General features: G+C 32.8%; 9 protein-coding genes across 13 annotated transcripts in view; 4 read left to right on the top strand and 5 right to left on the bottom strand.

Annotated features, from left to right (window-relative positions):
- The window catches only part of LOC148598628 (uncharacterized), a 4,745-nt gene extending 998 nt beyond the window's left edge, over window positions 1-3,747 (top strand). For both annotated transcript variants that reach the window (XM_088561968.1, XM_088561969.1), the window contains exon 2: window positions 779-3,747. In XM_088561968.1, the coding sequence (XP_088418094.1) occupies window positions 785-2,431 (1,647 nt within the window). In that variant the 5' untranslated portion in view covers window positions 779-784 and the 3' untranslated portion in view covers window positions 2,432-3,747. The remainder of the gene's footprint in view (window positions 1-778) is intronic.
- A 19,583-nt stretch (window positions 3,748-23,330) lies between these two features.
- On the bottom strand, window positions 23,331-44,803 carry LOC148598627 (ER membrane protein complex subunit 2-like). The gene is made up of 10 exons (XM_088560909.1): window positions 44,690-44,803; window positions 37,781-37,894; window positions 34,469-34,533; window positions 33,533-33,618; window positions 32,806-32,863; window positions 29,417-29,502; window positions 28,905-29,046; window positions 26,975-27,085; window positions 25,547-25,654; window positions 23,331-24,953 (listed from the first exon to the last, which is right to left on the bottom strand). The coding sequence occupies exons 1-10, from the start codon at window positions 44,712-44,714 to the stop codon at window positions 24,861-24,863; spliced, it is 888 nt and encodes a 295-aa protein (XP_088417035.1). The 5' UTR covers window positions 44,715-44,803; the 3' UTR covers window positions 23,331-24,860.
- A 21-nt stretch (window positions 44,804-44,824) lies between these two features.
- On the top strand, window positions 44,825-48,991 carry LOC148598626 (33 kDa inner dynein arm light chain, axonemal-like). The gene is made up of 6 exons (XM_088560911.1): window positions 44,825-44,966; window positions 45,879-46,021; window positions 46,311-46,480; window positions 46,822-47,000; window positions 48,256-48,420; window positions 48,799-48,991. Exons 1-6 carry the CDS (start codon window positions 44,886-44,888, stop codon window positions 48,835-48,837), a joined length of 777 nt encoding a protein of 258 aa, XP_088417037.1. The 5' UTR covers window positions 44,825-44,885; the 3' UTR covers window positions 48,838-48,991.
- A 3,248-nt stretch (window positions 48,992-52,239) lies between these two features.
- LOC148598625 (uncharacterized) lies at window positions 52,240-65,219 on the bottom strand. The gene is made up of 7 exons (XM_088560394.1): window positions 65,139-65,219; window positions 62,908-62,981; window positions 62,086-62,189; window positions 61,638-61,751; window positions 60,916-61,029; window positions 59,574-59,664; window positions 52,240-57,613 (listed from the first exon to the last, which is right to left on the bottom strand). The coding sequence occupies exons 2-7, from the start codon at window positions 62,951-62,953 to the stop codon at window positions 56,484-56,486; spliced, it is 1,599 nt and encodes a 532-aa protein (XP_088416520.1). The 5' UTR covers window positions 62,954-62,981; window positions 65,139-65,219; the 3' UTR covers window positions 52,240-56,483.
- A 154-nt stretch (window positions 65,220-65,373) lies between these two features.
- Window positions 65,374-77,888, top strand: LOC148598624 (hydroxymethylglutaryl-CoA lyase, mitochondrial-like). The gene is made up of 10 exons (XM_088559901.1): window positions 65,374-65,479; window positions 67,039-67,113; window positions 67,843-67,950; window positions 68,861-68,956; window positions 69,509-69,567; window positions 70,932-71,021; window positions 72,306-72,369; window positions 74,452-74,640; window positions 75,128-75,253; window positions 76,304-77,888. The coding sequence occupies exons 1-10, from the start codon at window positions 65,411-65,413 to the stop codon at window positions 76,406-76,408; spliced, it is 981 nt and encodes a 326-aa protein (XP_088416027.1). The 5' UTR covers window positions 65,374-65,410; the 3' UTR covers window positions 76,409-77,888.
- Window positions 77,889-79,553: 1,665 nt separating this feature from the next.
- On the bottom strand, window positions 79,554-99,082 carry LOC148598623 (F-box only protein 9-like). The gene is made up of 14 exons (XM_088559899.1): window positions 98,926-99,082; window positions 96,976-97,155; window positions 95,952-96,009; window positions 95,158-95,238; window positions 94,141-94,171; window positions 93,347-93,440; window positions 91,830-91,931; window positions 91,327-91,388; window positions 90,253-90,338; window positions 89,644-89,757; window positions 85,272-85,390; window positions 84,394-84,510; window positions 83,917-83,996; window positions 79,554-83,262 (listed from the first exon to the last, which is right to left on the bottom strand). Exons 1-14 carry the CDS (start codon window positions 98,926-98,928, stop codon window positions 83,148-83,150), a joined length of 1,242 nt encoding a protein of 413 aa, XP_088416025.1. The 5' UTR covers window positions 98,929-99,082; the 3' UTR covers window positions 79,554-83,147.
- A 3,886-nt stretch (window positions 99,083-102,968) lies between these two features.
- On the bottom strand, window positions 102,969-108,263 carry LOC148598622 (uncharacterized). Its single transcript, XM_088559900.1, has 4 exons — window positions 108,178-108,263; window positions 104,541-105,489; window positions 104,097-104,206; window positions 102,969-103,339 (listed from the first exon to the last, which is right to left on the bottom strand). Exons 1-4 carry the CDS (start codon window positions 108,247-108,249, stop codon window positions 103,301-103,303), a joined length of 1,170 nt encoding a protein of 389 aa, XP_088416026.1. The 5' UTR covers window positions 108,250-108,263; the 3' UTR covers window positions 102,969-103,300.
- Window positions 108,264-108,326: 63 nt separating this feature from the next.
- On the top strand, window positions 108,327-122,233 carry LOC148598621 (tRNA-splicing ligase-activating factor archease-like). 2 transcript variants are annotated; one of them, XM_088562312.1, is made up of 9 exons: window positions 108,327-108,472; window positions 109,203-109,227; window positions 110,039-110,049; window positions 110,976-111,089; window positions 112,050-112,132; window positions 112,572-112,624; window positions 113,005-113,041; window positions 119,599-119,648; window positions 120,862-122,233. In XM_088562312.1, the coding sequence occupies exons 1-9, from the start codon at window positions 108,430-108,432 to the stop codon at window positions 120,965-120,967; spliced, it is 522 nt and encodes a 173-aa protein (XP_088418438.1). In that variant the 5' UTR covers window positions 108,327-108,429; the 3' UTR covers window positions 120,968-122,233. The 2 variants fall into 2 exon arrangements, with proteins under 2 accessions (XP_088418438.1, XP_088418439.1); XM_088562313.1 differs by lacking the exon at window positions 119,599-119,648.
- An 899-nt stretch (window positions 122,234-123,132) lies between these two features.
- LOC148598620 (uncharacterized) lies at window positions 123,133-143,783 on the bottom strand. 3 transcript variants are annotated; one of them, XM_088562307.1, is made up of 6 exons: window positions 142,468-143,783; window positions 142,012-142,085; window positions 134,756-134,809; window positions 131,626-131,662; window positions 126,334-126,400; window positions 123,133-125,719 (listed from the first exon to the last, which is right to left on the bottom strand). In XM_088562307.1, exons 1-6 carry the CDS (start codon window positions 142,966-142,968, stop codon window positions 125,679-125,681), a joined length of 774 nt encoding a protein of 257 aa, XP_088418433.1. In that variant the 5' UTR covers window positions 142,969-143,783; the 3' UTR covers window positions 123,133-125,678. The 3 variants fall into 3 exon arrangements, with proteins under 3 accessions (XP_088418433.1, XP_088418434.1, XP_088418435.1); XM_088562308.1 differs by having other exon boundaries at window positions 142,047-142,085; window positions 142,468-143,778; XM_088562309.1 differs by lacking the exon at window positions 142,012-142,085 and having other exon boundaries at window positions 142,468-143,766.
- Window positions 143,784-144,179: the final 396 nt, after the last annotated feature.

Below are 144,179 nucleotides of genomic sequence, written 5' to 3'. Positions count from 1 at the left end.
TATTACCAATATTAGGAACCAAACTGGATCAAAAACATATTTCCTGGTTTCCAAGCAACATTTTGTACATATTTCTATGAAACTGTATTCCGATGTTCCATACCATACTTATATGTCTAGTGATATAGTCGTCGTCTCGACTACAGAAGGTTGTGGCTTCAATAGCCGACGAAGTAATATCGAATGCTTACCCTACCGGTGCACCTGGTCCAGGCTCCCATTTTTTAAGGGAGTCCGAGTTGTTCATTGGTTTTTATTACTTTGTATGTATAATTTTAGTTACTTTATGTTCTTTGTTGTGTATGTCTGTTTTCCATGTCTGGTCACCGTCAAATAAAAAATCCTATTTTGAATCACGGTTTGTTCGATTGAGCAAACGATGCAAATATGAGCGATTGAGTACATGAAATATCTAACATATGTTGTTGATCAATTCATTCAATCTATACCACAAAATGGACGTTTTCATGCTGTTCACCATGAATTAATTATTAAGCCAAAAGTTAATAGAAGAAAAACATATAAAATGCATACGTTTGGGATTTTTAAGGCTATTTTTAATTTAATCAGAATCGTAAAACGCGTCTAAAATTTAATCACAAAGCCTTAAATGGCATGCTGTTAATTATCGTATCTGTTGTATACTAGGCATCTACGGTTACATAGAAACTCTGCTCTGTGAAGCATTTTAAGAAATATTCTTTGGTTAGGATAGTTAAGAAGTGGTTGCTAATATGCCAAAAACTTGAAATTAAAAATATTTTCTTTAAATCATCAGATAAAGATGTCATCCAAAAACTGTAGTGTCTGTTTATTACAACAATTAAAAAGTGCACCAAAGACGTGGTGTCCTCTGTGTGAAGAGTGTCTCTGTTTATCCTGCAGCAAACATCATGAAGTGCAAAATGCAACAAGGGACCATACCACCATCTCCTTTGAGGATTACAACAAGTTACCTCCCTTTATACTTAACGTTAAACTTACTTGTGAAGAGCATAAGGAAAAGTACCAATATTATTGTAGGTCACATGATTGTCCTGTCTGTAGAAAATGCTTATTTGAATCACACAAAAAATGTGAAGACACTCCTGATATTAATAATGTTAGCCATAATATAAAAAAATCAGCTATTTTTGAAGATAAATGGAGAGATTTGGAGGAAATACATCAAATATTCCTTACGGCTTTAAAGAAAATAGAAGAAAATCTTGGTGACCTGAAGGAAAAAAGAAAAGAAATAACCACAAAAGTAATAGAAAGAACACAGAGACTAATGGGCCAATTGAAAGAACTTGAAAACAAAACACTTTTAGAAATAGATTCAGCCATAAATGAACAGTCAAATGAAATTGAAGGCACCATTAAAGTCCTGAAATCTAAAGAACAAAATCTTGCAGAAATGTTAGAGCAAAAAGTGTTGATAATGAAACATGCATCAAATTTCCAAACATTCATTGGCATCAAAGAAATGGAGAGAGAAGTAAAAGATTCAGAGGACACCATGAAAAAATTATCTGACAGAGGAGCTATTAACCATATTGATTTTCAAGTTGAGGAAAATGATATAGTAGAAGACACAATTTTCGGATTGAAATCGTTCGGCAACATTAAGATATCAAAAGAAAAGAAAACATTATCAATCGACAGACCAAACACAGCGCAGAAGATGGTACAGAACATATTTCCTAAACAACTTACACTGAAACAAGAATTTGCATTAGGTGAAGATAAATACTATGGTTGTTGTACTATGCCAAACGGACTAATGGTCTTTGCTTGTTTTCAAAATAAAGAAGTTAACATAGTAAAACCTGATGGATCATTTAAATCGTCAGTTAAATTGATAGGAAATGTAAGGGATATAACAACAATCAATGAAAATCATGTTGCTGTTTCTATTAGAAAATCAAACATTATCTTCATCATAGATATTAACAACAGTAAAATCATAAAAACACTGAAAACAGAAAACGAGGTTAGTGGATTGACACATTACCATGATAACATTGTATTCTGTGTACCTAAGAAAGGTATAATGTTAATTAATATGGACACTGAGAGAATTGATAAAGTATGTGATGATGAGTTTGTTGGTGTTGTATCACGTATAGACACTGATGGAAGTAGAATATGCTATACAAGATATGGTATGGACAAAATAGCGGTCCTGGATTACGACTACAGGGTTATCTTTACATTTACAAATGAGAATCTGTCAGGCCCAATAGGTATTTCAATGGACCAACATCAGAATATGTTTGTTATTTGTAATGCATTATTACTTATTTCAAGAGATGGAGATATGAGTGAAGTTCTCCTTAGTTTGGGTGATACGTTGTTTTCTCCTATGGCAGTACATTATGATAAAGAAAATGGGGAGTTACTAATAGTTGACGGTAACCATGTGGTTAGAAAATATAATGTGTCATAAATTTTGGCACCTTTGGTAAATGCTGTTTACTTCTGGAGTGTTTCATTTGCCCTATTACCATTATCCTGTCAACTAATTTGTACTTTAGAAAAACATTGAAACCCATTAATCTTTTAATCTCAGTTTCCGCTATGTAGATTACGTATCGTTAAACAGTTCTAGTTTCGGATATTTTATTCATCGCATCTACCCCAAATAACTTGAGATTAAGAATATTATAGACACTGTTAAGTCAGCTTCATATCATGATCTACACTTTAAAGAAGGAAAACATCATGAACACGTGGATGGTCCATGAAATTTGTTCAACGTATTATAATTTTCCTTTCCTCTTTCGTCTACACTACACTTGACTTTTTATAAGCAATTTAGCAGTTTTTTTCTAGAAAAGCAGGGGATGCTTACCCTACCTGTACAACTGGTCCATGCTCCCAGCGTATAGTGGAGTCCCAGTCCTCATTTACTTTTGTTACTTTGTATGTCTTCTTTGTTGGGTGTTTCTGTTTTCCATGTCTGTTCTTTCTCAGTGGACGACATTCTGTTTATTTCTGCTAGAATCTCCGTTCCCCTGATTACTGTTATTGCAACTATTCTAAGTAAAATAACTATCATTTAAGGTCAATTTCAATATTCTAAAAGATTTATGTGATTACTTGAAAAACAGAGAACACCTTGCAATCACTTTTTTTTATTTTAGATATCAGATTTGGGTCACGTGATTGCAAAACGAAAGGCCCCGTGCAGGTCCAGGTGTTAAAAGAATAGGCCTGCAGCAGCGCTAAGCTTGTATAAAGCGACTAAATTGTGCTCAGAACCCTAGCCGGGGGCTAGGGCGCTCTGCCCACAGAGCAACTGGGATGTGTGCCCCAGATGGTGGAATCGGGTACCCCTGGCGTGTAACATGCTGGGGTTGTCAGGCGATAATATGGAAAACCAATCCGAAAACCATAGTTGTGCACCGTGTTGGAAAAGATGCCACATTCCTCGCACGTTGAAAAACTCTATTGTGGAATTCTTCCGGAGTAGGAACCATAGGGCTCCACCACAGGAGGCTAAATTGCCCGACCCTACCCACCTCTCCCTATTTCCAGTGGCAATCAAAATTTGTCGACCCCCCATTGTCCTTGTGTCCCATTCCTTTTTCATTTCATCATCATTTCATGTTCATTTTATCATCATTTTCATGTTCATCGTCTGAATATAGCTGAAATATTGCTGCTCGGACGTTAAACCCCAACAAACAAACAAACAAACAAAAATCCTACACCAGCAAATCTGTCAAACTTCCGAAGATTTCGAACAAAAGCTCGACGTACATGTTAACAAGCCAGACGAAGCTCTTGGAAAAATTTTGTTTCTAGTATTAAATCTCACACTCCCCTCAATAAAGTATGGAATTTTATTAGAAAAGTAAAAGGAAAATAAATTGAATTCTTCAGTGAAACACCTTAAAGTTGGTAATACCACTCTAACCACCGAAAAAGATATCACCAATAAGCTAGCCAAAACTTTCGCTAACATTCATCTTCAACTAACTACAAACCGGATTTTCAAATAATTATCTGCAGAAAAGACAAAATTACTCTTCAAGTCAAATAATGCTGTATCCTACAACTCGCAATTTTCTATAGAGGAAATAAAATCGTCACTGGCTAAAGCCCACGATACAGCTAGTGGGCTAGATAATATTCACGATTAAATTTTGAAACATCTTCCTGATCAATCTCTATATACACTTCTTGCATTAATGAATGAGGTATGGACTGCTGGTAACGTTCCGTCCATCTGGAAAACGGCTTCAGTTGTCCCTATCCCAAAACCAGGAAAGGATCATACGGATCCTTCAAATTATCGCCCGATCGCATTGACAAGCTGCGTCTGCAAGACAATGGAACGAATGGTCAATGATCGCCTTGTGTGGTTCCTTGAGAAGCACAACTTACTCTCTAATATTCAGTGTGGTTTTAGGCAAGGCAGAAGTACTCTTGACCATTTAGTCCGGTTTGAAACGCTCATCAGAAATGCATTTTCTAAAAATGAACACGTTGTGTCGATCTTTTTCGATTTAGAAAAAGCCTATGACACGACGTGGAAATGTGGTATTTTAAAAGATATATTTGATATGGGGTTGAAAGGAAGACTTCCCCTGTTCTTGTCTATTTTTTTGTCAGATCGTCATTTTAATGTAAGCGTAAATTTTCTGAGGAGAAGGAACAGGAAATGGGAGTTCCTCAGGGAAGTATTCTTTCTGTCACTCGTCACTCTCTTCAGTATTAAAATTAATAGTTTAGCCCAAGTTTTAAAGGACAATATTGACGGTTCCTTGTATGTAGACGACTTTTTGATCTGCTACAGGGGACAAAATATGAGTAATATTGAAAGGCAGTTACAAATTTGCCTCAAAAGAATTGAGAAATGGGCTTTGGAGAATGGGTTTAAGTTTTCTATATCTAAAACTGTTGGTATGCACTTTTGTCTGGAGACCAATGCAGTGACAAATGCCCTCCATGGGAGCTTCCACGCCCTTCTTTCATTTTTGATCGGCGTGAATATAAAAAGTTTGATACCAATCCATTATGTTTACAACAAAACTTTTCTGAAATTAAAGCAAATTATCCAGATTTTTCGACGGTGTATACAGATGGCTCAAAAGATGGCGATAGCGTTACATGTGCTGCTGTTCATGGTGACAGAACTGCAACTGAACGATTGCCATCGAACTCTTCCATATTCACAGCTGAAGCTCGAGTCGTCTTGTTAGCAATAAAATTGCTCCGTGCAGGTCCGGGTGTTAAAAGAACAGGCCTGCAGCAGCGCTAAGTATAATAGTGCTCAGAAACCTAGCCGGGGGCTAGACGCTCTGCCCACTGAGAAACTGGGTGGGTGCCCCAGGTGGTGGAATGGGGTACACCTGGCGTGTTACATGCTGGGGTTATCAGGATATAATACGGAAAACCTGACCGCAAACCATAGTGGTGCACCGTGTTGGGAAAGATGCCACGTTCCTCGCACGTTAAAGAACCCTGCTGTGGTATTCGATAGGAGAAGGAACCTTTGCGCTCCGCCACATGAGGCTAAATTGACCGACCTTACCCATCCCCCCTTTTTCCAGTGGAATCAAAATTTGTCGACCCTATTATCCTTGTGTCCCATCCTTTTTTTTTTCATTTCATGTTCATTTTATCATCCATTTTATGTTCATCGTCTGAATATAACTGAAATATTGCTGCTCGGACGTTAAACCCCAACAAACAAACAAACAAACCATTTTTAAATCTACCCAAAAGTTAATGTACATTTACATTCAAAAGCTATATTAACAGAATATTTATCATACATTAAAATTATTCTTAAATAAGACCAATATGAGCTTAAGAAAATATTTTCTTTAACACAAGATTTTCAAAAACAAGACAATTTATCAATTTGAATTTTCCTGCCAATTTTACTTGGTTAAAATCACTTGTAAATGGTAAAATATTTATGTGAGGGTTGATCAGATGAACTTAATCATACATTTTATGCTTCTAGACACATAACGCCAAAAAGTAAATTCCTTAAATGCAAATTTATTTGAGGCAATGATAAAAATTTTGTTCATTGAAAAATAACATATTTTCCATGTGCATATTGTTTGTTGCGCGAGGAGCAATAAAGAAAATATGTACATGGAAAATTTGTTGTTTTTCAATAGACAAATTTTTAATCATTGCCAATTCTTATAAATTTATTTTTTAAACATGAGAAAAGTAGCTCTCAATTTAACTGCCCCCCTGTGGATCGCTATCCTTGTCGTGGTAGGGGGGCTTGCGTGCCTCAGTGATCCTAAAGGCTATGCCAGCTGGAGTTCTTTCTCCTGGTAGGGTTACCCATGCTGGAAAGGTCAAAGGTTAGAGGCCAGACTAAAGCGATCCGAACATCAACCGTGGACCCGGTGTTTAAAATAAAAAGTGGGTTCACCTACTTGTTTGCCGTGAGTTGCAACCCGTGAGTTATTGTGGGCGAGGAGGTCCTAGTGGATGAAGGTCGTATCTAGACTCCAGTCGTGACGTAAGCCCCGTGTCATCGATGGCTGGATGATCGAGGATACGGCTGTATATGCCACTCGGCTCGTAGGTCATCTAAACAGGAGATCGGATGGACCCGGTTCGATCAATCGGCTGGTCACGCCATGCCCTTCAATTGTTTACCTGCTTTACTGGTGGCCTTTTGTTTGACTTTGACCAGAGACTTTGATCTTGCTTTTAATATTTTCATTACATTAAATGTTCTTGCCGTGATATGGCCCTGGTCGCCGAAACGGCATTAAACAACAACAATCAATCATTCAATCATATATTTTATTCATAGACTTCGGGAATTCGATGAAGAGATTGTTTTTCTCTGGGTACCCAGTCATGTTGGTATTCAGAGGAATTCAGTTGTAGACAGGGTTGCCAAAAAGGCATTAAATGAAATAATAAAGGACGTTAGTTTGCCATACACCGATTTTAGACCTTTAATAAGAAAATATATTTTGAAGATGTGGCAGGACCGATGGGACGGTCTTGAACACAACAAGCTCCATTCCGTAAAACACGATCTAGGCGTTCATCAATCCGGATCGGGCAATCGCAAACAGCAACTGGTCATGACTAGATGTCGCATTGGACATTCTGATTACACATCGCCATTTGCTTGTTGGTGATCCTCGACCTGAGTGTATCCCATGTGATTGCCCTTTCTCTATCAAACATTTTCTTCTAGATTGTGTGGATTTTGCCAACACCAGACAAAATTATTTTGACTGCGCCGATATGTTTCATTTGTTCAAGACCGTTTCATCTGAAAACATTATCGATTTCTAAATTGGATACCTTCCTTGATTTTTCAATATTTTAAATGTTTTATCGAAGTTATGTTTCTATATGTATTTTATGTCTTAGGTTCACCTTTTATGTACCTTTTAATATGTAAATAACTTTTTTGCTTTCATTTCATGATTTGATAAAGATATTTTGATCTTGCTTTTCATATTTTCATTTCATTAAATGTCCTTGCCGTGATATGGCCCTGGTCGCCGAAACGGCATTAAAAAACAACAGTCAATCAATCCTGTAGCAGAACATGGCTCCTTCTGTCAAATTCCACAAACATTGCATGCAGGGTTCTTTAACTTGCTAGAATCTGGCCTTTGAGGTATAGTATAATGTATTATGGAAAAATTTCATAGACAGCAATCATTATGTTTTTGCTTTACTGGTTATATTCAAATACAAATGACGCTTTTTGGCCCCTAATTCCAAACCGCTTGGACCTTGCTGCTCAGTCATTATCACTGACTTAGTCAATACCACTGTCCTGTGGGCAGTCTAAATATCACAATATTGATCAGTGTATCAACAACTATTATATAAATAATACCATGCCATAATATAACAGCATTTTTTCTGGTTGATGGGGACTCCTGGGTGTGACTCTGCAAATTTGAAGTATTAGTGTTTATTTTAACACTTTGACCTTTTTACCTTATTCATGTGGATGATTTTTTTAGGATATTACCTAAATACATTTTCTTGACATTCATTTGACCCGTGCAGGTCCGGGTGTTAAAAGAATAGGCCTGCAGCAGCGGTAAGCTTGTCGTAAAAGGCGACTAAATAGTGCTCAGAACCTTAGCCGGGGGCTAGAGCGCTCTGCCCACAGAGGATGTGTGCTCCAGGTGGTGGTGGAATGGGGTACCCTGGCGTGTTACATGCTGGGGTTGTCAGGCTATAATTCGGAAAACCTGACCGCAAACCATAGTGGTGCACCGTGTTGGGAAAGATGCCACATTCCTCGCACGTTAAAGAACCCTACTGTGGTATTCTCCCGGAGTAGGAACCATAGGGGATCCGCCACAGAAGGCTAAATTGACCGACCCTACCCACCCTTCCTATTTCCAGTGGCAATCAAAATTTTTTGACCCCATTGTCCTTGTGTCCCATCCTTTTTTTCATTTCATCATCATTTCATGTCCATTTTATCATCAATTTCAATTTCATCGTCTGAATATAGCTGAAATATTGCTGCTCGGACGTTAAACCCCAACAAATAAACAAACAAACAAACATGGACAGGTTAACAATGTTTGGTTTATTAAATCCGTGCTGGATGCATTTAATTGGTCTGTTGTATTGCTAATGCGTCTGCCGGAACTCACCAGTTTAACTGTTTGAATATATATTTTATTAATTTCCATTAAAAATATCACGTCTCAATAGAAAATATGTTTTCTATAATTTTCATGATTATTTTATAATGTTTTTGGGGTATTCTTTGGTATTCTTGGGTATTTCTATGGACCCCTGCTATGTGGATTAATCAGAAAATGATGTTTAGCTCACCGGGCCAATGGCCATGTGAGCTATTGCCATCACTTGGTGTCTGTCGTCGTTGTCGTCGTTAACAATTTTTTAAAACTCTTCTCATCTGACACCACTTGACCAATTGGAACCAAACTTGGTATGAATGTTCCTTGTGGTATCCGGCATAGAACTGATGTGGGATTTTTGATCCATCGAAAAACATGACCGCCGTTCATAAAAAAGAAGATAGGGGTCAGACAGTAGTTTTTCACATATATCTCCAAAACCATTAGGTTTAGTCAAGTTCGTACGGGGTAAAAGTGTTCAGCATGATGAAATCTATCTTCGGTCAAATTTTCATTTTGATATGTTAAGCCATGTTAAAGTTATTGCCCTTTTTCGACGTTTTTTGGCTATTTTGAATGTTATTTCTTTCAAAACTCTCCTCTGACACCACCTGACAAATTGGAACCAAACTTGGTATGAGTATTCCTTGGAGTACTGTGCATAGAACTAATGTGGGGATTTTTGTTCCATAGAAAAATATGGCCGCCATTACTAAAAATAGAACATAGGGTTCAGACAGTAGTTTTTCACATATATCTCCAAAACCGTTAGGTTTAGCCAAATTCTGACATGGGGTAAAAGTGTTCAGCATGATGAGATCTATCTTCGGTCAGATTTTCATTTTGATATGATAAGGTCTCACTAACCACTTCCGGGTCAAATGGTCACCCCCTATGTAGTACCAAAAACACACTAAACTTAGACATATGCATTGTAAGTGCATTATTTGTGTGTATTATGATTAAAAGTAGTCAAAATAAAGCCGAGAATGTATACTTTAAAATCATATATATAATTAACTACTAAAGTGTATGAATATTGTTCACATGTGTGAGTAATTTGCCTCCATGCTGTCAGTTAGCCGAACAGGTAAAAATGTGGATTTTCAGTATTATTTATTCAAGTAAATTTTGTGAAGAATTTATACAGTCATCGTACTATTAGCATATTGATTTTGGAAGCCTTATTTTCAAAGCTTTTTCCCCCCACTGGATCGCTGTCCTTGTCATGGTAGGAGGGCTTGCGTGCCTCAATGATTCTAAGAGCTGGAGTTCTTTCTCCTGGTAGGGTTACCCATGCTGGAAAGGTCAAAGGTTAGAGGCCAGACTAAAGCGCCATTGATAGATACGCTCTGTTTGAGTATGTCGTCTCTGGAATCCCTGATGTTATCTGCTGGAAATCCGTAGTCCTAGCATCGCCCGTGTTTGCACTCGGTGGCGGGTGGGGAACAGAGACGATGAAACTTATAAAAACATGGCGACAAAAAACGACGGGGAGTCCAATGTTTCTTATTAAAAAAAACGAAAAAGTGATGTCTGCAATTCTTCTGACGAAAGTGATAATAACTGGCCAAGATTTATTGTAATTTCTGTAAAAGATAAAGACAAAAATGTTAATGACCTTTCTCCTTTTTTAATACAGAAAACTATCAAGGGTGTAGCTGGTGAAGTTAAAGATACAAAGAAAATAAGATCGGGAATTTTAATTGAATGTCTCAGACCTGGCCAATCATCAAATTTGTTAAAATGATGTGGTTTCATCTGCACACAAGTCACTAAATCAGTCACAGGGTGTCCTTAAATACCGAGGTCGAGACCTCGACGCCTTGACTGATGAAGAGATCTGTGAGGAACTCAAATCACAAGGCGTTAAGTCAGTGAAAAGGTTTACTTCTCGACGTGCAGATGTAACCACACCAATGAGAACATTCCTGTTATCATTTAGTTCCACTTCAGTGCCATCTCATGTCTACATTGGTCCGTACAGGACAGCTGTCAGTCTGTATATTCCTAACCCACTTCGGGGTTTTAAATGCCAGAAGTTTGGGCATGGAAAAGGCCAGTGTAGAGCAAAACTGTTTTGTTTCCGATTGTCTGAAGAAGGACACGAGGAAATCGACTGCAAAAAAAATCTGAAATGCAGAAACTGAGGAAGCTTACATGTAATCATCTAAAGGTTGCCCTCTTTATAAAAAAGAAAAGATATTTTAAAGCTAAAAACTGAAAACAAAATTTCATATAGTGAAGCTCGCCAGAAGTGGTCCCTTTCCAATAATTTTCTTTCTTCCAAAACAAATCCTGTTGAAATATTCTGCACTCAAAGGTAGTAATGACGAAACTCACGATTCTACACATAAGAACAGATGTAAATTTGAAAGAGTGGAATTACAATAGATTATGATCGACCCCACACTATCGTTATTAAAAATACGTATCAATACGCAATATTTAGGGAAAAATCTGAATTCTGCATTCAAACGAATGCATATTTATTTTTTATCTTCTCAACGATTGAACCTCCATTTCCAGTGACTTTCAGATATACCAGTAACCAGTATCCCAAAATCAGTTTGTCGATAACCAGGTTAAAATAAGAACTTTGTACAGGGGATAATTACAACTGTGCAATACCTAACTCACAAATTTAGCTGTAGAGATGCAAAAAAAAACGTTAATTATAAGTTTTTAGTGATCGTCTGTCAAGCCTGCATTCTGCATCGGTTGTCCGAGTTGATCCGTTTCCGGTTCCGAAATTACGTTATCAGGAGAAGTAAACAAGTGAAAATCAACAGTTTTCGTGTTGTTTAAGGAAAAACTGTAGTATTTACTTTCCCATAGCCGACAATACTAACCTTTTCAAGTTTTTCAGCAATTTTTAATTAAAACTAGGGCTCAAAAACTATTTTTTGTTGAAGTACTTTCATTCAGAGATCGAAAAATCACGATGGGTATAGAGGTTGACCATCTTGTTTTTAACCACCATCAAAAGTTTGAAGGTCCCGGAAGTTTTGCATTTTTATGGTTCTGCACTCACTTGTAATATGCAATCTTTTAAAATTTCATAAACTATGCATTTTGAAGGATAAAAAAATAAACTTAATTTTTTTTAAACTTTAATCCTTTAAGAATCTGAGAGAGAAAAATCATCATTACAATCTTTGTCAGTACACCAATCTGTCCTTTCAAAGTTCTACTTCCTTTCATCTGAATAGGCTATACGATTGGTCAACCTAATGCAGGGAAATAAGTACTACTATTTCCCTTAATGTGGCGTCAGGCCTCGCCCAGAATTTTTTTACTGAAAAGAATTGAACATGAACAGTTTTAAATTATAAGACAATGAATACGGTGGGTGAGGCATGGCTCCTATTGATAAAACTGTAATAAAGGTGGCAATTTCAGCGATTTTCGTTGCAAACCCGACGTGCATGCGAATTTAGACACACGATGCTTTGTTTCACTTACCAATAACGGTCCTGAGAATTTATTAACGAACAAAACTAGTTCTAATTTGTCACAGATTGAAGTACTGGGTTTCTGGCTCTACTCATTTGCTGTGTTTTCACCATTTACAATAAAGACTTAAGGTTTAATTTTAACTCACCCATATAAAATGTTGCTATAAGTATATGTAAAAATTGTTTAATAATTTAATTTTTTGTTCAGTATTATATGACTTAAATAAGAATTAAATAATAATTTGAAAAAATTGTATTTTGATGAAATTTATTTTTAAAAAAATCAAAATTTTTAGTTATTTTTTTCTAATGATGAGGAAGCCTTTAATTCCCTAATTTACTTGCATTTTCAACAATTATCACACACTTAATGTTTGTGTTACGAGTAAAAGAAGAAGCCACACACTTCCTGACCAAGGGTGACAATACCCAGACATGATCTATTGTTTACATTTAATTTATGGTCATTACACATTGTAGAGGCTGCAGTACAGACCAAATGGCAACAATTGACAGATATATACATACATGTAGGTCCAATGAGATAATGCACGATCAACAGTTCCTGAATTTGTAGGAATAAAAAAATTATTCATGTTCCCAGACAAAACCATCAAATCAAATATCATATAATAATATTCCACTATATATAAGACTACAATGTATATATAATAATTAGCCCATCAAGAATTATTGTATTGTGACATTTTTCCTATTACTTTTTTACCTACCAAAATTGTGTGACCATTTTAATTTCCTGTGACTTTTTTCCTATCAAAAGTGTGACTTTTCTGGCATTTTATATTGTGACTTTTTTCCTACATTTAATTGACTACTTCCCTTCAAAATATATATTGTGACTTTTTTCCATTAACCTAATTTTTAAGTCTTAACTATTTTAATAAATCAATCTTTAATTCTTCTTTTACGGAGATGGGTTATTATAGTAAAATGATATAATACCAAATATATACACGTACAATAATTGGATGATAAGCAATTGAACTGTCACAAAATGTCAGTAGAAATCAAATAAATAGCCAATGAACTCATAAATTGAAGAAAATTCTAGACGATGTCATTATGAACTTTGAACAAAGTTTGATAAAACATTCAATGTCTAAGTGGGGAAATGCATAAATAAGATCAGAAGTATGTCCCATCAAAATATGCAAGAGTTTCTCTGGGTAGTTGTTGTATAAATCGTTAAAAAACAGGCAAATAGGAATTCCAAAGTCGTTGAGAATAATATCTCAGAACCAGTCACGTTTCTGAATTGATATATGACAAAATAACGTGAAGTGTCTTATAGTGTCATAGTACATACATCCACATTTACTGCAGCTTTTCGGGTCTGTCTGAGAAATGCAAGTTATGCCTTTCGCGAGAAAGTACGAGTTGGGTAAGTCCTTGTATGGTTTTGCCACTGTCCATCCTATGAAACTATTGTTGGTGCATGACTGCTTAAAGCGTACGAAGTCAGTACATTTATCCATCCGGTCACGTCGTTGCAACCGCGCTAACGATACAGTACTATTTCTCACAATACGTTTCCACTCATTTTTTTTTTTCAGAAACACACATTGCTTGATCGTACGAATCAGATAATGTTCAAGTTCATATTAAAAAATAGCAACAATGTCAGGAATGAATCCCAAAGTGTGTTCTGAATAAGATTAGAATCTCTGAATTCTTTTGAGAAAAATGTTCTTTGTCACAGTATCTGCAGAGAGTGAAACTAACTTCTGAAAGAACAGTAGCTTTTGGGTTTTTTACTTCGAAATATGATGTCATGCACACCTGGAAGAGATTCTACCATGTCTGATCAGGTTGTTTTCTGAAGCCACTGTATCCGTTTTAGAGTAAAATGTTGCAATTTCTGAAGCGCCTGCATGTCAGTAAGTGTCTGAGAGGTCCATAATATACTTACATATAGCACTGATGGAAGTACGACTTTCTGATACAACACCATATATTCCATAAAACATTTTTCGTCCTTTCTCGCACGCTTTTAACACAGATTCTTTCCGCTTAAGTTAAGGTTCGACGTAATAGTTACACCTAGGTGAGTCTTTACAGTCTTAATTTCAATTGATTCACGCTCAAGCTTCCATGTATAAGAAATGTCAGTCCATGGTCTACCCTGTCTGAAGATAAGAATATCAGTTTTTGTGCTACTAAATGCAAATTCCCACTTTATGGAGTATTCAAAACAAACATTAATGAGAGCCTGCAGAGCTCTCGGGGTCATAGCAAGAAGTGCAATATCATCTGCGAAAGCAGAATTACCACAATGTAAATAATCAGTGTTTAGTGCACAGTTAGAATCTTCCAACTTTGTGAGTAGAGAGTCAATATACAGTTTGTATAAGAAGGTTGAAAGGACACTCCCTGTTGCACGCCAGGTTTAACTTGAAACCTCTCAGACTGTTCATTGTTGGGACATCCTGCATTCAACATGCCTGTATAATTAACACATATTATTCGTAGAATTCTGCCTTTGACACCTAAGGCTTTCGATTTACTTATAAGGCCACTGTGCCAAACTGTATTGAATGCATTCTTAATATCTAAGAAACATGCAAACACAATATTGTTCTGTTCTAGCATCACCCTTATGAATTCAGTGCACGTAAATGATGCAGTCGTACAGTTAAGTCCCTTGGTAAAGCCTTGTTGCTGACGACAAGGAAATGGTTCACAATATAAGTCAGTCCAAGTAACAATTCGTTTATGAAGCACTGGCTAACAACGCAACTGGTCGATAGGAGTCACATTTGTAGGTAGGTTTGTTACCGCCCTTGTAAATCGGTACACTCAATGCTTCCTTCCAGCTTTCAGGTGTATAACCTATCAATGATATGGGGTTAAATAGTGGCACGATGGCTACGTGCAGCTTTTGTCATTAAATAATAACCACAGGTAAAATTTACCTGGACTTTGCTGGACAACTGACACTTCAGATATTAATTAGAATATTAAAAACATCAAGAAAGGTGTTAATTCTACAGGAGCTTAGAAGGAACAGGAAAAGAACAATAAAATGTTGTAAATGATTTCCTCTGCTATTGTTAAATTATTTTTTGGGTAACAAACTGTCTGGGTGAAAGACAATGACGTCAATCCTAAAACACATAAACTGGATTATGGAAAATTTCTTGTTATAACCACTTTTTACAACAAATTGTCAACAAGACAACTGTATAGTGTATAAATTGTAAGACAATTGTCAGTGCGTAGGCTCCAAGAATATGTACACACAGAGAGAAATGACTTAGAGAGGCAGACCAACCTGAAAGAGACTAGCCCACTACCCAACCAGACCTACCAGTTAATCCAGAGCCTGCCACCAAGAAACCAAGACTTCGGCAGTCAAGTATGAAATTACACATTATTTTAGCTGATCCCTTAACATCACGACACCTAGATGAACAAATTGCCGAGCTATTGTTTTGCTTGTAACCTACAATGCAGCATAGCAATATAGAAGGAGACCATCCAGGTGCTGAGACCACGCTACCAACCACCCAAATACAAGGACATTGGTGGCCACCTACTTGACAGCAGAAGTCTCAGTCGAGTTATAGGGGAAAGACGTTGACCTTATCCAAGACGGCTGGAGTAACATACACAACACATCAGTGATAGATAATAGCCTGCGACAACAAATCCTACTGGTAACCTCTCTAATTGTTGACACCCAGTTTGCTGTGTCCAAATCGCTGATTTAACCTATTTTGGTTCCTAAAACTGAATCTCAGTTTGCCTAGTCCAAATTGCCAATGCCTAAATTGTTGACTTTTCAATTTTGGTTTCAAAACCGAATTCTGCTCCGCCAAACCTATTCCCAAATTACCAACTCCTTTTGATTTCGGTTATTTAAAACAATATCTATTAGTATTACCCTATTCTGGGACAAGTATTACGTAAATACCGAAGTGTAGATTTTATTGCACTTTATTTTATGGTAAATAAATTTATCAACTTTCCAAACAGTCATTTAAAACTATTGAGAAATTTTGTATCAACAAAGACTTTTTTTAACAAAAGACATGATAATAATATGTGCTTCAAAGAGTAAGATTGAATGATAATTAATTGATTAAAGCAAATACAAATTAATTTACTTTTAATTAACTATGACAAGGAGGTATAAATACAGGTCCAGTATTCCAAATAACCAGAATAACAAAAACAACCCTGAATGTACCAACTATGCAATAGTTACGAAAGAAAGAGTGGTTGATTTACTACACAGTGGTTACAATTACTCCAAAGACAAGAGAAATACTGTTTGTGTGCAAAAATGGAAATATACTGTGAAAATATTATAATTCATGAATACCCATTTTCGTGGATTAGAGAAAACAAACAAGTTCGTGGATTTTTAAATTTGTAGTTTTGAGATTTTCAGTACAAATATCAATGGGAATCTGCTTTAAGTTGATAACCAAATTTCATGTTCTGGCTCACCCTCAAAAACCACGAAAATTGGTATCCTACCAACAATAGTTCTTTCACAGTACTGCTCAAGACTGTTCCGGACGAGCCCATACAACAAATTCAGATGGACATCAACTACTCAAAACCACTGACTATGACCATGAACAGACATGGAAGCTACCACACTAATTTTTTTATTAGCCCTTTGAAATGTCATTTCTGATTAAAAAATGCAAATAATCATAGGAATTGTTTAGAAACCAAAAACTAGAAGGAGGCGGCAATCATGGACAAATAGGCAAGATAAGTTTAACAGTTCATTTATGGTTTCAATATTCAGATGCATTGATGTACCTTTCTCATTAAAATTTAAGCCCTTTGAAATGTCCTTTTCCATAGAAAAAAGTACATGTATTAAGTATTGTAAATCAGGAATAAATATTCAGCAGTTTGGGAATCAGCTAATTGGCCTCAGCAGTCTGGGATTTGGCAATCTGGTATAAATTCTTCCTACTTCACGTCAGCCATCAGCATGGGAACCAAGAAAAAGACAGCTGCTTACTACACAACAATAGCACGGGACTCTATCAAAGAAGCTGCTGACCAATATCAATGTCAAGTCAGAGGCGTTGTTACAGACAACAACAAAGAGATGGTAGCCATGAAGCAGAACCTTGATGAGACCAACACGGACCTTACACTTTATGATTTCTCAGCCCATTGATTAAACCTACTTGGACAATGGATAAATTTATCCTATAGTTATGATCATGAATCGACGAAAGAAATTGCAATAATAAATAAATGGAAAAATGTGTCCCCTTAATCTTAATGAAAAAACTGAGTAATCGTTTTACATCATCGTTGCACAAAGTATACAGTTCCAATGAAGATATTGCTACAAGTAAATATAAACTGAATGAGCTGAAGTAATTAATTAGTTGAAAAGTATTTAGGGAAAATATTGATAGGAAGTATCAAAATTAAAAAATCTTAAATGGCTTTTGTACTATGGTACTATGTATCTATGTTTCTATTGATAGACAAAAACCTGAAAGGGATATTGCTTAATATTCATAACTACTTATTTACACAAGTTATGCAAGTTTTTTTCCTTTAAAGAGCAGTGATCAAGTACATTAATTGATGTATTTATATAGTAAGAACTGAAATTTTATAGATGACAAAGTGACTTAATGACATTTAGACACAAATGAACAATTTATTTATACAGTGCTACATACAACACTTTAGTGTCAGTCTCTTTTGGAATCAGACAGTAGGTGAAACATGTTATGAAAAAAAACATCATTTCTGTAGTGTAATTTGACTATTTGCACCATCAGAATCAAGGAAAATAGACAAGATTTTCCATATCATGCTGGTCCATTGAGTTACAATTTCAATGAAATGCACCGAAATTGAAAATTTCAAGGGCAGATCACTCTGTCGACAACCTCATTTTTTCTTAAAATTTAACATTCTGTTGAAAACATTCTCAGCAAAGCTAGTGATGTAGAGATTAAATTATGGTATTTACAAATAGAGAAAGTATCCTTGAGTGACATGGTAGGATTTTTTACAGGCATGTTTCTGATTTTTTTCCATTTTGCCCGATCCTTACGAACACTTACACTTAAATAGCAGAAACTCTGAAGTATAGTGATGACTTGCTTATCGTGTTGGAAGATATTTTTGTTTGTTGTTTATCATGCTTTAAATACTGAAAGGCATCAAGTGTTTAAAGGAAATTTCCTTTTTATCTTTTTTTACACCAAAAACTTCATAAGTTCATAACATGCTTCTTTGCTTATGGCAATCATGAATATGTCAAACCATGTACTCTACATTTCTACCGTGAAATGACAAATAGCAAAACGAATGTAGTCATTGAAATACACACAATATAGCTATTGTGGTTTTGATTTTCAATTCAGGGGCGGATCCAGGATTTGAGTTTGGGAGGGGTGGGGCGTTAATTGATTTAAATGGAGTGCAAATAAAGGCAAAAAAAATTATGGGGTGAAACTTGTAAAAAAAAAATTTCTTACCAATTTAGGGGGGGGGGGCGTATGCCCGGTACGCCAGTCCTTGTATCCGCGCCTGCAATTCATCAGTATTTTGGTACAGGATTTATGTTAGTTGTTCAGTTTACTTCTGTGTTTGTAAGGAATAGTATCATACCCTCAGTGTTCATTCTAGATTGTGCCATTGATGCACATCTAAAGTTTTATTTCAGTATATGCAATAAAGGTTAAAAGTAAAATTCACTTACTGAATGAACAAATAACTTCAGAACAAGACTTGTTTACTTATTAAAAGTACAACAATAATTATAACAGCCATAGTAGTTCAATTAAAGATGTAATGAACTCTCAAAAATTACTTCTTAATTTGCTATCAAAAGGGCCCTTGACCCTTCATTGTTAAACTCTGGAATGAACACTGTGCTCTTTATTATGGCAGAACTATTAAAACAAAGTATTTTTAAAATTTGGAATTATTTTGGATTTAAGATAATAAGAACAAAAATTATTTTATAAAACTTACTTCTACTAAGGGGGTTAGTCATGCCGTCTGTTAAAAAAAGGGGCGGGGGTATTAAGTTATCTTGCATTTTGGTATCCAACTAATCTTAAGCTAAGCCATGACAACGCGACTAACCCACTTAATAAGTAAGGAACGCCTAAACTGTATGATGAGATACACATTTGTTTACGTGTTGTCAACTTTATATTACTTGCTGTGGTTTTATAATTACATGTGGTCATTTGGTATTTACATTATGTAGGAACATCTTTACATTAAGTCGTTTTGTCTTTACGTTCTGCCATTTCGTCTTTACGTTCTGTCATTTCGTCTTTACGTTCTACGTTCTGTAATTTTGTCTATACGTTCTGTCGTTTTATGATTACGTTATGTCAACATATATTTACATTATGTGGATTTATCTTTACGTGCAGTGGTTTCCTTATAACGTGAGGTCGTTTCATCTTAACGTTATGTCGATCTCTAAATACTTCATGTGCATTTTCTTTTCTTTACGTGATGTGGTTTCTTGACGTGATGTGGAAAAAAATTTCATGATGACGTGTGACCCTGGAACTTTTCGAATCAGTCCGTAAAAGGCAAAATAGACGTCACAACGCCGATTAGAAAAATGCTGAACGAAATACACTTGGGTAGTCTATCCAGTCACCCTAGAGAGTTTATTCTATAGTAAAAAAAACTTATTTGTTATTTACGTTCAATATCATCACAATTGATACACCTGGGACTCTGTTGATGACTTGTGGCGATTGTCGTAGTCAGAATATATATTTTTTTTAATTCCAAAAACATGGGAATTTCGACTCCCGCGAAAATTTGCATAAATTCGACTCTACAAGTTATTGCGTAACTAAATTTATTTTCTACCTTAATAAACCACCAAAACTAATTTTTTAGAAAGAATTTACAAAAAAAAAAATAAAAAAAAAAAAAATAAATAAATAAAAATATTACCCCTACCCCTAGAAAACTGGTCACAGTATCAAACATAATTTTCATTCACAGCATACCGACACTGTGAAACTCATATTTTAGGCATTCATAATTAAGATAACGATTTACTCAACATATCTGATCAATTCAGGCGTTTGAATTTCTTTATGAATTTTCACTTTTTATGAAAAAAAAACACATTGTTGTCGCCTACGCTCTTGAAATTAGCAAATATGTTGGATGCATCGATAATGAAAGCAATCGCCCACAACATGCCCAGTGTACGCCGTTTATATGTTAAAAATTAACATTTTTGTTCATGTTGAGTTTTTTTTTTCATGGGTAGGGGTGGTAATTTTTGCACCAACTTAACTTGGAAAATTTCAAATATTAATTACCTGGCCGATTTGAAAGCTTAGACACTACTGTATCGCACAAAAGCTTGTTTAAACTACGGTATTCTGAAAAAAGATAATATGGGCTGACATAGGAGAAAATCTGAAATTCTGTAAATTCTACTTTTTACGATTTAATAGTAATTCTAACCCTATAAAAAAATCACACGCCTATATTGTTGAGATATTTTGGGCAAATAATTATCTTTTAAATTATGAATGCATAAAATATGAGTTTCACAGTGTGGGTATGCTGTGAATGAGAATTATGCTTGATACTGAGACCAGTTTTTTTTGGGGAAGGGGTTAAATTTTAAAACATTTAAAAAAAATCTTTCTTGAAAATCAGTTAATGGTGGTTTATTAATTCAGGAAATTTAAATTCTATCGAATGATTCAAAATTTGAGACTTTTTATTCGAGTAATATCTTGTAGAGTCGAAGTTATGCGACTTTGTACGGGTATATTGAAATTCCCATTTTTGCATTTTTTATTTTCATTATTATTATTATTATTATTATTTTTTTTTTTTTTTTTTTTTTTGGTTTTATAAATTCTGACCACGAAAATCACCACAAGTCATCAACAGAGTCCCAGGTGTATCAGTTGTGATAATATTGAACGTAAATAACAAATAAGCTTTTTTTACAATAGAATAAATACCCTAGGGTGACTGGATAGACTACCCAAGTGTATTTCGTTCAGCATTTTTCTAATCGGCGTTGTGACGTTTATTTTGCCTTTTACGGACTGATTTGAAGTTTACACCGGGTCGAAAAGTTCCGGAGTCACACGTCATCATGAAATTTGAAAAATGCACATAAAGTATTTAGAGATCGACATAACGTAAAGATGAAACGACCTCACGTTATAACAAAACCACTGCACGTAAAGATAAATCCACATAATGTAAATATATGTTGACATAACGTAATCATAAAACGACAGAACGTAAAGACAAAATTACAGAACGTAAAGACGAAATGACAGAACGTAAAGACGAAAAGGCAAAACGTAAAGACAAAACGACATAGTGTAAAGATGTTCCTACATAACGTAAATACAAAATGACCACATGTAATTATAAAACCACAGCAAGTAATATAAAGTTGACAACACGTAAACAAATGTGTATCTCATCAGACAGTTTAGGCGTTCCAAATTTTTGCACCTATAAACATGCAAAACAGCAGCTCGTTTCATATAAATTTGGATGCAAAACTCAACAATGAATAATCATAATTACAGTGTGAATAGATTTGTAATTATCATTAAAACGAAATGCAGACCTGTCCATATGACGGACAAAAACATACAAAACAAAATCAAAGTACCTATGTACTGAATCAATTTATATCGATCGTTTCGTTTTATACGCCTCAAATAATCGTCAAATTGCAAAAATGGGGATAAAAGGAAAATATGGAGACTGAATTCAAACGTATCTAGACATAAGCTTATTATTGTAAATGGTCAGGAAGGAACACAAACACACCAAATTATGTTGCAACAAGATTGAAGTCATCACTACAAAAGTTTTATGGTCGTCATTATGATTTCGTGGGTCATTATGGTGTATCCATCTGCACCATAAAAACTGATTTGTTCAACGTGTCATAGTTTTCCTTTGCCCTTTGGTCTACCCTAAATAGGGTTTGCCAATGGGACTATTTTACTGTGATAGTGTAAGATAAAAAAAACGAGCTAAGACTATTAGGTTTAAAGTTCAAAGTATTCATTGTACCAATCATGTGTTCACAGGGGCAGTGACACAACAATATTTATGTAGAAGTTTACTTGAAATTTATATGAAGGCTGGATCCACACGAATTTCGCAATTACTGTCACAAATTTAGATGAAAATGTTTTTTTTACATATAAAGAAATACAGTTTAGAGAATTTAGCAAGTAATATATTACAGTGTATATTGCATTGTCAGACAGTGAGACTAAGGGAGTAGAGAAACTACTGACTGAACATTATCCAGCATATGGGTGCTTACAGGCAACTGTTTTGCTGTACCTGTGTATGTTGTTATGGGGCCAACTGCAGCCTGCTTAATGTTGTTTTGGGGCCAACTACAGCCTACCTAATGTTGTTCCAGGTAGCAGTGTATTTGTATCTCTTATGAAATATGTAGAACTAACTATAACTTGTTGTACAATGTATCTTTGTGGAAACAATTATATTTTATACGGTTGGAGCAGCATACCGTTCCTATTCCATAGTCCTGAATAAACTTGTTCATGCAATTCAAGGAAAAGATGTTGACATTTTGTGTGTATGTGTGTGTGTGTGTTGAGGGGGGGTAAAATGTCAAAAATTCAGAGGTTAATGCAGGTATAATTTATGATGGCTCTGTTATATGTTCTTTGTCCTTTATAGCCCTTGGCTATGCCTAAAGCCATTACAGGGTACCTGCCTTGAATGATTTAAGCACAGACCAATGTCATCTCAAGGGCTGAGGGGCTGGGATTTTATGTTGAGTCAGAAAATTTTCTCCATGCAAGCATAATAACAATTATTTTTCTCAACAGCAGCTAGAGTTAACAGTTTTATTTGAAAATCTACATTGTTAAGGAATGGGAGATATATTGAATCATTTTTTTTTCAGTCACAATTCAATTTTTTATTCTTTTATCAAAAAATGCCAGCCACAGAATATGGGTCATATCCGATAAATGGGTTGCGATTCTGGGCCATATTCCATAAATGGGAGGGAATTTTTCCGACTTCAGAGCCAGCTCCCATTTTAGAGATTAAATTTGTCCCATATTCTGTTTATGGGATTTGCTGCTGGGCTGTGCTAAATATCACAAACTGTTTCTTGCAAATATGATTGTGAAAACATTGTAAGAATGTGAAATCAATATGTAATACAAATAGGAGTCATAGTAAATAAGAAAATAATCTTTGTTAACTGGCATGACAACAAAACTAAAACAGATTTTCAAAAATTTTCTACAGTATTTATTTTGCTAAAATGAAAAGTAAACACATACAACATTCACATTAACATTTGATATAAAGAACATGTCAATCGTTTTTTTTCCTGAATAATAAAAAATGCACTTTCCACATGTTATCAAGGCATACATAAGACTTAGGTGAAAGTTCCTTATAAGTTTCTTCATATAGAAGTTTTTTCTTCATTTGTACATCATATAAGATGGAAGTTCTAATTTAAGGAAAAATAGGAATCAGATGGAAATCTCTGATACTATTTACAATGTATGTTCGATTTAAAAAAATCAGAAATTTCAATAACCTTGTTTTTATACCTACATGTACTTATCACCAGTTTAATACTAAATGATGACATGGTATCAATGAAACTTTCAACATTAACAAACATCAATTATTTTCTAAACAAAAATTTCTCAATTCATTAGAAGGCTTCATCTTCAATGTAAATATGGTGACAAATGATTATGAACACAGAAATGCAGTAATAGCAACTAGTATTTCAGTATTGCTCAATGCCCAACTAGAAACATGTATAACATTTCACAGTAGAGTTTGTCTATTTCACTTGCCTTTATCATAATGAATGGACTACCTAGATCTAAGTTCATAACATAAAGATCACCAATCAACAAAAACACTTGGATACAGGTTCATCTAAAAATCATGTAGATGACAAGTCAACAAATTATTGTCAACTTAAAAATACTTTACCGATTAAAATCTCTACCAAAGTCTTACAAACATTCAAAATCATGCAATAATCATATACATTTACCAGTTACATGAAATATTATTAAAATTGTCCATTCAATCCTATATGTCCAAAATCAATAAAAATCAATAACCGGAAATACAAGCCCAATATGGATTAACACAACACAACTAGTTAATAACATAGTATAACACTTAACTACTGAATATATACAGGAAAATCCTTTCAGTACATGTATATGTAAGCATAATAGTAATGACTTTTTTATTATACACAACTGGTTAATTTAGATGTTATAGAATGGGTCTTTTACAATTTGCTTCTTTATTATGTCCTCCACAAGTTGTATTGGGCAAATATGACTGTCCTTGGACGAAATACAGGACCAACATGAAAAAAATCCATTCTTTATCCCAATAATAATCTACAAAATATGTCATAATCATAATGATTATCATCTGTTTCAAACAATATGATTCTCATGTGTGACACTTTTGGCTGTGTATATGTAAATCATTACAGTTTTTCAACTACACATTAATATATATCCCCAATCATAGTTTTTCCTCAAACATCCTTCATTTCTGTCACTTGTTCTCACACCCCTAAGGGACATACTGGATGCATTTACACTAATAGGAAAGTTGATAAAATATTTAGACTGATTGCCCCTTGCATGCTACTTAGGTGAACCTGTACATGAATAACAATAAATAATATTTGGTGTTTTAAAATCATTTGTGCTAGGCAAGTGGAAATGACACAATCCATCTGTGCTGTAGTGTAGTGTTAATGTTATCAGCTGGATGTTTTCTCTGTGAGAGATTCCAAGACTTTTTCAATAGCTTCTAAAATTCTTGTCTCTTCTGTTAACTCTTTTGATTGGTCAGTCTAAAAAAGAACAAACCAATTACAATAAACATGAACATGAGCAAAACATTCAAAAAGCGAGTTCAAATATGATGTCCTTGCATATTTTTCACATTAAAAGATGAGAGACCTTAACAAACTTAATATTTTTCTTTTCCATCAATAAATTCATATTTATTTCAAAATGAACCATCAGTGTAGAAGATAATGGGATAGAACTTTATTTTCGTTGCTGTAAACAGTATTTACAAATTTTGCTTATTTACTCAAAGAACCACCTGATAGCTCTTAGTGAGTAGGTAAGCAGGCCATACAGTACTGGCAATAAACCTACCTGATATCTCTCAGTGAGTAGGTAAGAAGGCCATACAGTACAGACAATAAACCTACCTGATATCTCTCAGTGAGTAGGTAAGCAGGCCATACAGTACACGCAATAAACCTACCTGATATCTCTCAGTGAGTAGGTAAGAAGGCCATACAGTACACGCAATAAACCTACCTGATATCTCTCAGTGAGTAGGTAAGCAGGCCATACAGTACACACAATAAACCTACCTGATATCTCTCAGTGAGTAGGTAAGCAGGCCATACAGTACTCACAATAAACCTACCTGATATCTCTCAGTAAGTTGGTGAGCAGCCCATGCAGCATATTTAATGTTACTCTGTTTTTCTTTGTTACTGCCTTTTGACAGGGATACTGCTAAATTACTTGATGCCTAAAGAGTAAACACTACTGGTATAAAGTAAATGCATTTTATTCATATCTCTGTATATGTATTGGGGTAGAAAAAATTGGTGTATTTTGAACATGTTATACTAATACAGAAAACCTGTCTAAACAGAATCCCTTACACAGATGTTTGGTTTGCTAAGGTTCAAAATACATTTAAACAGGCATAAAGGTATCTTAAAAAATGGCTGGTTCAGCCAAATTTTTGGATTTTTCAGGGTTCTGTTAAAACAGGTTTCATCGTATTATCTCATAATAAACATGACGAAATGACACTAAGGTTTTTGTGATAAAAATTGAATAGCTAGAGCATAAACACTTTTTCCTTGTTAACAGTATAAGTAGAACTTGGATAACCCCTATTCTGATTCTAGGTGAATACATGCAGATCTGATTTAAGGAGGTCAAAAATAAAATGAAAATTGGCATTGAGGTTATTTCAAATAGACAGAAAAAAATATAACAACCATTCCTTATAATTTAATTTTAGTATCAAAATTTAAGGAGTAAACCAGCAAACAAGTACTATCTTTTAAAAAAGAAGATAGCCGACGCAGTAACATTTTGTTTTTTTTTTTTACTCCTAAGTTTCTACATTTCTTTCAAGAAAATAACACATGGCACACAATTTTTAAGGTTCCAATAAAGTTTTTTTTCTAATGCAATTCCAAAATTTCGATACAGATTCTTTGAACGCCATTAAGTTATCAGTATTTGGCCAATCGGGAAAAAGAACTGCGATCAGGTGACCTGTGTTTCCATAGAAGAGCGTCCTTAAGGTCAAAGGGTAAAAAGCGAAGCTATACCGACTGTGTCGGAAAAAGGTTGATGATATCATAGTCATTATAGAATTTGGTTTATGAAATGATGGACACAATTATTTTTATCCAAACAGAAAGTGTGTTACATCTGAAATTAAATTATAAGTAACTTTAAAATCCAGATTGAAATGAGCAGAAGAAAATCAAGTGTGGTGCATTAAACTATTAAGAATTAAGACAATCATCTACATATTCTGTATGTCAATCAATCAGATGCCAATAACAATCATTTTTAACAAATACATAATGAAATCTATGTTTACTATAAAATTAAGTAATGTGATAATAAGAGTCTATGTACATAGAAAAGTTTTAAAGGAATATGAACCCTGAAAAACAAAATAACTAATGAACCACACTCCAATACCCATAATTCTGTTTCTTGTATACAGATTTTAATTGATTCTTCAGTTAAAATTCTAAAACATTTAAGATGAACAGCATATAAAAATGCCATTTTACTTCATTCAGCTAATTTAACTTACCAGGAAGAATCCATACAATGCTCTCACATTTTTTGGATTTAATTTTATTGCCTGAGCAAAATACGACCTTGCCATACTTATGCTATCAGAATCTCCCATGGTATACTTTATCTATAAAATTTTAAAAAATTATTTTTTAAGCAATTTATTCAACTTTTCATGTACAGTCAAATCTATCTTAGCAACTTACTATATTCAGCAATAACCTGTTTTAAAATACTATGATTAAAATATCCCTATGTAGTACATTCATTATAAAATTAACCTGTATAAAACAGGTTCAGAGTTCTACCATGTAAGGACATTGAATACCTGACCCAGAATGACCTACCAATCAAGTCAATGAGATACCTGAGTACATCATTATTGCATGTTTACTATAAGTTGTTCTCACATGCTTTCATATGATTTTATTTTGGGTACATTTTCAGTTGATATCTCAACCTAACAACTTTCATTATAGTTTCCTTTTCGACAAAGAATATTAAAAGCATTGCATAAAGTAGTATTTCCATGAACTGATAGACTATCAGTACATTATTTAATTAATAACAAGTTTTGGAAGTAAGCTTGTGCCTCTGTAGAAAATACTTAACAGGTAATTACTTGAAAGTAAAATCTGATAGGGATATCAAATTTCCGTATTTTTCTTAAGTGAGCATGGAATCATACAATAGAATATGATATAAACCCAATATGTATTCGAAATAAGCTGTCACTCGTTGTTAAATACTTGAATATAAATGCCGTACTCATGTTAAAATGAGTACAAATCTACCCCTTCCACAAATTATTTCTTTTCTAATATGACAAATACGATAATTTTTGTGACAAAAATTTCCCTAGACATAGCCAAAATAACAGCTGTTTTGTATAACCTCCCCAGTATGGAAGTTGGATTAAATCTATTTATTTATGTCATCGTATGTGTTAAATTTTTATATTTATATAATTGATTTCCATTAGATAACCTCTCAGCCATCAAACCATTGTGTAAACGTTTTTAAATTAGTGTTTTGTCTCAAAACAACAGCAACAGAAAAAAGACTGCGCAGGTTCTAAAGGTGGGGTTTTACAGACATATACTGTTTGACGATATGAAGACGTCATATTAGAAATTCGATATAAAGTGGAATCAGAACTAACTGAAATGTGTTTTATTTAATTTACACACAAAATACTGTCACATCAGTTAAAGTAGTGGACAATAGTAACTGAAGCCATTGGTTATTTGATAACACATGAATGGAGTCTATTGTCTTCTCCTTATTTAGTCAAAGAAGCATGACATTCTTAAATATGTAAGAATTCTAGTGACCTCGACCCGATAAAGATCCTCCGTTCTTTGTGACTAATGATTTTGCTCTCCTTTGAAAGGTCACTTAATACAGATTTAACTGTACATTTGTTGTCAATTTAATATGTATGGTTTAATAAATGTCCACATTCAGGAATATTTTCAAGCCTTTTTCACATATGTAAGTGCAAAGGTGACAAAATATCACAAAAATATTAATTGGTGTTTTAACATGTATATGAAAGAGTGAGTCCAACTAATAATCAATTGGAAGCCAACATTGGAGAAAGTACTTTAAGCACAATAATACACCTTGGAGAGGGCAAAGAGAGGGATGACTGATCCAGCTGTGTCGAGACCTTATGTGTTAGAAGACACAATGAAGAGTGAGTGAGTACCGGTAAATAATATATCATTTCACATCATGTTAAACAACTGACAGATATAATGTTTTACAATATATCAACATTTTTCAGAAATAAAAAAAACAGTGGCATGATGAAAGAAGATTATACTCAAAATAAAATGTCTGTAAAAGCTTTTAAGATGGACCAAACAAAAAACATGAAAAAGGGAGTGTGACATAGAAGGTTTAATATCAATAAGGCTGCATGGTCAAAAAACATAATGTACCTCAGCAAACTTTTGATAATAGAGATGGTTATGAGGGTTTGACATGATCAGTTCTTCCATACAGAAACAAGCTTTGTTATAATCCATTTGTGTAAGGTAGAGGTCACAAAGCTCCATCCAGGCCTCAAAATCTGTCATAAATCTGAAAAAATGAGCAAATATTAAGATACAATTAAGTGGTGGATCCAGGGAGGATACTTGGGGTTGGAAATCCCACCCCTTGTTAGAAATTTTGTAAATTTATGCATAATTTTGGCAAAGATATTCAAATTGTAACCTTGAACCCTTGTTGATATAAAACTTCCCTTCTTTAAAAAAAATCTGGATTAACCCATGCATGTAGAAGATTAATATAAGTACATTTATACATGTATGATGCAGGACTATAGTTGTCATCAACTTTATAACCAGGTAAAAATATTGATATATGTATATTTAAAAAGGTCTTTATATTTGTTAGTTTTTTGTGGTGAAACAAGAGATTGCATCATGCCTATACATAGACTACTTACTGTTCTAAATATTTGTTGAGATGATCAATAGCCCTTGGAATGTCATTCTGTGATTTAGCAATGGCTACCCGTCTTTTTCTGCAAAACTGATAAATAAAGTCTTTAAAATCAGACATTTAACAGAAATTACTAAGAAGTCGACTAGAACATAATATTTTTTTTTTCTAAAACAGTTAAGGATAATTAAATGTTCATAACTGGTAACACTTCTACAATGCACATATTTGTCAAAAGCAATTTTGACAATATGGGCTGTTGTAAACCAATTTATTTTATGACCATTTATTTGTTAATTTTTCAAGCAAGACAAAATCATTAATATAAACAGCCACAAATAAATGTATGTACCTATAGAATAGATGTTTATACACAGAGTGTTAATTACAGAAATAAAGTAGTGCTTTCATTAACAGAAGCATAAAATATCAGCAAAAATAATTAGAGAGTCTTATTCACATAACCTGGGATGGATCCAGGATTAGAGCTTCTGAAGGTCTTATTCACTTAACCTGGGTGGATCCAGGATTAGAGCTTCTGAAGGTCTTATTCACTTAACCTGGGTGGATCCAGAATTACAGCTTCTGAAGGTCTTATTCACTTAACCTGGGATGGATCCAGGATTAGAGCTTCTGAAGGTCTTATTCACTTAACCTGGGTGGAACCAGGATTACAGCTTCTGAAGGTCTTATTCACTTAACCTGGGATGGATCCAGGATTAGAGCTTCTAAAGGTCTTATTCACTTAATCAGGGTGGATCCAGGATTAGAGCTTCTGAAGGTCTTATTCACTTAACCTGGGATGGATCCAGGATTAGAACTTCTGAAGGTCTTATTCACTTAACCAGGGTGGATCCAGGATTAGAGCTTCTGAAGGTCTTATTCACTTAACCTGGGATGGATCCAGGATTAGAGCTTCTGAAGGTCTTATTCACTTAACCTGGGTGGAACCAGGATTACAGCTTCTGAAGGTCTTATTCACTTAACCTGGGATGGATCCAGGATTAGAGCTTCTGAAGGTCTTATTCACTTAACCAGGGTGGATCCAGGATTAGAGCTTCAGAAGGTCTTATTCACTTAACCTGGGTGGATCTGTAATAAGAACTTCTGAAGGTCTTATTCACTTAACCTGGGATGGATCCAGGATTAGAGCTTCTGAAGGTCTTATTCACTGAACCTGGGATGGATCCAGGATTAGAGCTTCTGAAGGTCTTAATCACTTAACTTGGGTGGATCCAGGATTAGAGCTTCTGAAGGTCTTATTCACTTAACCTGGGATGGATCCAGGATTAGAGCTTCTGAAGGTCTTATTCACTTAACCAGGGTGGATCCAGGATTAGAGCTTCTGAAGGTCTTATTCACTTAACCTGGGTGGATCCGTAATAAGAACTTCTGAAGGTCTTATTCACTTAACCTGGGATGGATCCAGGATTAGAGCTTCTGAAGGTCTTATTCACTGCACCTGGGACGGATCCAGGATTAGAGCTTCTGAAGGTCTTATTCACTTAACCTGGGATGGATCCAGGATTAGAGCTTCTGAAGGTCTTATTCACTTAACCAGGATGGATCCAGGATTAGAGCTTCTGAAGGTCTTATTCACTTAACCTGGGATGGATCCAGGATTAGAGCTTCTGAAGGTCTTATTCACTTAACCTGGGTGGATCTGTAATAAGAACTTCTGAAGGTCTTATTCACTTAACCAGGGTGGATCCAGGATTAGAGCTTCTGAAAGTCTTATTCACTTAACCAGGGTGGATCCAGGATTAGAGCTTCTGAAGGTCTTATTCACTTAACCTGGGTGGATCCAGTATTACAGCTTCTGAAGGTCTTATTCACTTAAACTGGGGTGGATCCGTAATAAGAGCTTCTGAAGGTCTTATTCACTTAAACTGGGGTGGATCCGTAATAAGAGCTTCTGAAGGTCTTATTCACTTAACCTGGGTGGATCCAAGATTAGAGCTTCTGAAGGTCTTATTCACTTAACCTGGGTGGATCCATAATAAGAACTTCTGAAGGTCTTATTCACTTAACCTGGGATGGATCCAGGATTAGAGCTTCTGAAGGTCTTATTCACTGAACCTGGGGTGGATCCGTAATAAGAGCTTCTGAAGGTCTTATTCACTTAACCTGGGTGGATCCAAGATTGGAGCTTCTGAAGGTCTTATTCACTTAACTTGGGGTGGAACCAGGATTACAGCTTCTGAAGGTCTTATTCACTTAAACCAGGGTGGATCCAAGATTAGAGCTTCTGAAGGTCTTATTCACTTAAACTGGGGTGGATCCAAGATTAGAGCTTCTGAAGGTCTTATTCACTTAAACTGGGGTGGATCCAAGATTTCAGCTTCTGAAGGTCTTATTCACTTAAACTGGGGTGGATCCAGGATTACAGCTTCTGAAGGTCTTATTCACTTAACCTGGGTGGATCCAGGATTACAGCTTCTGAAGGTCTTATTCACTTAACCTGGGTGGATCCAGGATTACAGCTTCTGAAGGTCTTATTCACTTAAACTGGGGTGGATCCAGGATTACAGCTTCTGAAGGTCTTATTCACTGAACCTGGGTGGATCTAGGATTAGAGCTTCTGAAGGTCTTATTCACTTAACCTGGGTGGATCCAGGATCACAGCTTCTGAAGGTCTTATTCACTTAAACTGGGGTGGATCCAGGATTAGAGCTTCTGAAGGTCTTATTCACTTAAACTGGGGTGGAACCAGGATTACAGCTTCTGAAGGTCTTATTCACTTAACCAGGGTGGATCCAGGATTAGAGCTTCTGAAGGTCTTATTCACTTAACCTGGGTGGAACCAGGATTACAGCTTCTGAAGGTCTTATTCACTTAACCAGGGATGGATCCAGGATTAGAGCTTCTGAAGGTCTTATTCACTTAACCTGGGTGGATCCAGGATTAGAGCTTCTGAAGGTTTTATTCACTTAACCTGGGGTGGATCTAGGATTACAGCTTCTGAAGGTCTTATTCACTTAAACTGGGGTGGAACCAGGATTACAGCTTCTGAAGGTCTTATTCACTTAACTTGGGATGAATCCAGGATTAGAGCTTCTGAAGGTCTTATTCACTGAACCTGGGGTGGATCCGTAATAAGAACTTCTGAAGGTCTTATTCACTTAACCTTGGGTGGATCAAAGATTTCAGGTTAGGGAATCGTAAATATGTAAGAAGAATTAAGGCAGAACAATGGGAGGCAAGACATTTTTTTAGGAGTAGAATTAGTGAAAATCAAGATTTCATGCAGAAAAAAATGTTTTCCATACTTTTTTTTGGTCACATGCCCGGCACTCCTGTTGACCTTGTTCAGCTTGATAAAAAATCAGTATGTGTCCTGTTTGCTAGAAAATAAAACACATTTTCCTGAATTCCATTTAAACCTGCACTTACCATATTTGATTCATCTTTTTCTATAATCGATTCATAAACTTCGTCTGCTTTCTCAAATCTGAAAAAAAATGAAACAGATTTTAACAAGACGTTATAACAAGGAAGCATGTCAAATTGTGGTGAAGTCAAAAAGTTCATTGTCACAGTTATGCAAAAATACTGTTTTTTTTATATTATCAATTTATGTTATACTGTATTAAATATCAATATCTATCATTTCTAACATTACTACTCACTTCTTAATCATCACCTTTATGTTACATCATACTTGCTGTTAACAGGTCAAGTCTCTAATAAAAAATTTGGAAATGATGCATTGGGCTCCAATTTTATATATAACTTGAAAAGCTGTGAGGAAATTCTTTAAAGGATACCTAACACCTGGTTTGGACCCACACAGACATTCATACAAACTCAAGTCCAATGCCTTGACACTGTTACTAACACAGCACAGCAGCTTAAAATGTTTACCGGTAATTCTTTATGCAGAATTGTGCAATAGGCTGTTGCATCTCCCAAGTGCCATACAGAAAAAATGTAATAATTGTTGTCCAAAAGAAAGTTGACGTGTTTCATGGCATACTTAAATAAAGCTCCTGTCCCTATAACAACTGACTGTGATCAGTAGATGCTGAGAATAAAGCAACAAAAAATTGTGGACAGAGAAACATATGAACAAATGGATGGATACCAAGATCACTATTATATTCATGCAACAGAGCCTTACCTTTTCTCTGCTTCATATCTCATTCCTATTAGCCTTTTGACTCTGATGGAGTTAGGGAATTTGTTGTGTAGCAACTCCAAGCATATCTGAAAAAGAATTTAAATTAATTTCACAGGTAAATAAAACTGGAGAAAAATTGTCATCAACTATTAAAAAATAACAACCCTGCTTCTTAAGTAGCACTCCAGATAGGAATAATGCAAAATGTGAGTCAGTGTTGGAAATCCTAAATATTTTCATTTTTTATATTTTGTTTAAAATGTTATAGAGCAAACAGAAATTATCATGTGGCTTTTCATATAACCCTTGTTGTTAGGAGATAAAAATTGTATAGAATGTACTGTAGAATTCAAAATTAAGGGACATAACTTGGTAAATGACACTAAAATTACAATAGAAATTGTTTGATTTTCAATGTGAATTATCTCTTAGGAGCAGGCAGACTGGAATGAATAATTATATATTTCCCCATATAGACTTATAAAGCAACATAAAGCAGCCTACAAACAGTAGTGTATAATATATTACAGAATTTGTATGATTCTTACAAAGAGTCAAATACAATTTAGACATGAGGATCTTCTCATAGTATTTTTGCATGATATTTGAGGCTTTTAAAAATGAGTAATAGAAACCTATGAAAACTAAAATTTCTTCTTAATTTCTTATAATAACAGCTTACAATTGCATCATGTGCATTGTCATCTGTCTTTTTTTCATCTTCTTCACTCTTCCTTCAAATCTACAGTTTACAAATATTTTTATATCTTTATATTCAGAGGTTGTAAAAAATTCTTTGATGTCCCGACTGCTCCAATGCTTAACTTCGCTATGCAAAGCAAAGAATTTTAAAAATTTCGAAACACTGCAGTATCGAGACTTTCAGACATTATTTAACATACATGCACAAGTTTCCTCCGACTTGTAAACTCATACCTCAGATAAATCTAGCCTTTGACAATCAAGTGCAGCCACACAAACTTGTTCATACACAGTCCATACTAAAACAAACAAACAGTTCTTGTGAATAAATATAAATTACATATATCTAACAATATAAGTTCACACCTAAAATAAGTACTATTTTACCAATAGTTTATTAATATTTAAACACTATTAACTACATTCTGATAGCTTGTGAATTATCAGAATATTTATCAGAAACAAGAGGCTCCCAGGAGCCTGAATCGCTCACCTGGTTCAATTTTGCCTCTCAAGGGCTATACATTAAACAAGTTGTCCAACAATTTTGACTCAAGAAAACTTTGATAGGACTTATTATAAGGATCATTTCAGTAAATGAAAGTCTAAATCTATTATAGTTTTTAAGACATAGGCTAAAAACTGTAAAAAACAAAAACAAAAAAACTGTCATTTTCCCCTTTCAAGGGCAATAACTCTTATAAGAAAGCATCTGACAAATTTTATGCCTGAAGACTTTTGAAGACTTCCTACAATAAGGATCATTTCAGCAATTGAAAGAATTTGGCTAAATCTAACACTTTTAGAGATGTATATATCCCAAGGAAAAATTATACTGAGTTTGTTTTAATTGGTAAAATAGTGTCAGAGGAGAAAGTTTTTGAAAGAAATAACATTAAAAATAGGAAAAAACTTTGAGAAAGTACAATAACTCCAACATGGCTTAATAGATTAAAATTAAAATTTGACCGCAGATAGATCTCATCATGCTGAACACTTTTACTCCTTTCAGAATGGGCTTAACCTAACCGTTTTGGAGATATATGCAAAAAACTACTGTCTGACCCCTATGTTCTATTTTTTAGAAACGGCGGTCATGTTTTTCAATGGATCAAAAATCCCCACATCAGTTCTATGCATGATACCCCAATGAACATTAATACTAAGTTTGATTCCAATTGAGCGAGTAGTTTCAGAGGAGAAGAGTTTTGAAAAATTGTTCATGACGACCGACGACGACAGATGCCAAATGATGGCAAAAGCTCACATGGCCTTCGGCCAGGTGAGCTAAAAAGGAGGCATTTAGCATGCAGGGGAGAGTCCAGAAATTTGTATAAGGAGGAGGGATGCTGGCTAACATTTGGTCATTATAGCCCAAATTTGCACAAAATATTCCAACAAAAGGGGGTTTGAAACCACCACCCCATCCCATTGATCCACAACTGTCATGTAACTATTAAATAACTACATGTAGAATGTACTTGTAATGAAGCCAAATGTCTTTTAAAAAAGAATGTTCCATCATCAATACGAATCTACTTCATTTTTTTTCATCAGGCAGATTATTTTAACTACACTGACAACTGTCTAAGTAGTACTCCTGCTCAGAATCATGCAAAATGTGGTTCATGGTTGGAAAGCCTACATATTTTTATTTTTGATATTTTGTTTAAAATGTTATAGTAAACAAAAATCAACAAGCAGCTTTTCATATAACCTTAGTTCTTAGGAGATAAAAAATATACAAAATATACTGTAGAATTCAAAATCAAGAGAGATAACTCTGTAACTGACACTAAAATGCAATAGAAACTGATGGCTTTTCAATATGGATTATCTCCTAAGAGCAGACAGACTGGAATGAATAATTATACATTTTATCATATAGACCTATAAAGCAACTTAACAACAAAAATAAAAATGTGTATTGGGGTGTATCACTTATTACAGAATTTGCATAATTCTTACAAAGACTATAATGAACTGTAATTTAACTGGAATCAACCAGACATCTTCTTTTAAGTCTCAATACATTTTGAATCCCTGTTTCGACTGAGTCAGGTTTTACTTCCAATACAAGGACAAGTCTAAATTAATGTCACAGATTCATATCAACAACTTGCAGTACAAAAATATCTAGTACTCAACACTTGTAGGACTGAACTTACGGAGGTAGACCTAGGATAAGGGACATAACTCATGAAATCAGTGATATGTTTGCATCATACACAATTTCACCTAAGCCTCGCAAGCTTTCATTTCAAGCAAAATAAAATGAATCCAAGTTAATTAGATGCTTACATAAGATTGATATAAAATGGTGAATACAAACATTCCAATGATTTTTAAGAGTTGTTTCCCTTACCATAGGTCTACCTCCTTAAAAATATATTATGTGTTGATTTTTATATTTGATATATATTTGGCAGGTTGGTATAGGATTTGATATATACATGTATCTGGCAGGTTGGTGTAGGATTTGATATATTCATGTATCTGGCAGGTTAGTGTAGGATTTGATATATATTTGGCAGGTTGGTGTAGGATTTGATATATACATGTATCTGGCAAGTTAGTGTAGGATTTGATATATATTTGGCAGGTTAGTGTAGGATTTGATATATACATGTATCTGGCAGGTTAGTGTAGGATGTGATATATACATGTATCTGGCAGGTTAGTGTAGGATTTGATATATATTTGGCAGGTTGGTGTAGGATTTGATATATATTTGGCAGGTTGGTGTAGGATTTGATATATATTTGGCAGGTTAGTGTAGGATTTGAAAAAAAGCAAAATTCAAAACAACATTTTCATTTAGTGTTAAACAGTCTTGAAACTTTAAACATTAATAAAACTATTTTGGCAAGTTGAGCATGTTGATAGGGTTATTTTATTTTTAGAAGAAAGATAACATCAACATTTAGTAACTGTTGCCCTAATTAATTTTATCTATAGGCCAAGTAATTGCAATATCATAACAACTGATTTTGTCTTCATTTCATACAATTCCATTAATTCGGTGCTCGTCTTTAAACCCTAGTCCGAAGCCTGGGGCTAGTAAAAACTGATTCAGGCTAGTGAAATGATGTGTAGTTTTTTTGTATCGGGCTAGTTGAGCCCTATACAGTCCTTTATTATTTGGGCAAGTTGATGATAATTGAATTGAAGAATTGAAGAAAAGGACTGTAAATCATTTTCAATGAGGGGCCATGATTAAAAGTTTGAGTTCAATTTCACGTTGAGACCATTTTGCTGCATTTTTACAGTCACTTGTTTATTTAACGTAATCCAATATAATGTTTTTTCCAAAAGATTTTGTGAAGGTGTGGTACATATTTTGCGGGTATTTTACAGTAGCTACAGGTAACCTATACACTGTACATGAAGACAACTTATTTTCTGACACCTGTAATAAACACCTTCACCCAGGTGTGATTTTAAAAATGCCATAAACAGTGCAAGTAAAACTGCAGGGTATTTTCCCGCCATATGTGTGTTACTTTCTACCCAAACAATGTTAAAAATCTAGCCTTATCTATTTACATTCATCTCCTAGTTTCTCCCTGGAGTTCATCAAACTCTCCTCCCATAGTCTTACTACAAGCTCGCTGTCTCGTACATTATCTTCTCTCAGTCTCCGTAAACAATCCCTGGCTCCTATAAATATATGAACATTTATAACATTTAAACATGATAATTTACATGGATACAATAAAATTTTAGGCAAATAAGAATGAAACATCAACAGGCTGTCTTGTGGTCAAAGCTGCAAGTAAGTACACAGCAATTGTTTTATAACAAGTCCTGTTCCAGAGAAGTTACAAATAACAATCTGGATTACCCCAATTGGGTAGGGTTGGTCAAATTTTTAATTTATTGATTTTTTTACCTTGGCAAAAAAGTCTAGAGTCAGCAGTAAAAACTAAGGTTGGCTGGGTGACTGGAAACCACACAAATCTTTTCATTTGGCTTTACACTGTAGTTGTGTATTCTTGTTTACATCACATGTGTGGAAATGTTAATAAGAAACAGAGGTTATCATATATAAAATTGATTGAAATTTCAACAAAAATGGAAATATTTGTGATAAATATTGTATTCATTAGTGATTATGATAAAATTAAAATGACTCCTACATAAAATTAAAATTAAAGACAATGACTTCACTTCAAGTCCATTGATAAAACAATCCTTATCTTCAATCATTGTTTTCTCAAGTCAGACTTGTACTTCTTTTTATTTGTTATCATAATTCCTTATTAGAATTCTAATTGTAATTTTGTCATCTTTGATTTAAAGCGCCAATTGTTGACAAAGACTGTCATAAGATTTCATAAATTCAATGATGACAGAAACCTTTGAGGCCCACATTAACGAAAAGATCAACAAAGCCAACAGCATTATGGGACTTGTACAGCGTTCCTTCACTCTCTTAGACAAGCCCACATTTCCAATGTTGTATAAATCATTAATCAGGCCACATTTAGAATATGCAAACTCGGTGTGGAGCCTGTACAAGAAAAAACACATCAGTGCTATAGAAAATGTCTGCAGGAGAGCCACTAAATTTTTAGCTGGAATGAAGACAGAGTATGAAAGTTAAAACTCCCTACCTTGCCTTACTGGAGAGTATGAAGGGACATGATAGAGACCTATAAAATCATGTCATGTATATACAATCAAGCCCTATCACCTCTATTGCAACTAAATAATAGTGGTACAACCCAAAGTCAGAGTAAATCAAAGTGCTGTCAGCACTGGAGGTTTTTATTCTTGTGAAATTTGTAGCATGGCCAAATTTTGAAGATTACATGATTTAAACAAAATTGTGATCTAACATTTGCATTTTCATATCTAATATCAGAAACTGCTTTTTCCCTAATATTTATAAACTAAATGTCATTCAATACTTCTGATCCAACTTCACACACAAATACAAATTGTGTTCCATTTCACCTTTTTCCAAAATTTTTAAAACTGTCCAAAAAAACTATTTTAACAGATTATTTATTATACAATGTACCAATTTCCCCTTAACAAAACAATTTCCTTGATGAACATAAGATTCCCAAAAACTTGACACCTTTATCAATTTGCTTTTCACTACCTGTTTATTAATTGTAAACTATTGATAAATGGATGGAGAATTTGATTGGTAAGTGTGGTAAATGGAACATGCTTAACACATTTTATGCTTCTTAACACATTACATGAACTAAATTTCCTCAATGCAAATTTATTTCTCAATATCCATCAAGGCCTAAAAAGGAGTTCCCCAAATTTTCAGTTGATATGAAGATTAGATCCCAATTTTATTTGCAGAAATTATAGAATATTATTGAGCTGAATAATCGCAAGAAACATATTTACTGGTTATAAAACAGATATTGAATGATCTTTAAGAAATTACATTTGGACTATATTTTTGTGTAGTGTTCAGAAATAGTAGGATAGTTCTAGTGATAGACCGGTGACATAAGGTGTTTTGATATATCAAAAACCTAAAAAAAAATTTCCAGCACCACTCAAATAAAGAAATTCATCAACACTTTTTAACAGACCACATAGTCAACACCTCTGTCCAATATGCGATTAGTGTAAAAAATACACAAAAACATTTGAATATAGATTTGATAAATTATGGAATAATCAAGACATTTTAGTTAAATGTAACTATGAATTCAACCACATAACCAAATACAACTTTTATGATGGAAGTAAAGAATTCTTGGATCTAAGCACAGTGGTTGATAATCAGAGCTCAGAAGTGGACCTGTAAGTACCTGTAAGTTATTTCTTTGGAATTTGAAAAAAAAACCAAACATTTGGTAGTACTCTGCAATTGGTCCATCTTTTCACTCAAATTAACATGTAAATGCATTGAAATACTATTTAAATGGCAGTTAAATAGATGTTCAGGGCAAATTTATCATTTGATCTTGCAAAATTACAACATATGAGCAAAGATGCAAAGACAAATATGACACCAATTTCCGTACCAGATTTCAATTTTAAGCATAATTGATATTTTACTTGAAAAAGCGTCTGCTGTCATTGCTTATTCCAGATCAAATTAGTCAGCCTACATGAAAATTCAGTTTCAATAAGAGAGCTAACTCTGCATGAAATGTACATGTTAAAAGGGAACTAAAATTCTTTTGCTTTAGAAGTACCAGTTGACCAGAAATGAAAAATGTTGCCGTCCAAAGAAAATTTATAAACATGCTACTGACCTATCCAGTACAGAACTTTGTGTCATATCTGTCATTTTATCTTTTTTTTCAAATGTTACATGTATACGCTCCCAATGGAAGCGTTTATGGTTTTATTATCAACTTATTTCTGTAAACTTATGGCAAGAAAAAGCATCAATATCCAGTTTGTACCTGCATTTTCAGGAGCTGAAGAACAGCATAATGGCAGCTTCATTTACGTATACATGTACTTGTATATGTGCGATTGGGAGCCAAACCTGTCTTGGAAAATATTTGCTAGTTTCAATAATTAAACACAAATCAAAATCATAGCTTTTCCAAGATAGGGTTTGCCTTATATATGTAGTCTGCAATATGGTGCCCAGATGTTTACCAAAATTATGTTATCAATATTACCCATAATTCTGGGGTCATAAAAATTGCAAAATGAAAACTAACCAAAACAAAATGAAAATAATGAATAAAAGAAAGAATCAAAACAATTCCATTAAATGAATCAAATCGTAATAAAAAACATAATTAAATTAAAAGGCCAATTGTTCCCACCAATTCTCTTCTGACAACAATCATGTTCTTGAGAAATGACCTTTGCCTCACAGCTATTGGCTCATTGTATTATAGACTGTACAAACATGATGATTGATGGTTGGGGGTTTTTACGGTCTTGACTATCCTTACAGATCTCCCACAACCGCCCCTAACAGGGATTCTGTTAGTAAATGTCTGTTAGTAGTTGGAGGTAGCGTAGCCCAGCCTTCGAAATACCCGACCAAAGAACTCAGTCAGATTATGTCCTACTAGCAGCTGGGCTGTACAGACAGATCGATCAACACTACTTATTTCTTGCATTATATTTTAAAAGGCGAGGTTTTTGGCAATTATTAAATTTGCAAAATAGTTCTGATTCTTACAAGAAAGATGAATTCAGTTGTAACTGTAAAGTAATAAACATTTTTTTCCTGTCAATTTCATCAATACAATTAGTTGAGAACAAAATGAACTTGTGGTTTTCATGAAAATAAAAGAACTCAAAGGGAGATAATTATAAAGAATCCCAAAACAAAAGGTCTCAATTGTCACTTCCAGGTCAAATGGCCACTCCTCCACGAGGTACTAAAAAACACGAAACATAGAATTATGCATTGCAAAGGTATTATTTGAGTGTACATGTATATTGAACAAATGCAGTCAAAATAAAACTCAGATTGTAAACTCTGAATTTGTACTTTTAAGTCTCTACAAAAGTATGAGTATTGTGTATAAGTATGAATAATTTGCCTACATTGTGTAAGTTGGAACAACAATGTCAGAACAAAGTGATTTTACAGTATTACTGTACAATAACTGTTTAAATGTTTTGATAACCAAGAAGTTGATCTCTGTCCTTGCTTTTTTAAGGCAACTAAAAGAGTCAATGTAAATTGATTCAGAACATGAGTACTTTGATTTTTCTATTTTAATGACAATTGAAAATTATTAATACATGTTATATTATCGTGATATTTCGCTAGGTTTTTGTTTAATGTTAGGCATTGGCTTGTTTTGTAGATAAAGATCGTAAATAGTGATTTGTACTGTTAAAAACCTGGCCATCGGCAATTTAGATACCTATTTATAAATTGAATGTATAATGCCGCCTTCAAAAAATGTAGTGGGAGTATTCTTAAAAAGACAGCTTTCAGAAACTGACACATCTATGAATGTATTAATATTATTTATATATTGTCTTAATAATAAGAACACTTAACGTATTTCTGTTTAAGAGATATCAATGTGTATTGCGGCTATTTTTTATTATTGCACCGTGATTCATTGTTACTCATGTACAGTACTGGATTTTGTTATTGTATTCATTTTAAATGGTGAAGTGTGAGAATATCAGAAAAGCCCAAAATGACTTACAATCTTTTACAGAATTATTAATTCACAAATGATTTTCAAAATAAAATATTTTAATTTGTGCCATTAATCAAACAATTTGGAAAAGGGGAATGCATATTACAACTTTAGGCACACATCGACGAAGGGGGGAGGTAACAAAAAAGCAAAACTGGAGGTCGCAACAATAAAAATAGAGTTCTAATTAAATTATCTTCGCCGCAGAAAACGATAGTCATCAGTTTGAAAAGTAAGAAAATACAAGGAAATTTTAAACTTCATTATTCTTTATTTCCGTGATTCATTTTTTCCACTTAACATTTGGAGTTACAGTGCTTTGACCACATATGTTACAATGATTACGTACGCTGTTTCAAACAAAATAAATATTTGTCATGCAAACAAAATATGCATTCATGGATTCATTTGAAGCTTTGAATAAAGGTAGTGAAGATTTCTGATTAAAAGCAGCTAAGAGATTACCCTTGAGCACGACACAATCATACTCCAGTATCACATTTTCATTACATAAATCATGGTTGTTGGATTATTTCAGAAAAATCTTTATCCATATTCTTTTTTTAGATTAGTTTTATAAAACAAATGCATTAATTATGGTAATGACTGTTATTTTCAATATGTGCACCACTGTTATTTTCAACATGTGCACCAATTTTCAAAGAGAGAGGTGATATTCAATAACCAAAACCAACAAAGACATCACTAATGGAATTCGTTGTATACGAATATAGTTCTAGATGTTGGTGGAGAGTTTTCCTATATAGATACATATTTAGACTATAAATACCGCCTTACCAGTAGTTATAACTCATACTTTAAAGACATAAATGAAAAAGTACAGCAAAAAAAGTGCCTCATAGAGATTCAGAAATGACCATAAAATGAGGTAAAATATCTGACAAAAAACCACAACGTGCAAAAACATACTGCATATTATCTAAGATTAACAGTGAAGGTCCCAAGTCTGTACGGTTTTAAAGTTAAGTGACCAACCAAATTGTAAGTCGCGAAATCATGTAACCAAGGAAATCTCATTTTTTTTCCGAACCAGTGTCCAATAGTACTGCCCTCTGTTTCTGAACAATATAGAGCTTTCGGTTTGTGTGTATCTAAAATGGTTTAAGAAATTTTCCCAAAATTAGATTTTCCGCTACGGGGCAGAAAACTCTAAAATGATAAATGATCATGTCTCTCAGGGTGAATTCCAAAGTCTGATCTCAGTTTGCAAAAGATGGTCAAAATCTTGTTGCAATATGATTTAATAATGGCCGTCATTACAACAAAGATGACAAAACATGAAAGCAATAATGATGTACAGGATTGTCTACCACCTGATTGCAATTCCATCGAAACAATACTTCACACCAGTCATTACCTCCACAACCAGAGGCCACTCAATGAGGTTCATCATACCCCACTCAAGAATCAAAACGCATCAGTATGCCTTCTTCCCCTCAGCCATCAGGATATGGAATGCCTTGCCAGACACACTAGTTGTTCTACCCACACTAGAGGCATTCAAAGTGAGAATCCTGACAGCAGAGTGGACAAACTTGGATTTTAACTGTATATACAGATTCTTTTAAGTGTTCAGCCACTGTATGTAAATAGTGTACATAGCCAAGTTCGACAATACTCAGACATCTGAGGGATGAACTTTATAGGAAGAATCAGAAGCGGGGAAATTGGGCAGCAGAAGAAAAAAAAAAATAATAATCAGAAGAAATACATGAAGGTCTGCCCATTGAAATGGGAAAGACCTTACTATACAAAATGAAACAGAATGAAGCGAAACTAAATACAATGAAAGAAATCTTTTAAGACATTTCGCAATTTATAAGAACCATAATGTTAACCATTGCCGGACATTTCGGCCAATAGACATAGTAGACCACGACCTGCACATCTACTTAACTGCCATTTTAACAGAATTTCAAGGCCTTTCCATGTTAATTTGGGTGTATTTGAATAAAAAGACCGCTCTGTACTGTAGTACCACTCATTTCCAACTTTATCAAAATAAAGAGGAAGGATACAGTGTCACTGTCAGATGAAATAAGGACTAAATCGATCAGTGAAAGAAACATTTACATGTGCCTGTGACCAGTGTGAAGACATACCGGGGGAACATACATTTTTGTACGAATTCTAGTTATATCGCCACTTGGTTAAACTTAATGCCATGGCACTATCATCCAATAGTAAGGAGGGTTGCAGATTCGGAGAATATTCAGACAGGCGGCCACTCTACATGTCCTGTACCAACTGGGTTAAATCAATATTAAACTTAAAGAAATGCATGTTTGAACTGCAAATACCCAAACTAGCGGCATATTACCTTCCCAATTTAACCGGCGAGCCATCGAGTTGTAAAAATAATACAATTGTCTCCCTTCCGGAAATCTCGCAGGTGCCCCGATGCAGCGAGATTTTAGTTTTGACGCATGAGCAAACGTTTATCACCTTGACGACAAGTAAATTGAAAGCTGGTTGAAAGTTTTGGATCTGTTGGAGATTCTATATAAACAAACAAAATGATTCCACCCAATGCATCTCTGGTTAAATATGACAACCCAGTCCTTGTTAGCCGTAATACAGATAAGAAAACCCCAAGGGTAAGTTTTATTTATAGCTGATATTGGTATAAGAAATATAAGGTTTTCCAGCTAAATTAAATATTCCTAAAACTAAAAGTAAAATATAGTGACTATGTATTACGAGTAGCCTTAGGTTGTTCCATGGTTCTCATGTTGTTTCGCTCTGAATTATGGCTACAGTATAGTTATGTAAGACAATTGAGCTTAAAACAGTGTCTTTAAGGAGTTCTCGTTGGCTTTTGGTGCATATAGAGGCTTACAACTATTACTGTATTTGAGCATAAAGATAAATTAGTTTGTATATTTTGTTCTCACTATATCATGGGTCCCCCTGTATTGCAGTATGGTTAGGTCAAGATCATAAAATGAATCATTTTTCAGTATTTGTTGTGCTTGACCTAGGTACTGAGTGTAAACTTTAAAACCACATTGCACATATTTCTCTCCGATAGGAAAATTAGGAACCTGGTGACCAACTCCAAATTTTATGAGATTTTCAGCCATTTTCAAAATTTTTGATGGTGATGTTTGGAAAATTGCTGTCAAACTGATTGAAGAGGAAATAAGGATTTAAAAGTTATTACCATCCATTGAAAAGTTGAAGTGCATCCTTACAAACTCCATTGCAAGGTTTTTGATAAAAATAATTTTAAAAAATTTTCTTTTCAATACAGTGATACAATGGGAACATTTTTAGACACAAAAAATTATCTTATCTTGTTGCAAGCAATTACTGAGTGTTAAAGGTGCTGCATCAGAAAAATAGGTTTAATGTAATGAAAGGTTCGATTTTGTACTAACTTACAAAATAAAAACCCATTTTCCAAAGGCCTTAACACAAAAGCTCATTTTGTCAACCAGTCGAACATCTTTCTAAGGGTTAAAACCTCTACAGGGCTTATTAATACATGTACAAAAATTACATTTCAGGCCAGAGCTTTAAAAGTCACTCCAGCTCCTCCACAGGGAACAGGACCTGTGCCCAGTCCTCCAGGAAAACAAAAACTTGCACCAGTTGATGCCAAAGCAGCACAACAGACAGATGAAATTCTCAACTCAATCTTACCCCCAAGGTATGAATTTTGTTTATAGTATTAACTGCTTGAAAGGTTGGTCAACCTCTTTTCATCTTAAATTACATCAAAGTACAATTGTTTTTTTATTGTAATTATGAACCTCATACAAGTACATGATTATAACAAATGCATGTTTTATAGGAAAATATAGTACAATATATGAAATGTATTGGAGTGAAAACAATAGCAAACCTACATAACTTGCAAGAATTATAATATTTTGAAGACAGCAGTAAATGCTATTGTGACTTGTATCAATATATTTTTTTTTTATTTCATTCCATAGAGAGTGGACAGAGGGTGGCCAGTTGTGGGTCCAGCAGGTATCCAGTACACCAGCAACCAGATTAGATGTAGTTAACCTTCAGGAGGAGTTGGATAGAAGGTTACAACAAAGACAAGCCAGAGAGACTGGAATTTGTCCTGTCAGAAGAGAACTCTACTCACAATGTTTCGGTATATAAAATCTCAATGATCAGTTAAATGTTTAAAAAATTATAATGTTTTAATATTCCCTGCAATGTTGAGATCTGATTATGATAACTTGAAAATGTTTATAGCTAGTTTATTTATGTTAGCATTGTAGCTAAATACATTTTTTTTCTGTCTTAATAAAGCAAGCTGTGAGATGATTCTCACACTTAAGTTTATAGCCTTTTCTACATCAGTGAATGTTTGGCAATTATAACATATTACACTACTGTATCAATTTAATTTTTTTTTTTCAGAAGTATTGGTATATTTTTTTTCACACATGGGAAAATTGTAGATGAATGTTCTCTTATGTTATTTTGTAGATGAATTAATCCGCCAGGTAACCATTAACTGTGCTGAAAGAGGTCTGTTGTTATTAAGAGTTCGAGATGAAATTAGAATGACCATCGCAGCATACCAAACATTGTATGAGAGTAGTGTAGCATTTGGTATGAGGAAAGCACTCCAAGCAGAACAAGGAAAAACAGATATGGAAAAGAAGGTAAATTACTCAAATAGGACAGTTTACCTAAGGTCATACTTAGTTTAACTGGCATGATATTTTTTTTTAAAGATACTCTAAGCATTGGCTTTGAGCACAAAATATGCACTGTCTATGAGGGAAGTTATGGAAATACGCTACATATATGTATGAACTACCAGCAAAAGATCTAAAATTTTAAAATTTATGATTTCATTAAATTCTATGTTTTTAAAATAAAAATTTCATTCTATGCACTTCAAAGACCATTAATTGATGTGTATGAAATAGAAGCAAATCCAACTTTGTCATAAGGGTAGCCTTAATTAATATGATATTGATCTTTTTTTATTTATTTCTTGGCTTTAGCTTATTGCTGCTAAAGAAAAATTAAAAATCAGGGTAAAAGTGATGTTGTCAGTCAACAAGTGATCACTGCATGGATGTGCATGGCAGAATCTTCAGATACTATTTCTTGTGAACACTATTCACATGTTCATGTCTATGATAAGGAAATTTTATAGTGATATATAACTGCAACTGATAATTAGCTTTGATATTTCTTAAGTAAGTTAAATAGTTCCATAACCTTACACATTGGACTGGATTCATATTTTATACACCTACACAATTTTAAAGGTATTATGTGATAAAACAGTATAATTACTATACATATCACATTTGATTTTCAGTCCTTGAGTTAAAGTTTTGCCATGACTTCTGAAGTACATACTATGTTGCAGTCCCTGAGTTAAAGTTTTGCCATGACTTCTGAAGTACATACTATGTTTCAGTCCCTGAGTTAAAGTTTTGCCATGACTTCTGAAGTACATACTATGTTGCAGTCCCTGAGTTAAAGTTTTGCCATGACTTCTGAAGTACATACTATGTTGCAGTCCCTGAGTTAAAGTTTTGCCATGACTTCTGAAGTACATACTATGTTGCAGTCCCTGAGTTAAAGTTTTGCCATGACTTCTGAAGTACATACTATGTTGCAGTCCCTGAGTTAAAGTTTTGCGATGACTTCTGAAGTACATATTATGTTGCCCAACATTAACAAGGGCATATCATTAAATATGCTATTAGAAGAGCCATATTTTTCTTTTGAATTGAAGATTATTAATAAATGTAATCTGCAAAAAAGTCAAGTTAAATTAGATTCCAAAATAACAAGAAGTGCCCATTGTCATTTCTATTAGTTTAAAAATTAACATCTTTAAAAAAGATCTATATAACCTGTATTGATGAAACAATACATTTTCTCTTCTGTGAATAGATTACAGAATTAGAACAAGAGAAGAGAGATTTAGAAAAACAAGTAAATGAATGGAAAATGAAATGTGAACAGACAGAAAAGAGAGCAGCTGAACAACGACAAGTTGAAGAGAAAAAACATACAGAAGAAATCCAGTTCCTCAAACGTACCACACAACAACTGAAGGTAAACAGAATCAGAGAACTATTCTGTCATAAAGCTCTTATATTGAATCTAAATATAATAGGTCACAGTACCACTTATTATATTATCCACATAAATAACAAAGAAAAACACAAAAAATCAGGAAGGATAGAGTTACAAGCTAAAACAGAATCCAATCAAACAGTTAACATATTCTGGTATGAAATGTGTGAATTTTCAGTTTAGATGTTGACTTACAATTAAGTTTAGGCATTATCTTGCCTTGAAAATGTAGGACTTAATTAGCCACTCACTTGTATAGCAAGCTTTTGCATGCCCTATAATCTTAATTCTGAAAAAAACCTCAGCATACACTTTTATCCTTCTCATACTGCATAACAATTCATATTTTTATTTCAGGGTCAATTAGAAGGATTAATCACTCCAAAGAAGGCATAATGAACAGTGATAATGACAAAATGCATTTGACAGGATCATTCCGTATTGTTATTCTGAGGATGTTAATGTGATAAGAATAGTTGTGAAGAAGTTCTCATTTATGTATCTGTACATTCCATGTTGACTATTTATATTAAAATTTTATTTTAAATTGGATGGTGGTATATACAGATATATATTAAGTAGCATTATTTCAACAGGATCTTACACTGCAGGCAATTGATTATCTTCTACTGTTGATAGTTATACATGTAGTATACTATTAACCTCTAGTGATTATACTCTTAATAAGAATCTAACAGTATTTTTTTATTTATGCTCATTTATATATGGAACTTGATTTCTTTGTAAAGTTTCACTGAAATCCATTGATATGTTTAGATGGGGCTGTCCTCATAAGCTTAAAATTATTTAATCTTTATGGTAGCTTTATGCCTCTACTTTCAAATGTGCAAGTTTGAGTAGCGTCTTCCAAACTAATAATTCCCATCTTTAATGGCTTCCAGTAAAATTATTGCCATCAGTGTGTATACCAGTCAATCTAGCAAAAATTTGAACCTATCCTCAAACTGATTGCAAACGAAGAAATTAATGTTTTCTCGTCAGGAAATATACAAGTATTATTTAAGAAATACAAATGAAATGAATGCAGGAAGTTAATCAATTACAATCATAAAGAATTCCCTAAGGGTTAATATATTGAAGCGAGATGATACTGTACAAACTACTAAAAGTTTAAGCTTGATTGTCTCCCCTTGCAAACATTCAATTAAAAGAACTTATAATTAATAACTTAGCTTCAGAAATTTTTAGAATATCACCAGCATCTAAAAAATTATTAGAAAAACAAATGATTTTTTTCAGAAAATGTAATTCCTATAAAGCTTCCCACTTCATATCTGTGAGAGGGATGTAAAACATGTTCTTCTTACTTATTTCATTTATTGCAGGCTATAACCCTAGGGGTTAAAATAGCTTTCCAATCATAAAGGTACATGTGTCTGTACATTAACTTGACCTACCGTCAGCTAATTATATAACCTAAAGAATTATCGAAAATCATTTAAGTTTGAAAATTCACCATGCTGTTATTCATGTAATGGTGACTTTACTTGGTTGCATATCAATGTACAGAGTTGTCCTTACCTTGATAAAATAACAATCAGCTGATGAACTTTCTTAGTTAACTGGACAATGGACCAATTCAGAAACTGTATTACATTCTGGGATTGCTATTGTTCATGACCTTCCAGATCAGCCAAGATGTCTTTTACAAGTATGCTGTGATGGTGCAACATTGTTTACCAGGATTGAAGTTTAGTTTCTGATGGGTCAGTTGAGAAGATTAACCTTTTCTAATCAAACAATTCACCTGTAGGTTAATTCCTCACACTGAGTACTAGTATTTGAATCTATGACAAAGATTTTTTTCCTTTTAAAATGTGATTTTAAACTAGACATTGCACCGAACAGGATTTATACCCCCAGTATGGAAACATGATACATATTGGAACACAGTGTTTTGATGGGCATACACTAAGCACTTTTGACACACAATTTTGCTGCCATTCCAATAGACCCAACTCCAAACAGGAATCAGAAAAATTTTTTTTGTTGATAACACAGTAACCAAGCATGACTGCAAATTTACTTTTTAACAAAAATTCCTGACAATATGCACACATTGCTATGGTAATCTAACACTCCACTGAGTGCATAATAATTCAACAAGTCATTGAGGAGTTGTGGACATCAGACCCAAGATTTGCTGAAGAACACCTAAGTCAACAGCAGTCATTTCTACAATTTTTGCCCAAACATAAATTCCTGACAATATGCACATCCCAATATGGTAATTTAACATGCCACCAAGTTTCATAACAATCCTGCACATGGTTGAGATCAGACCCAGGATTTGTTGAAAAACGCAGAAGTCCAACAGCCGTCATATCTACAACTTTTGCCCAAACAGAAATTCTTGACAATATGCACATCTAAATATGGTAATTTAACACACCACCAAGTTTCAAAGCAATCCTGCAGGTTGTTGAGGAGTTGCAGACCAAGATTTGCAGAAAAAAATCAATCTGCCATCATTTCTACAATTTTAGCCCGAACTTAAATTACTGACAGTATGCACATCTCCGTGTGGGTATATTACATCCAAATTAATTAACAATGCTGCAAGCTGTGAAGAAAATAGTTGCAGACAGACCTATTTACCATCTTCGTTTACAGGGGATACAAGGGAATTGTGACGAACTCCTTACTATCATTGTTGTTTTTTTTTTTCACTCTGTCATTTTTGTCAATAAATAATAATAGGATAATTAATTGGTTTGAGTGAATAACAATAATATTATCAGGAGTTAAATCTGCAAGCATTCTTGGTAGGAGTGATCATATTTTGGTTATTCACGATAACCAATTGATTATACTATTTATTACATAGATTTTCCTTATTAAACATCAATTTTTCAACATAAAATTAAAGTTGTGACGTTTTTGTGGGAGAAAGCCTGAGAATGAAATTACCGAATTTATTTCAATGTGAACAATAAAAATCGAAATGTATTGCACTGTTACAATTTCAAAGTGATCCATTCCCTTTCACTTAAAAATTCGTCCAGAAATCGTAAAAATTCTTGTTTCTGGCCCTGTTTCTTAATTTGCACAAGTTACAACCTAGTCTTCCTTTTGTAGTATGGCACCATTTAGTTAAGTTTATATGAGATCCATTCACTTTTAAGTTATTGTCCAGACAAAAGAAAAATGCTTACTTAGGCCCTTTTTGACTCCTAATTCATACAAGGTTCAAGTCTTAACCCCCAAAATCAAGCCGTCTTCCTTCAGTGGTGTGGCAAATTGTAATGTATTTTCAGTAGTTTCATTCACAAATAATCTAGTTGTTTTTTGGACATCAGTAAATTGCACGTTACGATGTATCTGGCCATTAATTCCTGAAACTTTTTACCCCTAAAAAGAATCCAAGTCTAACCATTATGGTATAGAATATTGTAGAACAGTATCATAGATATTCCCATCCTTTTACTGGAGTTATACATTTGTATACTTAAATTCTATGAAATGCTTGTTGTATGTCCCTATTTGGCCTCTACTTCAAAACCGTTGGGGCCACAACCCCCAAAATCATTAACAAACTTCCTTTTGTGAATTGAAACTTCGTAAAATTTAATAAAGATCAACCCCGTAATATTCAAGCACAAAAACCAATTGTCTACAGACGACAATGCCATACCATTATACGGTTACAAAATATTTGTGGTATAAAAAGCAAAGGAAACAAACCTATTTTTCCTTTTAAATATCCATCTTCTGTAATGGTGAGAAGGCAAATGGGTTATGTAGTAAGTCCCAAATAGGCTAAAAATGAACAAAACATAACATCACAACTGTTTTTAATTAAATAGAATAATAACGAGCAAATCTCCCATTATGACTATATAATTCTGAGCAGACCGTATACTGAATCATGTAATGCCCTAAGCACTAAAATCAAGAATATAAGTAAATGGGGCATTTCAAAAGACACTACAGAATTAAAGGGACTATGTCAAAATAGTGAAATTAAGAAAGTACAAATATAACGTGTTTACACAATAACAAATTCTGTGTAAAATAAATGGAAAAACAAGAAAATTAAATATATAATCAATTTTCCTACAATTAAATGACAGAACTTAGAAAGAAAGAAAAAGAGAGAAAAAAGTTATGGGTACCAAGACCAAGATACAAACTTCTTTATTATAATGCACCAGATAGAAAAGGAAATTAGTTAAAATCTGCATGAAAAAAAAACAAATACAAAATTCTACATATCAGAAAAATTCAGTATAGTAATTACCATTTATTAAACATATAATGATAATGTTCAGGGAAAGAGTTGTTTAAAAGACAGTTTGCATTTGGTATTTAAATGGAGATTCAGAAAGGAGATTTAAATTTTCTACCAGACATTGATTTTAATACCAATGGAATATAATAGAAAGTTTAAATTTTCTTCATAGTGTCCAGTTAACTACCTACAGAAGGTCACCAGGTAACCAAGGTAAAACCAAATCTATCTCCTGAACATAATCACTTTGTACACTGTAAATGAGATTGATATGTTTTAAAATACATGTATTCTTTAAAGGGATTTACAATTCATAGAGTATTAAATACAAGGTAAAAGATACAGGTAAAAAATGTTGGGTGTTACAACACAGAATCAAGGTTTTAATATTTACAAAAAAAAAGAACTCTGCTCAGAATTGTTTCTACTGAATGACCTTTAACCTTTATGTGCCTATCTGGCTACAAAAATATACATTAACAGTGCTTAAATTTTTCTTGTAATTAAGTCTTCTGAAAATAATACTCTCCTATATACACAAGTTCTACTTTTCTAAAGTTATAACTAATACAGCCTTCCATATAAAGCATTATCTAAATGAAAATCATTTATACATGTGGTTTGAACATAAAACTCGTGATAAATATGAGTAGAAAATGCTTTATGACCCACTACTTGAAACTTTCAAAATTCATCACAGAAGATAATTTATGAGTAGAGTATTTTCAAAAACCCAGTAAATTTGTCATTTATATGAAACAGTAATACACACATGTAGTTAGTAGTATTATAAAGTTAGCATCAATACTGTCATACAAAGTGTACCAAAATAAAAGAATTTCATTTGACTTTTTTTAGATTATTTCACATGAAATTAATTTGGAAAGTACTGGTACAATATATTACAAATAAACTCACTAATCAAATATGACTATATTCAGTAAAAGATCCCACAGAACCTATTCTAGATTTAATAAATGCTACAGAAAACTGACATCAAAATAAAATCATTTCCAGTCATTTACAGTCTGGGACAAAAATAACTCATAAAATGATAAATATATGAGGAACAAAAAATATTAAAAAGGGATGAAAAAATGCACTCAATCATCAAAAAATGTACACACACAATTAACAGTCATGGACAAAATATGAAAAATGACAACACTGAAGCTTAAATAACCTGCGCAAGAACCTTTTACAGCACATACAATGATTATATTCAGAGGACAGAGTTGATCTGCCTTTGATTAAATGACACTCACCTGATGACCTGACCTAGTTAATTAACTGAAAACTGAGAGGAAGACAAAACAAAAAAAATCACCTATTGATCAATTTCACAGGTACCATGTACATGTATTTGAACTATTCCTAATAGTATGTTTAAATCTCCCTCATTACTGCCAACTCAACTTCCTGATGCAGTTGATCAGGCAATAATCGTTAAATCAAAGGGAGACAAACTCTATCTCTCTCACCACTGTATGCTCTGTAAACATGAACTACCCTTAATGAACTAATTCTCATTAGTATTTGTAAATTCTTGAAAAATGAGTTTTAAATTTTTTTATTAAAACTTCGACCTCTTTAACATGAAATTAACAAAACCAGTATATCAATTAAAGGAATCATGGTTGACAAATTAATTCAAAACCTCCAGAAATTTTCTTTGTAGTGAACGCAGCTACAATTTTTCAGTATATTTAAATCGAATCAGGTATATCTGGTTTGGAATCATACTGTTCATGTCAAATTGATGCAACTTAGAGAAGAGGTAAATCCATGTATAGAGAATCATTGCGCAGGATTATAAAAAGATAACTTTACATCAAACTCTATCATTTATTACTATATAAATAAACACCTTAAGTAGATTAAATTTTATCTTTCAGAATTCATGAAATTAAAAAACTAAGTTAACACAAAAATTAATACCCAAAAATACTTTTAACTGGTACAGGTGCTTGAGAGTACAATTAGTAACAGATATGTTGCATTCATTGTTTTCAGAAATTTTACTGTGGAATCATTTATCATATTCCAGTAGCTGTTATTGGAACAAATATATTATTGAAATTACTGCAAAACCACAAAAGCGTTTCTTTCTAAAATCACTATCAAAACTGCCTACGATTCACTTTTCTTATATTCTTGCCCAACAAGCCATGGACAAGAACATGTAAAACATTTCTGCATGGAAAATGAAAAGACAAACTTGTTCAGAATACATCAAGTTGCATTAATGCCTTACCTTAAATGATAATGGCAGTATTATCGTTGCTATGATACAACCCCCACCTCTTAAATATAACATAAACAAACAAACATTTCAAGCATTTATGATGGCCTTCACCTTCCTTGAACTAACTAAGGCAAAACTGATTTTGCTTTGAAATGACCTTCACCTTTATAACAATACAAGAGACAAAACACCTGACGTATACTTAAAGTAAAACAGTATTTTGTAAATAAATGCATCAAGCTTTTTAAACTTCAGAAACCAAATACAGTTATGTGACCTAGTCAAATCAAAGTGTAAATCAATTCTAACTTTTTATCTAAAATGATAATTCCTGACAAATCTAAAACTAAATCATTTTTATCTGGAGGAAGTACACTGAAAGTTTTTCATTGAAATGAAAAATACTTCAAACATAAAAAAAAATCTTTTTAATAAAATAAAACAAAGAATAAACCTATAAACAAATAATAGCAAGAATTTAATTACTTTGTATTTATATTTCTGTACCATAGATGTAATTTGGAGGGGGTGTGGTTATTTACTTCTAAACAAACATAATGTTCAGCTTATCATATACCAATGCATTAACAGCATATTAATGTAAGGTAACACAAACAACATTTTACATGTCAATTCTTGTAAGGGATACAAGTCTAAATTAAATAAGTGACAATTTTCATATGAAATAAAGGAATGACACTGTCAAAACTTTTTATTTCCTTCTCCTAAGTAATAGATATAAATAACCAGTCAAACTAAACATATATTGTATTTAGACCATTCCATTTTTCTTGTGAAATGTCAAAATAACATTATCCTTAACCATTAAATAGCCAGTGACTGTCAGTCAATGCTGCGGGTTGTCTTTAAATATTGAAAACACTGTCATTTAGATTTAATGTATAAAATAAAAATAAAAAATACACAGTTCATCCTACAATTTCTACAACATAAAAAGTTGAATGTTTGTGAACCTTATAAAGAGGTACTGTCAGGAAATTTCATCATCAACCACACAAGTTTCATACCATTATACAACTAAATAATTGAAAAAAATAAACTTAATCACAACTAATTGATATTATAAATAATTCTTACTGTCAATCAGTCAACTTTCAAGAATTTATTAAAAAAGAACTTGAACCACTTAATTTATCAATGAAAAGATGCTTTACTTACATATACCTATTCAAATGGTACATGTATCAATATAACTTTTCTTCCCATGTCTGAGACAGATTAAATGCATTTTCCCTGTGGGAAAGACTATTATACAAAATAATGCTAAATTATTTTGGGACCTGAATCAACCAGTAATAAAATTCTCGATATAACAAAAACTTATTTATAAAGGTTTAACATTTTAAACAGCTGAATATCACAATAAACTTTGCAACAAGCTGAAAATTCTTTTAAGGCCAAAGTTTTAACAACCCTTAATCCATAACAATTAACAAACAGATAAACACATTGTTTCTGACATACAACACAAGTCATTTGCACCAAATCCAGAATAACATCATTTCACTGTATTCTGTTACTTCTTTAATTCTCAGGCTGGTCATCTTGAGCAACCTGAGCATGACCTTCACCTTGACCGTGCTGTTCATCCATGAACTGTTTGACCCGATTGGAGATCTCAATTTTCAGTTTTCGGCCATTCATCTCAAAACCATTCAAAGTGTCAAAGGCCTCCTCCATTTCATTCATTTTTGGAAATTGAAGTAGAGCATAACATTTGGCACCATTCCAAATAACCCTCAAAGGATTAACATTTTTCTCACGTATTTTGGATTTCAGTTCACTAATTCTTACAGACCTTTGCACACTTCCAACAAAAATTGTTGGTATAGGCACTCTTGGTGGACCTCTCCTGCGTCTTGGGGATTGACCTTGACCTTGGTCCTCACCACCTTCCTCTCCCTCACTTCTTCTGTTGTTTCTTCTGAAACGTCTGGGAGGAGGTCGGCGACGTCTCCTAGATTTATCTTCATCACCACTCTTTCCCTCATCATTTTCTGATTCCCCAAAACTCCTACGGTTTCTTCTGTCATCACCACTTCTAGGCTCTTCATTTTCTTTATTTTCACTTGTATTTCTTCTACGCCTAAATCGCCTGCGTCTTTGAGGACGTCTCTGACGCTGGTTCTCCTCATCTCCACTTTTAGCCTCACTTTCATCTTTGCCTTCTCCTCTACCCTCAGTTTCATTTTCACTGTTTCTTTCTCTACGGTTTCTGCGATTGAAAGGCTTCCTTCTAAATCTACGATTAAAAGGACGTCTACGATTCTGTCTGTCAGATTCTTCACCTTCATCTTCAGTTTTAATTTCTGGAGGGGCTGCACCATCTTTTAAGGTAACATCCTTCCCATTAGCCTCTTCCATTTTCATCAGTTTTCTGAGAATAGGCACACGGCGAAGTTTGTCAGGTGTAATTTTAGACCAAATTATACCAGTAGGCTTTGACCTGGTTCTATTACACTTGATAATTTCTGATGGTGTGACAATATAATCCACTACAACATCATGATCCTCTATCAGGTTATCAGGAAAGTCCATAACCTGACAATCATGAACTGTTGTGATGATAATAGTGTTCTCATCGACTGCTCCCATACTTCTCATCATAGCATATTCCATGTCAGCAAATCCCTCACCCTTTCCAATCCTCAAACCTGAAAAAAAAAACAGGGACATGTATTTTGATAAACAGCTATACTAAAGTATGTGATGCAGTCACCAAATAAAAAAAAATTGCTGAGTTTAAGATATCTGTCAATGATTATAAAGACAGAACCCAATCAAAATTGATGAAACTTCTATGGAAACAGAATGCATAGATAAGTACACATGTATATACAGATTACTCAACTTTTCTTATAATTCTATTGATTCATTTTCTTTAATTTCGAGATATTTTTGTGCAAATACTAATGAACTTTTCTGATAATTGTTGAAACAGATGAATGAACAGCAAGAGATATAAAATGTAAAACATTAGAGCCCTGATTCAATGATCAAGCATTTAAAGGAGACATGACACAAAAAATTATTTTTTCAATTGTTGGTTTATTTGATTTATTACATAGAAAATATTTATAATCAAAACGTCCCTTGTAGTCACTTACATCGTTTAATTGAAATTTAATTGATTCTAAGTCAACGATGACCCAAGCCATACAAATTTTAATTAGCCATGTGGTCATGTGATTGTGCTACGTCATTGGTTCTCGATTCATAGATCAAGTGGTTGAAATGTGTGGGGCTTCTGCACTTTTTACGGGATTTCTTCAAAGGAGAGTGAAAACATTGAAAGTTTTGGTTTGCCAGAGAATAGTTTACAGTTGAATCAATTTAAACAACTTCGAGAAGAAAATGATAAACAATGACAGAAATATTAAACTTTTACATGTGTGAAGACTAGACCCCACAGATAGACGACACCACTTCTTTTCAAAGACTACATAGAAATATTTCATTATGTTCTGTCATGTTTGGTGTTCAATCAAACGTGACAGAACATAATGAAATAATGAACATAATATAAAAAGTTCACTTTTACATAAAGTAAATTAAATTCACATTCTAAGATTTAAACTGTTCCGATCTCAATCTTCAAGGAAAATATTGATTTCACCCTTCCTATGGAATGTTACTCCTGACAAGTTTTAACAGTACACCGCAAGTACAGCTACAGGATAATATGAACATGTTTATTTTTTATTGGTTTTTGATTATTCTATTTGAGAACCCATAGAGATTTTGTGCTGAAGCTTCCTCGTGTTCCAAATCTGTTTTGCTAAAATTAAATATTTTAAAAGACCTATAAAAAAAATAAAAAAATGTGAGTACCAGAAAAGCTCCCTTACACTAGGGTCGTCTTTTATAAATTGTGTATTTTGTCAAATTCTCCATGTAAATTGTCTTATTTCAAAATTCGTAAGACAAAAGTATTGCAATTTGATTTCAATTATCGAAGTCTTACACCGATACATGTGTCACAAGGCACTGAACTATGTAAAGATAAAAGAAGCTGCCAACACTTTCTCTTGGCCATAATTAAGTCTACCGGGCTTGTTAATTAATATAACCCAGCAGCAAAGAAAGAACAATACAAAGAGTGTTGTTATTTTATTTGCACCCTCTTGTACAAGTCCTAAAAACAGTGTGCAAAGTAGTTGGGTTTTCGCCACGTAAGGATGTATGCCTAATGAAAATGAAAAGTTGACAGAAAACGAGAAGAACTTTAGTCTTCTTACTTTCAAAACACGATTATCAGACTCATACACAGATCATTGGACCACTCTGCATTATATATACAAGCTATTTTTGAAGAATTATGAATTTTTTCAGGCATGTGTATACATTTTCAATGCACCCAAATGGAGATTGAGAACCAATGACATAGCACTTCCATATATGGTAAAAGGGTGTTACTTCCAGTTTTCATTTATGCATATTAATTAGGTCGTTGTGATAACACAAATAAATCTTTCTAACTTTATTTAGCACTAACCTAATGAGAAAATGTTTGTTTAACTCATATCTTAACATACTCTAGTTTTTATGTATATAAATGGTTAAAAAATAAAATTTTTGTGTCACATCTCCTTTAATATTCAGGAAGTTACTAACCTGATTTTGTTACAGCAACTGATCCTATGACAACCAGGTCACATTTGACTTTAGCTTCCAACCCTAAAGGTTCACTATACTCTCTTACACCCTACAAAATGTTGTATTACATTTATAACACAGACTAAATTACAACTTCTTTGCTGTTATCTCACTCCTCTTGAATGGCCCCTACTTAAACTAGACATTGTCCCTAACAGGACTAATACCCCTACAGCCTGCTGAACCCTGTACATTAGGGGACCAATATGGGCACATGGTTCATATTGGACACAATTTATGGGTAATAAATCAGTGCTAATTATTTTTTGACAAAACAATGACAGTGTGCAAATTGACTTTAAACATAGATTTCTGACAATATGCAAATTCCAATTGGATAATCTAACACTCCATTAAGTTTCATTACAATCCTGCATGTCGTTAGGGAGGAGTTGCGGACGATGCCACAGAATAAGTTTTGCTGAAAAAACACCGAAGTTTCAACTACAACTTTTGTCCAAACATAAATTTCTAACAGTATGCACATCACCAAGTGGTTATATAACATGCCACAAAGTTATATAACAATGCTGCAAGCTGCTAAGAAAATATTTCGGACAGACAAACGGAGATGGCATGAAACCTATATACCCCAAACTTGTGGGGGTAAAAAAATGTATCCGCTGTATCAAATAATTTTTTATTATTTTCTTCCTTGATTTAATTCTCTTATAATCCTTGTTTTCAGTGATCAAAATAGGCTTCAGGTGTATGTTTCTATTTTTTTCCTACTTTCCAATGTTCTAAGTTCTAAGTCAGGGATTGACACTTACAGTAGTATGGAAGTCCTGTGCCACCCTAATTTTGGAGAGGACTACTTAAAATATTTTTCATGGAATCTTAATTTTGCCTTTTGATCTAAGAAAAGAACTGTCATAACCATCTGTGGACAACCTGTTTTACCTCTGAAGTAGCCCTTTCCTGTTTCAGTTTGACCATCAAACAAATGTAGTTAGTGTCAAACCCTGTATGTAGGGGAACATCAAACACGTGCATCATTATGTCTGGCCTAACATCTACCCCTTTTGTGAAATAGAATGACCTCTTTCAAAATAACCCTTAATACATGTAGATGTTTCCCTTATCTCTAATAATATGAGACAGGTGCTACCTGAAGCTATCTTGAAGAAATGAACATTTTAGGAATGATTGAAACTGTTTATGGTACAGTTACTGAATATCACACATTAACATGCCATAAACCCCTTTTCCTGCCATCTTGCTGATTTTTCTAAGAGGCTCATAGTATATCATTTATCACTTTTCTCTACTATTTTACCACATTTAGAAGCATACCAACCTGAGTGGTGGCACAAATCCTCAGAATATCTTTATTACATCCCTCTGGTGGTACTATCTTATTGAATAGTCCAGAACGAAGTCTTGGTGTGGGTACTAGTAGAGTCTTGTTCGCCTGAGAAAAAATGTAACAAATGAACATGTAAAAATACTGTACACCCTTAATGTAAACAAAAGGGCATCTAATGGGACATCATATGATACCCTGCCATATTGAAAAAAATTGGAGATAAAACAACTTAAAAATGGCCATAACTTTTGTGGTGATAATCCAATCCTTTTTACAATTTATAAAACTATTGCATTTTCAAACTTTTTGCAATTTTTCCCAACAATAACATCAGAACTTTTTCTCAATAATGTAAAGAACATACTATGCAGAGAACAGATGCTTTCTGTAGTTTTTTTACTTGTGAATTCCAGTCAAATAATTACTCTTAAATGAGATTTCAATTGAGAAATAAAAGGAAAAATAGGAATGTAAGGAAATTCTTCCTCTAAATTATGAGTACTACGAAGATAGTATTATTTGTAGTGTACTTTTTCTAACTGAATCAATTTTGTACTGGAAATAAAATCATGTATAAAAGTATCCCTGAAAAATATTCTTTCTTAAAAAGGTAAAAAAAAAAAAACAAAAAACACATAACAACATATTTGTCATTACTACAATCAAGTGTGTGAAATTCTGTTTAGTATATATATAATTAGTCAACAACATACCTCTATAGTAAGAAACCTTGCATTTTCCTGTGGCTTGTCAGGGTTAATCTTGACAGTCTGAGCTTTCTTAAACTCATCTAAAGTGACCATCTTTTCCGCAGCAGTGGCAGCACCCTATTAATAATCATGAATAATAACATGTTTAGACCAGCATCACTGTCGTATATTTATCATCACATATCTAATTCTTTAATATATAATTCATCAACACTATGCACAGTTTTCCAGCTAGTCTGGAAATTACATTATTACACCTTAACTGTGTGTATCACAAATGGCTAAATTCAAGAGATAAGAATTCAAATTGTCATTTTTTTCCTATGATAGGAGGTGCACATCTGAAATATGTGTTTCAACACAACTTCAACCATATCAATTTGTAATGTTCCATTGATTGGGGTCTTTTTGTACTGAACAAGAAATATTCTACTATTATTAATGCACCTACCTTGACATTAGGGATTCTTCGATAGCAAGGTCGAGGAAATTCCACAAGGTCATTCTTCTCAATGTATTCCCAAACTATCTGACGTATAGCTCCCTTGTTGATCTCTAAAAAAATAAGAAGTTATGAAAATTAAGTTATCAGTACTCAGCAATCTGTAACAAAGGTGTGTCTTATCAGTGTTTGTTGTGTGTGTGTTTTTTTTACCATTTTTTTTTTATTCCATCAAGTTACATATTCTTTCACTATTACTTGATAAAATGGACTAGGGTGATGCTAAAAACAGAGTTGATTGGGTAAGCTTAAACAGACATATTATTGCCACAATTTTATTTTTACACATTTCTTTTAAAATAAGGTCAAACCGGGTCTTTCTTTTCCTTTCTTAAATCCTGCTATCTTACCCACATCAAGCAGAAAAAAAAACAATATAATTTAATTCTTTAATAATGGCTTCTATAGTTGTTGAAATCTTGGAAGTCAATGAGTTATAATGAAAGATATGTCTGATTGCCATATTTGAATTACTCTTCAGGGCTCTAAAATTCCCATTTCCAATTATCAGTGGTAAGAAAAAATCGTTAAGAAATGTTTCAGAAAGTTTATTTTTATGCCATACTTTCCTGCAGAAAGCAGATTTCCATATTTCTGATTACGTGGTGCTTTTTAAAATCTTACATTTTTGTCAATAACAACAAGAAAATGTAAATGCATCACAATGAATTTTTACATACAATTACATGTATCAATATTCAATATTCAGACCCAATTAATGTTAACAGATGGTTAATATATAAGTGTTAAGATAATTATAAGTCACTTTACCTGCTCCCAGCTCACTGACAGATTCTGCAGGTGTTTTGGTTGACATTCTCGTTTGTCAATACTGGAAACACACTCTGTAAATATAAAAAAAATGCCATTATTAAAATTGCACTGTGTACAATTTTCTTTCCTATTCTCATTACTACAGTTAGGCCTAAGGGGTCGTTTAGGAAAGGACTCAACAACATTTTTAACGAGGCCAGGAGAGGTTTTTTCTCAATTGGCTCATTTTCACTCAGCATTTTTGGCAAATATACAATCTTATAATAGGCCTTTTTTAACAATCTTAATGACTTAATAAAATCCTGGTCTTAAATGGTCCATTTTCAGCTTCAATAGGCCTACCCCATATTTCCCAATCACTACATTTATTGGCACTATTTCCTAGAATTTTATATTTAACTTACGTTTTACAAGTAAAAGTACTAACATACATGTACATGTATCATATTATATAGACAACATAAAGATGCCCAACTAATAGTTGGATCATATTCGTAAACCTAGGATTACAATACATGCTGTGTTAACATTAAATACATCTGTCCACACACATGCAGACAGATCATGTACTAGCTGAGCTTGAATACACACCATGTAGCTCATTCATTGTTAAAGTTTGTTTGTTTATTTGTTAGGGTTAAACGTCTGAGCAGTAATATTTCAGCTATATTCAGATGATCATTGTTAAAGAAGGTCATTTCAATTACATTAAACATAACCACAAATTTTTCAGGATTCGACACTAACAGTAGACCAGTAGTCCTGTGCCACCCTATTTTGTGAGAGGACTACCCAGAAATTTTCACGGGTAGTCCTTTGGGCTACCTTAATTAATTCTTAAAATCTTGCTACATGTATACCATATGACAGGGCCACAAGATTATTTTGAGGACTACCTAATTAACTGATCAGAAAGTCCTTTTGGCTACCTAGCTAAAAAAGTTGAAGTCAAACCCGGAATTTGGTCTTGTTTCAGTGCAAATTCCTATCATCATGATCATGACTAACACATTAAAGGGAAAAAATATTTCTTTAATCTTTTAAAAATTGAAACTGGAAAATTAAGTTAATTTTTATCATTTACTGAAGGGAAGTAGACTTGCCTGACCAGTGCCAAATATTTTTTTGTAATTTTTGGGTAAGATATATTATTCTTTAAATTTCCATAAAAAAAATCAAGTAAATAATTTCACTTATTTCAATGAAACGAAAGTTTTCAAGCTGATCAATGTGTGAAATAAATGAGTTTTATGGACAAAGAAGACAAACCATTATTTGTTTACATACCAAAATGGCATCTAGTAAGGTCTATTTTTGTTAAAAAAAATATGGCAATGAAGTTGGATTGCAATAGTATACCTTGCTGATTTTAAATGAAATTTATTGATATATATATATATATTGTACAATGTAAATGTAAAGAAAACAGTGATATTTCAAAACTACCTCATCCATTTTAATGGGAAAAAATGCATCACTTTCTTATATTGAGAAATTTGGTATAAACACTGCATACAGAACCTTGAAATTGTAGTTAATATTATTAGTTTTATAGAAGAGGCAAGAAAATGATAAATCATAAACGATTATTCTGTGTAATATTTTAAATTATGCCACATCCTACTCTTCAACTACCAATTGGGAAATAGTTTAGTTTATCTTGTTAAGACAATATAATGGTCAAATCATCATGGACGTGACCCTGTGAACAACACTGACATTTTCAGGTTGAAGAGATCATGATAAATTCCTGCAATGCCAATTTATGTCAAACCCTAGAAATTTTTGATTGATAATATTACTAATATTTAGAATGCCTGTTTTACCGGCTCCCACATATCTATCTTGAATGTTCTAAATCAAATAAGGCAAAATGCCAAAAAAAAATTAGAAAAATGGTAAATGTTAGTCAGCATCAAGTTTCCTCCAGTTAGTTCAGACCTAAATTAAAACTAAAAGGGAAGCTTTCTGCATCCCTCGAACTGAAAGCTAATGCCTTCCTCATAATAATATTTAACACACATGATGTTCATCTTGCATTAAATTTGGATGTGTAAACTAAAACACCAGTAATTTGATATGGGTGCTGAACAAAAATAAACAAGGATGAGGTCTTAGGAAAGTTTTGGTTTACTTGATAGAAATTATAATAAAGTCCACCAAACATGACAAAATTGGCGCAAAATGAAATCTTCAGTCAATATAATTGTATGAAATATATTATGCACCTCTGTTCCTGTCTAAAACGCTCGTAAACCTAATCAAAACCGATTACCCAACGTGGCAAATGGAGGACACCATGTTACAACTCCGCACCTCCGGAATTCTTTTGCCGATGTTTTAATTAAAACTCAAAAGTTAAAGTAATTCATGATTGAATTTAATCCAATTTTTAATTATTAAAAATTTTAAAACTACAATATCATTTGTTAATCTTGAATTTTTCAACAAAATACAACTGAGGTCAAATTTCGGCACGTAAGCTCATTCACTTCTCAGAATGGCAGTGCGACGTTTTGTGTCAAGAAGGACGTTGGAAAAAGCCTTTAGGCAATATTCACAAGCGGCAGTATGAACCTTGATTTCACATTTTCTACTAACTGATTCATCTTTTCTTACTTTAAACGCTGTGTATTTATATTTTCTGTATAGAAATGTCTATAAAACTGAAATCTAATATCCTTCCTGCTAAATATTGATAATAAATAATGGTATTGCGAATTGAAGAACACAACTTGAAATGGTAAATTCTACTCATTTAAGAAAGGAGAAGAGGTGCAATTTGTCTAGACCAATGTTGGACTATTCACCCAGTTCTAGAAATAATGTGTCAATGTGGTGTGATCAGAATGCTTAAGTTGACTAGTCCAAGATAATCACAACGTTTGCTTGTTTTTGTTTTTTAATCAATCTGACATTAATACCAAACAAACACAGGGAGGTGATCAAATGCTTTTATTAATACCACACAAGCACAAGGAGGTGGTAAATGCTTTTGGTCTGTCTGTCAGATTATTGTCTCCTGATTGTTTCCAGATTCAGAGTAGAAAACCCACTCAAATTCTGGCCAGTCCGGAGTAAAATTTTTCAGTTTAATTATTTACTATATGGCTATATATTTTTTTTCTAAAATTAGCCAGCCCTGCCAAAAAATAGCCAGTCTTGGTTGGCACCTGGCGGGCAGGCTACTATGTCTTACCCTGATATTCCTTTCCTATCTATTTAAATGTACATGAAGTGTACCATCCTCCCAAGTCAGGGTTTTGAGTTCACCCTCACTCCCTCAAACCCCTGACATCACTCATTCATATTTAGCGGGTATCATCCAGCGCCATCTAGTGAGAAACCTAAATTTAACCCGGATCCAAAATCCGATCAAATCACTCTTCAATATAACTTACAAAATGGCTACATACACAGAACTTCATTTTTTTTTCACTAAAGACTCTAAACAGAATCTGCAGTTATCATTTTTTGGTCATATTTAATCCTTTGTGACATCTTACAACTATCAGTTACTCATATCATTGTTTACCTTTCCACAGACATTTCTTAGCAAATCAATTTTCATTGGTGCTTTGCACCCGGAGAAGCAACCAATCAGAATTGGCCGGGTGATACCTGCTAAATATGAATGAATGATGTCAGGGGTTTGAGGGAGTGAGGGAGGACTCAAAACCCTGACTTGGGAGGATGGAAGTGTACATGTTTACAAAGGTTTCTGTGTAAAACAAGGGTGGCACTTAATTTAGAGTAGTTCTGATTGAGTTACATCCCATTAGTATGTGAGGTCAGGTCTGGGATTGAAATGAATACGTAAAAAACTGGCCATTATCACACTAGCTTAACATGATTTACTATCTTGTTTGCCTAATCATGCTAATAGGTCTAAGAGAATCTAAAAGGTACTCTCCATTCATAGTCACCTTCTTTGTGAACATAGAAGGCAGTTATTGTTAAATGTGCTGCCTTAAAGATTAAATTTTAATTAGATAGGCCATTAAAAACTATGAAATGTAGGAAGGATATCTTAATATGTATCTCCTGATGGTTATTAAACTATATTCAGTCAATTGATCTGGTACAGGCGTTTTAATGACAATAAAGAAGTCTTATTTGTGCTTTAAGTTTCAGTTCACTGGTTTGCCATCCTTTGTTAAGATTGTAGAAGTTGGACCTAGAGATGGATTACAAAATGAAAAGGTAAAAGACATTAGAGGACGACCATTTGTTTCTGAGAGGGGGTTAGGGCCTGGCAATTTTTTGAAATAAATATTCTCAATTTCTGGCTTTAACCTCCTAGAAATAAATAAATTTTCGGACCTTAGTCTAGATACTTCATAATATGAAATGGAAATAAATAATCTTGCCCGCTGTGGTTGAAAATACATGCATTTTCTAGCCTGCAAAATTTCAAAAATAAATATTCTTATCCCAGAAATCTTGCCAGCCCCCTCATAATCAAATGGTCTTTCCCTTACAAAAACTTAGAAAGAGGGATGGGAATATACTACCTTGGCTATACTTACCAATATTGCATAATTGCACTTTTTGTGGATTCTGCTAGAAAATCTGTTTGTAAAGTCAATGTATGTTTGTGGTGTGGATGTTTTAATCATAGTCTTTTACATAGTGTGTGAACCTGTCTCAGTGATCACCTGTTTACAGCAGTAACTCCTTTTAAAATACTATGGTTAATATATCCCTATGTAGTGCATTCTTTGTAAAATTACCTTGTGTATAAAAATCACCTGTCTTGTGTGACCACAATTTTACTCCCTCTTGGAAGTTCAATGTAGGCAGGTTTAACTGTATATTGCAAATATGTGTTGACTACTATAAACATAATGACAGCTGCACAGATCTATGTTAAAGATCTTGATGAGTTAAATTATTAATTTCATAAGTTTTCTACTATTATATATATTTCAGTCAATTGTTCCTGCCCAAACAAAGATAGAGTTTATCAACAAACTGTCTGAGACAGGATTGTCAGTAATTGAAGTTACCAGTTTTGTTTCTCCAAAATGGGTTCCACAGGTATATTAGTATACTCAATAATCAGTGGTAAAGGTATATAAATGAATTACCACTGTATTAGAGTGGAAACCAAAAGAACTATACTGAGTCCATGTTGTCAGGACATTCATAACATTCAAAACGTTATTCTGCATTATAATTATTTAGCAAAGTCACATTTATATATACTGGTACATGTAGATGTGGATTTCAAAATTACAGAAATATCTTAATTTTGCAAAAAAGTGTGACTTGGCTGTAATTCAAATAATTCCATTTCATTATTGATATTTCTCTACATACAAAAAAAAATTCACATTGGTCTTGAATAACAATATAAAATTACAATTATCAAAAACAAGGTATAATTCTAATTTAATTATTTTGGAATTTAGAAAATGACCAAAGAAATAATTGGTAAACCTAGCCCTTACTAAGGGGGTTAGTCATGCCAGCATGGCTAATGGGTAAGGTTAGTTGGATAACAAAAGGCAAGGAAAACTTACTAACCCCCCTTAGTCATGAAGTCAGGACTAACCCCCTTAGCAGGTGTAAGCTCTATAAAAGATTTTTTTCTGATTTTCTTAATTCCAAAATAATTCCAAATTTAAATAATACCTTGTTTTTGAAGTCCATTATTCTGAATTTTCATCCTTAGATTATCAGACGTATTGTACAATAAGTAGATTAGGGGTTATTTGTCTTTGAAATATAACAGTAGTATATTGTAACTATGTTGTGAGCTGCTTTGTCTGCTGGCACACATTGTTGTCACTAACTTTGTATGGGTGAACCATTTCAATGAATAGACTGCAGATTAAATATCCAAATAAAAAATATTCCTCTTCAGCAATAGCTGGCAATCATGAATTGAAAGAAAGTGGTTAAATTAGCTGTTTAATTGGTGCATTTTAATATATTGATTTATCAGATGGCTGACCATTCTGAAGTGATGCAAGGGATTAATCGTCAAACCGGTGTAAAATATACAGCCTTAGCCCCAAATGTTAAAGGCTTTCATTCTGCTGTAAGTATAAAGATAGGTCTATGATAGATTGTGAGTATTACATGTAAGCTTCTATAAGATTTAAACTAAAAAAAAATAATAATTATAAAACACTGAAAGCTTAGATCAATATTTCATATTAAAAAAAAAGAAATCTTTCCATACATTTCTGAAAATGCTGGCCCTTATATTTTGTCATCTTTTTTAAAGTTTTTTTAATTAAAAAAATTGAATTGCCTTACCTAGATGAATCTTCAGGAATAAATATTAGAAAAGTGCAGAGACGCAGTGCAGTACGGCTTCTAAGTTATTAAAATTATAACAAATTATATGTTGTCATTGAATATCAGTCAATTTACTATGAAAATTGAAAAAAAATTACAAAAATATCTCCCCTAGATGACAAAGTGATTGAATTTTTTATTTGATGTTTCATTTTAATTAGAATAATAGATGCATTCTCAACAATGTGCAGTATGTTTTGTTTTTTAACAACTGTTTTCTCCATGTTGTATGACAAACTGTTGCCTTCATGTGCTATAAAGTGAATCATTCCATTTACATCTGTTACAGGTAGAGGCAAGAGTGGATGAAGTTGCTATATTTGGTGCTGCTTCAGAATCTTTTAGCAAGTGAGTTACATTCTGGTATATATTGAGTTGCAAAGATGTGTCTTATTTGTTTTGATATCAGTTTTAGTTTCAGTCCATGGAAAAATTCTGATAGTAGTACATGTATATGACATTTTCCAAGTGACACATTACCATATGCCTGACTGTTTGTAGCAAAAATCTTGAAACTTGAGATAACTTGAAATTAAATGGAATACAAGCAGCAGCCTGCCCAGTGGTATGAGAGTTTCATCGTCTTTCATCGAAGACCCATGATTGGCCTTGAACTGACATTTTTCTTCCTGGTGGGGTTGTTGTGTCTTTGATATATTATCCATATACATTCTCCTTATATTGAATTGCATATAAAAATAAATGTCCCCTGTGACGTGTCGCGAGGGGAAATGGAAATGCTGGGCGTCCATCCGTTTCCGCACTTTTTTTTTTGTAATGCTGTTATCAATTGATTGGGTCTAGGACATAAGCCTCCCGGACAATAGCCCCAGCAGACAAAAGCCCCCTGGATAAAACCCCCCATAAGCTGAATGTTAATATAAAAATATATATATTTATTTTTTTTTTATTATTTTTTTTTTATTAGTCTTTCTTTTGTTGTGTGTTCCTTTTATATTGGTATTGCATTTATTTTTGTTTGTCTTTTTTGTGTAATTTCTAATTCTGTTTAGTGTATTTAGGAAGTTTTTGTTTGTATCAAAATGGTTCAGTTTCTGTGTATTTTTTTAAGTGTATACTTATTTTATATTTGATATTGTATTTCTTATTACCAGAACCAATGAAATGAGGAAAGCTGCCAGTAATACACCTTTTAAAAAAGAAAAAAAATGACTGTTTTTAAATGAATTTCCTTTTTAAAGAGTGTATATTTGACAACTGTTACCATTTTATTGATAAAATATTGTCTCAAAAAGAAACAAAAAGTTAAAATGTTAACAATTTAGAAATTCAATTTAAATTTTACACTTTTAGTAGAAATATTATTCATAATTGATAAAAAAAATTTCTCTTGGGGGGCTTTCGTCTGGGGGTTTATGTCCTGGGGGCTTTTGTCCTGATCCCAATTGATTTTATCTTCTGTATGTAGTCTTACTATGAGAAGCTAGAGATTAAGTTTGACTTTGGTTATGGTTGAATGATTTTTACAGAAGTTATGGCCTTTGGACTTAAAAAATTTCAGTGAATTTAAAGTTTTCTGCACCTTTTTAAGTACGTGGGGAACATTGGAAGCTTTTCTTTTATTTTACATGGAATTTCCAGTCATTTAAAAAAAAAAATTAGGCCCTCTTTTAGACAAATTTACATACACAATATTATAGGGACGAGTGGCTTTTATATGTTTTAATATAAGCAGTGATTTTTTTTTTCAGAAAGAATATAAACTGTAGTATAGAAGAAAGTTTGAGTAGGTTTGAAGCTGTAATGGAGGAGGCTAAAAAGACAGGTACACCAGTTAGAGGGTAGGTATTGTATACTTACAGATCAATCTCAAAATTGCCATTCTACATGAATTTAGGAACTGGTTTACAAGTGAAAGACTTTGGAATTCATGATTATAAGACCAAATAATTTAGTTAGACTTGTATCAAGCTTTCTGATTGGTTGGTTCTCTTTGAGCAAACCATGATATTTTTTATAAGCTGGCTTGGTACTATAACATCATTAATGTTGATTGGTCCACACTCTGCAATTCAAATAATCCTAAGCGAAATAATGTTTTTGAATCAATTCTAAATATATGTCCTGTCACATATTAGAAATAAAATTATAAGGAAATTTCTAATTTTTCGCTATTTATTGTAAACTGCCACAAACAAGTTTATATTTCGTATAACCTGTTAAAAAGTTAGAAACATTCCTTAATTAAAGTAGGATGGAAATATTTCTTTGACAGAAAAAAAAACATTTCAAATACTTCCTTATCAATTTCTCATTCTGAAACATTTTTAGAAATAATCTAATAAATGTTTTTCACTTGCCCCTTTAGCAACTTCTCTGACCTTATGCCTGTTGACCTCAGTTGACTTCAACATAATTACAAACTTTTTTGGAATAGCAGTGAAATTTGTTTTTTGTCTTTATTTAACATGGTAAAAATCAGTAAACATGTATGTACAGTAAACATGTATGTACAGTATTGATTCTGAGTCAACATTTGTCAGTAATTTGACGAGGGAAAAGCCATTGACAGAATGGTGACAGGAACGCCAAAAGGACTATAAAGAATGAAAAAGTCAAGCATAAAAACACCAAAAATAAAAGTAAATACTAAAAAATTAACAACATAACCTCACTAAGGTTCTGTGAAGTATTAGTAAGCAGTTCTTGGCGCAGCGCCACAAAACTAGAAAAAATTCTCAAGTCTAAGAATATCCTTAACTTCCATTGTAACACCAATCAAAGTCTTTGAATTTGATGACATCACTAACAATTAAGAATTTTCTCAGACATACGTAATTTTTCAAGTTTTATGGCACTGGTAGCCTGTTTTTGGCAGATATATTGTATTCAGTCCTGGTAAAGTTAAATCAAAGAAAGAAGAGGTCATAATTAGATCAATAGGATATGAATTATCACTTATTCTAAGGAAATTCTTTTGAAAGTCTATACTTTTTATAAATAAAGACAACAAATCTGATTTTCATGACATACCAGTCACTGGTATGTACATGAAAATCCTTTTTTCTGTTGGCATTGCTTCTATATCATGTATATTTTGTCTCCATCATAATTCTATGTTATAGATATGTATCATGTGTTCTTGGATGTCCATATGAGGGAGAAGTAGATCCAGAAAAGGTTTCATGGGTAAGATGTCTGTTATTTAATGTTGAGAATTATGATATCATTTGAGGAAAACATTAACAGATATGACATGATATGATAGAATGTTACTGAATTATTGTTTAATCTTGATCACCACCAATATATTTATGCCACAATGTAAGATTGAGGTTTGGCTCTTTGAAAAACCTAGATTTAATCCACCATTTTGTTGGAAATGCCTGTACCAAGTCAGGACCATTGCGGTTCCAGCTACTCCTGTGGTTTAATATAATGAGAATAGGTATGGTGTATATGTCAAGGAGACCACAACCCCACCGGGATGAAAGTGTCAAGGCCACCCATTGGACAAAGAAATCCTCATACCACAGGGCAGGCTGATATCTATTTTGCCAGATTTATTTTGGACTTGACTTGATTATGTATTGGATTGGTGTTATGTAATTTTGGTGTTACCCTTATTTAATATAAAATTGGGAAAGATGTGTTCAATTACAATGAAAATAGTATTAACTTAAGCATGGTTTGTTTGGTTGATACATGTTTATACTAGTGATAAGCTACACAGACTGAGATCATATAGATCTTATATAAAGGGAATTTGAGTATTGATCATTTTGACAGAATTTGGAAGTAGCCTTGTTTATCTGTGCATAAACATTTGAATGAAAAAAATAAACAAATTTTTTTTTTACTGTAAATTATATGCATTTGTATATTGGAACTTGATGATGGTGAGTTTTTATCAGGTAAATTTTTAATCAAAAGAATCTGTGAACTACCTGATAAAAAAAAAAACCTTTCCAAACCCAACACCACTGGGACAAGACGGAATGGCCAGTTTATAGGGGTGGCTGGTTTTATAAAAAATAGCAATGCATTCTAAGAGTTGTCTCCATTTATGTGTTTTATGACTCTACATGTTGTCAGTTTGCTTGTGGAGACATGTTTGATGCCAGTTCAAGACTTTGGGCCTTTTTATTACATATTAAAACTTGCATCATTTGTAAATGGTTTGACTCAAATCAAACAGAACTGTGAAAAAATAATGTTCACAGTTTATAGAAAGAATGTGTATTAAAGATCAAGTGGCCATTGATGGTAACTAATCATTCATTCTGATTTAGTAAACTACCTTTATGACTGATGAACCATAACCGGTTGGCTGAAATTGAGAGGTTGTTTTAACTTGAATTATGTTACTAAAACTATGAAATAACAGCCAATGTATGTTTTTTTGAGGTGTCCGGTCTATTGAAGACAAAACACTTGAACAGGCTGGAAGGTTTATCGGACAGGACTTTTAAAAATGGTCGGTTTGAAGGGAAGTCTGGTTATTTGAGGGTCTGGTTTAGAGACATTTCACTGTACATTATCATTTATTAACACATGTGTAAATGTAATGTGTAGTTAATGCCAGCTTGAAAAAGTTTCATAATCCCTATTGATTCTTAGGCTTCCCTCATATTTTTCAAGGCCACCCCATCTCCAGTTGATTATTGCTGAATCAATTTAATAGAAACAAAAAAAGAACCTCCCTCATTATTTTTCCAACAATAAATAGTTTAAGTAGTACTCGCACTAAGATTCATGCAAAATATGATGCATGATTGGAAAACCTACATAATTTTATTTTCGATATTTTGTTTAAAATGGTATAGTAAACAGAAAGTAACATGTGGTTTTTCTTATAACCCTTGTTCTAAGGAGATAAAAATTATAAAGAATGTATTGTAGAATTCAAAATTAAGGGAGATAACACAGTAAATGACACTGAAATACAATGGAAAATATTGGATTTTTGACATGAATTATTTCCTAAAAACAGACAGATTGGTATTATTAATTATACATTTCATCATATAGGCTTATAATGCAACTTTATGATAAAAGTAAAAGTGTGTAGCATTTTTGGGGGCATATCAAATATTACAGAATTTGCATGATTCTTACAAACACTTCTACTTAAAAAGCCCCCTCATTACTTTTTTATGGCAAAAAAAGGTAAAAAGAATTCCCTTCTTCTTTTCGTCCCTCACTGATTGAAATGAAAAATTACCTGACAACCAAAAAATATATTTTGAATGGCCTTACCTTAAATTCCAGGTATCAAAGAGATTATTGGATATGGGTTGTTATGAGATATCCTTAGGCGATACCATAGGTGTTGGAACTCCTGGTAAAATGAAGACTCTGCTATCTTGTGTGTCAAAAGTTGTACCAATAGAGAAATTAGCTGTTCACTGTCACGACACATATGGACAAGCTCTAGCCAATATATTTGCTGCACTTCAGGTATGGTTGGAAGGACCCTTTCATACATTAGTAACGGCAATTCAGATACATGTACATTTTGCCAATTAACAAAATACACTAAATGATTCAAAAATGGGTGGGCTAAATCTGCCTATAATAATTATGAATTGAATGAATAATGCTGACCAGTCATAACAAGTAATTTATTGTCATATAAAATACAAGCTACCCTAATACCTAGGTAGGTTGGTAAAATTTCAAAGTTAAGGTAATCACGTTTGACAGCTATTCACCTTTACATGCCTTATGGCTGTGTCCAAAAGACCACACAGATGTTCAATGGTTGTAAGGTAGGCCACATTTGTATAATGTAGGGAAGAGTTTTTACCTCATGAACTATTGAACCACTGAGAGGTCAACCTTTGTTTGTATTGAAAATGGCACCAGTTCATTTTGAGTTTCTGTAATGGGGATGATATATCTAATTATTCTTTACAATGTATACACTATATGTTTAATTTGACAGATGGGTATATCAGTTGTGGACAGCTCAGTAGCAGGACTAGGGGGCTGTCCCTATGCTAAGGGAGCCAGTGGAAATGTATCAACAGAGGATGTTGTCTACTTAATGCATGGCTTAGCCATTAAAACAGTATGTGTTAATGTTGATTTTTTAAAAAAATGTATTTTGTTAGTACATATAGGATGGGGTGGACTAGGGGTACTTCATCCCTGCTTCCCTCCCACTAGACCTAAGTCTTACTACTTGTGCTTGTGCAATTGTTGTACTGACAATATGATATGTTTAAACTAAATTAAACAGAAGCCAATGTACTTACACACTAAATCAACTAAATGATTTAAAAAATTCTTAATCACCTCCTTCACAAACATTGTAGAATAAATTCTGTCATTTTTATACTGTTTATCAAAATGAAAATAAAAAATGTTATGAGATGCAAAATCTTGAATTTTTTTCGTTAATATGAAATAGATTGTTGGTAATCTTTAATTGCCTGCAAATTGAGAAAAAATTTGAAATCTGAATAAACTGTGTTCACTTCCATGATAAAATGCATAGGGCAAAGTGTTGCCTTATGTATTTTCTGACAAACTGTTTATCAAAATCAATATAACATTACATCATATCCTTTGTTGTGATCATTTTGACAGACATCCTTGCTTTGTTTGTAAAATTTGCAGCTTTGCTGTAGTTATTAAAAAAAAAGTAACAAAAATGAACTGAAAAGCTCCTAATTAGTGGTTCATGATCCTAAATGTCCTCCATTCACAATCAAGCTGTAGTACTTTACTTATATAATCCATCTGTTCATGTTCATTTCTCTCCCTTGACAATGTGATGGGGGTGATATAACATTAAACTACTTTCAATCAATCAATAAAAGTTGGATCAAATACCATTGGATAGGAAAGATTTACAGTAGAAAATGCATGAAAATTGTGAACAGGCTGACAGACATGGTTATTCCTACTGGATATCCCTAATGTCATATTTAAAGGGGAACAACTTGGTTTGACATTGTATTTGTTGTGCGGTGTTTCACAAAAATATGTCACTGAAAATTTTATGAATCAGTTAATAACTGATTGAAGAAACAATGATCAACATGTACTGGTAATTTCATTTTAAAAAAATGCTTTTTGTTTGTTGAGGAAATAACGTTTTTTTTTCTCTTTTCAGGGTGTTGATATTCAGAAACTCATTGAAGCTGGACAGTTTATATCTAATGCCTTAGGACGACAAACTCATTCAAAAGTTGCCATGGCAATGAAATCATCTCTTTGATTCAATTATATTTTTAATAGACTGTATCAAAACAAAGGCTAATATTTTAATGTGCTGTACAGGCAAAGATACAGATTAGGAGTAACTATTTCATTATTTATATGGGGGATGTCTTTTGTTCTTGCATATGTTCATTGTAGGGTATTTCATACTGCAACTGTTTTATTTGACCATATGCAGTATAATTTTTTAGTTTTGGTGTCACAAATATTAATTTGTCTTGGCCAAGATGTCATCAGCTTCAAATCAAATCAATTGCTTTTCATGCTGAAATGTTTTTTTTTTTTTTTCTTCCGTTTATCAGTTTAAAACAATTAGTGCGCTGAACTGATGAAAAAACTATGGTACATGAAGTTTTCCTCATACTAAAGAAAATGCATTTTCCCTGCAGGCCTAACCCTTATTCATATATCAGTTTTATGTAAAGTCAGTGCAGTGTTGTTGTCTGCTTATATGTATATAATGTACTGTAAATCAAGGAATTCTCCCTGCCTTTTTTTTCACAATTTCTGCAATCAGTCTGCTTTTCGCACAGTTTTAAATTCCCAATTGTTCTACATTTTATTATAATGTTCTTCAATGAAAATTTTCACAACAGTTTAATTGCAGTGACTGAATGGAGCAATTGATAGGTCTTATTTTAATTAGATTGATTTTCACATTATGCCAAAAATTTCATGGTTTAGTTTTACAGTATGTGATTTTCAATGATTGCAAGGAGCATGTTAATTTTGTGACTTTTTGTTAGGTTCTGTGATGTCTGTAGTTTTTGCAAACCTTGCTTTGTACTTTAGTAAGAAGTATTGTTTATGTGGTACTTTTAATGGTTTTTAATTTCATTTACAAAATGTAAAATTTCAATTAAAAATTTTAATTTTTAAAGAATTTTACAAATTCATGAATCCATGAAATACCTCAATTTTTCCAAAGAACAAAGTACCTTCACCGTACATGTATCAGAAGGGGCATACTGGTAGAGGGAAATAACTTTATTACATTTAAGATTTAAGAAATTTCCTTTGGCTTCTTCCTGATTCATGTGTAGTTCATTTAAAATTTATTTAGAAAATTATGTAAGTTTTATATGTTCATTTATTGAAATTAACATGAATATCAACTCTATTGAACCTAATTTTTGTACCTCAGATAAGTCACCTATAACTTAATGTCAACTCTGTTAAACCTAAATTTAGTACCTCAGAAATGTCACCTATAACTTAATGTCAACTCTGTTAAACATAAATTTAGTACCTCAGAAATGTCACCTATAACTTAATGTCAACTCTGTTAAACCTAAATTTAGTACCTCAGAAATGTCACCTATAACTTAATGTCAACTCTGTTAAACCTAAATTTAGTACCTCAGAAATGTCACCTATAACTTAATGTTGTTGGGTAATTCATTTTGATATGTTTTTGTAAGAAGATCTTGTTTTATGATTATTTGTTTTTGTTACATGTATAAACAATGTATTCTGTTGTTTCTTCTGAAATCACTTTAAAAAAACAAAATGTGAGAACAACATCCATTTGTCAAGGTCAGAAGATTATACACAATGAGTCAAATGTTAAACCCATATGTCATGGTCAGAAGATTATACACAGTAAGTCAAATATTAAACCCATATGTCATGGTCAGAAGATTATACACAATAAGTCAAATGTTAAAACAAAATGCATTTGTAAAAGTCCTGAGGAAGGTGCTTCAGTCAAGGTCAGGACGAGGTGCATCAGTCAAGTTCAGGACAAGGTACATTTTGTTTAACTCGAGGTTCAAACTTAATGTGGTTCCCTGGCCAATATAATAAACGACCCTAGGATCTCTAAAAATATAGACTCAGGTCAGCAGCGATGGATTTGCACAATATGAGTAAATTGCGGCTTATGAAATAAAATAAAAACAAAGATGAGATTACATGTATCTAAATTAACTTAATCATTGTGCATTCATATCGAATGATAATATAAATAATTTGAAAAAAAAAGATATTTAAACTTATCTTTTTTAAATTTGAATATTAGTATGTCTAAAATGAAATCAAATAACATCATATTTGCTCATTCAATCAAAAGGGAGAAGATGTAACTGGTGACCCAGATTTATATTTGAGAGAAACTTGTGGAACAAAAATATTACCCTGGCTTCCAGGTTAGGTTCAAACTATTTGCAACAGTCAAGGTCAGAACAACATGTACTTTTAAAGGTCAAAGTCAGACAATGCATTACTCAAGCACACAAAACTGTTCACTTGTCGTGGGTGGATGCAAGACGTTACGTTCACAACTTCTTTTGCATGGGAATGATTAAATAAGATGCAAAACAATTGATGCATATAATGATTAACAAACAGATGGAACCTAAAATTAACTGCTTTACAAGAAGAAGGATAAAAAGCTCAAAAGTATTAGCATGCAAAGCTTATTCACCACACCTCATTATTTCAACCTCCGTGATGGTCTAGTTGTAGCATGCTTACTTGAGTACAGGAGGTTTTGTTACACCATGCAAAGACTTAAGGATGGGTAGTCACTGCTTCTCTGCTAAACATATAACATATAGAGTGATGGTTTCTCCAAGTCAGAAAAAAGGGTGTGTGTTTTGTGACCCATTGTCTCCAAGTCAGAATAAAGGGTGTGTGTCTTGTGACTGATTGTCTCCAAGTCTGAATGAAGGGTGTGTGTCTTGTGACTGGTTGTCTTAAAGTCATAATGAAGGGTGTGTGTCTTGTGACCCATTGTCTCCAAGTCGGAATGAAGGGTGCGTGTCTTGTGACCGATTGTCTCCAAGTCAGAATGAAGGGTGTGTGTCTTGTGACTGGTTGTCTCCAAGTTGGAATGAAGGGTGTGTGTCTAGTGACCGGTTGTCTCCCAGTCGGAATGAAGGATGTGTGTCTTGTGACTGGTTGCCTCCAAGTCGGAATGAAAGGTGTATGAATTGTCTCCTATTCGAAGTGAAGGGTGTGTGTCTTAGTTGGGCAACATGCCTATCTGCTGGTTATTGTTTCTGTTTGTCAGACTAATACAAAACATGGCCTGTTCAGTTGTTCAAATGTTCTGGTCTGGTAATGTATGGAATATCTGTCTTAGGATATGTAAAACGACTATCAAGCGTAAGCCCAAACCATATTTTTTACCAAAAAAGCAGTAGAGATCAAATTAATTTAATAAAAAAATTTGTATTAATACTTAATAACACTCCATTTACTGTGAATCACCAAATACATGTACATAGCGGTAATAATAAAAGTACTACATGTACTTGGAATACAGGAAAAAAGCAATTGTAAAAATTTCTTTTACCACAATTTTTTCAATACTTGTGCAATAAATCCCAAACTTTTTAAAACATGGCTGAAATCCCCATTTCACATTACATTTTTTTTGGTTCCTTCACACATTTACATGTTATTTCTTTTGACTGATAACCAGACATATGGTTGTTACCCTTCAGAAGAGTGGGTAGAAAACCACAATGAAAACTTTTCTACTAGAACTTAACTTCATCTTCACATTTATTTTATTTTGAATTTAAAACTATATTACAAAGAAGAGATATAATTAATTGGTTGATTGATTGATTGTTGGGGTTTAACGCCCAAGTAACAATATTTCAGCTATATTCAGGCGAGTATAATTAAATGGAGGAAAGATATTATCACAAGTGCAAAGAACACCCAGAATTCCATGAACGAGTTAAATCTTTAATTCTTTGCACAAATGAATTATTTTTGTATATTCATGATTAAAATGTATTAATAATATAGATTGTCTCCCTACTGTATTGCTCTTTTCAGCATAAAATTTATATAATGTTATCAGCAGATTGATATTTGCATTGTGACATTTTAGCAGTAGAAAGTCCAAGAGTTAGATCACCAAATTTATTTCACATATGAATTATCACAATTTATTGTATAGATAGAGTAATTTTTCATAATTTCCCAGTAATGAATTTTTTTTTCGATAATTCACATTGTGAAGTAAATGCTATAATTTCATTCTCTTACTTTCTCCCTCAAAAACGTCGCAACAAGAATATCAATTTGCCTACCACAAAATACAAAACCATTGTTGAAAATAGCAAAGAATTATTAAGAAAACCTATATTATCAATAGATTAATCAATTGGTTATCCTGAATAACTGAAATATATATATGAAGTTACTCCTGCTAAGAATGTTTGAAGGTTTAACGCATGCCGCCGAACAAGATCCAAACACTCATAAAATCTGTGCCTTCTTCAGCAGTCCTGATCATATTTTGGTTATTTACTCTTTCCAATTAATTATCCCATTATTAGTACACAGGAAACATTCCATAAATCATTGCTATTTATATAATAATACATGTTCTGTATTTGCAAAGGGATTCATTCATTCCCAAGAATCCTACTTTTCACCAACACAATAATTTAATATTGCCACAAGCAGTCTACTAACTTAAACTAACAAAAGATATGTGTATCATAAAAATAAAACAAAATATATCTCAATAACAGAACATTACAAAAAATACATATTTATAGAAAAAAAAACCCACATTCATTTCCATTATAAGGAAATGAAGAAATATACAGCTGAATATCATGCATGTACATTTTCATTCTGAGAGAGAACTTTCATTTTCAGTTACCTTTCAAAAGTTAACACATTTTTTAAATTTAAAAGCAAATGATTCATCTGTCCTTTTCTTCCATGAAAAAACAGCAAAAATATAAAAGAATGGTTAAAATTACTGACAAAGTTCTCTGTAGTTGCATAAGATGGTTGGGTGGAAATACAGACAAATGGCAAGCAAAATACATCAAAATAAGGGGCCCTATAATTAGTTATTCAACAACTTCGAGAGTTCTTTTGTGATCAACCAAAAAATTTAAAGCCTCTTCACTTAGTCTGATACTTGTTATACTGTCACATGACATTCTCTTCACCAGCAAAATTATTGTTACAAAAAAGTAACATTGTCATTGACAATAGTCATTATTTTCAGTACAGATCCCTTTAAGAATCAGTCAGATGCTATAAAAATATGTCTATTACTACAAGCCTGATTTTTACATGAACAGGTATTTCAGGTACTGGCCGTAAAAACGAAGCTGCAAAATAAAATTCATAATCAGCATGACATAATCAATTTTCAAACATAACAAGAATAGGTATGGTGTATATGTCAAAGGGACAACAATGCCACCGGGATAAAAATGTCAGCCTAAGGCCACACAGTGGTCTTCAATGAATGACCAGGAATCCCTCATACCACAGGGCAGGCTGTAGCTGGCCCCAAAGCATCATTACACACAGGTACAGCGAAAGAGTTGCCCCCATATACTAAAGTAACATAAACTGAAGGTGAAAACGACATACAGAGGCCAGAAATTCCTGACTTGGGACAGGTGCAAAAATGTGGCAGGGTTAAAGTATTTTGTCGTAATCACAACCTTCCCCCTTTAAAACCTGACCACTGATGGAAAAAATCTGGAAATTACATTACACAATTAAACACACAAGTCTTCTTTAATAATCTTATTTAATTGAAACTACAGTAAAGTTGTTGCATACAATAATGGTATCACTCCTTTTCTACATACGAAAATATATTTCAATTTTTCTAACTAAAGATTAAACTGGTGTTCAGTGATAATTAACTATTACACATTGGTATAATGCAAGGCATACCTCTACATTGGGTGCTAATTAACACTGACCAAGCCCAAACACCACAAAACTTGAAAAATTACTTAAGAGAAAATTCTGAGCTGATTATGACATCATCAATTTCAAAGACTTGTATTGGCATTACCATAAAACTTAAGAATATTCTCAGACTTAAGTATTTTTTAACTTTTGTGGTGCCAGACCTGAAGACGACTATTAAATACATTTATATTATAAGAGATATCACTTCATTTCACAATTGCTATAAGATACATTGTATAACTGGTGACTGGGAAAATTTTCACAAACAAATTGTGCATGCGTAACACCGTGAAAACAAAACAAACAAGAGAAACGGTTAAAAAATAATAATAAAAAAATACACGTACATGCATAACATGTCTAAAAATACAATAGTCTATTTCACAAAAAGTTGTCAGTTTTAAGTCTGTTGTAAGAAAAATGTGTATGATGTGACAATGGCATTTTCTGTTATGTCTACATCATTCATTAGTAATAATTAACACTTATAAGAATCTTGTGAAATTGACTACTGATTAGAACATTAAAGTACAATAAGACTGGTAAACAGAATTCACCTATAGAATATAAAATTAAGGTATTCCTATACCTATTGACATAAAAAATACAATACATGAGTACCACATGGACATTTACACATGAAATTAATTTCATTCAAATCAAATAAAAACTTAAATAGTTGAAGCATTGTTTACATCAATTATATACATGTATCAACAGGTGCATTTCAAAATAAAGTTGCTCAGCACAATAAATTCTTTTCAACTATACTGAATTATGCATCACTCTCAACTACTGTGTACTACTGTGCAATTTCGTCAAATACTGTACATTACTGTAAATAATGTAAAATATTGTACACTATTGTATAATAATGTAAAGTACTGTACACTACTTTACACTACTGTACAATAATGTAAAATACTGTACACTACCTTACAATAATGCACACTACTGTACAATAATGTAAATTACTGTATTATTCTGTGCTATAATGTAAAATTCTGAGCACATCAAAGTTAAATACTGTACAGCTCTGTACTCTACTGCAAAGGTATATCTGATACAGCTGTGTAACTAAGAACACGAGAAAACAATAATGGTGGATAGTTCTTATTATTTAAATCAAATTCAGCAACATTTTCTTGACCTGTAGCTCTGCAATATAAAACAATATGAAAATGTCTTACCACTATATATTAATACAGTTAGTCTTATACACCATACTCTAAATTTTATATCAAACTATGGTTTGGTCATTTTTTTCAAAATTCAGAATTTTCAATTCTATCTTCTTTAGCAAGGTTAAACCTCTTCAATTATCTATATTTATATCTACATCTATATCTATATCTGTGTGTGTATATATATCCGCGGGACTCAAACCACTGTGACATCTATGGCAACACCAAATTAATGATGCATGTCACAACAAATCAATATTATACAAACGTCTCAGAATGTGACGACTCTATTCACTACACTGCTCCATCGGATCAAATTGATACAGGGAAGATATGTAAATGTATTGAAAGGTCTGAAAAATTCCCTACGATGTTAGAACTATCAAATTTTTGGTCGTTCCCTCCGCGGGACTCAAACTCGTACCACTGTGACATCTATCGCAACACCGCATATATATATATGTCTGGACAATATTACTTCCATAAAATATGGTCTATTTACCAGAAAAAAGGTAGTTATTGAATACAGCTATCACCAAATATATGTTTGAAATTGTCTCTGAGGAGAGACAGACTGACAACCAAACAGAATACAGGAATAGCTCTGTACAAGATATAGTGTACTTACTTGTAACAGGTAGTAATTGTATACAGTAACCAAACAAGTTTGGCATGACTTCTGTCTTTGTGGTTCTGTATCTCAAGTTCCTACAGAAATTGAAGAATTTAAAAATTTTTAATTTTTTATGCTTTTTTTTTTGGAGGGGGGGTTTGATTAATGATAGTCACAATCCACCAATGACTAGATGAGAAAGTCTGAAACCCACATGTTCTTCAAATGAAAGCTACAAATTATAATTTTATAAAAGTTCAGCATGGTGGGCATAATTTTGAATGTTCTAGCTCACACATGGTCTGGAAAGAAAGCATGTCAACCCAGTTAGTTAAATCTTCTACACTAAGCTGAAGCAGCAATTACATAAGCTAAAGCCTTTAATATATAATATGGCCTTGAGAAGCCCACAATCTCCTGCCTATAAATAGAGGAAGTTACCATTTCACAACTGTCAGCTACACTTTTTAAAAGTTAATTGACATTTTTTACCATTTGATAGGTTTGGTCCATGTCGTTAGGGTCAACCTGTTGTCGAGGGTGTTTCTTTCTTCTGTAATATGACACTGATGTATCCTTGGTTTTGACCCGTTTTAAAACAGCAGATATCTAAAATAAAACAAACAGTCTAGTGAATAAGTGTATGTTTCAAAGTGACAATGATTTCCTGTTTTGTAATTTTCAGTCAAAAACAGAAAATGGCAAACAGTTTGAAAAGTTCATATCATTGAAATCATATGAATACCAGGTTTCTTGGAGAAAAAATTGTAAACCTATAAACCTCTTTTGAACTTTCACACTGGCTTGGTTTAGACAAGTGTTTGCTTTACCAAGGTTCAAAACATATTCTAAATTGAATTAAAGGGACTTTAAAGTGTTTGGTATAGACAGGTTTACAGATTATTCATGGTTTCCTTGTTTTTTCTTGAATACCATTTAAATCATATTTACCAAACATAATAGGGCTTGCATTAGTTTTGATTTTGTTTTGTTTTTTATTATCCAAAATTTCCATTGTTGAAAGCACTCAAAACTGGAGATCAATTCATATTTAATTTGCTATTTATGGGTACAACAATATGATGCATAGCTCTTTGATTTTTATTAACTGTTATTACCAAAAATGTCATTGCGTAAAAATAATTAAGAGTCATATTTTTTTCATTATATTTATGGTTGTGACCTGTTCTTGAAAATTTACTGTATCACATGACAAAATTGACAAGCCCTATTATTAGATAATGTTTACATTATGGATGATGAATTAAAAGATATGAGGTACCTGGGGAAGGCACATTTACCAATGGAGTCACCCATAGAAGTTCTATAAATGTTTCGTATTAAATTACAAAATATTCTCTATTTCATACCCTGTCCCCAGCCATTCTGTAGCGTCCCCTGAGTAGACCCTGCTCCCGGGACTGTCTACTCCTCAGCTTAGATAGTGTAGATAGGGGGTCCTCAGAACTTGACATCATCAACATTGTACCTATATCATAAACAAATACTCAATAGAGTAAAATCAGAAATCCTTTCAGAGAATGTTGTAAGGCTAAAATCAAGTGGAATTTGCTGGAATTCTATTTATAGGCATTAACATTATAAAAACTACTGTATTTATCTTTTTCTTAAAGATGTCAATCCAATTTAGCAGCTATTAATTTTGCTTCTAACACTCTATGATGTAATTATAGCTTTTGTAATGAGTGAAAGTATAACATCATGAAATATTAAACAACTCAAATAACAAATTTCAATCATAACAAATTCGCTCAGGCTGGTTATCGATAATGTTCAAATTATATAACTTGAGTGATATTTTGCAATAATCAATTTTCATGAGTTAAAAAAACTTTTTCTCTCTGACTCTTCTAGAATATTTGGTCATTTGACATTCAGCATTTATCATGGCAGAAATTCTAACAATCATCAGACTATGACATCACCAGTTGTAATGGGAGAACAATGACAGAAAGATAAAACATTCCTTTCAACAAACCGGTTTTGAGGACAGTGCAACATAATTTCACTCCAACTAATTACAACAGCAAATTTAACATATCATTTGTTTATTATAACATTGTCAATGGTGTGATATCACAAATAATTAGACTTCTCAGATATAGCTAAAAACAACCACATCAAAGCGAGACTTATTTGCAGTGATTTATTTTCACAATTTATTTCTTGCTTGCCAAATTAGTGAAAATAAATCAAACACGAGAAAAGGTTGGTTACAGAAAATCTAATGGAAAAGGAAACAGTTTTCAAATACATACATGTACATGAAACCCATACATGAAAACCAAAGGTACACGTAGCTCAATGTGTGCATACCTTGTGTAAAAATCAGGCTTAAAACTGTCGAATAACTTGTAATTGTCCATTATTAGTATAATTTAAGCATGATTCTTTCTCACCCATAAATAAACGCTTTCTCATATAACTATGGCATGTAAATCATGTTAAATTAATGTGTAGTAAATTGAAAAATACGTTAAACATACCTTTATGGCACATGAGAGTAACAAAATTTCGATAATCTGGATTTATCACGTGTAATCTATATTTAGCGGCCACTAAACCAAGTTTATCACACACAAACTATAGTTTACAGATGATAATAATAATTATAGTTATTTTTTTTATTTTCATAAGCAATTGCTGTTAGTTTGGAAAATGCTAATTGCACTTTAAAATTATTCTTAAGTTTTATCTTAAGTTTGAAGTAAAAATTGCTAATGGTAGTTTCTGAAAACATTAATTCTATAAATGATAACATTAGAATATAACCAACCAGAGTGCAGGATTCTGGTCAGGTGATATTAATTGACCAATGACATTAAAGTACCATTAAATTATATTACTTTGACTAATCACAGCAACCGTAACAAATTTCTAAAATTTCCTGTGTTATCAAATATGGGAAATATAAAAATCTAATTTTGTCAAAAGCAATTTATCAAAATTTGTGCAGTTGTCCTATATCATTGCTATTGATATTACTATGCATTCTTGTCAATGGCTTATGAATTAAATCACAACTTAATCATTAAAATAATCACAGTATTTGAAATGTGGCAATTGCAAATTTTGTATGAAATAATTATAAGATGCACAAAGTTCAATCATAGATAGACCTGTCATTAAATGTCAATACCATGCTATAAGTACAGTTAATGAGTGATTTAAAAATATCTTTTTTTCAAAATGGAAATCAGTAGATAAATGAGATGACTACTAATTTATCTGAAAATTGCATGTTTTAGCTTGAAAATGCCAATTTTCAATACTTAATATGTATTGCAAGCATGAATTCATTGGCTGGAAAACATTAAGTTTCTCAAAATTCGGGTAAAAAATTGCCCTACTTAAAAAAAATATCTGTACTTCAGATGGATGCAATAATTCTTAGAATTTCTAAAAATCCAAAATATATGTTTTTAGTCTGAAAAATGTCAACTTATACTGAAAACAACCATACTGCTAAAAGTTTTTCTTAATTAAAAGCTATAAAAACAACAAAATTTGTAAAAAAAAATGTAAAAAAAAAAACATATTTGGAAAAATGTAGTACTTCAGATGGAAGCAATAACTCTTAAAAAGTCTAAAATTCGAAAATATATGAACTTTCACTTCACAAAGAATATCGTAAACAGTTTTTCTCAATCTAAGGTTTTCAAAACAACTAGTTTCCTCAAAATTTTAGTAAAAACATATAATATTTAGATAAATGTAATACTTCAGGTGGATGCGAAAACTCTTAATTAGTCTATAATTCTAAGATATATGAACTTAGTCTAAAAATGTTAATTGTCACTTCACACAGAATATCATGAATCGTTTTTCTCCATTTAAGGTGATCCAAGCAACACAATTTCTCAAAATTTTTGTAATAACACATTAAGTAGCTGTCTTTGTAAGAATCATGTTTGTTTGTTTGTTTGTTTGGGTTTAACGTCCAAGCAGCAGTATTTCAGCTATATTCAGACGATGAACATGAAATGGATGATAAAATGAACACGAAATGAAAAAAAAGGATGGGACACACGGATAATAGGGTCGACAAATTTTGATTGCCACTGGAAAAAGGGGGGATGGGTAAGGTCGGGCAATTTAGCCTCCTACGGCGGAGCGCAAAGGTTCCTACTCCTACCGAATACCACAGCAGGGTTCTTTATCGTGCGAGGAACGTGGCATCTTTCCCAACACGGTGCACCACTATGGTTTGCGGTCAGGTTTTCCGTATTATAGCCTGACAACCCCAGCATGTAACACGCCAGGGGTACCCCATTCCACCACCTGGGGCACACATCCCAGTTGCTCTGTGGGCAGAGCGCCTAGCCCCCGGCTAGGTTTCTGAGCACTATTTAGTCGCCTTATACGACAAGCTTAGCGCTGCTGCAGGCCTATTCTTTTAACACCCGGACCTGCACGGGGCGTAAGAATCATGCAAAATCTGAAAAATGTGATACACCCCAAAAAAGGCTATATATTTTTATTTTTGTAAATAAGTTGTTTTATGGGTGTATATTATGAAATGTGTAATTACTCATTCCGACCTTTCTGCTCTTAGGAGATAATCAACATTGAAAATCCAGTAGATTCTATTGTATTTGAGTGTCATTTACTGAGTTATCTCCCTTAATTTTGAAATCTACAGTGCATTCTATATAATTTTTATCTCCTATGAGCACGGGTTATATGAAAAACCAAATATTAATTTCTGTTTACTAAGCATTTTAAACAAAATATCCAAAATAAAAATATGTAGGCTTTCCAACCATGAACCCCATTTTGCATGATTCTTAGCTGGAGTGCTACGTAAATTTGGTAAAATATAGAACTTCAGATGGATGTGATACCTTTTTATATATTAAATAAATTCAAATGGTCTATTAGTGATTATGAAGTAAGAAACATGGTTATATTCTTCAATGCCAGATATGCAGACGACACTCGTTCAGGTGAATTATTATTACAGAGAAGTCCAGTATGTTGGCGCACTGAAGTTTTTTCATTGTAAATTAAACCCAAAGATATGGAACATTTCAAGTAAAAGGGAAACAATCTTTGACCTTTGCATTTCTATATTCTTTTAATTTTAATCTAATATGTGACATTTTATGACTTATATATACAACATGTTTTAAAGCAAAATCACAATTGACCAATTATCTTAGTAATTGATAAATAGAGTTTAGCGACTGTAAATTCTAGTTTACGAACGCAAATTGTAGTTAGTGCACCAGAAATACAGTTTATTATAGACTTGCTAACCATAGTTTACATTGATAAACCAAGATTATCGATCATAAACTATAGTTTGTGTGCGATTAACTAGTTTAGCAACCATTAACTACAGTTTTCAAGCGATAAACTCAGATTATCGTCACGTCATGTGCCATATACCTTACTAAGCCTTACATTTCCCTCAGTTTTATCCTCATCTAAACATTAGTGAATAAAGGTAAAAACAATATTACGCAACTGATTATCACAAACCAGAGGGACATATTGAACTGACAAAGTCAGGAATAAAACAGAAAAATAAAAATAGCCACTATTTTCCTGACTTTGTAGTCTAAGTGAAATGGTGGATTAAACCATGTTTTACGTCTAGCCGAATCTTTTTCATCTATAGTGGCTATTAGAGTTCCAGTGTTAAGTCAGTGCAGTTTTATGTAAGTCCCTTTTTCAGCCCCCCGATTTATATGATCTGTGTATTTAAATCTAACATACCATCAGGGAAGAATCTCATATATCTAAAATACTCCACAAGGTGCCAAGGTTTGTAGAATCCATCAAGACTCTTCTCTCCTACACGCATGTATGATGTTCTACTGATATAACATCCTGTAAAATTATAAAATGAAGACAGTGTTTTTACTGACTATATATAGATTGATTACTTGTAAAATGCTTTTATTTTAAAAATAGTAAATATAGGTAAATATAGATTCTCCTCAGTAATGAGTGGTTCAATAATTTCTCCACTGAAAATGATTCAACATGAAAGTTTTAACAAGCATATTAAAATCTTGATTTTACAATAGAGAGTTGAGAAATAATTTAAACCAAGAATATGTGCAGAATTGATTTCTCCAATGAAATCTAAAGAAAACTCGGAAAATGCAAAATAACTGGAAAACTCTAACAAAAATTAAATTGCCCCTTGGTGGTTAAAAAGTCAATTGCATTTTAAATCACTGGCTAAGAATGGGAGAAATGTACACATACTTACCCTGAACTAGTGATTTATATAACTCATCAAAGAAATTCATAATCATTTCATTTTTTTCAGTCTTACCAATCATCCCTGTTCTGATTCTACAGATAGTAGATGCTTACCATTAAATAAAACATGTGGTCTGTTTAGAAACATGTTTCTCCATGATGCATACTTCCTTAACTTCCCAGTACTTGATCCCCAGGTCCTAAAAAGCATGGATTATTATATCATCAACAAAATGCTACAGCATCCTTACAAATAATTTCAAATTTTAATAGCTAAATCTACTGTAAATGTAAAACCTAATTTTTGCTGTTGCCAATTTTTAAAAATTCTGTTAAGTGAACATGGTTGTGGGTATCAATTTTCCTGGTTTCAACATGTTCAAAAATGTTCAGCATGATATAATTTTTAAAATTAATTTTGCAGGAAATTGTTTTCATGCTTACTTGTCCATGGCAAAGTAGCAAAAGTTAGTATGTACATCATGAAAATTAAAACATTTACAGAGATCCTTTATGTACAACATAGTATCTTTAGGATAGTAAAAGAGTAGCACATATTTTAGTTCTAATCAATTAAGTAGTACTCCAGCTAAGAATCATGCAAAATTTGATACATGGACGGAAAGCCTACATATTTTTATTTTTGAAGTTTTGTTTAATATGTTATAGTTAACAGAAATTGACAAATGGTTTTTCATATGACCCATGCTCTCGGGAGATAATATAAATAGAATGTATTGTAGAATTCAAATTTAAGGAGATAACTCTGTAAATGACACTGAAATACAATAGAGACTGTTGGATTATAAATACGGATTATCTCCTAAGAGCAGACAGATTGGAATAAATAATGATACATTTCATCATATGCAGACTTTTTGGGGGTGTATCACATTTCACAGAATTTACATGATTCTTACTAAGACTGCTACTTAATAAACAAGGGAATTCAAAATATCCTAATAATGACACAGAAGCTATATTGAGTAGTTAACATTCAATTACCCTTTCATAATTTATTAATGAAAAGACAAATCACATAACTAGTCCATGATTAGAAACCAACTATCATTGGTTGCTTTTTAATGGTGGTCATTTGTGACCGTCTTAATTTAAGGAAAAGCATTCTTGAAGTTGTTGGCAAGAGAAAGGTCACTTAAACAGGTCTTATTATATAAAATTTCATACCTTAAACAGATCTGTTTCCAAATTTCTTCATCTCTGGCACATACATAGAATCCACGACTCACCTAAAATAGAAATAAGAACACATCATTTGCTATTTTCAATATTGTACTGAAGTGCTTCTGGTTGTAACAAAAAATACCATTGAAAGTTAATGTTACAATATTATTTTATAACAAACTTCTAAAATAATGTGATTTAATAAATAGAAACCTTCCGACAGGTTACCAAATAGACCTAACAGTTAATCAGTTACTAAAATCATATAATAAATATATATAAATACACAAAACGGTTTGTATTACATGTAAAGTCAAACCTCGTTAAGTCAAAGTTGAAGGGACCAAGCAAAAATGTTTAAGTTATCTGAGGTTGCATGAGGTTGCGTTACAACCCAAAAATATATCGATCTATGATTGTTTCTGCTTTTAAAATGATTTACTGTATAGAGTACAACTATTGGATCATGATGTTTTGCGCGTCAAATTGGAGACAGTAGACTATACCTCTGACAAAACTTCCAGCTGTTTTATATCCAGGTCAACTGATACGACCCATTTAAATATGTAAATCAGCAGTTCCACAGGTAACACAGATATGTGAGTGCTCTGGAAACAGGAAGAATATGAGTCCATTCCGTTCATTATTCACAGATTTGAAAAAAATATTATGAACATTTTAAGTATCTAAGTGTATGTTACAGGAAGAAACTGAGTCTTTTGTATTTCCTGTTAATCCTGACAAACTTCAATCATTAATTTCCTTAATGTGCTGAACTTGATCAACTTTCTACTAAGTACAAAATAAGACATTGTTATTGTGATTTGTTTTTGTTTTTTCCCTTGTTTTTGCTTGTGTTTGTATTTTTTTTAATTTTCCATTATACATTACATGAATAAACAACAAAACTTAAAGAAGTAAGCTCATTAGTTCTTCTGAAGTATGGTTAACATTAATCCTTGTATTTATAATTGTGCAACAAAATTATTTACTAGGCCCTTGATTTTATATATAGAGCATTTTTCAAATGGTATTTATTTTGGTATTTACCAGTCCATCTGAAAAAACCTAAAAGCTGTTCAAGAATAAATTATGTGTGTGTGGAGCAGGAATGAGGGTGGCTGGCACTTCTAATAGATATGGGGTACAGTGGCATTTTTGTATGAGATAAAACATTGATAGTTTCAAATTGTGGTGATGAGGTACGTACTGACACCACATACATTTTATCCTAGAACAGCACTCAACAAATTTCTGCAAAATATCGACTCTTGGCTTAGATAATTAATGCATCTCTTAGCATCTGCAATAAAATGCTTTGAATGAGTGCAGCTTGATAGAACAGCAGAGGTTGAACCCTGAACAATTAGGGCAATTATGGATCACCTTTTAAGCTTGATACAGCTGTGAGATTTTGGTTACAATTAAATATTTGACACAGGAAAAAAAAATTGATCAGAATCGCAGTGGCCCCTTTCTGGTCCCTTATACCATCACAAAAAAGCTTGTTTCTAGCCCCTTTTTGGTTTCTTATTCATAAATAGTTAAAGTAATAATCTCCAAAATAAATCCCAGCCTTCTTTCGGTAGTATGGTACCCTATGATACAATTTCATAGAGATTCATTTACTTTAAGTCAAGTTTAATTGTCAAGACATCATGAAAAGCCAGAGTTTGGTCCCCTTTAAGGTACCCAATTCCTGAACGGTTAGAGCCAATATCAATCTTCACGCGATGAAAATCTTACAGCTTTAAAGAATAAGCAAGTTTAAAGAACTATACACTTATACTTAAGTTATTGTCTGGACATTAAATGTCTACAGTCGACAACCAAGACAACAATGACAGCATGATATTTTTATATAACCACTATATTTTTGGTTGCATTAAAATAAGAAATTCCAAAGTTTTTCTTAAAACTATTTGCCTTAAAATTACAGAATATTTTCATTCATATTTTGCCTAAAAATCGCCAAAAAATTTACACTGCCAAAATAACACACAGTACGGTAGACAATTCTTACACTTTGCTCAAACTCTTGTCGACAAATTTTTCTGTCTTCAACCTGCAAGTTCTGGAAGTGTGTTAAGAGATCATCGTCTAAAATTTCATCAATGCTGTAAAAATTAAGAAAAAACTGAATGAGAGGATACTAAGCATTTGTAGAATAAAGTAGTTAAAATATGAAAATATTGAGTGCAAATGTACTAGTAATCACTCTCAGAGATTGGAATGAAATCCATCTTTTTTATGAATAAAGTCTTACTAAACTTGAAAAAGTAATCAAGGGAACCAAGATTCTAGCAGAAATCAAAAGAATGTAATCCGGAACAAAGTTCAGACACAGAAAACAGACACACTCAACGAAGAACATGAAATAACCAAAATAATACATACAAAGTAACAAAAATAAATGAGCAACTTGGGCTCCACTAAAAACTGGGAGCATAGACCAGGTGCACTGGTAGTCCAGTTAAAAAAAATCAGAAATCTATAAAAATTGAAAAGGAGCTCACATCAATAGACAGAAACAATTCAACAAAATTTCACAAAATCTGATGGCAGTATTTTTGAGATTATGTGTAAAGTGTAAACAACAAATGAACAGATGGACAGACAAACAACATTATACCAGATTATGTCCTGTCTAGAAAGACAAAGTGCATGTGTTCATCTATAGTCACAAGCAACCTTTAATGTTTTAATATTTAAGCCATCACATTAAGAACAGGATAAAAGGCATTGTTGAGTGTCTCATACTTCCTAGATTGTTAAAGGCTGGGGAAGTTTAGCCAGAGCCAGAGCCACAATACTTACCTTCCAACAGAACTTTCACTTTCCTGTCTCTCTATAAAAAATGAAAATCATTATGAAAGTTGGGGTTTCCATGATTTGTTTTAATTGTTTTCCGTTGGCTAATCATAGAATATCAAACTCATAAAACCTAGTTAAGTAGCGTAAGAAGTGCACAAAATGTTCATGAGTGCAAAAGAAGGCCTAGATTTAACGAGTGATAGGAGGATTGATATTCATGTTGTGATGTTTTGATGGAATAAAGTCCATGAGTGAAATTACCTAATTTATTTCAGAGGGTGAATTAATGAATTTTTTACACAGGGAACAATTGACAAAACACAATATCTATATACAGTCGAACTTCAATCGCTCGAACTCGGATGGCTCGAACACACGGGATTTCTCGAATACAATTCAAAGTACCAAAATTTTCTCCTATATAATCAATATAAATAACCAAGGATTTCTCGAACACTCGAACTGACTAGTCGGTCCATTCGGAAATAAATCTTAGAGAAAAATCCTCACCAACTCGAACTCATCAGCCATTTTGTCAGCTTGGGCAATAAAAGGTGTGAAAAACTGAGACCCTACCATTAATCAGTGTCATTTTAGATAATTACAGGTAATACTTAGGTATCACTAATTAGGTATTTTTGATCCTAACAAAGTACTGATTGATGTTCAAGAATGTTCCGAAGTCGGTATGATGAAAGCATGAAAGAAAATCGGATGAAAACATATTATTAACCAAGGAACTCAAACTGAACTTTTTTAAATGCGAACACAGCATTTTTAACGTCCATAAATCAATAATCTTCTGAAAGCAAATGAAAAGGATCCATGAACTAACACAAGATTGTAGGAAGTAAGCAATTTCTAACAATAAATTCAAACTCGGACCGACAACGAAAAAAAATCAGAAAATATACGAACTTCAATTTCTCGAACACATTTCAATGGTCCCTTGGAGTTCGAGCTACCGAGATTTGACTGTACATGATATGATAAGGGATATTAAAGAATAACCTCATTTACCTCTTGGGCTGACTTTAGTTATACAGCATTTAAACTCTATATCTTGATCCAAGTGAGTGGCTTCTCTGTAAAACTTAATTGCTGAAAATAAAAATAAAAAATCTGTGATATACATATAGGTAGCACAAGACACAATGTGTGTCAACTTAATTTTTTTTTTATTTATTGTATGTCAATTATGTACATTTGTTACAATATTTTTCAAAGTACCAGTCCATATAAAATTCAGACAGAGCCTATAAGATGATTCATGGTATAGAAAAACCTATGGAACAAATGGTGCTTTTTGGGTCAACATATGCTATATTCTTATGTGACAGTAGTCCTTTCTGTATTTAGACCTATACTTTTAAGAAAATCACACTAAATTCCCTCTAAAATCAATCCAAACAAACCAAATCAAGAGCAATAACTCTTGCAAAGTGCTAATTTCATGTACAATTTTTATAAATTTTATTTCTAAAGCGCAACACCCAAATGAATCAAAGTGCTGTCAGCACTGGAGGGTTTTGATTCTTGTGAAAATTGTAGCATGAACAAAATTTCAAAGATTACATGAAGTAAAATAAAATTGTGATCATACATTTGCATTTTTAGTATTTAATATCAAAAATTGGTTTTTCCCTAATATGTATAAACTGAATGTCAATCCATACTTCTGATCCAACTTAACACACAAATACAAATTTTGTTCAATTTCACCTTATTAAATTTTTAAAACTGTTTAAAAGTTAATTTCCTTTAACATTAAAAAAACCTAGAGAAACAGATTATTTATTATACATGATACAAACCTTCATACAACCTTCCACATTGTTCCAGCTTCATTCCTTTATAAAACAAAAACTTTGCCTATAAAGAGAATCAGGTATTGAATGGTAAAAACAATAGACATGAGCTATAGAGATGTATATAGACATTTCATAAAAAAAAAAAATGACCATAACTCCTGAAAACAAACATCGTACATTATGGTCAAATGCACTGTGTAAAAAGGTTGAAGAACTAAGCTGAGTCAGAGTGGTTTCTTATCATCCAAAAACCAAAATACAATTAAACATACTAAATTATCTAGTAAATAACAACTGAATTAGAGTCATCACATGTACATGTATGTGTCTTTGACTACCGTAGTCAAGCATGAATATAAAAGGGATGAAACAAAATCATAAACATATCATACTGGTTTATACCCATTTGTCCTTCATTTGTAAAAAAACATGGTCATACGATAAAAGTTTTTCAGAAACAGGACATATTTCATACATTTTCGTTGAATTAACAATAATCCTACTGAACAAAACTTTCATTTTTTTAATACCAAAATTACATTTACTGTTATTTAATCCTTAAGTTATGCTAATCTCATTAAATAATCAGCTTAACATGTGATGTTTCATAAATCGATGAAACACATTTTCAAACTAATTATAAAGGCCAAACCCACAATTAATTGGACTACTTTTATTGATCACTGTGTATTGCCTATTTTCTTTGTATATCTAAAATAAAGCAAATAAATGTAATTAAAAGAATTGAAAGTATCATTTTTTTTTGTTTCATCGGCATGTAAATGCCTTGACCGATCACATACTTTGGATATAAATCACTTCCATGCTTCATTGAAAATATGCTACAGTCAATGCTTTTACACGCAGATGAAACATCAAAAATGAAACATCCAATTCTTAATTGGTCTAAAAGGTCCAAATTGGCATTTCAGTATAAAAATCATGTACAAATATTCTGTAGAATGGATTTTTTTCCCCATTTTTTTTCTGATAAATATCACACCACATTATTTAAGACAAGCCGTACCTCCTCCTCTCGAGTTGGTGCTACTTGAGTGACATCATTACTATCTTTGGCTTTCTTCTTTTGAATTTCCTGTTTCCATTGGTGACGGAAATTCTCTAACTGTGTTAGCAAGTCTGGGGGATCATTGATCCCTTCATAATCATCATCCTGACTTAAAAGGGATGGGATGAACTCTTCCTCCTAATCAAGCATAAAGCTTAATGTTATTATAGTGTTATTCATTTTTCTTCATCATTTCATATTAATCAAAGGTCTACAGTTTATACTTATGGTTTACAAGAAAGACCGACTATAATTTCTGTTACTCATATAACTGTTCATTTCCCTTTACAGCTAGTTGAAATAGACCAGTTCCAATTTCAATACAAATTTAAAGCTGCATTAGCTGCCAAATTTGTTCAGTTTTGATTCTACTGAATTTTGCTGATAGAACGAAATAATTTTGTAGTAATGCAATTGAAGCAGTAAATGTCGATAATACCTACAGAATATTGTAAAAACAATGTTTTTTCAATCAAAGAACATCGATACCTCAGATCTAATTATTTTTCGCCATTACTTCCAAAGATTGCCGACAGGACATTGGCCCGGGTTAAAAATACTTTAACCTTAGTAATAAAATAACAATAATGGATACACAGGGAAGCACGTGTCTTGTTTTCATTTTATTTCATCTAATTCTTGATTAGTTTTCAAATAAATAATGACAGTTACTGACCATATTTGTGCCACATTATTTCACAATAGGTAAATTTCAAAAGGATCCTTGCATTATGTTCCAACTTTTTTCTTTTACAGCTTGAATCTGACAGTCATCCTTGCCATTGATTAACCATTTTCGCTTTGCAATCAGATTTGTTTTTTTAAAAAAGCGACCCTTACAGCATTTGCATGGATTAAGGTCACCAGAAGTCACATGCATATGAATTTATCTAGGTCAATTTTTTGTCTTGCAAGGCAATAAATTTATAGACTTATTTCATGTATTTAACACATTTTATTTGTGGATATCAAATGAAATTATATAAGAAAAGTGCAATTTAGTATAATAAAGGCATATTTCAACAGAAATGTTTTTTTACAAAAATGACAGCTAATACAGCTTTAAGTAGGCTATTCAGCAATTCAAATAGCTCTTTAGGCAGAAATTTGCCCTACATTATACCAATGTGTCCTACACAACTACTATAGAATTTTTACACCTGTGTGATCTTTTGGACAATGTCTTTCAATTTCAAGTAGCTGTCCATTATGATGGTGAATGTCAAATTTAATGGTTAAGGTTATCATAACTGACAGCTACTCAAAATTAAATGACTCTGTGGGCTTAACTTTTGTTTTGTGTTACTTTAATTTCATTCATGAAAGTGGCATTAATCATGTAAACGGAAATGGCATGAAACTGAAGCCACCACCGTCAGAGTATTTGTTCATAATAAATATTGTCATTTGTCAACAATATCACAAAAAGTATTGTTTGTCATTCAGGTGTATCATAGCAGCCTTAGGAAACATATTTTTGGAAACAATGAAAGGAAAAGATTGGATTTAACTAGTATATATGAAAAAGCTGGATAATGACAAGTTGCACAATGCTAGAATTTATGATAAACTGATGCTATAGGATAAGAAGTAGATGTTCATTTATTATTCTATCAAAAACACCTCCAGGCTCCACTACCATGTGAACACCTCCTTACAAATCTCGTTTCCAGTTGTATCCTGCATCTAACTGTTAGATAAAGCGAGTCTTCGAGATCTCCAATTTTTTACTATAGGGCTACAAATTGAGATATCATAAATATGCACTGGGTAACTATAATGCAAATATTACCTAATGCAAGTGTAATTACTGAATTAAAAAATACAGATGTATTTTCATTTAAGTATAACTAAGCGAAAACTTCATGACAATAGACAGTTATTGTATATATAGAAAGGCAAAATTACCATCTAATGGATTCAGTATAATCTCAGATGACTAATTCACGGTAAGAGAAACAAATAACATTTGAAAAATTTTGTTTCACTCTCCGAACAGCTGCCATATTTTCTTAATCTTTTCTGAACCTCTCGGGTAATATGGTTGTACTAAGAAAAGTCAGGAAAAGTCCCGATACAAGGCGATTCTAAAACTTAACCAACACCGGTAATTCCGTCAAATAGGTATCAATCTTGTATTGTATTTAGGCTAAAAAATAGTACGCTTTCTTTTGCCTTTTCCTGTTTTTGTATTTTTGCAAATGATTATCATTTTTCATCATAAGTATAGGGTATATATCTAGCTATGACACAAAAAAACTTGTTTTTGAAGAAAAACAGCATTTTATAATGCTTCAGAAAAAGGGTCTATTTTTTATTTCTAACTCAAAATAAAAGTAAAGGTAGGAAGAAGTTTATTTTTAGTTTGACCTGTTCTTGTGTACCAAAGTTTCTGCCTTTCTAAAAAGGACCTAAATATTATTTTTGACATTTCCTCAATGGAAAAACATCGTCAAAATTTAGATTGAAACTCCTTGCCTATTTAAAAAATCATGAAATTAAAGGTTTACTATAGAAGCCTATGGGACAAAGAATACAAGACTGAGACCAATAGTCGTTTTTTCATATTTACGAATGCAAGCCATTTTAGCAAGTTTAACAAAGGGATGTAACCCACTAACAACCTAGTTGGTGGTCTCAGTGGGGAAAGGGAAAATAACAAACTTTTTTCCTGGAAATATAAACTATTTTCACTTCGGTAAGTACCTGAATGGTGTAAAATAAGTTATTTAAAAGTATCAAAGTGAAATTACGACGGCTCTAATGAATTGAATATTTGAATTTGAAGTATACTCTGCATTTTGACAGTAAACCAGTCTGTCGGATGACAAATTTGCAGATAGTCCCTCCTTTGCTCGAAATCTTATAAATCGAAGACAAAGTCGGGAATATGAAAATGGACTATAATTACTTATGAAAACTGCTGAAATTTTGTATCGGATTTTTTTGGGGGGACATATATGTTCCAACAGACCATTGGAGTGATTTGAACCCTCATGGTCGATCTGTTCGACTACACTCTTAATTATGTCACGTGAATTAAGAAGCAAGATTTTTACAAGAGCTATAAAAGAAACTCAAAGTATGCATGTACTGAATCAATTCATATCTTACGCATCAAATAATTCGTCAAATTGCAAGAAAAAAGATGAAGGGAAAGAACCGTGGTTGACTTCAAACGTATCTGAACACAAGCTTGCTATTGCAAGCTGTAAACATTGAACTCTGATTTAAATTCATCATTCTGATTATAAATGACATTCAATTTATATTTAAAATATCACACAAAAATCCAGTCTGCCAGGTTGCGTTATATGAAGGTTCGTTTTCTGTTCACGAGGAACACCTAGATGAATGGGCATGAAACTCTCTGACATCCTGCATAATTTAACTCAAAACTACTAGTTGACCTTTTTCCACTCATTCGCTTTTAATGTTTACATTTCGTCAGTGATATTGGATAGAATATTTTTATTTCGAAATTATACGATGTATAAACTTACCGCTCGTCATCATAATCAATTCAGTCGTACATAAAAATAGTTTCACACATGAACTCCGCTCATGAGGAAGCTGTACCTTTCAGAAACATTTTTCTTCTATGAATTATGTTGTATTCTACTCTACAATGTACTGTTGTAGTGAATACTGAGAAAATACCTAATTTCGCAAAACGTTTTCAGTACTGTGTTTTTCGGTATTTAGTTCCTAAACTGTTTTACAGTATCGTTGTATGCCTACAATGTAAGCGTTTGGAATTCCGTCCTTCCAATCCCAAAAACAAGTTGGGATGGTACCAAGTCAGAAAATAGCTTGTCAGACAACTTCTAATACTGCTGGAGTAGTATCGCTGCAGTAAATACAATAATTTATTTTTTATGTGTTAATTGTCATTTTTTCACTGCCAATAAAAAACAGATATTCTTTTTCACCATATATTGAATAGAATCTTTTTTTTGTTGTTGTCATTTTTAAAACGAACCTTTTTTTCTCTCCAGTAATAAGTCAAATTATTTTTTTTCACATTTTCCAGAATTTTCTCCAAAAAATCAAACAGATGCTGTCTTAGCCTACTGATGGTAGTGGATACAAAATGCAACTTATCCCTCATAGGCAATTGAATTGAGTATAAATAGTACAACATACATTACTTTACATAGATAATTGCTTGTGGAGTACAGCTAATCCCTTTTGGGATTCAGTGGCAGGCCAAATCGGAAAACAGCAATGGACACGGAATCCCAAAAGGGATTAGAGTACAGCAACATGCAATTACTTCCATGAAACTAAAGCAGTTGTAAGATGAGAATGTACAAGTCAACCTAAAATACTGCACAGTTGACAAATGACATAATTAAATTCAAAAGAAATTCCGATTGTACTATTTTCTTTAATGTTGTGATTATTTTTGAAGTTTCAACCTAAACTGATGGATCCAGGGGGTACTCAAAGCCCAGGGACCCCTCTGTTGTTGGGCAATAATGTTAATATCATGCAGCATTTGGGCACAAATGAAACCATTTTTTTTTCTTGAGCAACTGGTAATCCTTTTTTGTCAAAATATCTGGATTTACTAATTCAGCATCAGCATATTCAGAAAGCAGGCCTTCCTTTTGGCTGATAAGAAGGTATTCCTTCTTTCAGAGCTGTAGTTGTGGTTGTGGAATTGTTTTAAGAGTGGTCTTCTTCAGTTGTTTTTTTTAATAGAACAGTAAATCTTCAAGTATCTGTAAATACTTCCGAAATTTGCATAATTCACAGCTGATGCTTTTGTGTGTACTGCAATAATTTTAAAATACACATTTTAATAGACTTGTCCTAAAACAACCAGGTTTTTTGACTGACCTGGTCCTATGACTATAAAAGTTTCCATACCTTTTTTTAAGCTTTGATATTACATACATACAGAATGCTGCCAAACACTGAAACTTTCAATAACACCATAATATTAAAGTATTTAGTCAAGCAGGTATATTAAAGTGTAATCAATAGAACCAAGATTCTAGCGGAAATCAAAAGAATGTAATCCAGGGACAAAGACCAGACATGGAAAACAGACACATGCAACAAAGAACATAAATTAACCAAAATGATACATGCAAAGTAACAAAAGTAAGTGAGAAACTCAGACTCTACTGAAAAAAAATCTCCAATTATCATATGCTTAATAATTAATAAGGGTTGATATTTAAAATTATTTGGCAATTTAAAGGATGTTGCTTATGAAGTGCTCACAGGAATATCACTAAATAATAAATGAACCCTTTTCAACCTCATCTTTGCTAGCCAAGGTTTATGTAGGGGAAACCTGACTGTAACCCTTGCCTGGCAAAGGTGTTTCAACCTTTGACTTTGAAAATCAAAAGGGTTCTAGGTGTTCAAAGTACAAATAATTAACAACCCCATTGAAGGATATGATACCATGTACTAAAAGATTATATATTGCAAATATTAACATGACCTTTAACCTTGGAAATATATATGGTTCCAGGGTTATTGAATCTAGAGCCACTGCAGGCACACAAAAGAGCTAAGACTATAACGAGAATGGAAATCATAAATTCATCAGAGACAACAACCCCACCAGGATGAAAAATGTCAGCTCATTGCCACCTTTTGGTCTTCATTGGAAACCCTTACACCACAGGGCCAGCTGCAGCTGGCCCCAAAACAACAATATACAAAGTTATAACGAAATTGTTTCCCATAAATAGTCTAACAACATAAAAGTAAACTGAATGTGATAAAAAACAATACATACAGACACCAGAAATTCCAGACTTGGGACAGGCACAAAAATATGGTGGGTTAAAGTACTTTGGCATATTTTATGTTATTGGATCAGCGTCACCACAGACATTCATTGTGCTTGTTCAGAACTAAGGCTAAGTAGTTTATGTCCAAATGAGCCGATGAACAATCACCATTAGCATTCCTTGAACTAGAACAACTAAGTAGTTCAAGGTTTATTGTATTTTTAACATGATAAGCACTAGTAGTATTCAATTGTTTTATAACTTTTTTATGACAAAATTATGGTACTATAAGTAAAATTCTATCTAAACATCTGGCATTTCAGGTATACATAGTTTGTCACAAAAGTACTATCACCTCAGAACACCACATATTTCAGGTAGTTTGTAACCATGATACAGTCATCTCTGAGCACCAAACATCTAAAGTATATGTTGTTTGTAACCATGACTATAATCATCTCCAAGCACCAGACATTTCAAGTAACATAATATGTCAAGACTACAGTCATTCCAAGGTATCAGACAGGTTATGATGTAGTTTTCATCTGTGATTTTAATTTTAAATACTGCAAGTATACATCATCATAATTGTAACAAGTTCCATATAAGCTTTCTTTTATAAGCCAAAATAAAAAATATCCTAGATACTCATCTCTGCCAATTCCTCAATCCCATCCAAAACAAAATTTTATTTTGCTGTTTTTTCCCAATTAAGGTAAATTTCTTTCAAAGTGACAGCATTCATTCAAATTGGTAAAAAATTTAAAAGATAAAAATTGCCAGCCCAACCCCCTAATTTTGAAAATGTTGGATTTTTTTTTATGATGGCCTTCACTGTTTATGTAGTGTTTTTTCTATACAATAAATGAATTATGCATTAATATTAGGACATATTATTCCAATAGAAAAAATATTTATTGTATTCCCAGTCTTGAGTAATAAAAAAACTATTAAAAATAATATTTAACAATATTCATTTTTATAACCATGTACCTGGACCTAATCTACATGAAGAAATTAGCAAAAACTACTCTTGGCTTTGATCACATCCCCATTTGTCTTTGACAAAGTTCTTGAAATAGATTACATTGACAAAAATATCAAAAAATTTACTAAAACCTCTCCTTGTCATTGATGTCTAGATTAGGCCCTGCCCTGTACTGTTATTTCTTGACAATGTTTTCTATGTACAAGACTGTAATTGATAACAAGTTATTTCTGTAGTTCATTCTTGCAATGTATAAAATTTTTAAGAAAAAATACAATATAACTTAATTAAAAGATAAAAATAAAAACAAAAACTTCCTGGATTTGTAAACTTACATTCTTTCTACTATCAATGGCTTGTTGAACCCAGAGAAGTTCCATTGATACACTTTTCCTCATTTGTCTCAAAGCCTCCGGATCACTAGGGTAGCTTATAGAAGAAGGGTCTAAAATAAAATAAAAATATGTAGAAAATCAGTTTTTGTGAGAGCAAATTTTGTTTTATCAAAGTTTTAGATATTTTAGTGGTTGAACAATTTGTGAAGAAAATAAAAATACAGAGCCAAAATATTGTGCATCCAACAGGATTCTATAAATAATCTGGGACCTTGAAGATTCCCAAATTTTACTTCTGAATTATTTTATTCCAATGCACACAATTTATTCATAACTAGCTACATGTAGTTCTGTGGGAATATGCATGAGTGCAAAACTTGTAAAGTTCGAATATTTTTCTGTTTTGGATTCAGCAAATCAGGTGTTATGAAGTTCTGTACCCACCTTTACATTCAGAGTTGAAGCTATCCCAGACTGAAGTAACATTAGTCAATACTGAAGTCTCCTGGTGATAACTTGGTCTTCTTGGACTGGGGACACGAGGACCTTTTTCTTTCTCCACAGAAGGTGATGTTGGTCTTTTAGGACTAGGTGAAAAGGTGTTACCAGCTGTGTTTGAACTAGGAGAAACTACCATGAAATTTTTATCTCTATCTTGTCTAGGGGAGGTTATTGGTGTTGTTTCTATGTTTTTGACTTTTGTCTCCTTTCTTGGTTCTTGTTGTGACATTTGTTTCAATGATTGAAGTTGACTTTCAAATCGATTGATCTTTTGTTCTAATAATAATCTATTGACATTAGCATGATTAGACACTGATTCTGTAGACTCTAAATCATTTTTCTTTTGTTCTTTAAGCTCTGTTTCATGTGTATCATCAGTCTGAATTAACATATCATAGGTTTTTATAGGGCCTTTATCATGAGTTATATCCCTTGATTTATGGTCTATTTCAATATTGACATCCTTGTCAAGACTAGTTTGTGTTTCAATGGCACATTTACTTGTTACATGTACATGTTCTACGATTTCAGATCGTTTACAAGCTCTACTCATATTTTGAACATCACTAATCGGTTTATAAACAGTTTCAGGAAGACAACCGGACACAGAATTTTGTGGAGAGAACATTCTTTCCTGCGAATTTGGCTCATAATTCTGTTTTTGCCTATGCATATCCACATTAGGTGAAATACAAACTGAATTTTCCAGTTTCACTTCATCAAATTTTTTCTTTAATTTGGGTCTCTGTTTCCTAACTTTAGGTGGACCAAATCCTGAATCTGGCCACTCAACAAAAACAGATTTGCTCTTCTCAATTTCACAGAAAACCTTTTCATAGTCATCTTTAACTTCTTGTAACCACTTCCTTACTAGTTCTCCTTTGATGAAAGCCTGAAAGTGAATAAATGGGACAATTAATGTAAAAGCAAAATTTATATTTTAATATACATTTTTTGTATATTGTACATATATAAATACTTTGAACACACACACACACACACATGTATCATGTATGACAATTTCAAGATATATAATTTTAAACAAACAAAGCACATGTATGGTCTTGTTAGACAGAAGTTTTTGATAATTATTTCTGTATGCACTTGCAAGTCCCAGCAATGTACTTCTGGTGCACATTTCAAAACATGATATAGGTAGAGAAAAAATATTAGTAAAATGTATTTCAGTTAAACAATGTGTTTCCAATTGAGGGGTTAATTCCTTATTTATCACTGCTTTTTTGTTGGCTCCCATAACTTGTTTACCTACAGAAATGAAAATTCATGCATAAATTTTCTAATTGGCATACAGGGTTCTATATATGCCATCTGCACGAAAGTACGAAATGTACCTTCAGGTTAACCTGTCGGTAAAATGTTTGTCACATGACTAAGAGGCCTCCATGAAATAATTGAAGATCTAATTATGGGTGATCAAATACTCCTGACATTAATTGAAACAAGCTATGCAATTCATGTTACCTTCTGGGAATATATTTGTGTTAACAATGGACAGAAAAGATCAGGATGCAAGAACTAACATGAAAAGGCAACTTAATGACAAGTTACACAATGCTGAACTTTGTAATTTATAATAGATGCTTCAGGATAAGAAATAGACGTTGAAGTTAGACATTCATTAAACCATCGAAAACAACACTTGTACATTTTTTTGTAGAATAAGCCAAATTAAAGATTCATATTCTATTAAGCAGATATCCAATATACATGTAGAATAAAATTTTAGACCACTAGACTACCAATATTTGTAATAAGCGAGCAAAGCTCACTCTGAAATATATAGAAATTCATTGAAAATTTTATTCATATTAACCATTTGAGGAACTTTTGTCAAGGCAAAAAGCTACATCTCGATCTACTGAAGCTTTGAAATGTACTCACAACAAAATGGTTCAAAGATGCATAATTGCTATCTGATCAGAACTTCTTGCATACATTCGAAAAAACCTACTTCCAGTTGTGGTAAACCAATGCATTCTTTGCCGATCCTGGAACTGTTTGACCAATAAAATTACAAATATCTGGAATATCTTTTGCCAGCTTCAACAGATGTTTTTATAATAAATCAAATTTGGCCAAAATGGTAAATGACATGAAATCTGGAACATACAAATGTACTTAATGCTTTGCTTGCACTTAAGGCAACTGCTTTCCTCATATTATGTAACTTATCTGAAGGTAAATTCTAGGAAGGGATTGTCCCTTTTACAAGTACAATGTATATTGTAACATAGTCCTAGATTATTCTGACGTCCAATGGGTGATTTGCCAGACAAGCTGGGGCCAGGGATGTCAGAGCTCGTCCCATATCAAAGACATGGGATTTCACTAGAAAGTTGAAATTCTGTAAATTCAAAGCAAGACAGTTATTTGTTGTTGCATGTAAAACAATGACATCTTTTTCACTCTGTAAGAAATTTGCACACAGCTTAGTTTAACAAAATATTTGACTCTGTGATCTTGAACCTCATACAGTTCAAAATTATACTCTACTATTTTTTTTATTTAATTTCCATTCTCAAAACACTAATAACTGCAGGAAAACATGTACATTATATCGTAAATATTGTGAACTTTCATTACATACCTAGCTTTAACTTTACAAGAGCCAAGAAAATAGTAAATTTTAGTCTTGTGAGCGCATCTAAATTGGCACGCTAAATCCTGTGTTGTTAAGGGACAAGCTCTGACATCCCTCAGTCCCAGCTGGTCTGGCAAATCAGCTGTTGGACATCAGAGCGATCTTGAACTAATAGATGTATTTACACTTGTGGACATCATTGGCTAAAATAATACATATTTCCGTTGTTTTTGTACTGAATTCTCCTTCAACTTAAAAAATTAATGACGTCACAACTTAAAATTACATTGTTTCATTGACGTCAAAAGGTTCTTCAGCAACAAATCTAGGGTAATTAAGAGCAAAATGACAAGTGTGAATTCATGTAATTGTAACACAGGCTGAAAAACTGCATTTACTACTACTAAACAATAAAATGCATTTTTATATTGAATTCTAACAAATGCGCTTCTGGAACAGGGTTTTGTTGCTACATGTACAACATGGAAGTCATCACTACAGAAGTTTTATAGTCGTCATCATAGACTTGTGGATCGTTACGGTGTATCCATCTGCACCATGAAAACTGATTTGTTCATAGTTTTCCTTTCCTCTTTTGTCTACCCCTGGCTTGACTTTTTATGAGCAATTCTGCAGTTGTTTCTTGAAAAGCAGAGGATGCTTACCCAACCGGTGCACCTGATCCATGCTCCCAGTTTTTAGTGGAGTTCGAGTTGCTCATTTGCTTTAGTTACATTGTATTTATGATTTTAGCTACTTCAAATTCTTTGTTGTGTATGTCTGTTTTCCATTTCTGGTCCTTGTCCCTGGAATACATTCTTTTGATTATTAACCTCGTCCACGGTTCCCTTGGCCTTGATAATAGTTGATTACTCTTTTACAAATTTAATCAAGGCTGATGTCAGATTTCGACAGATAATTTTGTTCAATCTATCAAAACTGAACAAAATACATTTTTCAAGAAAATTTAACAGCAACCTGTATCTTTACAACTTGTTTCTCGTCAAAGTCCATATCACCAAATTCTTCTTGTTCGAACTTGTCCTCCATTTTGAAACAAATGTCTATCCAATCTTCTGATTGGTCAATTTTACCAGAAGTCAGAAATTTATCTAAATTTAGAAAAAGGGGTTTTACGTTTATAAACAATCTCTCCCATGTGCAACAATATTTATTGCACAACATAACTTTTGAAAGGTTTAGACGCCTAGAAACACTTAAAATCTGAAGATGGCATGCGAACAGAAAGAAATACCGGCGATTAAATATGAATGTAAGTTATCAGGGTGATTTATGACAACCAATGGCAATGTTTCTTTTATTATTGTAAATTAAAAGTATTAAAACAGCACTGTCATTGAATGTCAGAAGGATATGTCATTCAAGTTTGTCTCTTTCTTTCATTATCTTAAAATTAAACATCACATATCCATCAATCTATGGTTTCAAAAATTATATTCAATTAATGTCTCTCTGAAGTCATTAATCCATAAGACATGTACATAAATATATTTGTTCATATTAGGGCACACACACACATACACACCTATATTTGTTTTCCTGGTTGTAAATACTTATATTGATTATATATGTGCGAAGAAAAATGACCAGTTACTTTAATGACATCATGAGATACAAGTCTAAGGCATTGACCCAAAGATCCAGGTAATTCCATAAAAATATATCACTTATTGATGATGCCCAACATCAAACCTTAGTTGCATTTAACTCCCAAAAATCAGATTTTGATATGTATGATTTAACCTTTGTTGACATATTGAGTCTAGTCTTGTGTACATGTGTTCAGGTTTTGGATTTTTTTCTTTTATACCTGGGCCAGTTCTACCGGTCTTCTAGGGCTAAATTAGGTCCCAATACACCTGTCAAATTGTTTGCATGCATGCCAGACAGATCTCATGACCACTAATGGTTTATTCTAAGGTTTTTTCCTTCTGCCTCCTTGTCTGCTAATGGATGGATTTATTTGGTTTTTTTTTTTTCAGATTTGGATCACACTGCTGATGTACAGTAAGTATTTAATTGTTAGACTGTAATTGCCAGTACTGCTGAATAGAAGAGAATATACATTTGTATATATTAAGACAAAAAAAATAATATGTCTATTTCCTGCTACCCTACTTACCCTATTTTTTTGCCCCTTTCTTAAACACTTTATGACCATTTTGGCTCCAGCACTGTTAAAGTTTTAATTGTTTCCCCATTAACTCAATGTAAAAATGTTTTTGAAAAATAAAATAATTTCCCTACCTGCCTGCCCTATTTTTTCTTGCTGGTAACAGGAAACAAGGCTATTATTTGTTGGCCCATTAAGAACTTATGAAAAGATTTGTGATTAATTCTGTTTGTAATTATGCCTTGATTTTATGACAAAATTGATGATGACTTCCTTTTATTTGTCTTGATGGGTAAAACAGCTTTGTATAGCAAAATTTAGCTCTTGGAATTTTAAAGCATTTTTTTTCTAATATTTTCTTTGGACTTGTAAATAGAAAACATAGATTAATTGTATTTAAAGAATATAACCTAAATGTTTTTTTTTGTGGCTACTGGTAAATTTGTTACTTTGATTTAATTTTTGATGATGATTGCATCTACATGTATGAAAAAATGTATAAAGTGTAAATAAATTCACCATATTGTTAATTATAGATATGCCCATGTGTTGGAGTTCAAGTAAGGTTGTGGTAACATTGAAATTTGGATCTAGTTCTTTAAAAGTTGATAATTAAGACAACAATGTTTCAGTAAGGCAAATACATGTACATTTGTACATATACTTGCAAAAGTATACATGGTTTTTGTTTTGTTTCTTTTTCAGACTGCATGCATGTATCCTTCATGAATGATGTTTGTTTGTTTGTTTGTTGGGGTTTAATGTCCCAGCAGCAATATTTCAGCTATATTCAGATGATGAACATGAAATTGATGATAAAATGAACATGAAATGATGATGAAATGAAAAAAAGGGATGGGACACAAGGATAATGGGGTCGACAAATTTTGATTGCCACTGGAAATAGGGAGAGGTGGATAGGGTCGGGCAATTTAGCCTCCTGTGGCGGAGAACTATGGTTCATACTCTGGGAGAATACCACAGTAGGGTTCTTTAACGTGCGAGGAACGTGGCATCTTTCCCAACACGGTGCACCACTATGGTTTGCAGTCAGGTTTTCCGTATTATAGCTTGACAACCCTAGCATGTAACACGCCAGGGGTACCCCATGTCACCACCTGGCGCACACATCCCAGTTGCTCTGTGGGCAGAGCGCCCTAGCCCCCGGCTAGGGTTCTGAGCACTATTTAGTCGCCTTTTATGACAAGCTTAGCGCTGCTGCAGGCATATTCTTTTAACACCCGGACCTGCACGGGGCCCTTCATGAATGATGACTACATATGAGTGACTATAGATTGAGTACACTAAAAACAGACCAGAGAAGCAGATGAAGAAACCAGTTATCTTCCTTACAAAATGGAAGATTATAATATCAGTTTGCCCTGTTAACTCCTAACTTTGTAAATCTCTCACCCCAAAATATTTATTTTAACAAGTAAAAATGTTGCATGACAAAGATCTTTCTGATTGTAGAATTGAAATATTCACTGTAAATGATTTAGTATTTGGTTTGACTTTCCATGATACATCTTGTAGTATTGTAGTCTTAATCAGAGTTTTAAAGGCAAAAACTGAAGGTACATTTGGATGATATTTTTTTACAAAGCAATCTGGTAATGTTTCCTTAACAAAGCACTTTCAGGGGGAGACAATTTGAAAGAAGCTTTTGAACAATGTGCAGTTGCTATGTTCGGGTACATGACAACAGATATCAACACTGTGGAAATGACAGAAACACAGGAAGTAGAAGTGGAATGTAAGACTAAAAAAAAGATTGCTAAAACTGCAACTTGTAGAACTGAAAATTTTAAAATGTACAATATCTTTGGTGCATTTACTGAGGATAACAGAAATTGTATCAATAAACATGCATATATCACTATTCATCAACTTGATTTTTACATGAAAAAACACAAAATGAAAAAAGTCTAACAGTGCATCAGTCAAACAATGTGATTATCTTTGTCCAAATGCAACGTTACTAACTATAACTGGTAATTTTCCTATATTTATTCAAGTTAGTGGAAAGCTGCTCCATACTTCAATGAAATACTGTAAACATATAATTTGTGCAGTGTACTAATTTTAGCTTCTTTCACGGTGGGTATAAGTAAAAAAAATAGTACATCTGTACATGTACCCACAAAATTACCTTAAGCACTAATAAGCCCGATATAAAAGATGATACCTATTAACATATAATGAGAATGGGTATGGTGAACATGTCAAAATAACAATTGCCCGATGTTTACTTGACTGAATCAACAATAATTACAAAATAGCAATATATGTCACGCCAAAGTACTTGAATCTGGCCACATTTTTTGCGAAGTCAGGAATTTCGGGCCCCTGTATGTCTTTTTTTCTTTTCACCTTTAGTTTATTTTTTATGTTACTTGAGTAAGTATGGGCAACTCTTTCACTGTGCCTGTGTATAATTATGTTTTGAAGCCAACTGTAGCCTGCCCTGTGTTACAATGTATGAGGATTTCCTAGTCATTCATTGAAGATGGATGGGTGGCTTTTGGACTGACATTTTCATTCCGGTTGGGTTGTTGTCTGTTTGACACTACATGTAAAATAAGTCATAACTTGTGACATCATAATAGATCAAATTATTATGACATCATAACTTAGGACAAATTTTACTCTAATATTTTTTTTGTGATAAAGGTTGCTGATTCCAAGAACATATTTTTTAATTTATGATTTTCAGCTGATGATATGGAGAACCTACTTTTCCACTTTTTAGATGAATGGTTATTTTTATTTTCTGCAGAGCCATTTTTCATACCTAGGGTAAGTTGAAGAATTAACCTTGTATTAATTTTACTATCATGAGTAACAAAATTTGAAGAAAAAAAATTATCAAATTTGCATTTGTTTTTTTTTTTTTCAGGTATTTAGTGGAGTTTTTGTTGTTTTAAGAAAATGTTCTTTTCACTTACCAAAAAAAGTGAAATATAATAATTAAGGAAGGATTCAGTAGTGGAAGTGTAAGACCACGATCAACATACAAACATCTATATTATCATGACTATTATACACATTTCAGCATCAGTTATAAAGGGAGATAATTTAAACTAAAATACAATTTAAAGTTTTTAATTTTCAACAGTCCTCCACTTGCTATTTCTAATTAGAAAGTTGATAAATTTAAAGAAAGAAATGTTCAATAACAATATGACACGATTTGGTTAAACCAATTTGATAAAGCCTTTAACAAAACATTTTGTAGGTTGTTGAAATCACAGAATTTGATTTGGAAAACTTTAAAATAAAAGCTAAAGGGTAAGTTTTATTTTGTTAACATGTACATGTTTTTTGCATTAATTTCACTTGCTCAATTTGAATCAGGCTTTTGGCAAAATTATCACCCAACTTTTATTTATTTCCACAAGCTCAAATGTTTATGACTGGGGTTGAAATTTTAATCTATAGTTTACACTTCACTTTAAAGCCCTTTTAATGTGCTGCATTGAACTGATGAATAAAAGTTCAATTTTTGACAGCCTTTTTTTTTAAGAATTTACCCAACTTTTTTTTATGAAACATACATTAAGTACTATACTGTTTAATGAAATTTTTAATCCTAAAACTTAAAATGTCTGACATCACAGAAGGATGTATAAATACATTAAAGGTATATCTTTGTTGTTTATATTTTTCAGGTATGGTGAAGAATTTGACATTTCAAAACATCCTCAAGTAAGTTCATATTTCAAAATTTTTTAACCTCTCATGCATGCTTGAGGAGGTAGACCTAGGGTAAGGGACATAACTCTTGAAATCAGTGATATGTTTGTATCATATTCATTTTCACCAAAGCCAATCAATCTTCAACTGAAACAGAGTGAAATCAGTCCAGGTTACATTAATGCTTCATGAGATTAATGTAAAATACTGAGTAAAACATTCCAATGACATGTTTGAGTTGTGTCCCTTACCCTGGGCCTACCTCCTCTAGTGCTGTTCTCAGTAAGATTAGGGCAGTGAGTGAATCATGGAAGAAAACTCTCAAGTCTTTCCATGAAATCTTATTTAAAATTTTAGCTAAAATACTGAAATGACATTCATTTCTTTTTTAAGTGTCTGTAATTTGAGGTATAAATTATATGGAATGTATGGCAATTTCATCACCAAAGGAGATAACATTTATCCCCATCAGTCAATTGTTATTTTAAACTTTTTTTTTGCATCCTGTGACACTTCTAAGATGAACAGATTGTCTATTTGTCTTCAAAAGACCATAAACTATGTGCCCACATGGTCCGTGTGTGTGCTTATTCTGTGCATGATTCATTATTTTTTTTTCAATTTTGCCAGTCTCACAGATTCCAGCACTTAATAGGAAACAAAATTAAAACAGAACTGATGACACATTCACATGTATGTTAAATCAGTCATTAGTCATATTGTCTCATGCTTTTTTTTTTTATAAAGTCTACCATGGAAAATTCCTGCTTGTACTTTTCATTTGTTTGTGAATTACAGCTTGGCATTAAAATAATAATTTGTTAAAGCATGTGGCTCTTATGTCCAGATTATAAAAATTAGCTTCAATCTGTTAAATTTTGTAAAACATTTTTGACAGTTGCATAGAAATGATATTTTGTGGCACCTTTTTAACACATGAATGTTGTAACAGCTTGTCAAACCCCCACAAGTGAAGTTTGGATGGATATATAGGTTTTACCCTGTTGTTCTTCAGTCTGTCTGTCCATCTGTCTGTCCAAACTATTTTCTAAGCAGCTTGAAGCATTTATGAAGCTAGCAATGTCTAGTTAATTTTTTGTCTAGGTTTCCTCATCTATTTACACAAAAATTGGTCAATAAATCTTTTTATAAAGTGTGAACTAATATTTTCAGTTAAAAACTGATTTAAACCTATATACCTCTTTGTGTCCCCATAAACAATTGTACTTACACAGAATCATGAGGGCAAGTCAATAATGTCTTACTATATTTTAGACAGTTGATGATTAAAATTTATTTTATATTTCTTGAGGATTACATCTTAAACTTGATGTCAGATAAGTAACTAGTTTAAAAAACAAATAAAACAAAAAACAAAACAAAAAAACAAATGAAATACCTTGAACGGAAAAGAAAACTTTCTATGAAAATGCCAAAAGTTTGGTGGGTTTGTAGAAATCACCTTGTCAATCCATCCAACTGTTTAACTAGCATGCTATGATAATAAATTTTAGGAACATAGCTTAAAACAAAAGAATCTCATACTTCGTATCCATTGCCAATTAATTTAACAGCAATTTTACAGGTTATGCAAAATAATTTTATCTGCCTGAATTGAAGGCTTGTTACAAATCAAATGAAAAATCATTGCTAGATGCTTTCAAAGGGCGATATTCTTTTATAACGGTACATGTATAATGTTCATATGCTGCTCTTAAACTGGTTAATGAAGTTTGATAAAATTTTATATAAAGGTGAGAAATCATATGTAGGTGTGCTTGAAAAAGGTAAGATTATGGAAACCATTGAAAGGGAGATAATCCAACATAAAGACTTAACATTTTTACCAGTGGTAGTTCTCGGTGAGCTAATTTATAGTTCTAGTATACTGTTCTACATGTAGCTAGGAACTGGAAATCATGTAATGTGCTTGACTTACTATAGACCCTCAGATTTGTTTTGATATACCAAATATATATGGCGATTGAAAGAAAAAAGAAGTCATTTGCAGTGTATTCCATATAGAAATGGCTTTAGCAACACTGTTTATCAAAATGTCATTTGGGCACTTTGAAATATGTTGAAGGACTAAGGAGCACTTTAAGAGACCACTTGTCTTTGGGGGTGGGGCTTGGTGCCTTCCATTTCTATTTAGTGAGGACATTGATTTCATATTTGCACCAATTGAATATTGTAAACTTAACACCATGAATATTTGCTTGACATGGAAGTATATGATTGTAGGCATTTATAATTAATATCACTTTAAACTTTAATGATGTTAAGATGCTGATGTTAATATGCTATATTACATTTGTATAACATGAGAAACTTATTGTTAAAAAATTCTTTTTATGCATTACATGCTTGTAATTTTATGTAAAAACTTATTATTGGAAAAATGGTGAAAAACAGTTACTGACATTCAAGTCAATTATTGGTAAATTGATAGCCTAAAAGCAAAACTAATATTTTATGCATGTAATGATTTGGTTAAATATTTCTGATGGCTGATAGTATTGTTTATCTATCAAATCAATACAAATTAATTACAGGCAGGGTTAAATAATTGACAAGCTTTGATGTTCAATACTGTTCCATCTAAAAATCATGCAGGATTGGATTCTTCACTTATCTTTTTCAAATTTTATAAAGCTTATTAGTATATCATGGATATTGAAATATTTTAATTTTCTGACCATATAAAATATCCCAAAGTAATTACTGTTTCTTCCGACTTGTTTTATTCTTTGATATGGTAAGACTAGCACATGCTTAGTCATGCAAAAAGCTTTACTTTGTAGAAACTAATTTTTTATTTTTTGTGACTTGATATGCTTTATCAATATTTTATGCTTGGATTTTTTCTTTTGTAAGGACTTTCAGGAGGTTCCTTATTTTCATAATTTTCCTTTTTTAACAGCAGCCCTTATTTTCGTAATTGATACTTCAAAATCGTTAAAAAGTCTTCAGTTTTGGGGAAAATCTTGCGTTTTTAAAATTTTGAATGACCCATGGATTGATATAGGTATAAACTCCGTGTAACGTCCTTGCTCTTGAATAGGATCAAAATATTTGTTGCCAAAAATCTTAATTTTGAAGACTCACTTCACTGGGCCCTTCTTATCTTGAAATCCTAGATTCACCTCTTTTGAGATGCATTTGCAGTGTTTTTGTTTATTTTGATGAGCATACCTGTTAACCTTTGAAGCAGTTCATGTGGAGGATTTTTGCATAAAAGCAATTTATAATCTAAAAATTCAGTTAGTCAGTTCTTTTCATGGAAAATCAGGTAAATTCAACAAAAACTCTCCCTCAGGTCATACATTTTTATGTGATAGATTCTTAATTTTTCGTTAATTTTTTGGGAGTCTCCTTTCTAATGTTGTAGGCTAAACAGATATTGATAAGTAAATATAAACCCTTGTTATTTGCCAAAGAGGCCCTTTAAATTCCTTAAATTACCCTTTATTTTGCCCTAATATATGCCATTATTTTTCACATTTCTTACTTGAAAACCCACTTTCTATCTTCGGTTTTTTATTTCCACCCAATTAAGGAGGTATACCTAGAGTAATTGACATAACTCTTGAAATCAGTGATATTTTACCCTATAAATATTTTCCCAGTCACCAGTTACCCAATGTATCTTATAGCAATTTGAAATGAAGTGGTATCACTTTAATATAAATGTATTTGATAGTCGTCTTCAGGTCTGGCGCCACAAAAATTAAAAATACTTAAGTCTGAGAATATTCTTAACTTCCATGATAATGCAAATAAAAGTCTATGAAATTGATGATGTGACAATCAGTTAAGAGTTTTCTCTGACTTAACTAAATTTTCAAGTTTTATGGCATTTGGGCTTGGTCAGTGTTAAATAGCACACAATTTAGAATTGTGCCTTGCATTATACCAATGTGTAGTTGTTAATTATCACTGAACATCAGTTTAATCTTTAGTCAGAAAAATTGAAATATTTCCTTATGTAGAAAATGAGTGATAAAATTATTGTATGCAACAATTTTACTGTACCTTTAATTAAGGAGGAATACACCCCTTGAAATGTTCGTGTTTCCATTTTTAGGGTTGTGCATCGTTTGTGGTGCGTTTATACATCGCTTTGCATTCGTTTAAATGCACGATGAACACACCATACAAGTGTTCATTTAAATGCAAGATGAACGCACAATACAAGCGTTCGTTTAAATGCATGATGGGAGTGTTCATTTAAATGCAGGATAGGATCGTTCATTTATTTTTGTACTTTGATTATTTTCTTGATTCAACTGTTATTTTTATATTATTTGCAATTATTAATTTATATATTTTCATTAATTCAATTTTCTATGTTCTTTTTCAACATCATTTGTGAAAATTTATCATGTGTTTAAATGCATGATGGGAGCGTTTGTTTAATGTGCGCTTAAATGCACGATAGGAACATTTGTTTAAACGCACGATAGAAGCATTCGTTTGTTGTGTGTTTGGTGAGCGTTTAGCATGCGTTTAGCTATTGTGCATGCAGGAAACCTAAACGTCTCTAGGAGTGTACCTAGGGTAATTGACAGAACTCTTGAAGTCAGTGGGTTTTTTTTTATATCATTATCAATTTCACCTTAGCCTATCAAGCTTTCATTTGAAATGGAATTGAATCAATCCAAGTTACTTTGATGCTTACATGTAATTAATGTAAAATGCTGAATACTAACATTCCAATGATTTGCAAGAGTTGTGTGCCTTACCTTAGGTCTACCCCTTTAAGGCTATAGATGTTATTCACCCCAAGCTTTGTTTACACTTTTATGCTAAAACATTTTCAATCTAAAATAGTACACTGCATCAAATTTGATTTAGGTTTTGTCATGATTAAACCTTTTTCCTTGTAACCCTTGTCATCTTACTTATTATTTCTAATACAATATAAACAGTTTTAAAACTTTCATTGTAGCTACAATGAAATGTTTCTCAAGCACTTTTTGTTAAACTGTCAGGAACAACATCAAATTCTTCAAACTCTTATTGCAACTTCTGAAGCCTGTGGTTTGGTTAGATGTAGTTGCTTATTCCATTTTTTTTTAGTTTTCCTTTGATTTTGTGAGTCCTTATAGTATTTATCTCCCTTACCCAATTTATGAGTTCTGTAATTTTGTTATTACCTCTGTACTTACATCATTGTCAGGCATGTATAAAGGGTCTATTAGATAGATCAAAATTTAATAGAATCATAAAATTTAACATCTCCATTTTGCATGTTTTTTAAGACTGAGTCTAGTTTTAAATCTCTTCCTTCAGTCCATGCTCCCAGTTTTTAGTGGAGTCCGAGTTGCTCATTTACTTTTGTTACTTTGTATGTATGATTTTAGTTACTTTATGTTCTTTGCTGTGTATGTCTGTTTTCCATGTCTGGTCTTTGTCCCTGGATTACATTCTTTTGATTACCGCTATAACCTTGGTTCCCTTGCTTACTCTTTCAGGAGTGTGTAAAATTATTTGATTATTTTATACTTTTGGTTACAGAACAAATATTTATATCCAATATTTCATCACTGATTGGTGTAGTTGGTGTATCTGATTTTTACCCTATAGGGTGCACTTTACAGTTACATTAAGGCGCACTGCTTTACACACCAAGTTACCCCCGTCAAATTTTGTGTAACTTAAAAGTTGAAATTTAGTGGATATATTGTTAAAATGTTGTTCAGCATTTATACATAGACAGATGTAATATATGTAATGGTAAACAGGTGTAATTTAAATGAGGAATGGTATCAGGAACGTTTCAGTCCCCTGCTGTATTAGGTTCTCTCCTCAGATGGCTGATTTTCAAAATACCTTATTTCACACGAACTTTTGGAACCAAAATTGTGAGAGAATGAATCAAAAAGGGTCTTGTTATTTATACCTTTTTTCCACCTACTCCATGCATGGTTTCATCCTGTGGTAGTGTCTAAGTGCCTGATATTTTATAAAACATAGTAATTGGCTGTTAGTTTTGGAAAGGCACCCCTGATTTGTACTAAAACTCAGTCATATTTTTTCAGTATGTTAACATGGCTACTGGATTTTGTAATAATAATCACTAAATTAATTAAAAATGACTTGAACCTCCACATACCAAGGATTCAAAAATATGCACTTTTTTATGACAAAACACTAGAAATTTCTGTGCGGACTGCCTCAAAAAAGCCTTTATTTCAACAAAATGGGACCAAATTTTCAGAAATGACCTAACTGTATTGTACTACCATAAATATTAAAAGGTCAAATATTGAGGAGCATACTACTGTTTCAGTTTTTTTTACATCAATATATATTTATCCTTTGAGCTACTAATTAAAAGCCATAAATTTATTCCTAAAGATGAACATTTCTCCACCTTAAAAAAATGACTCATTGAATCTTCTAAACCAGCATACATGTTACGCCTCCTACACTAGGGGAAAGGTGGGGTCCACAATGTCAATGAAAAATTTAGAATCTCCTACATAGAAATATAAGATTTGTAGTAGGTTTTTTAGATGAATTAAAATGATTGAATTTTTACAGCAAAATATTTCTTTACATAGAATTACTGTGTTTATATAATAGTGGAGGAGAATGTTCCAAAGATTAACAGGTATGGATCAGTTACAACTGATGATCCTAGTGCAGCACTATTTACAAGAATACTTATTTTATGAGATAGAAAGACTGCGCATTTTCATCTTGGAAGCGTCGTACATGTATTATGTTATCGGTGTTGTCATTTTTACTTTTTTTTGTTTCCATGCAATGAAGTAATAAGTTGTAATTAACCAATGGTCATGAAGGTTGGATACATTGCTACTTGCCGTCAGAGGAATTTTGCTATTTAAAATGGCGTAACTTGTTCCCTTCCCAAAAGGGGTAAAAGAGGGTGTTAACTTAAAATTGATGTAGGAGGCTTTTTTCATATATTTGTGGAAATTCTTTTTTTTTAATTTGATTGATTTATAAAACTCTGTTTAGGCATATTTAACATCTTTTAAAAACTATTTAGCATTATTAAATAATTGAGTTTCTTTTTTTTTTTCCGGGGGGGGGGGGGGGCTTAAATGGGGTCACACCCAAAAATTTTTTTTTAAATTGCTGGTTCATTTTTTAAATTAACTTTTTAATTGGCTGTCACATGACATTTTCCTTCGTGCCTGCATTTTCAATCAGTATTGTTATATTCCTCACTGTTAATTAGTTACAAAGAGTTTTAAATGACTTTAAGATGGCTTTAAGAAAGTATGCTATCAACTGTTCTTTATCATTTACCGTTTTTTAGTTAAACAGGTCCAGAGTAGTCCATGAATGTACCTTGAAAATAGAATTTTTTAAAATTTTGTGCAAAAGTGTACCAAACCTGTCTTGTTTCCATAGTAAACTGTAAGTCCCTATGTTTAAGTGCTTCAAAAAATTAAATCTTGCCCACACTTGTGAATACAGTTGAAATGACTGTTTTCATGTAATGCTGCACTCAGCAAAACTTTTTATTTGTGGAGTGGGAAAAAAATTGTACAAACGAGAAAATCGTTCTTTTCTTCAGCAGCAGCTACAGTTAGAATTTTTATTAATCCCAGGCTCTTTTTGTGCCTTAGATGTGTTTTGAAAGTATTACCAGTTTAATTCATACGTCCTTACCTGTTAATGCATGATGTAAAATGGATTTAGTTTTCACTTCCAATTAACCATAACTTTATTCAGTAATAATTGTTCATTGTTGGGTTTTAACGCCCGAATATTGCTGCTTGGGTGTTAAACTCCAACAATGAATGAGATTCAGTAACAATTTATATTTAAACCATTAAATCATTATTTTTCAGGGTACAGAAGTTAAAGCTATCACCTACTCTAACATGCAGATTTATGACAAAGACAAACATGAAGTATTTGTTATCATTGATATTTGAAACTGTGGATAATATGTAGAACCTTTTATAATTAAATTATTGTTTTGTTTTTACAAGTGCTGCTATACACAGGCAAATATTTTTCACGTGAAATTCATTGTAATCGAGCTTCACGTGAAATTCACATGAAATTAACATGATTTTCATGTGAAATTCACTAAACACGAATTTCATGTGAACATTTCGTGTCAATTTCAAGTGAAGGCTCCATTCACCCGAATTTCATGTGAACTCTGTCACTTAGTTTATTTGCTCAATTAAGGTGAAATTCATGTGAAATTTGTGAGAAAATCATGTGAAATAATTTTGCCTGTGTAGTCTTTGTAATTTATCCAGTGCTGTAGCCATGATGATTCATTGATGATATTCCAGGGTTAGGTTTGGTTTTTCCTTTATTAAGTAACAGGCTTCATAAGAATCATGCAAAATCTGAAAAATGTGATACCCCCCAAAAAAGGCTACATATTTTTATTTTTGTAATTAAGTTGTTTTATGGGTCTATACTATGAATTGTGTAATTATTCGTTCAAATCTACCTGCTTTTAGGAGATAATCCACATTGAAAACCCAGTAGATTCTATTCTATTTGAGCACCATTTACAGAGTTATCTCCCTTAATTTTGAAATCTACAGTGCATTCTATATATTTTTTATCTCCTAAGAGCACAGGCTATATGAAAAACCACATGTTAATTTCTGTTTATTATGACATTTCAAACAAAATATCAAAAATAAAAATATGTAGGCTTTTTAACCCATGAATCACATTTTGCATGATTCTTAGCTGGAGTGCTACTTAAATGTAGTCATTTGATTATTGAGATTCTCCAATTCATAGATTAAAGTACCTATGGAACTTATCAATAGGTAAATAGTCATGTAATCAAATACCAGCTCTATTACTTGGACAATATCACCGTATTTACTAGTTTTTGTTCCTGTCCCAAGTCAGGAATTTCTAGCCACTGTATGTCTTGTTTCGTTTTCACTCTCAGTTTACTTTTATGTTGCTGGAGCAACTAAATCGCTTTATCTGTGTTAAATATTGTTTTGGGATGAGCTGCAGCCAGCCCTGTGGTGGGAGAATTTCCTTGTCCTTCACTGAAAACTCACGAGAGGCCTAGAGCTGATATTTTCCATCCCATTGGCATTGCTTTCTTTTAGACATATTCGCCATATCCATTCTCGTTATATATTGTATTAATCTATGTTTGTTTCATTGTCAACTATTTTACCTGTCGATCGAATACGGTATTCGCACTTTAGAAATAGACTTACAAATGTAGTGTTGATCCATTTTAAAGCCAAGTAACAATTTTAAGAAGTATTCTTCCAATCAAGCTTGCGATTTATGTCTTGCCAATAAATCTAAAGTACTGGTAAGGCAGATGCCTGGATGAAATGAAAAGACCACTTAAAGAGTAATCAAGGGAACCAAGGTCATAGCGGTAATGAAAAAACTGTAATCCAGGGACAAAGATCAGACATGGAAAATAGACATATACAACAAAGAACATAAAGTAACTAAAATCATACATACAAAGTAACAAAAGCAAATAAGCAACTCGGACTCCACTAAAAACTGGGAGCATGGGCCAAGTGCACAGGCAGGGTAAGCGTCCTCTGCTTTTCTATAAACACCCGCCGAGTTGCTCATAAAAAGTCAAGTCCGGGGTAGACGAAAGATGAAAGGAAAACTAGGACATGTTGAACAAATCAGTTTTCATGGCGCAGATGGATACACCGTAAGCAAGTTATATAGTTGACTTCAGCGAATGCAGTATGAGTTTAACTTAAAAGGTTAAGACGAAGCCGAACTACGCCAGATGAAGCATTTAATTCAAGTCAAGGATTTCTAACGGTGCAAACAGAATCATTTAATGAAAAATAGAGAGACTATGAATTATGCAAAACAACGACAGAGACGATGAAAGAAACAAGGAGTCTAAAAAAATCAGATGCTATTAACTGGAAGTCAATAGAAGGTTTCGAACGGTGGAAAATGTTTAACTTCGGAACAGGCTTTCTGATAAAATATGAGACTATTTTTAGCCATTGTCCGCGTGAGATAAAAAATATAGCATCCTAATATAATCACCGAACCCGAGATTTCAATTTATTTTACATTTAGATAGGCGACTCTTAATTCTAAAATGCATTAAACCCGAGAGAAAAAACAAATACTTCGTGGAAGGTACTTTTTTTAATCACATAAATAAATACTTGCATAAAATATAATAACCAGTAACTATTTCGGCAAGTTATACAAATTAAAACATCACACAGTTTTCAGTATTAAGTCTATGACCAGCATAAACTTAGATATCACAGTAGACATAAGAGAAACTTAGATATCACAGTAGATATAAGACAAACTTAGATATCACAGTATATACCTGTCTAAGCCGGACCCTTTATATGGAAATAAAATTTTCTTTATGAAAACCTTTTCATAAAAGAAATAAATTTTAGTTACAGCAAGTTAAACAGTTAACTTCAGGGAAGAGATTTTGTCTTCTCATGATGCAAAGACGCGTCTTAAAGTAACTGGAAAATCAACAACTTGATTTAAAGTTTCTAATTTTTCATATATAAGTATTGTAATTAAAATTTGATTATAAGAACGTTTTTTTAAATCTCTTTTTTCAATTTTCCAGTTAACTACCTAAAATTCATCAGTTCATTGTTATTTAATCACGGGAAGACATACTGCATTCGCTGAAGTCAACTATATAACTTGCTGTAATAAGGACATCGAAACAAGTCCTGCTTTATCTTATCCTAGCTCAAATGTTTGATCAGCAAGACACCATAAATTTTTCTTCAGTTATTACCGAACAATTGTTCAGTGTTTAAACCAATTATTCGCACAAATATTTTTTTTTATCAGATAACTAAAGAAAGTTTAAAAAAAAAATGCATTCATTTGCAATCTAGTTAAAATTAGACCAAAGCATTGTTCCATTCAAGCACTGCATGCATGTAAAGGATCTAACTACACTCCGATAGATCACCTTTTTCAGAATCGTCGATTTTTACTTTAAAAAAGTAATCAAGGGAACCTATATTCTAGTCACGTAAAACAGACAAACACAACAAAGAACATAAAATAACCAAAATAATACATACAAAGCAACAAAAGTAAATGAGCAACTCGTACTCCACCAAAAACTTGGAACTTGGCCAGGTATGATGCTTTCACAATTATGAAATCTGAAAGTTGATTTGCTGATCAGAAAGGTCATCTGAATCGAAAGTAAGATTGGATGTTAGATACTACCCAAAGTGATTGAATGAAACAATTGGAAGGTCTCATTGTTTTAATTAGATTGCAATTTTTTATTACACAGTCTCTTTTTTTCAAACAGTTAAATATCCTGATCAATTAATTGAATTGGGAAAGTTTATGTAACCGACTTGCATGCAGTGAAACGAATGATTTACAATTCTCTTTTGAGGGGTGATTTTGTGCTCAATAAATGAAATTATTTAATTCATAATAACCCATTCAATCAAAATAAATAGTCATCATTTATGATTAACTGTGCATACACAATATATTTTATGAATTTCGTAGATGGGCGTTTACGCGTATCAGTAGAAAAATTAATACTCATTTTGTAGACCGACAATTGATCTCTTTTCAAACATGATACACGAAAGTGATTGGGGAACCTTTATTTGTGTGATGAAACCTGTTAATCAATAATTATGAGGCATTTTTGTTTCAAATGTGGTAGTGATCGAATTTGATAATTAGTGGATCAATCTTAAGAAAAAAACCAAATAGCTTCAAACAGTGCATGGCGCCCATTTGACATCATCCAAGTGATTTTGTTTTTCAGAATGTGTTTTAGTTTTTGCGAATCCGATATATCAGCAATTGTGCGAAAAACAAAACGCAAGGCGCTGCTTGGAACATGCAAATTAACTTTAATGTACTCAGTATAGTTTGAATATGCATCTATCCCATTTACAAAATTTCGTTCATGCAATTATTTGCAATCGTCGTTCACGTTCAATAGTATCTCTCGTCATAATCATTTGATGAAGACGTTTATAGTTTGGTAATCGAACACATTTACAACATTATAGAACCATGAACTTTAAAAAATAAAGCAGTGACAATACAGAATGATGTAAAAGCCAAATACCACGTGCCAAATACAAGTGAACGAAAACAATATTAGATTTTCAGATAGATTACATAGGCCCAACGTTTAACTCAGTAGAGAATTTGACTCATAAATGTTCGATATACAAGCTTATCAATCGATGCCTATTCCAAATTTGACTGATAATTGTTCAATGTACTGTCTGTTCAAATGTGTATATCTCAATCGTTATAATCGTGCGTCTCACACGTCGCACTATCTGTACTGATCCTGTACTGATTTCATGCCAGTATTTGTCAAGTGCCTAGACTCGCAGATCTTTTGATGGATGGATAACGAATAGACCTTTCTACCGCCACTTGGATGATACATTTGTCATGATTATAAGTACTGTCGCATTTTCTTGAACTATACGAGAAACGCTACTAAATCAGCTGAATACACTGTCAACTGGCTTTGAAACAAACACTTATTTAAAAAAAAAATAAATGCATTCTATTTGAATACGATCAAGTACGTTTCACAAACTACTATATTTGATACTGCATGAACATCATTATATAACCTCAAAGATGTCTACTCCCAACATTTAATAATAGTGTGACTCTATGTCGTTCATGAGTTCCTCCTCAGATATATCATACTTAGGAACAGATCTAAAAAAAGAACAAAAACAAAAAAAAACAAACAACAAAAAACAAAAATACAACATAATTAATGGTAGTCGGCTTTTTTTCTTTCCTATAATGATACTACTTTCCATAATTGAGTTTTGCTACAATCTTTCTTTATGCGTAGATGGAATGAAACTAGCCCTAACTGGATGATAAAAATTTTTTTTAATGTTTTTAGCACAAACGCTGCAAAGGTTGAGGTAAATATAACCAAAATATTTTACAATAACGTGCCTTATGTTAAGCTTTTAAAAGTTTACTTATACGTAATCGGAAATTCCGTATGTGCGATTTCTGATATAATTGCTAAGAAAAAGCAATGAGGCCAAAGGTGACAAGGACACCGACAAGATGAAGAGTAATGAAAAGTCATCGCGAATAACACATTTATTTAAAGAACACCCAACGAAACTGAACCCGGACTGTGCAAAAAAACAATAATAATAAATAAATAACAAAATAACAAAACGCGAGTGACTTCAGGTGTCATAAAAAATATATGCAACTGCTTTTCTAGAAACACCCACTGAGTTGCTCATATGATGTCAACTTTAAAACGAATGATATTAATAAAGGCAAGTGAAAAACATACTTACTGTTTTCTAGAATTTGGATTTCCAGTTTCGTAATAATTATTTTCATCATACTGACGCATCGAGTAATCTGAAGAAAAATGTTGTGATACATATACTCGTAAACAAGAAAAAAAAACAATAAACTCTTATCCTTGTGAATAATCTTTAGAAATAGGTTTGTGAAAAAATGTTATGATAGGTTATGATGAATTAAAATCAGAGAAGGAACAATACCGAGGTTACAAACGAGGGTAATTACCACGAGAAGACACCGCCGAGCATACCATAATTACACAACTGACCACACCACTAGAACACCACTGATCATACCATATTTCCAGATCCTACCACATCACAATTACACCACCGATCATACCAAACTAACACCACCGAACACACCACAGTGAAAACACAAAGCATACCACAATTACACCACAATTACCTTCCAAGCATACCACGATTACAATACCTACCATACTAAAAATACAGCATGTACAGCACCGAGTATACTACAATTACACCAAGCATACCACAATTACAAAATTAAACATACCACAATTACAACACCGAGAACACCACAATGTCACCAAAAAGCATACCATAATCACACCGTGCACACCCACAATTACACCACCAAGCAAGCCATTATAACATCGCTAAGCACACCACAATTACAGCACCGGGCATACCACAATTACACCACCATGGATACCACAATTGCACTACCGAGCATGACACAAAGAGCATATCACAAGTACACCACCATTACAACACAGTGCATACCACATTAACAGTACCGAGCACACCAGAATTACACCACAAATCATACCAAAATAACAGCACTAAGCACACCAAAATTGCACTGTCGAGCATACCACTATTACACAACCACGTACACCACAATTGCACCACCACACGCACCACAATTACAACACCGAGTAAACCAGAATTACACCACTAATAATACCACAATAACAGCACTAAGCACAACACAATTGCAATACCGAGCACGCCACAATTACACCACCATGCACACCGTAATTAAAAGACCGAGCATACCACAACTACACCGCCACTACAATTACAACCTCAAGTATACCACAATTACAGTACCAAGCAAACCACAATAACAATACTAATCACACCAATATTGCAATATTGAGCATACCATGATTTCAACACTTGACGTACCACACGTACAGCACCGAGTATATCACAATTCCAACACAACTTATACTACAATTACAACAAGCATTCCATAATTACAACACCGAGCACATCACAGTAACAGCAGTAAGCACACCACAATTGCACTACCGTGCATGCCACAATTACACCTACAAGCATACCAGGATAACAACATATAGCATAGCACACGTACAGCATGTGCAGCACCGAATATGCCACAATTACAACACAACCCACATTAAATCAAGCATACATAATTAAAACATCGATAACAGCACAGTTTCATCAAGGAGCATACCATAATTACAACACCAATTATACCACAATAACAACACAGTATAACAAAACGTATATAATATACCAATGCAGCTATCTAAGTTATTTTTGAAAACTTGTGCGATATGATCAATTTTGGGGCATGTCTTGATTCAATAATCACAGAGCAAGCTAGAATTGTCCAAAAGTTAGTTTTCCAATCATTGATTGGCTAAAACGTTCTTTATAATCTAGGTGTTATCGAGTTTAAAACGGGAAGCAATTCTTAACCATAAGTTTGGGATATTCAATTCGAATCAATGACTGCAGACTAATCGACTTTACATGTAATGACGTCACAGTACCAAATTTCTTGATCCAAAAAACCTTTGTTGCTTTAAAAGAACTAATCAATCAGGAGGCTTATAAAAATCAAATCTTATAATTATATTTGTACTTCTTTTACTCTAAAATAAATGGGAGAATCATGTTTTCATAATGATATTTCTAAATAGTTTATTCTCATTCTCAACAATTTTGTTTAACCCCATGCATATATTTACATTCTGACGTCATAAATATCATATTTTATTCATGAATACTTTAACGAGAAAAGAAAGACCTTTTAAACAATGATATCAACGCAAGTATATGATTTATTATGCACACTGCGAAGGATCAGACATTCAAGGAAAAATTAATAAACTTGTATTATATCATCTGAACACCATGCAAAGTCTGGAATTACCTTTAGAATGTAATGTTCTACGAAGCTTAGATGAGTTCAATACACTCAATAACAAGTCTTGAAAATTTTAGATTCGACGAAATGCTGTATAAAAAGAGAACATTTTTGATTGGCTATATCTCTAGTTTCAAGCAGTAAATTTTGCACTACTTTAACAATAAAATCAACACTTTACATTTGTCTACCAAACCAAAAGATTAACTTTCAATTGTTCATACCATTGCCTGAAAGGTTTATGTATTGAGGGCATATATATAAAACATGTCCCTTTATTGTTTCACCTTATATTACATTTTGCATGATTCCTAAGTGGGGCAGTATTTATATCATTCCAAAGTTTAAAAGGATTGTTACACTCCTCAGAGTTGAATTCTCATCGTTGTCATGTATAAAGAAAAATATTTTAAAGAATGAATCCAAAGTATTTTCATCTGTTTTAAACGCAGAGTATACGACCTAATAAAAGTATGCACTATCATTTCTGGTCTTAGTTCGCGCATCAATATGTTAAATACTTCTCTCAGAAATAAAATGTTATCTAATTAAGAGTACAATACATCAACTGTTTACTTCAATAAGCACAAACACTGTGTTTTATTTTTTGAAAATTCTAAAATTATACAGGAGTTGGTTTGGTTGGTTTTGGTTACGAACACATTCGCGCACGCTTTTATAGATAATAAATATATTTATAACACGTGCATGAAATATTTTTTGCTCTACCCAAGCCCTACCTCGCGAAAGTAAACATTGTGAATACTAACAGACTTTACACGAAAGGATCTATTAAACTATTATTTCAACCGTGATACTGAGGACTGCAAACCAAGCATATATTTTAATCAAGCGTGATATAACCATATATTTCTATATAAATATATAACAGATCTATTTACATGAAAAGGAAAAAAATGCACCTTAAGTTTAAAACCTGCACTGAATGTCGATAAGACGTTATAAAGCTCTTATAAATTAAACATTTGTTTTAATCTTGATAATAACAACTTGTATCTTGAGAAGTATTACTACATAGACCTGAGCTTGTAAACAAATTATAAATTAAATCTGTTTCTTCACGTAAAACATACAAACAGCTGGGTTTAGGACCTTATACGTCTAGTCCTAACCTCAGCGTTTAAAATAAATTTAACCACTCTGAAACAATAAAGGTGAAAATATTGAAAACGAAAAGGATGCCCTTTCTTGAAGTTATATATACTTTCCACTAATTATTTTACCAAAATTCTTTCAAACAAAAAAATGAGTAGTCGTTTGTCAAAAAAAACATACAAACTGACTGAGATTCGGCAAAATGACAAATGTTTGAAACCCACAAAATAATATATAATTATAAATTATCTCTATTTGGTTTGAAGACTGTCCTTGATACATGTAACTGTTATTTTTATACAATAGTTAATCCAACCAAAAAAAGCCAATGATAGAGATGTGATATACTACATTTCGACAAATGCCCGAAAGGTAACGACTTATAACGGACATTGCTTGTTCATGTGTTATCAATGAAAATACGGTCCACTCAGTGTCAGTAATTGCATATCAAATACGGCCCACTTCTCGCGAGTCATGTCAGATTAAGGAGATATGATGTATTCCCATAGCCTTGTTTTGACAAAAACCATTCACAACAATTAACGTATCTTAAACCATCAAACATTTAGAACTTGTCAACAACTTAAGCTTTAAAATCAATTAAAACGACCTAGTATGTACTATGTCTTGATCCAGGTATAAGGTTGGAGATAAAAAGACATAAATTAGTACTTAAGGCTACTACAATGACACCAGGAAGATAAGTTTGAACAGTTTGATTGCTTTGAACTATCAAATATTCAGAATGCTTAGAATGTATTTTAATAATTTAGAAACAAGTCGATGACACGATAGGTTGTTTTGTCCTGTTCTGTCAACCACAGAATGTGTCTTTCAATCAAACTCATTAAACTGCAGTCGAAGATCCAGGGGAAGGGTTCCACGGGTTGAACCACCTTTTTTCCGTTAGATAAATTAAATGATTGTATGCAATTGTGTGCAATAGGTGGGCAAAAATAAAAACTGATAGTCTGGACGGCCCACCTTTTATTGGATCAGAACTCGTCTCGTTTATCCGATCTTGAATTTTATAGATTTATTAATATAATGCAAATAATAACAATTACAATATCTAGATATACACGACATACTGACATTTTAGTATGCAAATGAAGTTGAAGCTTTCTGTTTTAGATAGCAATATACAAAATAAAAGATAGTTGGGGAGGTTAATTTGGTATTTTGTAGTTGTTCTATTGTAATATAATGAATAAATTGTGATACTTATGTTGAAGTAGTTTTTTTCGTCCATGGGAAAATTGCCCTTTTTCTTTAGACATGGTAATTTAGGAAAGTCTCAACAAATGTAAAACAGACATGAGATAAAACTTTCCCACCATTGATGACTTATATTTTCTTCTCAATAAACTGCTTACAGTTTCTGGAGATAGAACTAAATTTAGAAAGTTTAATACAAGTAGGTTACTTTTTACACAGGTTCAAAACCTCTGGATCAAACCATACAGCAAAAGTTCACCATTAGAAAACATTTATTATTATGCCATAAATCAGGATATTCTAATAATTAATACCGAAAAAAGATATACTGAGAAATCAAAATAGGAGGACAATGTAGAGACATTTTAATTCCAAAACATGACCAAAAACGGGAAAGAGTAGTCAAGGGAACCAAGGTTATAGCGGTAATCAAAAGAATGTAATCCAGGGACAAAGACCAGACATGGAAAACAGACATACACTACAAAGAACAGAAAGTAACTAAAATCATACATACAAAGTAACAAAAGCTAATGAGCAACTCGGACTCCATTAAAAACTAGGAGCATGGACCAGGTGCACCGGCAGGGTAAGCGTCCTCTGCTTTCCTAGAAAACAGAGACGTTCTACATACAAAATGTTCACAACAAATGAAATTCAATGAAAAATGAAAACTGAAGAAAAACAAGACAGCCGACACAAAACACGTAACACATTCAGTATTTCTAAGTATATAGTGGCTCTAAAACGTTAACATTGAACTAGAAAAACTATTTATATAGTCAACTTACCGTTATTAGCCAAAGGTCCAAAAATGTCAGTCTTTGGCTAAAAATATAATATATATCATATATTACCCTAGACTGAGTTGGCATTTCCTACCATTAAATGCACAGACGTTACATTCGATTGAACCGGGGCTGGTTACGAAAACCGAAATATTGCTATTAGAATGTGGAGTTATCAAAGGCAATATAGATATTAAAATGTTCGAAAATGGTTGTTGTTTTAGAATTACAATCATAAATCTTTGAAAGATGCCGTTAATTGTGGAGGGAAAGCACTTTTCGATCACAAGAACGTCCATTTTCATATGTGGACGGTTAACATTAAGAAATGCTTGCTTCCCATTTCACCAATATATCTAAGTTGTTTCTTGGCGTATTTTGATAAAACACACTTATTTGGAAAGAGCAGTTTGTGCTTCAGACGATGTCATATTTTCCATGAAGTAATGATAAGATCAAAGCCTATTACAATATCACAAATATCTCCCCTTTAATGTAAAAATGGAAAGAGACCGATTCGAAGACAAAATGTTTGACATTTTTTTAAAGTTATGCGAACAGCTATTTTAAAGCGGGACTTTTATTAACTATTTTGACAATTTATTGTATAACCCCAATGAAATTATATATGAAATGTTCAATCTGTCTTTTTGTTAAAAGCCTTTTTGCCCGTATTTCAATTATGTCACAAATCTTGATTTTTTTTCGACGTTGGCCATTGGCTACTTTCTTGCTTACGGTTGTAAATTATAACAACGAATATTATTTTTACCAAAGTATATTCACGCTTACAGGACTGTATAAATATTCAGAATATCACGTTTATTCTAACAAATAATGAGTTTTATTGTCTAATAGTAGACAAAAACACACGTATGTTGTGTTGTCACGTTGTCTTTTCCCGACGTTTTCTACACCTTGCGTGCTACCCAGTCTTTATCAAAAGCTTTTTTTCGTTAGCTTTGAGTGAACTAATAACTATGAAATTTTGAATATCATATGTGTATATGCTGCAGATAGTATATTCTAATAATATTGGTACTTGGTTGAACATGTATCTAAGCCCAGCATTTTGTCTGTGTCTAACCAAATTGTCACAACATCTAAAATTTGTACGCGTACACCATGCGAAATTCGAACGAATTGTTCGAAAAGGCAAATGGTGTCGAGTCGATCTACTTAAAAATGTATTTATCCTCCTCTATGGTTTTATCATTTCATTTTTTTCTTTGGCTTAACAAATGTATATAAAACCGTGTCTAACAAAAATGTCACAAAGCGCATTTTTGACGTTCCAATGTAACGTTCTGTTTTGCGACGTAAAAACTCTTTTAACGTCAATTTTAACAACAATAAAAGGTATTGAAAAGTTAGGATACTAGATTAAATTATTACGACTATGGACGTAATAAATAAAAAAAAATACGATTTTAGCGAATCTGATAAAATAATGAAAGAAATGTCGAAAAGAAAACAAGAAAAAGAAAGTCCTTGTGCGCACTCCTGTCTGTTCATATGCAATGATGTCCTGGTGAAATCCGGATCAGCGTGCCTGCATCAAAGTATTTTGAAATGTGTAAATACGCGCTTATAATAAGCAGTACGAATATTGCAAAAATATTTTTTTGATTTTTTTTTAATCGGACCAAAAACAAAACAAAAAAATGATTTATTCTGATGTGGCCTTTTTGACCCCTTATAACTCGAAAACCGTAAGAGATATCCGAAATCTAATTGAAAAATGAGGAAACCATTGAAGAATCCAATGAAATAAAAAATTTCGAAATCGGACAAATAAAGTTATGAAAATGTTTTCAGGCGTTGCCCAACTTTGATCCCCGATGTGTCCAAAACACATAAAATCTGCTGTATATTTGTTTAGCCGAATTAAATAAATAACACATTAAAAATAGAATATTTAAAATCGAGAAAAAAACAATGTACATGGGTTTTAATAAAATACGTATTTTTACCCTTTTTGACCCCTTTTTCTAAAGCGGCAGGGACAACAAAGTCCAAATTAAATAGGAATCTTCTTTGTTGGTAAAATCATATCAACATTTCAGAACAATTCAATTCGTCAACCACAACTAAAGTTGTTTTCGCACGGAAACCAAGTGTCCCCAAACCACGACGGCGATGACGCGGACGACGACTGCGCCATTAACATTATACGACCGCAAGTTTTTTTCGTCGTATAATAAAAACAGGAGATTTCGCTCTCCGATTTTCTAAAGAGGGAGATTTGCCAAGGTTTCGTTTTCTCGTAATGTTTAGCAACATTTTATGTTTAGCAACAGACCTTACAAATATTTCACAATATGATTTCCGGGAGGGGGTGCTACTGACTTTTTGCTTGTAGGTTAGTTGGCTTTCTATTTTAGTGAGGATGTTTTACTTTTTTTCGCATCACGAAATTTGTTTACATAATTCCTAACATTTTTTTCATAGGATGAAATTTCCTTCAAATCATTTATAAATGGTTGATGCCAAACTATTTACCATAGCAGGATGTAATCTGATCATTTCAATTGACCAATACGTATGAAAAATTAATATCGAATCGGATAATTAAATAATGAACATGTCATGTGTGTTATATGTAAAAAAAAATAATTAAGCTTACTCTTTTTACATGTAACAGTTATAGAACGATGTACGTCGCAATACAAAAAAGACGTCAATTTTTGCCTTTTCGATGTTATCAAAAAATGACACCAACACCGTACGCTACGTCAAAATAGAAGTTAAAAGATAAAAACAAAATACAAAGGCAATAGCAATATCGAGAACTCAAGGATTCTGAATTCAAGGAACAAGTTAAAAGTGACCTTAAAAAACCTTACTGAAGGCGAAGCATTCGCAGCTAGAACTTCTTTTTTGTGTAGTTTGTAATCATAAGCATTTAAAGTAAGACTAAATAATTTCTTTTGTAATTGTATATTTTTGAAAATTCATCAAAGCAAGCAAAAAAGGGTGGTTACAGTTTGCAAATAGAAAAGGGTTAGCTAGTGATGTTGATGTTGAATCTTGAATTTCCTGAGTATTTAAATTATGTACTAATGCTGTCGATAAGAGGTTACTGCTGAAACACGTGAACACCGAAATGTGTAATATTTAGTATTACACTTACCACTGATTTGTTAACTTCTTTGAACTTTGATACATCAAAACTTTGTTGTGATAGCTGCAAATATACAATAAGAATGTTGTAACGAACATAGCAACTCTCGTATGCATGCTTTTTTTAAATATTATAATTCATACATGAAGGGTTGCATGTCTTAAAAAATGGCCTGTTTCGATTTGGTTACATTTTACAACGCTCTTTGTCAAAGATAATTATAAACTTATGAAGTACCTTCATGGCATTACTACGTGTATCAGTAATGCACAAATTGGTACCCCACGACCAATCATACTTTCATATTATAATGTTTTGTATCTGATTAAACAAAAAAAAATATTATTAACGGAGGCTTATTCTATGCACATTTAGTAATAAATGGTAAACTATCACTTAAATTAAAGATCAGTTCAAATATATGACCATGGTTCCTTCAGATATGAAATATGAACATATAGACTTATGGATATTAACTTTGAGTATATAACTCATATTCTCGCAAATAGGCGTGTTCTTTGGTGTCAAGATAATATCCTTCGGTCCTTTAAGCAAAATCGTTCCCTGTATGTAATGTATAATTTAGGCTAGAGTTTTCTGTATTAATTATAAGAACTTTGGGTTATATTTTACATTGAAGTTAATTTTCATAACTTAGATTATGTTTGATTTTGATTTTATTTTTGTTTCGTTCTTTTTTTCTTCTTTTAACGTGTATTTTTTTCGAAAGATAAAAACCTAAATTGGAATTTTGCTAATGAGACATTTTCTTTCATCTTGGTTACATGTTATATATACATACCTAAAAAATAGAATTGTTAACTAAACATAGAAAAATAAAAATCCGACCAGAAAATATAGAAAGCAAAAATTGATTGCATAGTTATCCTTGAAATCTAAAATTGACGCTTCAATTCAAAGATTGTGAAAATACTCAAGAAATTATAGGGCAAATATACATTTTCTGGAACAATACTTTTTAAACTTTATAAATATAATGTATAATTGGTCTTAAGCAATACAGTTTATAAGCGGCTGTTTCCTATTCAACAGGTTAGCGGTCAATTGGTGCCAATTCTTATTCGATATACAAAACTGGATATTGCGTACCAAATAGGACTGACTCCTCCTAAATAATTATTCGTATAGATGACTTCATTGAAGAGAAGAAATAATACCTTTATCAAATGTCATAGTTAGATTACAGCTTTAAGAATTTGTTGACAGATCTGCGGTCTAGATTTAAAATAAATGTTTAAAATCTTGTTGAAATGTTAATAGTCCTAACCAGTGACCCTTTCCGTGCGGTTCTGAACATCAATACAATCACAGAATACGAGTCCATGCAAAACATCAGGCAAATATTTAATCAGCATTTCATGTGTCATGTGTCGTGTCTATTATTTTGGGAATAAGGATATAATGGAAGCAAGTGCAGTTTGTCTGCACAGAGACTTTTTTTATATCATTCTTATACACTCCCTGTTCTGCATGATGTTATGCATGTTATTTGATATACTGGAAAAATATAACTAGCGGTCAAGCCTATTTCATGAAAACCAATGAAATTCAGACAAGTCATTGCCATAAAGTTAAGAAATTCAGTGTACTCACACACAAAATATCGTTGTCCTTTTAATTTATGCTTACCAGTATAGAAAAATCGATGATAAATACCAAGCATAATTTTTATACGGAGTAGTGATCTAGACTTCACACAAGTTATATACGAGAAACAAACGGGGCCAAATAGCTTAGACATATATCAGTTCATAAGTACATGGTTTAAGTTTTGTTTTAGACTTTTAAATGGCTTTCAATTTTATGTAATTAAAATGAATGAGCCATAAAGAGACGGGACCATACTACAAGATAGTCTCAGATAACACCCCTTTAGTCAATTATCGCCATGAACTAACAAAAAAAGACAAATTTACGTACAACACCGGTCAGATATATAGATCTGCCTTAGAAACTGCACACAGTAGGTCGGCTATTGATTAGACGGTTGAAACAGGTGCATAATTGATTTTATGTAGAAAGTGATATATTTTATATAACTGAAGAAAGATCTTTTTTGTGGTCTGAAAAAAAAATAATGAAAATGCACATCATTCTAAATACCCAGTATTGAAAATTGAATGAGTAAGACTAAGTTAATTGCAATATGTTGATTTCTTGTTCATACAATTCACATGCACATTTGTATCATATTTTTTTTAATTTAAATATAGTTAGTACATAATTATACAGATGGGTATACAATGTCTTCGATTTACCTATACCTATTAAATACGCATATGTTCATCGTGTATTATTCACTTACTAATAATTATCATGTATACATATGAGTTTCTTGTTTTCACTTACTTATTTACTTTATTTAAGGAAGTAGACCTCGGGTAAGGGACACAACTCTTAAAAATTACTGAAACGTTTGTATTCAGCATTTTACATCAATCTTATGTAAGCATCTAATTAACTTGGATTCATTTTATTCTGCTTCAAACGAAAGCTTGAGAGCTTTGGGGGAAATTGAGTATGATGCAAACATATCACTGATTTCATGAGTTATGTCCCTTACCCTAGGTCTACCTCCTTAAATAAGCATACAAGTATCCTACGTTTGCTTACATATGTTTATATTATACTGCAGTATCAAACTGTTTCACTTTTCATGGTTCTAAGTCTCGAATGACATTCTTCCTTCGTGTGGAAATCTAGTATACCACCCTCAACTGCATGCAGTATGTGTTATATTAAACGTATTACTAATATCATTAAAGTTGTGTAGGAAAATCATATATTCTCTAAGGCACTGACCATTTTTTTCCTGACGGGGGGGGGGGGTGGGGGGACGGGATTTATGTCGGATACGAATTGTTTGTCGAGGAAGCGAAAAGTATTTATTTGTATTTCAGCGGACCGAAATTGATTTTTTTATTTGAAAATCTGCCTTGTTAAATAGGGAAAATTAAGAATCATTTATTTTTTTTTCAAAAAACATCGCAGTCCCCCATCCTCGCTAACAAATGGTCGATCTATTAGAAAAGATCTCTTCATGATGTATCGTTCTACTTACAAATATTAATATAAATATGTGTATCATTTTTGTTCATTTAGATATACTGATTAGTTTATTATTATACAGTTGAGTATATTTAATGAATGTATTCAATTTCTGATTACATATAGTTCATACGCTATAACCTAATTTGGGTCCGTTTACGCTGAATTATCCGCGAGGCAGATTATGTTTCAGCGTAAACGAACCCAAATTAGGTTATAGGGTATAAACTAATCAGAAATTGAATACATTCATTACATTTTAATTAAAAATAAAAATATATATATATCCATCACTTTTATTAACATTGAGTAAACAGCAACTTTAATTTTCCCGCCGTATAGTAATTCTAGTAAACAAATTGGCCGCCATTTTAAAATCAGCGGCAAGACGCTGTCATTTCATCACTGGCAAATGTTTAGTTATTTTCCAAAATTGAAGACACAGTTATTAAAGCAGGAACTTGACATAATCGTGTTACTTGCATTTCCATTTATAGTTATGATATAAAAAATTAGTAGATGTTTTTCGGTCTACAAATGCTATAAATTTATGTGACAATAGTCCTTTCTGTATTTCGATCTGTAATTTTGAGAAACACTAAAATCACCCAAAATCAAACTTCATCAAGAACGACAACTCTGGCATAGTGCTAATTTCATGTGCAATATATATAAATTTCACATAAAAAGCGCTATCCCAAAATGAAAAACTCAGACTGCATATGTGATCTTTGACGGTTTCTGAACAAGAAATAAATGAGTTCGGTTGGATTTTGACATGCATGAATCACTTCCTGACTGATTTTTTAAAGACTGCTACTTAATAGTTATAACATATGAGCATCAAATGTATAAGTTGTGGTACCACGTTTTCACTTACAGATGGTCACTACATAATAACAAATGTTCTTGCATTCATTCGTGTATTTGTTTCAAATGTTTTCACTTACACATGGTTATCATGATATGTACATATACAAATCATGGGTATATTATTTGATTTGTATGATTATAATGATTATCATGTAACTTACATAAAATCATAAACATTATATGAGACAATCCAATCATTACTAGACCAAAACTTTGATATGATAATCTAATGCAATTCAATTTTTGCTTCCGTTTCGTTTACTACACAGGCAGATATTTTTCACATGAAATTCATATTAATCGAGCTTCACATGAAATTCACGTGAACTTCACATGAAACTGACATGATTTTCACGTGAAATTCATTTAACATGAATTGCATCTGGACAATTCATGTGAATTTCACGTGAAGGCTCGATTCACACGAATTTCACGTGAACTCTGACACAAAATTTATTTGCTCAGTTCAGGTGAAAACCATGTGAAATTTGTGTGAAAATCATGTGAAATAATTTTGCCTGTGTACCATCACCAGGAAACAATCAAAAACTTCATAGCTTTGGTTGTATTTAAAAGAGGCTAACTGAATGTGCATCAAAACTGATGTATATATATTGGTCTAATGTTTCTCCCAAGAGTTCTAATTGAATAGGGTGTGCCCAAAGCACGTAACATTTTTCATCCCGGTGGGGTTGTTTGTTTGACATATTCACCATATTTACTCTCCTTACATTACAACCATTTTAAAGTTAAGTAAGAGTAACCAAGGGAACCAAGATTCTAGCAGAAATCAAAATAATCTAATCCAAGGACAAAGACCAGATATAGAAAATTGACACACACAACAAAGGACATAAAATAACCAAAATGATACGTACAAAGCAACAAAAGTAAATGAGCAATTCGGACTAAACTAAAAACTGGTAACATGGACTAGGTGCACCGGTAAGGTACGTCCTCTGTTTTTCTAGAATATAGCTGTTGCTCAAATCGATTTTAGTAACACATGAAGTTAGCAAAACATTATTAACAACCCGTACCTTCATTTGGTATAGCGAATAATCAAGTATTGCTCTCCAAACATTTTGATTGGATTTCTTCGGAGAGCTATGTTCGCCTCTTTTAATTACAAATCTCGGATTAACCCCAGACTAAATAAAAGTAAAAATAAAAACCACTGTATTGGATGCTGGTTAATTTATCACCGAAAATGGTAGAGTCTACCGGGAATCATGGCCATTACTTCAAGCGATTGCGACTTTATCGCAAATCTGATAAGCCGAATAAATAGTCATTGATGATAAATAATTAACCAGCTATTCAGTCATCATTATACGATTCTAATGTATGCTTTTTTTTTAATCATGTGCACAAGGATAATTATCTCAGTAACTTATCGACGTCTACGAACGGACATTAGGGAAGAGGCTTTTAATTAGATTGAGACCTTTGACTTCTTATCGTATCCTAGCTCTTTTATTTTACAAAATATCGTTAATATCCTGTTCCATACAGCTGAATGCTAATACAAATTAAAGTATTCATATTTTTTTTTTGTATATTTTGGAAGAAACATACCAACGAAGTGTCTTTGAAACCTTGTGAATAACACAATTTTCTTCATAGCATTTTTACGCACCGGTCCTTTATTATCTTATGATTCACATGGTTTTATTAGCCAAAACCCAGTTTCATTTTAAATAAAATAATTTATGTTGTCCACTGAATGACTAACGAGGAGAGTATGTTTTATTTTTCATTTTTCGTCATTTAATAAATGACTTTTGTTTGGAAACAGTCGTTGTGTTCTTCATTCCTAAAATCTCGAAACAAGCGGACTGGTTGTTATGGTTACAATTTTTTTTTTAGGCTCACAAGGAATACAACATAAATGAGTTTTACTAAACATCTCATTTGGGATTCAGACAAACAGTTCCTTCCTTTATATGGTATATCAGTTTAATATTCCCTAAGCACAGTACATTAATAACAATATCTCGGTCCGATCTCCCATCATCATTTATTATTAACATTAGGGCTACTCTTCGTGGAGATAAGGTAAATTGAAATTTCTTGGAAAATAGACTTGAATTGGAATATTTGTAAATTATGAAACCTCTTTAGAATATAAATATATGTGCTGCGTTTGATTCTGGCAGGATATTTTGCTACGTATTAGTCGACGAAAAGAATGCAACGATCTCTGAAAGTTTTATTGCAAGATTTTGCAAGTATAATAAAAAAAATAACTGAATCTACGATACATTAGTTATACATGTATGACTAGTCATTTTCATATTTCGGGGCTAAAATTTCTTAACACAATAAGTCTTCAATATGCATGATTATATATTTAAAGAAGGGCTAAGAAGATATGTTATCGAGCTAACATTGGTAATAAACACACTTATATGGTTCAGGTGAATTATACGGCATTGTCTGTATAAAGAGATTAATTTCTTAAATTCTTCGTAGTGCCAATAGAGCAATATAATACGTTATAGTTACTGTCAAGTGAACATATTGGAGGGTATCAATTTTCGTGGTTTCAAAAGATGATAAGCTTTATACAGTGTAAAAAGTTAGTTTCGCGGGTACATTTTAGCGCTTTTATGATCACCGCGAAAAAAGCGAAAATAATACGCCGCGAAAACTAATATTAACTATTACAGTATTTCCATATAGGAGGAGAAAAAGCTTTTCTTGTTGGTAAAAAAATGGTCATGTGGTGTTAATTAATGAGCCTGAAAATGTCAAGAGGGCATTATCACAAAGAAGCGAGATTGCTTTTCGACGTTGATATACCCTAGCTACAGTTCGAGGCATTAGCAACGTTTCGGGCAATATCACTGTTGCTTAGGCAGTCAATTTATCATGATAATGCCTCGTTCATCAAAAGCTATCGTTTAATTATTCAATATAATATCCCACAATACGTCAAAACACCAAAGTAATGCTGTTAGCAACAGAAACATGTATTTGTTTTGAAAGTGCTTCCCTACCCAGTGTCATCTTTCACCATCGGCGACCAAAGTAAGTGCATTCATATCGAGTACAAAAAGAAAATTGTCTTGTCAAAAAAAAAGATGTCAGTGAATTAACCGTAACGGGATGAAAAAAAATTGGCATAACCCATGTTGTGGGTGTATTATGAAAAAGATGTCTTGAATTTAATCCATTTGGAAAATTCTAATATAAATTTTCTTTTGAAATTTCATTTAATATATATATATATAATATAAGCAAGTCGTTAAATAAACTTCAACGACGAAATTAACCTAGCTTTTAACATAATAAAATATGTGTTTAATTTATAAACCTACGTGCTAGGAATTCTAGTCCAAAGATAACAACTTACATCTGATTCCGATCCATTGCGAACTAAGCCGTTACGAACCTTTATAGTGATAAAAGAAGGAAATAGATGTTTACATTATATGGTACAGCAAAGGAGTTGAAACATAACTTTTATTCTCATCTTTGTGTGTAATATTTCATGCATTCTGTGTCCGGTTTGATAAAAAAAAATCAAACTCGACATAGTTCTCAAATGCTTTTGAAATTCATCATATACGTAATTTATAGAGAAAATTCTCAAACTTGTCATATCACACACACCACACACACACATGAATTGACAATTAACTTTCCGATGACTCCATATTTAATATAAAAAAATCCGTGATGGATGTTGACACGGACGAAAGTCTTGAAAAAAAAGTACCCAGGAAACTGAAATAGGGAAGTATTTAAATTTGACAATATTTTCAAGTTTTTACCTGATCTGCGGTTTTCCATTCGTCCGGGTCCCTGTATATTGTTTTCTGACGTAGTAATTGCTCTCTTTTGTATTGTTCACGTTGCATCTTTTGAGCATACGTTTCCGGATATTCCCCTGTCGACGGTTGTGGCGGTTCCCACGTCCGCATGTTTTTATTTGAATTATTTCCTACTCCGTTACTATTATAGTCATTGATTTTGTTCCGAGAACTCTTCCATTCGTCCCTGAGAATATCGTCTCCTTCATCGTCACTATCATTTAACGGCTGCGGAACACGTGATGAAAGTTTGTTATTGTTGTTTACACTTTTGTCGAACTTTTTTGTATCGCCGTTTTGATGTTTTTGTCCTTTTTCAGATGTCCGAAAATTTGAGTTTGAAACGTGGTCGCTCGTGTTAAGTCCGTTTTGTTTCCTTGGGGTTGGAGGTTCGGTTCTTGATGTGTTCGGTGCTGTTTTTCTAGAATCCGAAGTCTTTTCTTTGCTTGATCCCGATCCCATTACAATATTTTACAATTAATTTCCAAAACTAACAAAAATGTTAAATAAAAAAAAGAAGAATGAGTTACGACATATTACACAGGCTTTTAAAAGAAATTAAACCTACATGTACATTCTTTATACTGTATGTACCTTAACCATATGGAAATTAATCCTAACAAATATACCTTTATAATCGGTTTAAATCCGAAGTTCAAAATATGCAGAATATAAACGAATGTTTTCGTCACACGGTGTCGTGCAGAAAAAATAGCCTAGTCAGGCCTCGTCCGACTTATCGGAAGTTTTAATATTGATTTTATTACAAATTGTCATAAAAAACGCTACGATTCTCCTAGCTATTTCCTATACTGACAGAGTAAATTTATTCCACAATTTACAGTAATTATTTGTATGTAAATATAGTCAATAAACCACTGCTCTGCGTACAGAAATGTCACTACTCTTCTATCCACAGCTGTATCATTGGTATATGTGATTTGTTTATCTTGCAGTCGTTCAATTCCGGTTTGATACTGGACACTTCACCGAAGAAGTGTAATTACTCTTCCGCGAGATTCCAAATTCATATGCCTCGAGTCAATTCGTGCAGTTCATATCTATTATGAACACGGTTCAATATTTTCAAAGTTATTCAATAAGTAAACAAACAGAAATATAAAAAGACCGTTCATAAAATCGTTGTGTTCGATACCGTTCCGGTGATCGCCCAAATGACGAAAGGAACTATTGTGAAGTTGGCTTTAGCTGGACTAGTCATTTAAATGTGCTTTAAAGTGATCGGTTTTTGCATTTATTGGTATCGATTTTTAAGGTAAAATTTTCAAATAGTCTCATTGATATAATCAATTTGACCTCTAGTTTTTAAAAATCTGCATTGCAGTTCCTGTTTGAAGACGAAGAGGTTCTAGAGGAAAGCCGTTCGAGAAAGTTTGCTTTGTGAATTATAAATCTACCATTATTGCAATAACAGGGTGTTTTCGGAATTTAAAGTTTTTGTCTCAATTGGAATCCTTTGTTTCATTTGATGATAAGGTTAATTCACGGATTAAGGAATCAGAATTCTTGTCCTACCTTTTTATTCCATATTTGATCCCAACCCCCTCTAAAATAAATTGGTTAGTGTCTGCATTTGTATCTGCATTAGGAAAATTATCGTCTACCTTCAATTGCTCCAAAACAAATTGAATAAAACTATGGGGGAAAACACA

The sequence above is a fragment of the Perna viridis genome, chromosome 14 (assembly GCF_037379345.1).
Source record: "Perna viridis isolate PV_CMFRI_1.1 ecotype Kerala chromosome 14, ASM3737934v1, whole genome shotgun sequence".
In the NCBI taxonomy this organism is placed as follows: domain Eukaryota; kingdom Metazoa; phylum Mollusca; class Bivalvia; order Mytilida; family Mytilidae; genus Perna; species Perna viridis.
Note: the sequence above shows the minus strand (reverse complement) of the source record. Positions and strands in the feature narration are given on the sequence as shown.

Coding starts and splice junctions, on each gene's coding strand:
- LOC148598627 (XM_088560909.1), bottom strand. CDS start 44,714: ATGGCTCGCCGGTTAAATTGGGAAG. Junction 34,534..37,780: donor GGAGAAACTAGGAGATGAAT/GTAAATAGATAA, acceptor TGTTTGTTTTAG/TATGGACTGTGTATGAACAA. Junction 33,619..34,468: donor AAAGGCTAGATTTATCTGAG/GTATGAGTTTAC, acceptor ATTCTTTTTCAG/ATATGCTTGGAGTTGCTACA.
- LOC148598626 (XM_088560911.1), top strand. CDS start 44,886: ATGATTCCACCCAATGCATCTCTGGTTAAATATGACAACCCAGTCCTT. Junction 44,967..45,878: donor CAGATAAGAAAACCCCAAGG/GTAAGTTTTATT, acceptor ATTACATTTCAG/GCCAGAGCTTTAAAAGTCAC. Junction 46,022..46,310: donor AACTCAATCTTACCCCCAAG/GTATGAATTTTG, acceptor TTCATTCCATAG/AGAGTGGACAGAGGGTGGCC.
- LOC148598625 (XM_088560394.1), bottom strand. CDS start 62,953: ATGTCAACCAAAACACCTGCAGAATCTGTCAGTGAGCTGGGAGCAG. Junction 62,190..62,907: donor TGTCAGTGAGCTGGGAGCAG/GTAAAGTGACTT, acceptor TTATTTTTTTAG/AGATCAACAAGGGAGCTATA. Junction 61,752..62,085: donor GAAGAATCCCTAATGTCAAG/GTAGGTGCATTA, acceptor GATTATTAATAG/GGTGCTGCCACTGCTGCGGA.
- LOC148598624 (XM_088559901.1), top strand. CDS start 65,411: ATGGCAGTGCGACGTTTTGTGTCAAGAAGGACGTTGGAAAAAGCCTTT. Junction 67,951..68,860: donor CTCCAAAATGGGTTCCACAG/GTATATTAGTAT, acceptor TTGATTTATCAG/ATGGCTGACCATTCTGAAGT. Junction 68,957..69,508: donor TTAAAGGCTTTCATTCTGCT/GTAAGTATAAAG, acceptor CATCTGTTACAG/GTAGAGGCAAGAGTGGATGA.
- LOC148598623 (XM_088559899.1), bottom strand. Junction 95,239..95,951: donor ATGTGGAAGGTTGTATGAAG/GTTTGTATCATG, acceptor TTTTATTTTCAG/CAATTAAGTTTTACAGAGAA. Junction 83,997..84,393: donor TGGACCAAACCTATCAAATG/GTAAAAAATGTC, acceptor CAATTTCTGTAG/GAACTTGAGATACAGAACCA.
- LOC148598622 (XM_088559900.1), bottom strand. CDS start 108,249: ATGGAGGACAAGTTCGAACAAGAAGAATTTGGTGATATGGACTTTGAC. Junction 104,207..104,540: donor CTTCAACTCTGAATGTAAAG/GTGGGTACAGAA, acceptor ATTTTATTTTAG/ACCCTTCTTCTATAAGCTAC. Junction 103,340..104,096: donor CCATTGATAGTAGAAAGAAT/GTAAGTTTACAA, acceptor GTATACTTGCAG/TATTTAAAATTAAAATCACA.
- LOC148598621 (XM_088562312.1), top strand. CDS start 108,430: ATGGCATGCGAACAGAAAGAAATACCGGCGATTAAATATGAAT. Junction 108,473..109,202: donor ACCGGCGATTAAATATGAAT/GTAAGTTATCAG, acceptor TTTTTTTTTCAG/ATTTGGATCACACTGCTGAT. Junction 111,090..112,049: donor ACAGGAAGTAGAAGTGGAAT/GTAAGACTAAAA, acceptor TATGATTTTCAG/CTGATGATATGGAGAACCTA.
- LOC148598620 (XM_088562307.1), bottom strand. CDS start 142,968: ATGGGATCGGGATCAAGCAAAGAAAAGACTTCGGATTCTAGAAAAACA. Junction 134,810..142,011: donor TGGACTAGAATTCCTAGCAC/GTAGGTTTATAA, acceptor GTATATTTGCAG/CTATCACAACAAAGTTTTGA. Junction 125,720..126,333: donor AATCCAAATTCTAGAAAACA/GTAAGTATGTTT, acceptor TTCTTTTTTTAG/ATCTGTTCCTAAGTATGATA.